This window comes from Sphaerodactylus townsendi, linkage group LG03 (genome assembly GCF_021028975.2).
Source record: "Sphaerodactylus townsendi isolate TG3544 linkage group LG03, MPM_Stown_v2.3, whole genome shotgun sequence".
Classification (NCBI taxonomy): Eukaryota; Metazoa; Chordata; class Lepidosauria; order Squamata; family Sphaerodactylidae; genus Sphaerodactylus; species Sphaerodactylus townsendi.
The window spans coordinates 59,130,459-59,252,354 of record NC_059427.1 but is presented as its reverse complement, the minus strand read 5'-3'; the positions used below and the strand labels follow the sequence as shown (position 1 = coordinate 59,252,354).

Sequence of the window (121,896 nt, the reverse complement as noted above, 5' to 3'; positions counted from 1 at the left end):
ATTATGTTGAATTAGACCCAAACTCTTGGTCTGTCAAGGTCATTATTGTCTGCTCTGACTGGCAGAGGCTCCCTGGGGGTTCAGTCAGAGGTCTTTCACATCACCTACTGCCTGATCTTTTTAAATAGAGATGCCGGGGTTTGAATCTGGGACCTTCTGCATGCCAAGCAGATACTCCAGCCAGCTGCAGCCCGTCCCCTAAATGAGACAGCATAAGCAAGCTATATGCTTTCCCTGGGAAAGATGACAGGAAGTTATGAATCAAATCACCCTATCTTTCTGTATCCCCCATGAGATTCTCTTTTAGCATTAAATAATCTTATTTATGTACCCACTCCATCAAAACCGTTATTGTCTGTGCTGTTAAACTAGCACTTTGATAGAAGAGCGTTTATGGTGTTCTGGACGGCTATTAGCAACACTTTCATTTTAAAACAGTTGTGCCCAGTGGTGGGATTCAGCAGGTTCGCCCCACTTTGGCAGAACTGATTGTTAAAATGGTGCTTGTAAACAACCAGTTGCTAAATTATTTGAATCCCACCACCGGAACCGGTTGTTAAATTATTTGAATCTCACCACTGGTTATGCCTGCCATTTTGTTTCCCACAGCAGCAAGGAGCCTCTAAAATGAGGTGGTGGGGGTGGTGCAACTGGTTAAAAATGAAAGTGTTGCTAATAGCTGTTTAGAGCACTATAAATGCTTTTCTATCAAAGTGCTACGTTTAATAGTGCAGACAATAATGGTTTTGACAGAGCCGGCATGTAAGTATGATTGTTTATAGCTAAAGGAGAATCTGCACTATTTTACTTGGCCGCACTGTCTTCTTTCCATAAGAAAGGATGTAGGAAGAATATTTTAAATAAAAGGCTCTTTAAAACTGCTACTGTTTGCAATATATCTTGACTATCACTTCTCATTCTCACACATTGAATGGATTAAGTGATAGATATGAGGAAATTCCATTAGCATTTTCTTAACTGATCTAGTATAGCAAACAGCCACCAGGCTACAGCTACGCTCCAAATTGTCTGCTCTTTTGCTGAGGCAGAACCAAACAACGATAACGCTCTTTCAGAGGCAGATCTGAAGTCAAACTGCTACTTTGCTACCCTCCGACATTTGCTCCCCGCTCCGCAAGGTAATTAGACGCAAACAATAATTCTCCGTTTTCTCATACTTGTCCAACCAGCATCACAAGGAGCAGCAAAATGAGGGAAGGCAAAACATGTGCTAAAAGGTGGACGTTGCCCACAGCTCATTCCCGACAAGCTCAGTCGTACAGTTTGTTACGTCCAATGATTAAACAATAACATTGTTATTTATTTTCCATCTTGAAATAACAGCATCACCCCGGCCCCTCACCGCCGCAGCAAGACTAGTGAGGGCAAACGAAGGACAGGCGGCTTCTGGTGATGCTTCTGAGCATGCGTGCGTGAGCCAGGCATGCTCAGTACTTGCAAGGAATGGTTGCCCGACAAGTCAGGAGTTTGTTTGAGAACCTGTGAGGGGCATCATGTGAGTAATAAGCGGCGGGATTGTTGGGGCCTGGCCAGTCCCGGCCTTCGGGAAGAAGGTGGGCGTGGAGAGGCCGCTCTGAGGCTGCGGGCCGGTTCATTTGCGAGAGGGGGAGGGGAGTGCAAAGCGGGGGAGGACAAGACGGCGGCGGTAGCAGCAGGTGGAAGTGGCAGACGTACTGGCTGGCCATCGCCTGCTGCGGGGAGGTTGCAGCTCTTTTGCAGGACCTTCATAGCAAGGAGTCAGGGGTGCCATTTCGGGAAGGTTGCAGGGCCTGTCGCCCTGTGCTTTACTCGAGTTTACAAAAATGCCCTGCAGAGGCTAGGGTGGCTTCTTTGCGTCATTTTGGAATAGCCGGTGGCATAAGTGGCTTGTTAATGGGTAAGGAACCGAGGCCAAGTGAGGGGTGGGGAAGACGACATCGCTGCTGCCTTGCATCGTAGTCCCAGAAATGGCGCCGCCGGGAAGCTAGTTGCTGGCTCCCTCTTCAGCTCTCTACTGGGCATGAGGGGTGGGGGCTTGTCTCTGCCTGAAAGATATTCCCCAGGGAATGACGGAACACACACACACCCACACCCAGAAAGAGAGAGAGAGAGAGATGCGGCTGGAGAATGGCTCGGGATATGTTGTATTTGAGCACTTTTCCTGGGGGTTAGGAGGAATCACAGGATTGCCCGTTGAAGCAAATGGAGAGGCTAGAAGTAGAAGTAATGGGAACTAGGAATGCCAATTGAATTGCATGGAGACTATTGAAATACATTACAGCACAAAAAAGGTAGCAAAGAAAACGTGGAAAGGATTTAAACGGAGTTCTCTGGGTCCATATAGACTACACTGACACTGGAATTATAGTTCCCACAGTTAGAGTGACAGCCCTGGGGAACAGAGACTGTGCTCTGGGACTGAAATGACAGCCCCCACAGTAGAGTGACCGTTCCAGAGATCAGAATCTGCTCCCTGGGACTGGAATGGCTGGTTGCCGACTAGAATGACAGCCCAGGGGAAGAGAATCTCTGCTCCAGGACTGGAATGACAGCCTCCCACAGTGGAGTCACAGCCCCAGGAAACAGAATCTGTGCTCTGGAACTGGAATGACAGCTCACACACTGGAATGACAGCTGCTCAAACATGTTTGCAAAGCAGGGATCCTCATGGATCCTTTTGATTTTTGCATTAGGTCAAATTGAACTCATCAGATCACATATGAGCATTGGCTTAGCTCATGCCACCAAGTCGCAGGCCCATGATTTTGTGGCAATACTGGCACAAAAACGTGATTCTAAACCATGGATTCTCATGGATCCTTATGATTTTTCACTAAGTAATACAGAACACACCATCAAATCACATATCATGTCCATAGATATAGCTTGCATCACAAAATTCATGGACCCATGATTTTGTGGCAATACCATGGCACAAAAACATGGCTCCAAACCATGGATCCTCAAGAGTTTTTGCATTGAGTGTCCCCAAACTTGCCATAAAATCACCTATCATGTCCATGGCCACAGCTCGAACCAAAAAATTCATGGACCCATGATTTCATGGCAATACCATGGCACAAAAACATGGTTCTGAACTGTGGATCCTCCGGTTATTTGTGTTGGGTCACCCCAAATTCACCATCAAATCACATAACATGTCCATGGGTCTAGGTTGTAGCACAATATTTATACATGGATCTTTAGGTTTTTTAATATTTGATCACCCTCAACTTACCAACAGATCACAAATTATGTTCATGATCACAGAATGACCCACAAAAAATCCATAGCACAGTGCCAAGGTATTGAATATGCTGACTCTCCTGGATTTTCATGATGGTTAAATGGGCTCCATCAAAATACATTATAAAATCACACAATATCCATGGAATGACCCCTAAACCGCCCTACTTGAAATGATTCTGTGTTAGCATCAATGCTGTATTAAAATGAGAAATCGTGTTCATGTCCATTGCTTCTGGAAATTCCTGATGCTGCCAACCTGCAAAAATATCCAAGGCAGAGAGTGTGATGGTCTTATTTGTGAATATAGAATATCAACCCATTAGATCAGGGGTAGGGAACCTGCGGCTCTCCAGATGTTCAGGAACTACAATTCCCATCAGCCCCTACCAGCATGGCCAATTGGCCATGGCCATGCTGGTAGAAAGTAAGAATGATGAATATCTGAAGCTATCTGAACGGTAATGGAACCACCAAATTCATCATGAGAGAAAGCAATCATCATCCATCTTGGAGGTGCTGCAATGGTGGTTTCTGGGCTGTATGAGTGCGTGTTCTAGCAAGCATTCTCTCCTGGCGTTTCACCTGCATCTGTGGCTGGCATGCTTTGAAGAGGGATCTTCAGAGGCTGGCATCTTCAGAAGTTCCTCTGAGAATTACAGCCTGGTACCTCTGAAGCCACAAATCGTAAGGAGACAATGCTGCTTTAAATTATAACCATATCCCAACCGAATTACTCCCCATCACCAATGAATTCTAACACGTTAAGAAAGCTTTTCGACCAATACAATCATCCATCTTGCTTTTAATTCAGCTCAAAATCGGTTTTGGGAAGAAGTTAGTGCTTGGTTTTTTTTTTTTAAGGGGAGGAGTGAAATTGAATATATAGAGGTTTAGAGTCAAGTTTACTTGCCAACAGATTTTGTTAATGGAGACTTCTAAATTGGGTTTCCAACATCGTGTCCTTGGGCATTGTGAAACCTGGTGACAACTCTTCTGGTGCCCACCAGGTGTTTTTAAAAAGCGGGCAGGATTAGGTGGTGAATTGTGCCCATCATGGCTTCTGATTGGTCCCTGTACATTTGACTGGCTGTGCAGATGTTTTTAGGATGTTCCTTTGGCTGCAGCTGCCACCAACAGTTATTCACTGTGTCTGAAGGTAAAATGTGGCACCAGTTTTCTTTCTGGCTTCACCTCCTGCAGTAACCATTCTGTGGCAGCCATTTTGTGGTTGCACCCACTGTGTTATGTCAGAATTCCATACACTCAGAAAGGTTGGAGATGCTGTGCTTTGGACTCTCCAAGTTGGAAATCCAGTGTAGTGTAGCGCTGGCAGTGGATTAGGATGTAGGAGACTCAGGTTCAAATCCCTACTCTGCTATGTACTCCCAACGTAACCTACTTGGCAGGGGTTTTGTGAGTGTAAAACAGAGGACTGGAGAATTTTTTCATTGGGGAGAAAGTTGGCATGCAAATGAAGTGAATAGACAAAGCTAGTTGTGGGTATTGGAGAAATGTGATCCAGAAGGAGAATCCATTCACTTGTACTCCCATTTATATGTAGAATGTGGGGTCTCGCTGGGCCTTTTCTCTCATCAAACTGGAGACCATATAATTGGGGATCACACTGTTGCTTCACTGCATATGTGTAATGTGTGGTTTGATGGGACACTGAGAAGAAATTGCCGATGACAAAGTGCTGTGTTCTCTGCTCCCTACACATTGCTTCTCTGCTCAGAATTACAACTTTAGTTTTCCCTTTAAAGAGTAAGCTGATCATCCTTGAGGGCAAACAAGTGTAATAGATAAGTGTAATAGATAAGCATATTTCCTGCACCACTTCCAAATGCCACCTACCTCCTGCCACCTTCCATCACTTTGTGGAGGCCATGCGAATGGCCTGGGGGGGATGCATCGGCATGGATGCATCGGCCGATGCACCCCCACTCAGCTGGTCGTGTGGAAATGGCCTCAGCTGAATCACCACTAACATCCTGAGCATCCATGCTTTGGAACTATGAATAGTAACACCACAGAGCAGTGGATCCATGTTTTTATGCACTATGTCAGGAATGCCAACTGCAATAAATGTCTGTCTGGACCTTTTTCAGGGTTTGAACAGGGCACTGAGTATCTGAGGAATATTTATCTATCTATCTATCTATCTATCTATCTATCTATCTATCTATCTATCTATCTATCTATCTATCTATCTATCTATCTATCTATCTATCTATCTATCTATCTATCTATCTATCTATCTATCTATCTATCTATCTATCTATCTATCTATCTATCTATCTATCTATTTATTCGATTTGATAAACCGCCCTACCCCCGGAGGGCTCATATTAAAACTAACATTAATTTGAAAGATGGAACAACATTCAAATTATTAAAACACAGGCAGTGTCTGTGGAATTGGATTGAGCTCCACACTTCTATTTAATTATCGATACCTTTACAGATGTGACATCTATTCCATCTAGCTCAGGGGTAGGGAACCTGCGGCTCTCCAGATGTTCAGGAACTACAATTCCCATCAGCCTCTGTCCCATGGCGTAGTGGCAGTGGCCATGCTAGTGAGAGGCGATGGGAAATGCTGGACCCTAATTTCTCAGGCTGAAGAGTTCCTGATATAGCTCATACTGCAAGCTGCCCTCCTTCCACATATTTTTCTTCACACAAACCATATACTCGCTTTATATCCTACCCTAAACACACTGGAATTATACCAGTCATTTTCACTTCACATTTTCTTTCTTCACATCACAAGTATCCCATACACATTCATACCACGAGCATGTAATTCAACACAGGCTTATGAGTTCCTCTTAGTTTCAATACGTCTTCATTCCAAGCATCCTTCCTCCCACATTGCATTTTTTTTCCTCTGTTTGAATCTCTGTTCTTGTTCTCTCTCTCTCTCTCTCTCTCTCTCTCTCTCTCTCTCTCCTCCCCCCCTCTCTCTCTGGATCAAAATAGAAGAAATGAGATGTGTATCTGCTGGGAGGGGGATGGATGTTAACCATTCTCCCCATGTTGTTTCACCAGTTTAAATTAATGCTTCTTGAAACAGTTATTTATCTCACCAGCGGGGAAAGCAGTGAATTTAGATTAGGAAAACAGGGAAGGGGTTCAAACTTCTCTCCACTGACCCAACTGGATGCCCTCCCCCATCTATGTTTCCAACTGAAAATAGAAACACTTGGAGATCTGGAAAAATAGAAACATTTAGAGGTCTGAGGTCCAGTATGCAACATGTCATCTACAGACAAACATGTTGAACCCTCTTCCAGCTAACCTAACTACTGTTGCTAATTTTGATTTCCCCTGCAGTGTAAAGACACAGCTTGCTTGGCCCTGCACTGCTGTTGGGTTAATTTATTAACTTGCTCATCACCACTGTAAGCATCCAGCCCTATTGGCTTCCTGGGGTTGCACAGCTTTTTGGCTTAGCAGGTGGTCTACGCTGCTGTTTGGCGGCTGCTGCAAGTGTGCATCACTGTTGACTTCCTAGCTCAAACTAGGAGTTCAGCATACAGTGCATATTGATCCCATCTGCACTCTTACCCTTTCTCTTCCTGAATTTGAAATGTTTTATGCCCTGGATTCACACGTGGTCTCCATTGCAGGCTAGCATCTATATATGGCTTTAGAGAGGATGTCATCAAATGTAACAACTTCTATGATATACAAAACTCCTTCGGTTTCTTGTCTTCTTTTGGTTTATACAAAATCATTTTCTAAGTCTAGTTCCAGTTGTGTGAATTAAATATCTTTTTGTACAGAGTTGTGCCCCATCATCAGCTAATCTTATAATTAAAATCTCTATCTCTGCTTCTTTTTTATAATTTAATCATTTGAAGAATGATTATTTAAAGAACAAAACATTCAGTCACCTTGAAAACCTTAAGCATTCTTATTAAGCTTTTCTCATCTTCTGACAATAGGTTGTTGTCACAAGTAATAGCTATACTATTCAGTGTTGAAAATGAAAGTACTTTCTGCAATATGAAAGGTGTAACTTCCTTTCATCTCTGTGAAAAATATTAATATTTATTTTAAAAATTCAGCTATTGTGGAATGATGCAATACTTCTGATTTGACCAAGAAAAAAGCAGCAGAAGACACATCTGGACTTTAAAACACAATACTGTTTTTGTCTTTTTGAACATCTTTTGTTTATGGCAGTTAGCTAAGAAGTAAACATTTTAAATATAATGTTCTAATATTGATCCAGTAAAATAAACTTTAGTACCAGGTATCTCTTATGTTTTTTAAATTTAAAATGCAGAGAATGCATAGGCAGTGGCTGTATGAAAGAAGTAATTTTTGGAAAGAATGTGAGTACACAGTATATTTTATGTTCCCCTTTCCTGTGGTACTGAACATGATAGAAATAGTATTAGAATTATTTCCTTCATATTGTATAATGGTAACATAGCTTGAAGTTTATTTCTCTAAAAGAAGGAAATAGCTGTTATTCAGAGAAGACAAATCAAATATAAGTATTTGGCATGAAATATTGTAACATAAATATTTGGATGTAAAAACTTCCTTCATTTGGCTTTGATCTCATTTATTATCATCTAATACTTCCAATGCATCATTTAAAAATGTTATTTATAGCCCTTTTCTCAGCCTTTTGGCACTGGACTATTTCGATGGAAATAATGTATTTGGCCCTGTCTCATGACAATGGAAGCAATGTGGCTATATCAGAGCTGGATGGAAGTAGCTATACATGCTGTGACCACGCTGTGCTCCGTAGTCACTCATATTCAGGTTGTTCATGCCAGAAGTATTCAGTGGCTCTATGGTGCCAAAGCTATACACTTTAGCCTTTGCATGCAGATGTGCCGAACATTTGCCATGTTCTTAAACATGTAAGGTTAGCTCATGTTAGATAAAATGAACTGTAAAAACTTTTAAATTTTACTTAACAACATAGAAACAGGTGGAATGGAAAAAGGAACAGTAAGTGATATCAACTGTAGGAAGTGTTATCTGAACATATTTAAATACTTTCACAAATAACAGTATGGATATGGTTTTGCTGGCAGCCAACATAAAGAACACAAGATAGCAAAATATTAGGATCAGGGTGAATTAAATCATAATTGAACTCAAGTCAGTAAATTTCTCAAAGATGAGGGGATGGTGCACAGGAAGCTGAAAGGGAAAATCAAGAGAGTCAAAACTTTCCAAGATGCTTGGAGGTTATTTAAAAACACAGTAATAAAACCTCAGCTGGAATGTGTTCCACATGTTAGGAAAGGCAGCACCCAGTCCAAAAGAAAGCCACCATGGTTAACAAGTGAAGTTGAGGAAATTATCAGAAAAAAGAAAACGTCTTTTAGAAAATGGAAGTCCAGTTTGACTGATGAAGAATATGAGAGGGAACACAAATGGTGGCAAAAGAGAAGCGAGTTAGCTGTAAGGGAGGCAAAAAAGGATTATCAGGAACGCATGGCTGCGAACATCAAGACCAGCAACAAACAGTTCTTCAAGTATATCAAAAGTAGGAACTAGGGAAGCAATAGGCCCGTTAGATGACAAAGGAACAAAAGGTGTGTTAAAAGATAACAGGGAGATTGCAGAGAAGCTGAATGAATTCTTTGCATCTGTCTCCACCCAAGAGGAGGTGAGGAAAATTCCTGCACCTGAACCAAGCTTCTTAGGAGGCAAATCCAAGGAACTAGTGAAGATAGTGGTAGACAAGGAAGAAGTTCTGGCAGCCATTGATAAACTAAATGCTACCAAATCCCCTGGCCCAGATTGCCCAAGAGTTCTTAAAGAGCTCAAGCATGAAATTGCTGATCTTCTCACTTTAATATGCAACTTATCCTTGAAATCAGCCTCCATCCCTAGAGACTGGAAGATGGCCAATGTCACACCAATCTTTAAGAAAGGATCTAGGGGGGACCCGGAAAATTACAGGCCAGTCAGTTTGACATCTATTCCTGGTAAATTAGTTGAATCTATCATTAAAGATAAAATTATTAAACATGTAGAAAAGCAAGACCTGCTGAGGAAGAGTCAGCATGGCTTTTGCAGAGGCAAGTCCTGTCTTGCAAACTTACTAGAGTTCTTTGAGGGTGTAAACAGGCATGTGGACAGGGGTGAACCAGTGGACATTGTCTACTTGGATTTCCAAAAGGCTTTTGACACAGTTCCTCACCAGAGACTACTGAGAAAACTCAGCAATGAAAGAATAAGAGGGGAAGTCCTCCTATGGCTTTAAAGTTGGTTGAGAAACAGGAAGCAAAGTGTGGGTGTAAATGGGAAATTCTCACAATGGAGAGATGTAGGGAGTGGTGTCCCCCCAGGATCCGTATTGGGACCAGTGCTCTTTAACTTATTCATAAATGACCTGGAAGTAGAAGTGGGTAGCGTGGTGGCCAAGTTTGCAGATGATACCAAATTATGTAGGGTGGTGAGAACCACAAAGGATTGCGAAGAGCTCCAAGCGGACCTTGATAAATTAGGTGAGTGGGCTCAGAAATGGCAAATGCAGTTCAGTGTAGCAAAATGTAAAGTGATGCACATAGGGGCAAAAAATCCAAACTTCACATACACGCTATAGGGGTCAGTGCTATCAGTCACAGACCAGGAAAGGGATTTGAGCGTCTTAGTTGATAGTTCCATGAGAATGTCAACTCAGTGCATGGCAGCTGTGAAAAAGGCAAACTCTATGCTGGGGATAATTAGGAAAGGAATTGATAATAAAACTGCAAAGATTGTCATGCCCTTATATAAAGCAGTGGTGCGACCGCACTTGGAGTACTGTGTTCAGTTCTGGTCGCCACATCTCAAAAAGGATATCGAAGAGATAGAAAAAGTGCAGAGAAGGGCAACGAGGATGATTGAGGGACAGGAGCACCTTCCTTATGAGGAGAGGCTGCAGCCAAGGACATGGGTAAGGGGGGGGTTCTCGGGTTCAGACCCCCCCCCATTGCATGTCCAAAGCTCCACCCCCCCGTTTGTGGGTTTTTGTATTTTTAAAGTATTTTTTCGGTTTTTGGCCTGCAGAGGGTGCAGTTTTTAGGCTAGCAGCACCAAAATTTCAGACTATCATCAGGTGACACTCCTGATGATACCAATGGGAGCTAATAGTAGATGGGTCTACCCATTTGAGGGTCCATATCTTTGGACCCCCTGAATCAAACTTCACTAAACCTAGGTGATATCATCAGGATATTCTCCTGCTGATACCACCCTGGTTTGGTGAAGGTTGGTCCTGGGGGTACAAAGTTATGGACTCACAAAGCGGGTGCCTCCATCCCCCATTGTTTCCAATGGAAGCTAATAGGAGATGGGGGGTACACTTTTGAGAGTTCACAATTTTGGACCCCCTGAACCAAACTTCACCAAACCTGGGTGGTATCATCAGGAGAGTCTCCCAAAGATACCCTGAAAGTTTGGTGCTGCTAACTTAACAATTGTACCCCTGACAGCAGGCACCCCCCCAAATTTTCCCAGATTCTCTTTTTAAATCCACCCCCTTCAGCATGGATTTAAAGGGAGAATCTGAGGTCCCCAGTTTAAACATTTAAAGTGATGTTGTTTCAGGGTGGGGAATCCACCCCAAAACAGCATCACTTTCAATATTGTTTTATCTGGGGACCTCAAATTCTCCCTTAAAGGTGGATTTAAAAGGAGAATCTGGGCTCCCTAATTTAAACACCATTGAAAGTGATGCTGTTTGGGGGTGGATTCCAGAATCACAGCAGTCGCCCATGGGGGGGCGCACTGAGCTCCATTTTCCCTAGCTACCCCTCTGCCTGGAGGGGAGAGAGAAGGGACTGCCAGCTGGGAGCCCAGCCAGTGGGGGAGGTGGGGCGGGCGGGTCACAGGAGTCTGCCATCCCTTGTTTCGGAGAGCTGCTTTTATAAGCACTTAGGCTGGGGGTGGGGCTTCAAGAGGCGTGGCCATGCCCCCAAAGGCAGGTGTGGCCTCGCTCTCCCTGAACCCTCCCCATAAAAAATCTATACCTACATCACTGGCTGCAGCGTTTAGGACTCTTTAGTTTGGAGAGGAGACGTCTGAGGGGGGATATGATTGAAGTTATAAAATTATACATGGGGTAGAAAATGTTGACAGAAAATTTTCTCTCTCTTTGTCACAATACTAAAACCAGGGGGCATACATTGAAAATGCTGGGGGGAAGAATAAGGACTAATAAAAGGAAACACTTCTTCACGCAATGTGTGATTGGTGTTTGGAATATGCTGCCACAGGAGGTGGTGATGGCCACTAACCTGGATAGCTTTAAAAAGGGCTTGGACAGATTTATGGAGGAGAAGTCGATCTATGGCTACCAATCTTGATCCTCTTTGATCTGAGATTGCAAATGCCTTAGCAGACCAGGTGCTTGGGAGGAGCAGCAGTAGAAGGCCATTGCTTTCACATCCTGCATGTGAGCTCCCAAAGGCACCTGGTGGGCCACTGCGAGTAGCAGAGAGCTGGACTAGATGGACTCTGGTCTGTTCCAGCAGGCTAGTTCTTATGTTCTTATGTTCTTAATTTAAATCATTCCCATCGGAGATATACAAATGCTTTAGTGAATGGTGGGCGCCCCTGCTAGCTTCGCTTTTTTCTACAGTGAATGAGGTATGTAAAATTCCTAATGCTTGGACTAATGCCATTCTCGTCCCTATTTACAAAAAGGGCGACCCCACTATTCCTTCCAACTATAGGCCCATTAGTCTATTATCCATTGCGGAAAAACTATACACTAAATATCTCTCAAACAAATTAACCTTATGGGCCAGTGGAAATAAGATTATTGGCCCAGAACAAATTGGGTTTACTAAAGGGAAATCTACATTAGACCATGTCATTCTTCTAAATATGATGATATCTAAGTATGTCACAAGGGGCAAATCCAACTTGTATGTTGCTTTTTTAGACCTAAAAGGGGCATTTGACTCGGTGAGCAGGGAACTTCTATGGGAAAAATTTACAAAAATGGGCATAGATGACAGGCTGCTTGCCCTTGTTAAAGCCTTGTATACTAACACCACCTTCCAAGTGAGATGTGATCCATCGGGAAAATTAACACCAAAAATTCAATCTTCCAAAGGCGTCAAACAAGGCTGCGTGTTGGCCCCTCTTCTATTTAATTTGCTTATTAATGATTTGTCCCTTGACCTGAGATCGGTCAATGCACCTTGCTCCAGGTAATGTGACTCTACCATTGCTCTTATTTGCAGACTATGCACTATTACTCTCGAGAACGAAGTTGGGCCTAAATAGATTGCTGTCTAAATGCAACAACTATTGTACACGGAATTCATTACTTATTAACTCTGCCAAATCTAAAGTGATTGTGTTTGCTAACACCTATAAACCCAGCAGATGGATACTCGATGGTGCATCTGTCGAACAAGTCAAGTTCTTCAAATACTTGGGAGTTGTTTTTCACCACAAAGCCCATTGGTCCAAACATAGAGACCTAGCTATGAAAGCTTGTAGAGCTACTGTGGCGGGAGTGGAGAATTTCTTTTTTACAAACGGTAACAGTTTTATTCCTGCCGCAGTGAAAGGTTTCAATATGAAAGTTATTCCTCAATTGTTGTATGGGATCCCCTTGTGGATCAATGCTTGGAATCATAAAGTTGAGAGGATTCAGTCAGCTTTCCTATATAAAATATTTGGAGTGCCCAGCATTTCTGTATCTCCATATACTCTGCACCTACTTTGGTTCCTGGAAGCTGGACACAACATCTCCTGGCTACGAAAGCCCTGGCTTGGATTTAGCTACTCCCTTTGAAGTTTTGGGTCCGCTTCTGTGCTTTTAACTCAGATACTGACAGTCTTATCCTATCTTATCCTCCCCAGCTTTCACATGAATCTTAGTGGTGGCGGGCAATGGGAATGAAAATACTCTCCCTGGGATTTTCCTGGGAAGCCTTGCAAATGCTGCCTGCTTCTGAAATCTTCTCTCAATTAAAAAGGCGACTGCTAGATCAAGAGTTTCAAGTTCTGCAGGACAAGGTGAAAAGCAATTGCTCCCCCCTCTTTTTTAACATCAAATTCAAAATCAATCACATGGCAGATTATTTGAGTTTACTTCAGGACCCCAAGCATAGATGGATAATCACTAGGGCTCGTTGTAACTCCTTCCCTTGCTCTATGTTACAAGGAAGATTCCAAAAAATCGACCTGCAAGAGCGGAAATGTCCTCATTGTATCACAGCGATTCAAACCATGGAACAGATATTGCTCGACTGCCCCAAATACGAGGGATCTAGGACCAGACTTTTTGCTCTTTGTCCTGTAATCTTTAATAAATACTCTGCTGTGGGGAAGATTACGTTTCTACTAAACAATTCTGCCTCCGAGATTTTAACTTTTGTAGCTAGGTTCCTTATAGAAACTTTGAAATGATTACCTGCAATGGTTCTCATGTATGGATACTTGTTTGGACAAAGTTGGCTGTTATATGGATTCTATGCCTAATAAAGGTTTATATATAATGACTCGTTCTTGCCGGTATGATCTTAATATTTACAACTAGGTGAAGGTTTCATTTGTAGAATAATTTTTTTTCAAATTAGTTTTAAAGTTATATAAAAATTACTGATTTGGTTATACTGTTAGAAATACATAGATAGATAATTATTAAATTATTGTGAGGTGATCTTTCTCCAGTTTCATTCAGGTCACCAGGCATTGCATTTCTTTGTTGCAGTGTTTGCATTTTGCACACACGCCTGCCTTACCCATAGGTAGAGAGAATGCTATGATAAACCTCAGATTATCCTAAAATTTGTGGAATATTCTGCTCAAAAGGTTACACTTTGATTTTTACTGCTTGCCCCTTTCTTATACTTAACTCCTTATTCATATCTAGTCTGCTCCAAATCCTCTGTTCATTGAACTTCTTGAAACTTATCACTTAAGAGAGAAGGGGCTGATTCTGTGTACATAGATTTGCAAAGGAACAATGGGATTGAGATTTTTCCCTCCACTCTGTTTGTTTACTTTATAACTTTTTGCTGTGAAGAAAAGACATTCTATCTTTGCAGACACAACTTCACGGTTTTGAGAACTGCAAAACCGAGCAGCTGTGATAATATCTTCCAGATAGAAAAATTGCCCAAAATAATCTTACAGGAACCTTTGGAAGTGCATGACATTGTGATTGGATTAATGAAATTTATTTATCAAAAATTTTAAACATTGCATGGGTAGATAATCTCCTGCTACATAATTAAAAACGAACACTTATTTCATGATGAATAACCTTTAGACTATAATGTATCTTTAATAGATAACTGTTTACTATCTTTAGATAGGTTTTTCTTCAAAAAGCATTTTATTTAAAATCTGATTTAAATGAAAAATGATTTAAATAAAAATTTTAAAAAATATTTATTTTAATTAAATTGCTTTGACAGGTAAATAAATGAACTAGAGTCTCATTTGTTGGAACATTACTAGAGCTTATAAAATGACATTACTGAAATAAACCTGCAAGTGCTGATGAATTGTTTAAATATCAGCTATAAAAAGAAATTAGGATTTGGCAAATTATTTTGCAGAGGAAATAATACAACTGACATTCTTGGTGTAGACAATGGCAGTATCTCAAGATCCTGATATTTAAGGAAATGGACAGAGGTTTTTCACCGTGTTATCACCCACACTTTTGCCAGTTTTTCCTCTCTTTTCCTTTCATGTACAATTTTTCCAAGTATGGCACTCTAAAGGTCAAAAACAAGAAAGAAAATTAGAAGTAAACTTCAAATAAACATTTACCGTATATACTCGTGTATAAGTCAACCCGCATATAAGTCCAGGCACCTAATTTTACCACAAAAAACTGGGAAAACTTATTGACTTGTGAATAAGTTGAGGGTGTGAAATGCAGCAGCTACTGGTAAATTTCAAAAATAAAAATAGATACCAATACAATTACATTAATTGAGGCATCAGTAGGTTAAATGTTTTTGAATATTTTTTTAAAGAAAAACAGTAAACTAGCTCTGTAAGTGGAAAAGAGGGTCAACAAAAACAATATGGACTCAACAATAACTTTAAAAGTACAAAAACCTTAGCTCAATCAACAACCAATCTAAAACACAAGAGTTAAAATCCTTCAAAACTGGATTTTTGGTCAGGGGAGGAATGTTTATGTCAGCTGTACCAACATTTCAGAGTATCTTTAGGAGACCCTCCTGATGATTCCACCCAGGTTTGGTGAAGTTTGGTTCAAGGGGTCGTCTACTATTAGCTCCCATTGGAAACAATGGGGGATGAGGCACCCCCTTTGGGAGTCCATAACTTTGGACCCTCTGCACCAAACTTTACCAAACTTGGGTGGTATCATCAGGAGAGTCTCTTGAAAAATCCCTGAAATTTTGGTGCCACTAGCCTAAAAACTGCGCCCCCTGGTGGCCGACAAAGTAAAAACCCTAAAATATTTTTAAAAATACACCTAACTCTCGTATAAGTCGAGGGGGGCTTTTTCAGCACAAAAAACGTGCTGAAAAATTCCACTTATATGTGAGTATATATGGTATCTGAATTCCTAACTGAATTCCTAACTGAATTACTTTGTACTTGTAAAACATTTATATATGGGATATGTTTTCCCCAATCAATATTTTGTATTTGTAATAATGTTGTTCTTTTTTTCTATAAGGCCTCACAAGACAGAACTATATCATGATATCCCACCAACATGCTGGCCCATTGTGTATTCTCCAGATTACAACATTACATTCATGGGCCTGGAGAAGCTACATCCTTTTGATGCTGGGAAATGGGGAAAAGTAGTAAATTTCTTGAAAGGTAAAGTAAGAACAAGAATGAACGCCTCAGCTTTTGCAGAAATTAAACTATTTTGATGTGCAATAAATAATTTTATATGCATGGTATTTTTAGTCAAATGGGCATGATTCTTGTTTTGATTATATGCTAGGTAAACAATTTATATGCACTCCTGCTTTGTGAACAATACACTTTCCTAGAATATTGTAAACAAAATGGTATGCATTTATGTATTGGATGCAAGCATACCCTTTTAAGATGATGACTCATTCAGTATAACTCTTATAGTCAGCTTCTAAATCAAATCTGGCCTGTTTGCTGCTGCCTGCACCCCTACCTCGACCATCTGTGCGAACGGTCCCGGGAGGGTGCGTCGGCATTGTTTATGCTGATGCAGCCCCGCTCGTGCCCATGTGGAAAGGGCCTCTGCCTCCCAGAAAGTCCCTGCCTTCCATTAGAAATATCATTGTTTTACATGAAAAGGGTTTTGAAAGCAGAATTTGATTATTGATGTTTATGCTAATAATTCCCATTACTGGTTTGCTATATGAGTGAGCGTATCTATTAATGGTAGAATCAAAGCCGTATTTGAACAATCTTTTAGGACTTCACACAATAAGAGAAACAAATGAGGTATAAAGTATATATGCACATAAAAGTTTCTAGATTTCATTATTCCCCACCCCCTACAAAAAAAAAGCCAGATATATCAGGCAAAATGAAAAACTGAGGTAAAAAAATAAAATGTTGCTAATTGAAGTTGGTATCTGATTGTACCTTTAGTCTACTGGGAAGAAGGAAAAATATTAGTTTTCAACTGAAAATTTAAAAACCAGTATTTAATCAAAGACTTGCTATTATCAGACAGAACAAATAGATTCCTTAAAAGGCTCAACATAGAGGGGAAACTTGGTAGAAGAAGATGAAGATGATGATGAAGAAGAAGAGTTGAATTTATATCCCCCCTTTCTCACCTGTAGGAGACTCAAAGGGTCTTACAAACTTCTTTCCCTTCCCCCCTCACAACAAACACCCTGTGAGGTAGGTGGGACTGAGAGAGCTCAGAAGAACTCTGGCTAGCCCAAGGTCACCCAGCTGGCATATGTTGGAGTGTACAGGCTAATCTGAGTTCCCCGATAAGCCTCCACAGCTCAAGCGGCAGAGCAGGGAATCAAACTCGGTTCCTCCAGATTAGAGCACACCTGCTCTTAACCACTACTCCACTGTAACCATACTAACAAAACTGAACAGTAATTGTACACAAATACAGAAAACAGTATTAGTGAGAATTAATAGAAAAGTATTGAACTTATTTAGAGAAGAAAGAAATTTTAAAGTGAGCCAGCGTGGTGTAATGAATCAGAGCAGGTGGACTCTAATCTGGAGAACCAAGTTTGATTCCCCACTCCTCCACATGAGCAGTGGATTCTTATCTGGTGAACCAGATTTGTTTCCTTACTCCTACACATTCCTGCTGGGCGACCTTGAGCTAGTAACAGTTCTTTGGAATGCTCTCAGCCCTATCTACCTCGTAAGGTGTTTGTTGTGGGGAGAGGAAGGGAAAGGAGTTTGTAAGCTGCCTTGAGTCTCCTTACTTGAGTAAAAGGTAAGGTATAAATCCAAACTTTTCAACTTTTCTTCTGATCTGTAAACCAGTATACTGATAAACTAAAACCGAGTATGGATGGTAAATTGTCATACTGACTCCAAGACAGTACATGAGAGATGCAGTTTTTGTATGTTTTCCTCCTACAACCAATCATGTTTTCCAGATTATTGAGTGAATTTTCAAAAACCTGCAAACTAGCTTGGTAAAAACAGACCACACTGTGGGGCCAGGGCCGCTCTCTGGTCCTACACAGCTGAGTTAGTTTTAAGAAAAACTAAGTTAGAAATAAGAGCAAAAGACATCTGACATTAGAAAACAAACAGACAGTTTTACTTAGCAGAATATAGATAAGATTACAGAATGTGAACTCTCCCAAGGAAGAGACACGCCCCAGTGCCCTCAATTGAGAGACACGGATTTTAGAACGTTACAGAATACAGATAAGTTACAGAAGGTGACCTCTCCCAAGGGAGAGGCCCTGGTGCTCTCAAGCGAGAGACACGCCCAGTAGAGGAAGAGCCTTAGTTTTTGTAGATGCAAAGAGTACAGACGTCACATAGTCCTCCCCTTTTGTTCCACGTATTATGATTCATATACCTTAAAAATCTTATTGGTCAGAATCTGTCTCCTGTTCACAATAAAGACAGCCTATATTTCTACGTATTCACATTCCTTCTGTAATTCAAACGCTACATGCTGTTAGCTTATGCCCTCTACGCATATGCAAAGGAAAGTAATAAAGGTAGCTTGTTGTCTTCAAGAAAAACCCGTTTTGCTAGTTTTCTCCCAGAGAGAGATGTCCTTAGGCAATGCAGTTCTGACTCTACATACTTTTAGACAATAAAACTTCCCTTTACCAGCATGAAATGTTTCTAACAATTCCCCAGTTTGAAATGTTAAAACATGATTTACAAGAGTTATACATACACTGATTCTAACACAATAGAATTATAGTAAAATACTAATACATGTAAATATGAATTTCTCCTTATCATTTATGTGTTCATTTAACTATATAGAAAAACACTTTGTTGATTTAACTAATCACATTCATTTCTAACCCAAAAACAAGGTAATAAAATGCATTTGTCTTCTGTCACGTAGGCCCTCAGTGCCAAGATGTCAAAGATGTTATCTTGCTTGCTTGCATAGTCACTAGCAAGCTGGTAACATTCCTTTGACCTGTTGCAAAACATGCAGGCTTTTGCTGGTCACTTACACAGAAGCTCCCATTTTGCTTCTTTGCTTCTTTGGTTCTATAACTTAATCAAATACAAATTTTATACACATTCTGATCCGTTCCCACAACAATATGACAAATAAAATTAAAGTTACATAACACTTTTAATGTACTGCCTTCATGTTTCTAAAAAAATTATCAACTTACGTTTTGGGTGAGGTACTTGTTGATAAAAAGTGTCAGTAATAGCTGTTTCCAGGCTTCTGCAAATTAAATATCAACAGGGGGCTGACGATGTTAAACGTTCCAATTAATCTGAAATGTTCTTTTATTATCCCACCTCTGTAAGTAATTAGTGTTCTTTGAGTTTTGGCATTTTCTGCTCTAATGATTTAGTGAATTAAGCACTAGCACATGGTTGTGGATTTTGTAGTAACTCACAATAAAGACCTGAGGTAAATAATTATTGGTCTGAGGGTAGAATGTACTGTTTATGGTCATAATATAAAGGTCTGTTGACCCCTCCCCCCTTTTCTTTAGCCTCATGTTTTCCTTTTTCATTGACATTTTCTAATATAAATTTTAAATCGAGCATAAAATCTATTTAATTTTTATCTTTATACATGCATTATATTTTGATACACATCTGAAGGGTTTCAGCTATTTATTCAGTGTGTGTTTAAATCCCAGTTTGTGTAGTAGATAGTCTTGTTCTGCTGTTGGTAGTGTTGAAAGGTAAATCACATTTGTCTGGTAGTGACTCCCATTTGTTTTCTTTTTCCATTTAGAAGAAAAGCTCATTGCAGATGACTTGATTGTACGAGCTCAAGAAGCAACTGAACAAGACCTTTTAGTTGTCCACACAAGACGCTATTTGAATCAGTTAAAGGTGTTGTATCTTCTATTTGAGCCTAATACTGAATTTTTGATTATTTCGCTCTCTCTCTCTCTCTTATTCCCCCTCCCCCAATTTAAGTGAACTTAAGGAGGACAGCAGTGTCTAGAGCACAAATAATTTCTTCCCTAGGTCTGAGGTTTAAGAAGGCTAATTTTTCAATTGTAAAGCCTAGTACCAAGACTGTAGTGAGGACTGGTGAGGAAGGGAGGCATTGAATAGAAAACAAAAGATAAAATTCTCCTATGCATGATATTCCACTAGAATTGTTTTTAAAAAGACAACCCAAGCCATTAAGCAGTTATTACATAATTTTAGAACATTTGTGCAAAAATTACTCAGCCTGTTGAAAAAAAAAGAGATTTTGTACATCAGAACACATAAGTAGGAGTGGAATACAAAACAACTGAAAGGCCAAAGTGTGTGCCCAGTGGTGAGACAGCCTTTAATTACAATGCTGCTTGCCATCTGTTTTTAAAAGCTTGGAGCATACGACTGATAGGTATCTCCATATTAAAGTTGCATAGAGAACACACTCTGTTGAAGTTTTATATAGGCAAATAAAATCAGTTGATTGCCGTGGATTAATGCACAAGATAAACACCTTTAGACTAAAAATTGAATGCTTTTTACCTGTATTTTTAAAAAGAGAAAGGTTTCCTGGAATGCTATATTGGTTTTGTAGATTGTAATTCAAAAGAATCTGCTCTGCTAACATGTTTTTATTGTATTTATTCATTTACTTTTTATTATATATGGGTGCAGCATTTGCAGCCTTTAAATGTCAGGCAGTCCAATCCTGTCCTTAATTTTAACTGTTGTGGTCCTAGCAGAGAAAAGAGCCAAATTAATATGGTTAGTATGGTGTTGCTATTGCTGTGGTAGCAATGAAGGGGTGGGTGGGGGTGGGCAGGTAGACATTTTGCAGCAGGGGACAAAAATGGGACATATTATATTTATACATGGATGGTCCACATGTGGGCATTTATCACATGTGATTGTGCGTGCCTGGTGTTTTCTTTCTGCTTCTTGAACCAATAATATAATTTATGAATGTCATCATGTATGAAGTGGTCCTGATGCTGACTTGCATACAGAACACTCAACACATCATTGTTTGGCTATATCAAAAATCTTAAGCTGAATTTGTTCCATGCTTGTGTTTATGATGATGTTGTGATAATATCTTGTTTATTATGGTTTATGTATCCATTAATACTTTAAAGAGATTTCAAATAAAATTAAAAAATCACCTGCAGTGATACAGTCTTAGGATTTGATTCTAGCTTACTAAAGTGTCTGGGACTGTATCAGGATTTTATTATATATAAATAGACTGGACTTCTCTAATATACAATACAGAACTTGAGTAGGAGCAACATGTAAGCAGTGCTGAACATAAGAAGAACTTTCCTGGATCAGAGCAGTGGTCCATCCAGCTTTCACACAACATCCAACCATATAACCTGTTATAATCATGAAGTGATAAAAGGGCATGTGTGAGAAATATACTTCCAGATGGACATTTATTTCTGTTTTAATTTATGTGAATCAATTATAATACTGACTTTTTCTGTCCCAATTTTTTTTCACATGGAGATGAGATTTTTTATAAAAAATAAGAGCTCAAGTAAATACTGTATTTCAGTTCAAGAACTATCAAGAACTTGCATTTGACAAATCTCTAGGAAATTGAACTCAATGGAAAAATCTGCAGGAGAGTTAAGAGAAATAGACTTTGCACCTTCATGAAATTCATAAATGTAGTATGTATATTGCAGCTGACAATATAAATGCAGTGAAAATTCCCATAAATAGTTAATAGTAGAAGGCAGTTATACTATTATAGGTTTTGTTTATTTTTTGAAGAGATTATTTCTAGGGATATTCAATTCACAAATTGATATGAAAACTGAAAATGCCATGCTGTCTGGTTTCCAGCTAGCAAGTTTGTCACTTCTGAGTCATACTGCTGCACAGAGAAGAGCCTTTGCCTTATGCCCTCAGCATTACTGAGTGGTAGATATAAGGGGATCAAAAAATCAAAAATACTTTGTTCCTGCTCTTTAGCTCAAGTGGAAACCACATGTCAATCTCTCATACTCTGTCCCAAATTTGCAGAGATTACATCCAAATATTCTGCCTGTATTCCATTATTACAAAACAGCTGATCTATTCAAAATCCTGTTATTACTGAATAACTCAGATGCCATGCTCAATGAAACAATAGCAAATTTTCTGCAAGAGATATGCATTGGAAATAAGTACCCTAAGTGTTTGACTGTTGGTAGGGTTGTTGTTATACTATTTGCTGCTTTTTGTTAATTTAACTGATTTATTATGTCAATAAAGGCTTCGAAATTGAAATATGTGACTATTCTTATGACTCATTCAATGTTTATTTTATATACTTTATGGAAAATTAAGTCTTCTGATGAAGACCATTTTTCTGTTTAAAATAAAATACCAAAAATTACAAAAGTCAGAAACAGATCATGGTTTCAATTGTGTTTATAATTATGGAAAATCTAATTTTCATTTCCAATATTTGCCCCTAGATCCTGTACATTCCCCACCATGCTGTTGTCCCAGCAATTTTCTCTTGATAACACCCAAAGACTCTCATTGAGATTTTCCTTTATGTAGTCTTTCAAGCTGAATGCAAAGCTCTTTCAAGTGACTGGTAGCTTTGCCCTCCTCTCAACTCCAATCTAAAAAAATAATACTAGTTAACCAGTTTTACTTTTTCATTCATAAGAACATTCCTATAGTTTCAGAACTGGTATGTGCTAAAATGAACTGTTTGAAAAAATAATGGCATGTGAATAGGCCTGAAAATTGTATTTGATATTAAAAATATATAATGGATCTATGTAACCAATGTGACCAAATATTCAAGGTTTTCTCTCCAGGCCAAGCGCTTAGCAGTTAGATGCTGGCAAAAGCTCATCACTAAAGAATGTGGTACAGTGTGGTACATGGTTCAGAGGTCAGAAGTAAAAGGAGACATGGAACTTGTAAGAACAGTGAAATTGTATTTTTCTATATTTTAATGAACACTGAAATGATAGTGAGATATATGAAAGGGAAGGTATTCTAGTAGAATCACATATTATAGATATTGTTATAATCATTTTTAACCTTTTAAATGAATAAGCTGTATGTTTGTTAAATCTTTTTACACTGGAGATGTCTCCCTCTTGGTATACCCCTCCCTCAGGAATTCAGGTGTCTGTCCTGATAAAAGCCAGACACCTTTTAGCTTACTCCAAAGGGAGGGGCACCATGCTGTCTTTGTTCAGAAAGGCTGAAGAGTCATTTTGATTTTGGCTTACCTCATAAGGACTGGATATTGGAGAAATATGATAATACTGGGTACGTGTGTAAGGGGAGGGATTTGAATTGTGACTTATGTATTCTTTGTATCTATAAAAGATGAAGGTCCTTGTCTGGCTGGGTGTGACTCTGTTTTAGAGAGACCACCCTGTGCCATATACAGTAAAAAGAATAATTTTTCTTTCTTAAAGCCTGAGTCTTTGGTATTTTTCTTCATCAGTCATTCTAAACGTAACTGAGCGGGGCTATATAGAGGTTCTGGTCCCACAGGCATATGAATAACAATTGATATACATTTCTAAATCTATTCTAATTTATAAGCTTTTGCAAAAGGAATGCCATAAAAACATATTTCAGATTGCAGATATGTTTTAGCCTAGTTTAAGCAAGCCAGTGGCAACTAATTTGCATTGGAGTCATGATTAACATCTGATGAATGGAGTGTTGACTTATACTCTGAAAATCTTGGTTTTGGGGGTTCTACTGGACTCAAATCTAGCTGTTCTACTGCAGACTAACATGTCTACCTTCTGAAATTATAGCTAACAAAGACATAATGCTAACTATGGTTATCTCAAAAGAAGAGAGAGAAGGAAGCTGATTTGTGAAGAGATCAGGCAGTGTTATATCTGCTCTGAGTCTGTATGCAAATCATATTAAATTGTGATGTCCTCATTTTTCTTCCCCCCCCCCACACAGAGCAGGACTGTTTTTTTTCTTAGACTGTTTCCGCATGGCCAGCAAGTGGGGGTGCATCGGCATAAATTATGCCGATGTCCCCCCCCGGACCGTTCGCACAGATGGCCCCAGTAGGGGTGCAGGCTTCGCACAGGTTGCGCCTTCCCTAGCTGGCTTACCTTCACCTGCTGGCTGCTGTTGCATTGTGGAGGCCAGGGGACATGCCCCCCCCTGGCCAGAGCGATGGCTCTGGAAACGGATGCCAGGGGGACGTGTCCCCTGGTCTCCACAATGCGATGGCAGCCAGCAGAAGAAGGTAAGCCAGCTGGGGAAGGCAAGAGGGAAACGCCGCCTTCCATCTGCTGCCGTTCTCACAGCAGTGGGTGGAAGGCGCCACTTCCTCTCATGGAGCGAGGTTCAAAAGTGGTGTTTCCCTGCTGTGTTGCAGCAGTGCCTGCTGTGCGAACTCCTCCCCAGGGACGGCGTTTTTGCCATCCCTGGGGTGCTGTATTCCGCCCATGTGGAAACAGCCTTAGTATAGAATTCTGTATGCCATGAACATGACCTTTTGGTATTCTTCCCTTGATCAGGTGAGCACAGATGTTGGCTTATGCTTTCCTGATGCTTTTCCTTCTTTAGCATCTGAATCTTATTACTGAGTCCCCTTATTACTGGGGACATTCTCTTTTTTCAGTACCTGCCCTTGTAAATCTTCAGTGGTGTAGTGCCCATGGGGTGGGGTGGGGATCGCCCCAGGCAGAGCCGCAGTGGAGGCATGGCCGGGGGGGGGGGGCGCTGGGACACAAGGTGCGCACACGTGCACCAGGCGCAGTTTCCCCTCGCTCCACCTCTGTAAACCATAATCCCAATTCTTTTCTATATTTGTTTTCTTTTTTGGGATGCCTTTAAAGATATTTTGGCTGTGGTTGCCATTCATTAGGATTTTTTTCCTTAGGGTTGTAGAAATACCTTTAGTGCACATTACAAATACATGAACACTCAAGCCATTTATGAACTTACAACTCACTGCAAGGTTTGCCTTCAATTGATCCTCAGTATTTTCTGCTGCCGCATGTGCTTTGAATTTTACACTTCCCTTTCCCCTGCCTTTCCCCCCTGAATCTGCTGCAGCTCTTTCCCACCAGCCCTTCCCCTCCCTGTTTTTTAAAAGATTCTTTTCCTCCTTTGCATTAGTGAACTAATATTAGGGCAAAAAAAAAGAGACTTGGGGAGCTTTCAGGAAAAAAAGAGACTTGGGGAGCTTTCAGGAAAAGGAAAGGAAATAGTGAAATGAGATGCTCCCCTCAAGTCCTTTCAGGGTCCCATTTGCTACAGGTTCTACTCTGCCTGCTCTTCGTAGTTATTAGTTTATATATTCAATTTTGATTCCATCCTTTGTCTTAACAATCCCGGCAGCTTACCCGGTTCCCTCATTTCATCTACACAACAGCCCTATGAATGAGGTTCAGCAGAGTGAGAGATATTGACCTAAGGAAACTCAATAAGCCATATTGCCTGTTTTTTTCCCTAGAATTGGGGCATATCATCCATACCCATTAGGATTCCCAGCTTTTTCTTTTGTTTGGTAAAAGCCAAGTATCTAGGCCTTTTAGTTCAGGTCATTAAGATTTCCACTTACTTGCTGCAGTGGAGATGTGCCTGCCTCTCCCTTGTTCTAGCCAATGGAAGAAGTCGTGGCTGTGACTGACTCTTGCACTGAATTGTTTCTTAGTATATGTCATTGACCAAGAACTTATGTGTATGTGTGTAGCTAGTTTTTGCCTTATAATACAAAATTGTAAATTGTGCTTTTATAATGAACCATATTGTTTGATTGATTATTAAAGGTCTTGATAAATGGCTATTTATCATGCCGTCTCTTAACATTTTTGCAGAGTACTATGCACAGTATTGTCAGGAAACCTGTGCAGGGCTCAAATTGACTTTGCAAAAAATATAATTTGGAGACTAGGTGTGGCGATAAGTTATTCAAAATGTTTGAATGCATTTTCTTCAACTTTTTGTTTTTGTATCGCTTACAGAAGCATATGCTGGAAAGCTTTGAAGAGGTATTCTAGAAATCATTTTGCGCTTTGGCTATATACTTGAGAGTGCCATGACTAAAGATGCAGATTGGTTATTCATTGTGTTGTCATTTTAATTGTGCAGTTGTTGGTGACAAATGTTATAGCCTGCATTAGCTACATACTGCACTGAGTTCATTATCATTATCCATCATTGCTCTTTACTTAAATGTTGTGATTCTGTTCTGTGGTATTCTACTAAATTATTTTTGTATTAAAATCATTGCCAAAAACAATGCGATGCTTCAAGGTGAGGCACTGAAAAGGTCAGTTTTCCTTAATCGAATTTACTGATGTTAAATACTTTTCTGTGCTTACTTTATCTAGTTTCTGTATTATGGTCCAGCAGAAAGCTTTGCATATAAAACACCATTTTTCTTTTATTTCAACAGAACTTGTACACAGTACCTTAAAAACTAGGCCAAAGAATATACACATTTTGAAATAGGCATGGGTCTCAGAGTACCTTTCTGTAGTCCTTTATCCCATTTTTGAGCAGCCGTTTAGTAGGACCTGCCACAATGAGCTTCCCTGTCTAAAGACTAGCATGTTTTGTGTTGTCACTTTTAGTAATGATGGTATTGTAAATAAGGTTGGGGCTAAGGAAGGATTGGAGATACTCTTTTAGCTATGTGAGATTGCGTAGACAAAATGTAACTTCTAGGAACGGAGGACTGATGTGATTCTAATTTAAAGATACACAAAATCTAGACTACTAGTTTTTAGAAAGGATTAACATTTTGGTGAGCCATAAGGACAGATACTCATTTTGATGAGCCTATAAGCATGGTTCACTCACAACATACTCAAATAATGATTATGGCCAATGAGTCTTGAAAGTCCTTCAGCTCATTCTCCCTAGAACCATCAGACACAGAAAGTAATTCTTTTTGTGACACACCTTTACAAACTGTGATATATTTTTCTTCCTTTCAAACTATGATCCAAGAGTACGTAGTTTAGAGACTACGGAACTGAATCATCTGAGTTTAGAGATTAGGGAACTTAACCATATTTTGATGTTCACACATAGAAAAAAGGGAGAGGAGAAAAATGTGAATCTGAAGATTTCCAAAGATAAAATGTGGCCAAGAATCAAGGAATGGTTTTATGATCCCTTGTATTAAATAACCATAAGGATGAACAGTCACTGTATCTGAAAGAATAAAATGTACCCCAGCCTATATAAGATTTCTCTATGCACTTGCTGGAGATTGAGCCTAGTTGCTATCCAGAGAAAGGGGCCTCTTGGAAGATAGGAAGTACATTCTTGATAGTGGTAAGAAAGAATTGGGGTTTCACTTTAAAGATTGACATGTGATTATTTTAAACTGTTATTTATAGTAATAAAGTGACGCTGACAGTGAGTAAAGTACGGAGGGGGGGAGGGGGGGGAGACATGCTATATAACCCTTTCATAACCTGCCATTTTCCTACTCAATATCACTGTCATCCTTTTTTCTGCCTACGTATCTTTTCTTATATGGATCATGTTGGGCAGAAATGATTGGAAACAAAATTGTTATGCAGTCCCTCCCCAGAGTCCTCTGATCAAGTTTCCATTACTCTATTTTTTAAGGAATAGGACAAATATATGCATCACATGTAGTTTAGCTTTCAATCTTGCATGGTATTCAGAAAATACTATGTTTAAAAGTGGCAAGTCAGGCAAGTACCGTGTTAACTCTTATTTTTCTCTCAAATACAAAATTAAACATTTTGGCACATCAGATTTTGGTAAGTTTTTTTTAAAAAAATATTGCCTGCTCAGCAATGATTCCCTATGGCAGATAGATATGAGACCCATTTACCAGCATTCAGAGTTAACTGCAGAGCCCTGTGATGCTGATGGGACACAGGTTAAAAAAGAATCTCTCAGCGACTGGGATCCAAACTGGTTGTGTCTCAATTGACACAAACATTTCCATTAGCAACCTGTTGTCCAATCAGATTATAAGAGCAGTTTGAAAGGGGCCATCACCTGTATATAGACATCCTGATAAACCATAAATAGTTTAAAGAAGTTTTCTGCTGGGTGGTGATGGAATTTTGAGGCTTTTTTCTGTTTATCTGTGTAACTGCATTTGGGAAATTGACTTCAGAAATGATAGTATTTATCACAGTTAATAAAATAGGTATACATTGTGGTTTAGAATAACAGAATAACAATCAAATAACAGTCAAATAACAATCAAATAACAGAATAACAATCAAATAACCATAACAGAATAACAATCAAATAATCTGGTTCTGGTGGGTTTTCCGGGCTGTGTGGCCGTGGTCTGATGGATCTGGTGGACACAGCCCGGAAAACCCACCAGAACCATTTGAATCCAGCCGTGAAAGCCTTCGACAAATCAAATCACTGATAAATCACAGTGTAGGTATCTTGCATTTGGACATTATGATAAGACAGTGTTTAAACAAACTGATTTCTAAACCATGGCTGAATTTAGTCTCCCAACTATTTTTCAGATATGTAATTTAGTATGAATTTTATTATCCAATGGCTATGTTTAAAAAAATATTTCAGCAGTAAGCACAGTTAAATGTTTAACACAATTAAATGCTTTCTTGAAAAAGTTTTTTTGGCCTCAGATATAATGTTCTTAGTTGACAGTTGGACATGAGAATACAAAAGATGAAATGACAGAAACTATGTTCTTTCTAAGACCAATTATCTCATTTACAAATGGAATAATATAGGTTTTTAATCTGCTGTACTCATTTGCTCACCAACATTTTTTCCTGGAACTCATTGGTGCTTTTTGTAATGATCTGACTTGTTTACATTCATATGTTTTATTTTACCTATTGTGATATTAATACCCTAATCCTAATTGTGTTTTTTCTTGTAGTGGTCATTTGCTGTGGCTGCAATTACAGAAATTCCACCTGTTCTCTTTTTGCCCAATTTCCTTGTCCAGCGGAAGGTGCTAAGGCCTCTAAGAACACAAACAGGAGGAACAATAATGGTAAAGAAAGTGTTTTCATATTTTTTTCTCCTTAGTGTTTAATTGCTGTTAATTAAACACTTAGAAAAGGGAATAAAAACTTGCCCATGCAAGTTGCAATATAAATGCCAGTGTACCTAGGTTTTAGCAGAATCGTGATAGGAATGAATTGACTTACTTCCAGGAAAGGATGAATTCTCTTAAAATAGATATCAATATTTGTAGGGATGAGAGAGAGGCTGCTGTGCCTCTATAGACTATAAAAGTCAGTGACAGATGTCAGTTGAATACAAGAAGTTCAGCGGTTGTCTAACATTGGTGTTTCTGTAAGCAACTCTGAAAGTTTTCCCAGGCTCCTTCCCACTCCTGTTCAGCATCCTTCTGTCTGGGTAGTATTAACCAATAAAGATGCTTCATGCTGTGCCCACAACAAAGTCAAGGGATGAGACTGATTAGAACTTAATCCAGGGTCTTTTGAGCTGTGACTTGATAGAATCAGATGCACTCTATTTGACCTTATAAGCAGCATACAAAACTGTTAAACTTGCTTGTCAAGTGTAGGTGATGCAGTTCTCATTATACTGTTTTGATAACCCTAGCAGTCTCAAAAGCTGTCATCTCATCCAGGAAAATTGATCTCTGTATCTTGGAGACTGAGGCCCCACTTGGAAGTTGACAGCCTCACCTGTAAGAAAAATACTTTTAAACATGCACGAAGTGCCTTTCCATACCACTGAACTGCTGAAGCATCCTCCCCACTTACTCAATAATTCAGGAGCAGGAAACTTCAAGGCCACATATATAGACAGGATTTTCAAATTTAGGAGCTGAGTTTACATCGCTGTTTCTCTTGAAAAAGCCTTAATTTTTGCTTCTTTCCCTCCACTTTTTGCCAGTCTAGAAGCTTCCATTGCAGCTTCTGGCTAGCTTTTTCAATCATCAGTTGAAGAAGGAAGTAACCAGTGTTGTGCATCCAATTGACATCTATCACTGACACATCTGGGAGGAAAATTCAGAGGGAGAAAATGCCCCAGCAAATTAATTTTTAGAAATTTATTTAATGCCAGTTGCTCCTCTTACTTCTGTTGTGATCAAGAATTATAAGGAGGGGGGATCATCTCAAGCTTTCATATTAGAGAACAAGTACCGGTATACGACTTAGTGAAAACATTGGTTCAGATTTAGTGATCATATAGTGCAAGCCAAAGGGGGGGGTGTGTGTTCAATAAACACATTTAGAATGTAGAGGAGTCCTCTAGAGCGGACCAGACAGGAAGTTCTCAGTGAGAGGATGAAAAAGTCAGGTGCTTTCATGGTAAGGACAGTTCAGTTTACTCAAGATGGCATTCGTTTCATTATGCCATCTCAAGCAGGCATAAATGGTTCATGCAGAGAACTGGCCCTGGAGTCCCTTTAATAAGAAGATAGAATCAGGGGCGTAACGAGGCAGCCCTGGGCAAACTGTAGCCCTGGGCAACACCTGAGTTGGATGCCCCCCCCCTATGGGCAGCCACTCCACCATGACCAAAAAATTTTTTGCACCAGGACATTGGTGCCTGCAGGGGGTGCATTTTTAGACATATCAGCACCACAATTTCAACATATCATCAGGAGACTGTCCTTATGCTACTTTGGCCCCCCTGAACCAAACTGCACCAAGCTTGGGGGGTGCCATCATCTCCAGATGATACCCTGAAATTTTGGTGCCGATACATCCAAAAATGCCCACCCTGCAGGAACATCCTAGAAATTTGCTCAAGAATCTTTGTTCTGCATTGAGTTTTCTGCATTGCTGTCATTGGGGGTTGCAGGCTTTGGGGGGGCACATTTATGAAGGCACAGTCTCAAAACTTTCAGGGTCTCATCAGGAGACTGCCCTAATGATACCCACCAAGTTTGGTGCAGTTTGGTTCAGGGGGGCCAAAGTTATGGACCCTCAAAACTGTAGCCCCCATCTCCTATTAGCTCCCATTGGAAACAATGGGGGATAGGGGCACTCCCTTTGGGAGTCCATAACTTTGGACTCCCTGAACCAAACCTCACCAAACCTGGGGGGTAGCATAAGGACAGTCTCCTGATGATACGCTGAAATTTTGGTGCCGCTAGCCTGGAAAATCACTAAAATATCCAAAAACGAACCCAGCATTTTGATGCCCCCCACAAGGTGATGCCCTGGGCAGCTGCCCACCTTGCCCAATGGGCATTACGCCAGTGGATAGAATATATTGGATAAGTGAACTAAACCTTGACTTTCTCGTGTCTGTGCCTTGCTGTTTGAAACATTTTCCTCTAGACTGGCTCTGATACCTGGCGTTACTTAAGAAAAGTGCTTAAAGTAGGATAGCATGGCAAATAAGAGTGGTTTGATGAGTCATCAGAATGCTAGAGAATGCCTGGACTATTCTCTTGAGTACTGATTTATGGCTGGCATAGATGCATATGGAGCAGACCATTACTTAGAATAAAGAGCTGATTAAATTACCTTAAAATGACACAATGGAGATTAGCTTTCCCCATTGTTCAGCCAGGCACACTCGGGCCATGGGAAAAGTTAAGTGGCATTATGTCTCGACCCTTCAGCCAATAAACGGACTTTATTGATGAGACAATAAAGCACCAAATCTTGGCGAAGCCAGTTTTGACAAATCTGGCCTTTGTCATCCTCTTTATCCCATTGTAAGTCCCCCCTCCCGTTTTCCCAAGAATTTGTGAAAATCAGTCTCCAGAGCTGAGGCGCCCCAAGGTCTGTGGCAGATAGCAAGAGAGAGCCACCTGGCTTCCTGCCCCCATGAGATAATGGATGCAATTCTGTTTCTCATAGGACCAGAGCATCAGAGGAAGCCTAGTTATCTACAAAGCGTGTGAAGCCATAATGTAAAGATCAAGGAAAGAATGCCCCAGATAGCAGGCTGGTTACATATATCTTTTAGCAGTACTGATTTGTAGCTTTAAGCAGTTACATTTGAGTTAGGAATGCATCTTCATCACATAGATACAATCCCCCTGACAAGCGGTCAACCACCTTGACACACAAGATGGATCCCAAAACTCTCTATGAGGCACCCATTTTGTGGGGATCAGTGTCTTGCTCTGATACCAGTCTTTGGCCCCGGTGCTTTCATGGCACCCCTTAGTAGGAGGAGGGATCTGACTTAGACAGAGGTAGCAGAGTTTGGTTTAACTCCACAGATCCTGTTTCCATTTTCTGGAAATAAACACCTGACTCCTGTAAGACTGAGTTGTTCCACCGGGCCTTTGGAGTATCCAGTTGCTGAGGTGCGCCCCCTCCCCCTCCCCCCTTCTTTGCTTTGCTCCTTGGGCTTTTGCTCTCTATTTTATACTTTATTTGTATATTTACTGTAATTTTAAGAAGAGTCTGGCCACTCCCTCCTTTTTGGGGCGGTTTAAGGAATTGGGTTACGGGACGCCATCATCATTATTGTTGTTACTGTTTTTGTCCACTGCTTAAATGGTTTTAATGGATTTTAATGGATTTTAGTGTATTTGGTCACCATTGTGACCCTTGTTATATATTGTTTATATAATGTTGTACACCGCCCAGAGCCCCCCGGGGATTGGGCGGTTTATAAATTCAAATAATAAATAAATAAATAAATAAATAAATAAATAAATAAATAAATAAATAAATAAATAAATAAAGTATTAAGCATTTGTAGCTCTTACAGCAGTTTATTTTATTTATTATTATATGACCTTTCTCCCTGAAGGGATCCAAAAAATCTTACAGAATTTCAAGACGAACCAATTTAATAATTCAATTTAAATAAACAATTAAAAAGAGACAGACATATTAAGGGTGGGTCCTAATTCAGTTGGCTACCTATCGATGGCCCCAGGCAGTGCATCAAGGCTAAAAACTGAGAGCCCTTTGACTCTTGCCATTAATCTCTGCCCGAGAGCCACACCAGGTTACTGCAGACAGGAGAAGTAAAGTCATCCCAGATGATTCTCACATCCCGTTTGTTTGCCAGCAGGCTCTCCCCAATTCCTCTTTTCCTCCAGGCCATCAAGAAAAAAATTAAGTTATCTGCAATAGTCAAGTTTATTATTATTATTATTATTATTATTATTATTATTATTATTATTATTATTATTATTATTATTATTATTATTATTATTAACAATGAACAATTCAGAAGGTTTACCACTAGATGCATTATTAACCTCAGTCATTTTCTGCAGCTCAAATATCATGCACTTTTTCCTTTGCCTACTAGGGGTCAGTATTCTACTCTTCATAGCAAATTTAAAATTAACTGTGAATTAAATTATGGTTGAAATGTACAAAATTTATTAAAGTGAATATTTATGTAGGCGATTCTTAACAGAGTGGTTCATCATGCTTTACTTTTTGTAAGGATTCTGTTTTCAGAATATGACTTACAATTGCTAGAAATGAAAATATCAAGGAGATATTTGCCTTCCAAAATACTATTTTCCTAATATTCATTAACATTCTTAATTCATTTTTAAAGGCTGGAAAACTTGCCATTGAGAGGGGATGGGCTATTAATGTGGGTAAGTAACAACGTATGTCTTTCTGTTATAAAAGTAGATTGGAATCACATGATATGGTCTCATGATTAATAATTGAGAATGTACTGTCAAAGGCTTTCATGGCTGGAATCAAGTGGCTGTTATGGGTTTTGGGGGCTATGTGGCTGTGGTCTGGTACTTTTTACTCTTAAATGTTTCGCCTACAGATGCCTGCCATAGGTACAGGCAAAATGGTAGGAGCAAAACTACCAGACCACAGCCACTCAGCCCCCAAAATCCGACAACAGTCTATATTTATAAAGTTTTAATTTTAGTAAATTGTTCCAGTTCAGCAATGGCAATCCTTGCATAGTTCATGCTGTAATCTTCACTGCATGATTAAAAGGTGCCAGGTAGGGGGGAGGAGCGAAATGAGATGTCTTCTGCAAGTTCTTGTAAGTTCTCACTTGTCATGTATTCTAATATCAGCTATAGCTTCAGTAAGCACAGGCCCTCAGTGGGGCTCAGGGGCTGTTGCTAGGCAACCACAGCAGTTTGGCTAGCATTCCAGGATTAATACCTGCTTGTTTCTCTCAGTAAAAGAGTGGGCTGTTTTATCCTTTAAAGGAAGTCACGTTGCAGTCGGGCCTACCAGGCACTTGATACCCCCCAAATTGCTTGACTTGCCCAGGCCTGGTTGCTTGCTACTGTTCAGTGACAGCCACCTTAATATAACGGTAATGTTACAAACTGGGATCTCAAATCCCCTTTTTGCTGTGGAAACTAAGTGACCTTGGTCTAGTTGCACATTTTCAGCCTAGCCTATCCTACAGGCTGTTGTGAAGATACAATGCAGAGGAGAATAATATGACAAAGGCAGGATATAAATTAAATAAATAAATACAATGGGACAGTTTAAAGGTGGGTGGGTGTGAAGAGATAAGGAAGTAGGGAAAGGTGAGGTTATGAGAGGGAGAAGGGAAAGATAAAATAGTTTGGCGAGGTGATGCAAGAGAAAGTGAAGTACTCCCCTCATGTCCTTGCAGGTTTCCCCAAAGCAGATTAGCCCAGCTGGGCTGGCACCAATTGGGATAGGGGCCGGTTGTGGAGGAAGAAAGAGAGGGAAAAGGGTAGAGAGAGACTCTGTCACAGAAGGGTAGCAGGGGAAGAACATGACAGAAGGATTGGAGAAGAAGGAAAATGTCTATGAAAGACAGGAGAGGAGAAAAGAGAGAAAGACTGCATGAGAGACGGGAGGAGAGGGGAGAAAGCAAAGGTGTTAACAATGGAATTCCCTCCTCATGTAAATTCCTTCTGGGATCCTGTTTGTATTATATGTAACATAAACTAAGGTGAGATTCCTGTGTTGGGAAGAAGGAAAGATATGGGGGTCTTTTTGTAAATGGGTCCTGAAAAGTGTAACATAATCTAGAAGTTTTTAAAAGTACAATAGAAGTCTGTGATGCAAGGATCACAGAGCCAGGTGTCCCTAACTTTTTTGACCTGGGAGCACATTTGAATTTCTGACATGGCATGGTGGGCACAGCAACAGATTGGCTGCCACAAAATAGCTGCTGTGTGAGGCAGAGCCAGTCACACAATGATTGCCACATCTTAACTTCAGTAACACAGCATACATCATGTTGGGTTAAATATCCATCCCCATGATGTTAAATATCCATCCCCTGTGATGTTAAATATCCATCCCCGTGATGTTTGTATGTGTCCCCATCCCCATCCGTGATGGGTTAAATATCCATGGGTTAAATATCCATCCCCTGTGATGTTAAATATCCATCCCCGTGATGTTTGTATGTGTCCATATGCCACCCAAAAGCTGTGCAAAAAAAAAAATTTTTTTAAAGCTGAGTATTGGAGATGGTGAACAGCTAGAAACACCAAGGAGGAAGAAAGTATGAAATGGGAGGGCTCCAAAGGTAGGAAGAAAGCACACAGTGGGAAGCTTGAGGGTAAGGACATGACAAGAGCATTCTGGTAGAAAAGTGTATAATTGGGAGAGATGGGAGGGATGGAGCAAGAAGGGAGTAAGTGGAAAGGATTGGATTTTCCTTCCCTTTGCAAGCCCTTATATATCTGTATGACAATTTAATCCATCTTTCTTCAGTGGACTCCATGGAGACATACAAGGTCCTGCTGTCTTCATTTTATTTTCTCAGCTATCGTGTGAGGTATTGCTGGTTGAGATCCAATGACTGATCCAGGATAATGCAGTGAGCTTCATTGCTGAATTAGGATTTTAACCCAAGGCTTTCCTTGGTCCAACCTTTTAGTAGATATGGCTGTGGTGGCTGTGGTAGCAGAAGAGTCACTTTCAGTTGAAGTAATTCTAGATGAGCCATTGAAAAGAAGGAAGAAATATGAATCATTGTGAGACAGAAAGGATATGTTAGGCATGAAGATGATGATGATGATAATGATGAAGAAGAAGAGTTTGGATTTATCCCCCCCCCTTCCTTCTCTTTTGTAAGGAGACTCAAAGGGATTACAATCTCCCCCCCACCCCAACAAACACCCTGTGAGGTGGGTGGGCCTGAGAGAGCTTCAAAGAGCTGTGACTAGCCCAAGGTCACCCAGGTGGCATGTGTTGGAGTGCACAGGCTAATCTAGTTCCCCATATAAGCCTCCACAGCTCAAGTGGCAGAGTGGGGAATCAAACCCAGTTCTCCAGATTAGAAGAAGAAGAAGAGCATTAAGTAAAGTTAGCAAAAAGATGGGACTGATTAAACCAAGTAGCCAACTGTGGTTGAATCTGCATGTGTGTTATGAGATAAACAAATGGAAGAGATTATAAGTAGGGATATATATAATTTTGAAAATTTATCAGAGTATAGACTGGATGCTTTGAATTGATGCAAAAACTAAGATTTCAGGGAAAAGGTGCCCATAGTGCCTTGTGCATATTATTATAAAGAGTAAGTAGTATAGATTTTTTTAAAAGTAATTAAATAACTAAGGAAAAATCATATGGCAGTGACAGTCTCTAGGGAGAAAAGTAAGAAAGATTGAAGATTATCACAGCCTGGAAGTGCTTAATTGTAATATTGGAGAGAAATGGACTAATGGTGAAGAAGGAGTTCAGTGGGTCTTGATAAAAGGGAAGAAAGATAGAAATTGACCATGAAATTTTATGTGAAAACACTGTGAAAAATACTTTCGGGAGAGAAAAGACTGTCTGTGTTAAAATTAGAAGCCCCATCTTTGCTGTGTATAGTTTGAGGCTGTTTTGGAATAAAGTAACAATTCACTGACTTTAAAGACTGATTGGGAATCAGTTTCTAACTAGTCTAATGATAGGAAAATGACTCATTTTATGTGGTAATGCAAAAAGACGTTTTAAAAGGTTTCATGTACACTCCTTGCCTAGGCATGCAGAATCTTTTTTGGATTACATTTAACTTTAAACAGATTGAACATAAATGGACTGCACCTATATTTTAAACATAAAACAGAAATAGTTGAGAAATAACAACTGAAGTAATAATCAGGATTTCTCTATTATTTTTTCTTTTGTCCTTCATTTTTGAAATGTTCAGCTTGTATGGATTAATAGCATAACCCTTCAGGGAAATTAATTTTGAAGTTCAGATATTATATTCAAACTTGTAAATTATTAACATTTAATATTCACATAAATGATACTTTCAAACAGATAAATCTGAACTGTATAGATTAATACTGATCCTACCCACCCACAGACTGAACTGCAATTTTTCTTGAGCAGCCTAAAAAGAAAGCATTTAATTTAGCTAAATGACTAGTGGTTTGGGTTTTTTTTAATATAGCAACACGAAAAAGAAACATTTAGCAACATGTATGCTTACCAGATGGACGACTCTGAAAACTGAATTAGTAGTTTTAAAAGTGCATGACAATTAAAGGGCATTTGTCTCTCTTTTTAACTTTGGAAAAAGAATCCTGTTACTTTATTGTTATTGTCGCCTTGGTGATTTGTCATCTTGTGACTTCTGTTCTTGTGTCTCAGCTGTATTCCATTGGGTCAAGAGGTTTTTCACTCCTGTCATGGATGACCTCACATTGTTGTTTTCTTAAATATCTCTAGAATGACATTTATTTCTGGCAAATGAGACTAGGTGGATCATATTTTCACTCTGGAATCTTAACTCCAGCAGCACCGTTTTGCGTGTGTGTGTGTGTGTGTGTGTGTGTGTGTGTGTGTACAGACATACATACATAGATATATACACACACACTCTTTATATATATATATATATATATAAATACATAATATATATATTAATATATATATTGGAAACTCCAATAGCTACTATGTCAGACTACACAGGAAAGCCATTGAAATCCTCAAACACAAGGATAGTTTCAACAAAAAGGAAGAGTATGAAAATCAACAAAATTTGGCTATTAGTACTAAAAAAACCAAAAACCCAGAGACGCTGAAATGCAACTGTAAATTTAACTCCACCTGAACACATGCAATTGTGCTTCACCTGCCCCCACCCTCATCTGTGAGGTGAACAAACCATATATCCCAGAGAAACACATCTTACCATGACATGCCTCTGAAGATGCTAGCCCAGGGGTAGGGAACCTGCGGCTCTCCAGATGTTCAGGAACTACAATTCCCATCAGCCCCTACCAGCATGGCCAATTGGCCATGCTGACAGAGGCTGATGGGAATTTGCAGTTCCTGATACAATTCTGAGACTAAGAGTCTGAAGCTGCAGGTTCCCCACCCCTGTGTTAAATAGCAAATGTGGGAGAAATGCCCATAATCAAGGTGACCTTCATACACAGGTGCAAATGCATCTAATGAAGTAGAAAGGAAAGATGTTGACATAGGTTTTTTCAGTGGTAATCCCATGTTGAGTATATAATGCCCTAGTTCCAGGTTCCTAGTCCTGGTTTCTCTTACTACTATTAGTGCCACATGTTGAAATCTTGTTAAGATTGACGCAGTTACAGTACAGTAAACCCTTTATTAGGCATAAGAAGATTGATGCTTGCGCTCCTGCTTGTTCCAGGCAATGATTATGCATCTGTGAAAATAAATAACACTTGGCTCTCTCATCTTATGTAGGTGGCAATACACCATGCATATATGCTGGGGCTGTAGTCTCAAATTACTTCCTTGACCAGGCATAGCTTTTTTTGTTACATGCATGCTAGATGTTTCCAGACATACCTTGTTTCAGCTTTTAAAATTATTGTACAACTTCAGGGATCCACTTGCTTATAGTTTCAGGAACCAAATTTACCCTGATTTGGAGGACATGATGACATATTTTAGGATTTAGATTTTTATTTTTATTTATTTATAATTGGTTTTTATATACTGCCCCTCTCCCCAAAAAAAGGGCTCCTTCACGGTGAACAACACACAAAAAACAATAGTTACAATAAAACCCCATTAAAACAACAATCATTAATGTTAAGGGAGCAGCAGTGGCGAGGGAGGTTAAGAGCTTCGTGTATCTAATCTGGAGGAACCCAGGTTTGATTCCCAGCTCTGTCAGCTTGAGCTGTGGAGGCAGGCTTCTCTGGGAAATTCAAGATTAGCCTGTGGCCACATTTCCCACACACCCAGTTGGGTGGACTTTGGCTAGTCACAGTTTCTCAGGATTTCTCTCAGCCCATACACCTCACAGGGTGTTTGCTGTGAGGGGAAGGGCAAAAAAAAGGAAGATCAGTAAGTTCCTTTGAGTCTCCTGCAGGGAGAGAAAGGACATGAGATAACTCAAACTCTTTCTTCTTCTTCTTCTTCTTATATTGGCATCCAATCGAATTGCTGATGATTTCTAGATGTGTTTGAGTTCAGTTCTGAGTCCAAAGTTTTAGATTACTAGAAATTCCAAGATTCCCACCATACCTTCATCACCAAAAAGTTAAGGGTTGGATCTTGGTGACTGACTTTCATATAAGTTGGCTTGATAGTTCAAGATATAGAAATGTTCAGGAGAAACATTGGGCTTGATAAGATACAAAAAAAGGCATTGCAAGATTTTTTAAATTAAAGTCTCTTCATTCACGCTCAATTGTATGGGATCTGGTTAACTGAGCATGGCTACTGAATCACTCTTGCTCCAGTAGCGTTTCCATATTTTCCCAAAACAGTCTGTGGGATTCTCTTACTAAATATGTTCTTTAGATTTTTACCAGTTTTTCCCCTTCTAGGTGTGGAGAGGCTTTCATCACTGTTCAAGTGTTTATAAAGGTGGGAGGATTTTGTGCATATGCCGATATTACATTGGCTATAAAAGGTAAGAGAGGATCTTTTTTAGACCAAAATCATTGATTCTCTGAACATCCCTGCAAAACCAAATACACTTAGATGAATACCTTAAACAGTACTGTATAAGAGAATGAAATATACCTGCTCTCAAATCCTGATAGGGGTAGCCATGAGTCTCTGTGGTGGGAGGGATGCATTTGTCCTATTTGAACCACACTGTTGACATGGGAGAGCTAAAGGCACATTTTTTGTAACAAAGGCTGATATAGAATAGGTAATGATTGGTAGCTGCATTACAATGCATTTCAGAGGAGGGGCAAATTTCCGCTGGCTGTGCAGTCTTCACTGGCAATTCTGTTCCCATCCATAGGGCTGGGCAGAGAGGGGCAAACCCACTGCACCCAGCCTACAGTGGGCCTCGGAACACCCTAATTCATGGCGGTATCCAGCTCCTGCCTGGCGATTCCTGCATGCTGCCCAGAGCTATGCCAGCATCCTGAGGGTGTTCGAGGGGTGGGGCTGACCTCAAGAGCCCCCCCTGGCCCTGCATGTCAAGGTGTAAATGTAGGGACCTGTGCTGGGCTGCCAGGCACACACTTCATCTCTCTGGTCCTGTAAAGCATTGTGTGTTTTCCTCTCCTCCTCTGTTCCTGAGGCTTTGGGGATGAGGGAATTGAGCAGGCTGGCATCTGACTCTCTCTCCACACAGCTTGCTCAGAGGCTGGAGGAGCTCATGAGGTCACTGCACTGGTGTCTGACTGTGGTTCATGTCTGGAACTCCCACAGGGGCTGTAACCCCACTTGGCTAATATGTGTGGCTGTAGACTGGCACCAGATTTCCTGCAGACTCTTCTTCATCAGAAAGAGTCCTCACACCTTCCTGGACCCATGGCTGGTCCATGACACATCCTGAAAAATACCTTATTGATACTTTTCTGGCTTTTATTCAGGTATCTGGATGGTATCTAGGATTTTAAGCAAAAATATTATTAAATGTGGTCCCAAAATTCTGGAATTATTTGGGTATAATTGGGAATATGGGGGGCATTTTAAGCACACCCAGGACCACTTTGTTCTTTGCTGTTGTTGTTTGTCTGCAGGTTCATGTCTTCTTGCCAAGGAGTTGAAGTGCTGGCTTGCCAGGTTGTTTTATGTCTTGAATTTTGTGCTTAGGGAATCAGTCTTGCTGGTCTGGGGCTATACATGGTAGCCTTTGCTCAAGACTGCTTTATTTTGGATTCTCTGGTTCAACATTAGGGGGATATGCTAAACCAAATGACAAGATTACCCATTAGGAAACAATGGGAGATAATGGAATGCTGGTTTGGATATAATGGGAGCCAAGAATGCCAGTTACCCTGACCTTTGATGGCCCCAGGTTAACCCAGATTTTTCCAGATCTCAGAAGTTAAATCTAATAACTGGATTTGATATTTGGAAGGGAGGGTCTCCTACAGAATATCATTTAGAGTTGTGATTCATGAGACATGCAGTGGCAAACCACCCTGAGCACCCCAGGCGCTGTCATGAACTCCACAGGGTCACCATAAGTCTTCTGTGACCAAGGATGGGGACTTGAGAGAGAGAGAGACATTAATTAAGACTGGCATGAATGATGACAGTCTCTTGGACCAGATAGACTGAAGGCCTAATGCTCACACAACAGAGGAGTGGGGTGGGAGTCTAGCTGTGCCTCGAAACAATTCTTTTTTAAAATATATGATTCAAGAAGAGCTATGAGTTGTAAGAACATAAGAACATAAGAAAGAGCCTGCTGGATCAGACCAGAGTCCATCTAGTCCCAGCACTCTGCCAAGTTCGCCAGTGGCCCACTAGATCCCTTTGGGAGCTCACATGCAGGATGCTGAAAGTACTGGCCTTCTGCTGCTGCTCCTGGAGGCACCTGGTCTGCTAAGGCATCTGCAATCTCAGATCAAGCTTGGGATCAAGATTGGTAGCCATAGATCGACTTCTCCTCCATAAATCTGTCCAGCCCCTTTTAAAGCTATCCAGGTTAGTGGCCATCACACTTTCACCTCCCGTGACAGCATATTCCAATCACGTGTTGCATGAAAAATGCTTCCCTTTTATTAGTCCCTAACTATCTCTAATTGTAATAGGAACAGACCTGGGCATTATATGTCCATGGGCCAGATCTGGCTCCACCAGATGACTCCCCGGACTGGGTCTCTGAGGTGTCTTTCTTTTAGTGCTATAGCGGACCCAGATGGCGCATTCGAAGATTAGGGCCTTCAGCAATGGAGGCATGTAGCTCGGTGGCAGCTTGGCGGCTGGGACCTTCAGCGACCAGTCGGCAGTGAGACAGCCAAGGATGGCGGTGGCAAGAAGAAAAACGCCCCAGAAGGCGGCGCAGCAGCTACCGCACTGCCCTCTGGAAGCTCTTCCGCCGCTCTCCTTGGCTGTCTCGTGCTGCTGACTGGTCGCTGCAGAGCCCCTCTTCGCTGCTGCCACTGAGCTGCTATGCCTCCATTGCCGGAATTGCCTGTCTTGGATGCACTCCCCTCTGGGTCCGCTGCCCGCCCTGACACTCTGAGGACTCCTCTCCTTGACACCTGCTAAGCTGCTTGATGCTTCACGTGGTCTTCTTCACCCTCCACGCCTGGTCAACGTCTCCAAGCAGCGGTGTCCGGATCCCTCCCCACTGCTGGGTAAGTGCCTGTTCCTCGAGTGCTCTGTCACCTGGCCGGCCTGCGGCCCAGATCTCCCCTGCAAGCACACTTCTCTCCTTGGATCCAGGCGCCTCGCTTGCCCCGCTGCACCCTCCACGCTCTTCTCCCACCCTTTCCTCTTCCTGTGTGGGCAACTCTGCTCTTCTTTCTCTGGGTGAGCTGGGCTCATTTTCACCCCACCAGGCACCAACCCTTAGCAGAGAGCGCAGTTGGGTTGGAAAAAGTTTCTCCCATGGGGGTGTGTGCGCGCGCGCGCGCTTTTTCCGCATGAGCCTCGGAAAAGAACTCCAAAAAGGGGGATCCAACTTTGCAAACAGAAGGCTGTGCTCCCATGCATCCTTCTTGGGAAGCAAGCCCCCTTTCAGCAGGAGGGAGACTTCTGACCCAGTGGAAACAGGATCGCACTTCCCAACTCAGCCCCGTTTGCTGGGAAGGAACTTCTCTTGAGATCTGAGTAGATTTGCACCGGCTTCGGTTGCTCACCGCGTTTACTTTCTCTAAAAAACCCCTTGTAACTTGTTTCTTTTAGGGTTTTAGAGCTATAGGTTGGTGCACCTGCCTGAAGTTTTCTTGGGCTGCATTCATCCCGGGCAGGGACTTCCCTCTGAAGTGCAATGTGCCTGCCGGTGTTAATTTCCAGTTCCTAATTGCCTTGAGAGTGGGTTATTGCAGCCTAAGGTGGAGGGCCTGCCCTGTGAGGCAGAACTTTGTGTGATGTGGCCGGCACATAAGTGGATGAATCACATGTGTCACGTTGTTTAAGGAAGAGGTCCCTCTTCAAGTGGTATTTATTTAAGATTTTTATGCAGTGAGTTCCCTGACCTGGTTAGCCTAAAAAGCTAGTTGCTGATTGGCTCTTTCAATTTTATGTAAGAACAGGGTTTTTACCCTCATCTGCAGAACACCTTGAACAACAGAAGTGGAGTCTTGGCATGTTGACATTTCTCTGTTTAGTCAGGCATGGTGGTACTTTTCTCTAGACTTCTTTCTGAGTGAACATTTTTAGAAGTCTTCTTTTGGGAGAAGGGTTTCTACTCTGGCCAGACTCCTTCATCTTTGACATCTCCCTGAAAGGAGGAAATCCAACAGGGGAAGCTTTGTGCTTTGATGCATTTGCAAACTAGAAAAATCTTTGAGTTTCTACTCATCATAAAACTGTAAAAGGTTCAGAGACCCTCTCAGAAAACCAAATTGGCAACTCCTTAAGTTTCCCTGAATGTTGAACCATCAAGAGAGTCTTAAATCTGTCTTCATTTTTTAGCTCTGTTTAAGTTCTGTTGAGTTCAGCCTTTTGGCCTGGCCCTCCACAATATTTTCTGTTTCTTATGTGGCCCCATGGAAAAAATAATTGCCCACCCCTGTATTAGAAGCATGTAGATAGGGCAACTAAGTGTGAATTCACTTTCTTACTGTGTTCTATTGATGAAATACATCTACTGATCTGGAAGAATTCTCAATGTAGTTTAAAAAAATCTTCAAATTTTTAAACAAAATCAAAACTGGAATACCATATGGGGTTTAAATAGACTACATGTGTTTTGGATTATTCAGGTGCATGAGTGGAAGGTGCTGTCATGAAAGAAGGCAGTTTTGTGCAATTCCCTGTACTCCCAATGCACTCCCATGTTATATGGCTCCTTATCATGAGGATCTTCTGACCCAGCAGAGGGTTTTGAGAGGGCTGCTACAATTTTTTTTGCAGGAGCTCCATTCACTTACACAGCTGTAGAATCCAATCCTTGGACATTCATTGAGGAGCCAGCTATTAAATGTTAAGTTTAAAATGTCTTACCTTTGTTTTTTCTATATTAAATGTTAAGTTTAAAATGTCTTACCTTTGTTTCTTCTATCAATATTGTTTGTATTCCAGTTTTTATTTGAAAGAATAGAAGGAGTTTCCAAGGCAACTATTATAGATCTGGATGCACATCAGGTGAGTAATCATATTAATGAAATTCAAACCAAAATGCCTGAGTCATTTCAGTATTGTACCTTTTTTGATGAAAGCGAAGTTGTTTTTAAATGTTTTAAGGGGTTTACTGCCTTGAAGGCCCAAACTTATTGGAAAGGCAGGATGAAAATATTTTAAATAAAAACAAATAACAAAAATAATTCCATTGTAATTGACTAGCATAATAACTGTTTTAATGAATATGTTTAAAACATTGTAGAAATTAATATTCTTTTACATAAAACTGGAGTATATGTTAGGAGCAGACCACTATAGACCTTTCATTGTACCCCCTTTAGAGAATGAGAATGCTTCAGTTCTGTTCCTAAAGACTGAGCCATGTATGGGCATAGGTAGTACCTAGATAAAATACCAGTACCCAGATAAAAGACCAGATAACATACCAATTTTATTCAGCAGGACTTACGCCAGGAAAATGTTCTTAGGATTGCAGCCTCAATGCTCTACTTTGAGACTGGTTGGTGAACAGCTGGATCTAAATCTAAGAAGGAAACAAAATAAATAAAATAACCCTAATGTTTAGCTGTGCTATTAGTGCTATGTAATAAGACATCTCTGCTATTATTCATTAGTAATATAATGTTAGCTTATTAGTTATTTGGTTGGATTATTATTTACTTAACTACAACTTGCTGTGTAAGTTTGGTGATCTTTGGTTAGAGGGATATAATCAATTAAACAAGCACCATGAGTTATATAACTGAGCTGTAGCTCCATCATATGGTTGAAATGTAAAAATATATTTTGCTTTGCTAATAGAATCAACATTGCAGTCCTTGAGGCTTCCTTGGTATACACTGAGATACTGGAAATCCATTAAAAGAATTATAATTAGCTCAGCAGGCATAATCACTGCAGTGTTTTCTACGACAGATGAATTTGACCTTCTCTGCTGGAAGCATAGAGGAGGCTAAGCTTATGGACAAATATCAAATCTATCTGTTTGCAATATAGTGTGTGAAACAAGGTTAACATTTGTATTTAAATTCTGCATAGAGGCTAAAAAAATGTTGCTAGATTTGCTGTAAAACCCTGAATTAGCCATACTTGTAGATCATTGCTGGTTTTGTTGTTCAGATTTCAAGATAACAACTCGTAGATTAAAATATTAGTATTGTTATGTGGCTCTTATATTTTACACAAATTAAACTTGTGAGTTGTGAGCAGTTCTAATATATTTATAGAAAAATAAAAAAACGTTCAATGAGCCATTTATGAGTTTTTATTACATTACTTTTTTGGCATATTTATACTGCTTAAATGAAGTTGAGATCCTGAGTGATGTGCTGTGTCACATAACTCTCTTCTAGAAGCTAAGAATCTCAGAAACAATGCAGTCCCATGAGTTGCCCTGGATCCTGTTTTCAGATTATAAAATACCAGTCTTGACTCCTGAGTGCAAGTTCCTCCTTTAAAAGGTATCAGGATGCCTTTAAAAGTGTTTCGCCAATGTATTGTGTTCCAGTAGGTGTTACTATAATTTCAAGAATATAGTTTAAATGTCCAGGTGAAAGCCACTGAAATAAAAAAGGCCTAGAATTTAAAGAGATTTTAGATTTAGATGTTTATTCTCCTGTACTCCAGTACTACAATTGGAGATAAAAAACAGTGTCCCTCTTAAAATGGATTTTCCTGTCATTCTTGTAGAAATGTAAACTTTCAAAATTTCTTGGACCCTAAAAATAGTTCAAGCAAGGCTTGAGATATTTACCATTATACCCTCTCATAGTACCCTCTCAGAAATAAAGATAAATATTGGAAAGATTGGGAAAATGTCACTTCAACTATAGACTTGTACATAGATTTATTTTGTACAACAGAATGAAAATCAGTTTCTTATTTTTTTTCTCCCTGAACAGAAGATGATGGGGAAAAGCTGTATTTCAAAATCTGATTTTTACAAACTGTTTGTAATTATTTTACAGGGCAATGGGCATGAACGAGATTTCATGGAGGACAGCAAAGTATACATTATGGATGTTTACAACAGGTACATTTATCCAGGAGATGGATTTGCTAAACGTAAGTAAATAATTTCCATCCTGATGTGATTTCAAATCTTTTAAAATACATTTTAATAAAGAAATTAACATTTTCATTACTACAATATTCTGTTTTAAGAAATGAAATGCAAAACGTTTGTTTCCAGTCATACCAGTTAGTTGAATGGAACATAACTGTGTGAAGGAAGTTAAAAACTGTGGGTGGATTTGAATAGGGTACGCTGGCTACAGGGTCTATGGATCATGCATTTGTTTCACAAGGACTTGGTTGGACGCATCATGCGTACAGTGAGAGTTCCTGGCCTGATCACTTCAGAATCCACTCTGCAGATGGCCTGCCAGGTACATGGCAGTTTTTTTTACCTTCCAGTCAGCTGAGGAACCAGTCAACTTCCATTAGACCCTACGTAACTAACCACTCTTTTGGCATCTCAATCAGAGTAACTCATGGTTCAGTATAGGTTGACCTTGCACAGACTGCTTAGAATTGCTGTCTGAGCCTTTTGAGTTCCCAGCCTTGGCGAAAGTAACAGTTGAACCAGCATATCCTTGGTTACAGTTATGGTGGAGTTTCCAGTATACATAGTGTAGTATAGTATAGTTAATTATAGTATAGTCTCCAGTGGAACAGCTAAAAGTTTACTTCACATGTAAAGAATTTCTAGTGTCTGAATTCTATCTGAAGTAGCAGATAAAGATTCTTAAAGTCACACATTCTTTTGTGTTCAAGTTCATATAAGATTGTTGGAGGGTTATTAATTTGCATATTTAGCAAAGGCTCATGGGTATGCTGTTAAAAAAATTAAATTCATTTTTCATTTTATGTCCTGCTTATCCCAGAAGGGCTCAGGGTGGCAACAACATGTTAAATTTAATTTAAGGAACTCATAAGGAATACAGGTAGATTTGTAGTGCCAGCCTAAGCAAAGTTATATTTTCCAAGCCAATGTGTTTAGGAAAGTGTAACTTTGCTTAGGATGGCATACTTTCATGTGATGGACATTGCATATTGCTCAGTCTTGCAGGCCCTGCGGAACTCACAGATGTCCCGTAGGGCCCTGATCTCAGCTGGGAGCTCTTTCCACAAGTGGGGGCCAGGGACAAATAAGCCCTGGCCCTAGTAGCGGCCAGCCAAACCTGCTTGAGCCAGGAACCACCAGTAAATCCCCACCCCCTGATGAGCGGAGGGCTCTAGAGGGGCAATATGGGAAGAGGTGGTCCTGTAGGTATGTAGGTCCAAGACCGCTCATGGCCTTAAATGTTATACTGCCAAGCAGCATTACATTTTTTCTGCTGTTCTGTTATAATGTATTTTAAGGGTGTAATGGTCATTTATGTCAGTTTGTTTATCAAAGCTTCTGAAGCCTTCACACAGTATAAAACATTAGTAATTATAGGCAAAAATCGTGGCAAAATATATTGATATTTGTATTAGAGAGTTCTTGTATCAATTCTGGAAAGGATATGCTTCAAATCAGCATTGTTATTCACTTTTCTGACTTTCTATAGGAAAGTCTATTTTACATAATTGTGTATAAAATGGGTAACAAAGAAGAAAAGCTGTATCTCCTGAAACTAAAATGTGGTTTATCACACAAGCTGGGTTGTTGCTGTGTGTATTGATTTTGGGGTGTGTGTGTGAGAGAGACTTGAAACTGAAAGCTGAGTTGGAGAGAGAAAGGGATGCAAGAGGGGGATGAGAGAGTAATATGGCTGGTTGATTCTAGAATGTGCATGTGGTAGGACTGTGCTGGACTGGCAGAAGGTGGCAGGATTCAGAGTGAAAGGACTAGGGTTTCAAAACTCTAGTGGGAGAGAGTTAAATCTCTGTGAGAGAATTAGAAAGTCAGAGTGTATACCGATGAAATCAGAACCTCAATAAACTGTTAGTCAAAATAAAGACAGAGTCAGAGAGAACTATGGGAGAGAAAAGCTGTCAGAAAGTGTCAAAGTGAATTTATATTGAATGAAGTCCGTAAAGTATTTGTTGCCTCATTTTTATTTTATTTTGTAAATATTTTGCTTGAAATCTTCAAGTTACCTATCAGTTATAAATAAAATCTCACTTCGTTTGAACAAACACTGGAATCCTACCCTATTTTCCTTAGGACACGTAAGCCATCAACTTTGCCCTACCAAAGGGAGATAAAAGGGTGTTTTGTTTTGTTGAATTTATATTCCTGGCGGCAGCTATCATATGGGAAAGAATTAAAGGGACCAGTACTAGTTGACACTTATGATATATTTATTTTAAAATAAAAAAAACTGGACATCGTTTTTGGTGACTAAGGGTGGAAGGGTCATTGTACTAAGATGCAAATAAACTCTGTGGAAAGAAAAGTGTTAATTCTAATGTAAAAGCTGTGTTCTTTTATTATTTTGGCATGAGATCTCACCAGAAAATTTTGTATAATCAAATTGTGACATATGCAGTGTTTTGTACATGTTGGATAATGCTTTACAGTGGCACATTGCTGTACTGAAGTTACTGTTCCTACATTTACCTTGATCAACTTAAAGTATAATGGGCCTATTGTTTATGTATTAGTATGTTTTCAAAGAATGATAACAGTGCTACAAAGCAATCCTAATTCCAAGACTTACTATACCTTGTCTGATAGTTTTACAGGGTTCTGAGTCATAGGGGAGGCAATGGCCTACAGGGTATGGGAATTTATTTCATTTCAAAATTTCTGAACGTTGTGTCTTTTTATTGTTTGTTTTTCTTTTTCTGAAGTTGCTTGCAGGGCTGCAAATAACTGCCCTTCTCAGCTACCTGCAGTCTCCTGTTGAGGCTTCTGAAAAGAAAGCCAATCTCTAATTTTTATAGTTCTCTCTCTTGACTTTCTTATGTATGCTCTGATTCCAGTCTAATGAAATATAGTGTATTACATAAGTAGTCCTAGATGCCATCTTGATAAGAATGGCAAAAGGAAACCAGAAGCAACAACAAAATTTGCAAATTATTGATTTCCTTGATTATATTCCAAATGAAACAAAAAGCTGAAAAAGAATGAAAGAAGTAAACAGGGTCAACATTTTCTTGTAAAATTGAATGTCAATTGATATGTGAATATACAGAGTGAAGTTTCAGACTGTGCCACAGAGAGAAACACATCTTGCTGTGACATGCCTCTAAAGATGCCAGTGGGTGAAATGTTAGGAGCAAATGTTACCAGACCATGACCACACAGCAGGAAAACCCACAGCAGCCAATTCAGAGTTTTCATTGTTGTTATTTTTATGTGAGTAGGGCCAGTACTAATGCTACTATTTATGTGGACAATTTATTTTTAGTATTCATGATTTCAAAAATTTCTGTAGTATATTCTAAATGAGTCTATCAGTGTAATTAGCTAGGGCCTATAAGTTTCTATTTGTTTCATAGTATAAATAGCAGTTGTTGTAATTAATTGCTATTTTAGCTTTCTTATTACCCTACCCTTCTCCCTGCCTACATTACTGCTTCTGTTTCATGGCATAAATGTTGATATTGGTTGCCGCGGTGCACATATTCTTACCATTACTTCTTTTTAACAGATTAGATCTCTTCATAATTCTAATATGTGGTGTGACAATTATTTTGATAAAGGAGGTATTTATGACAATTTTTGAAAGCTTAAGAGAATTAGTTATAAAAGATTATTTCTTCTACTCTCATTTTTTTCTACCACCAGCATCACACATAAGTTTTTATTGTGTACTACTTCTACATTAACTTTTAGGAGCCATCAAGCGGAAAATTGAATTGGACTGGGGCACAGAAGACACAGAATACCTTCAGAAAGTAAAAACACATGTGGAAGGTGCATTGAATGAAGTGAAACCAGACATCATCATTTATAATGCTGGCACGGATGTTTTGGAAGGTGACCCATTGGGAGGCCTGGCTATATCACCACAGGTTTGTGTAGCATGATATACCTTTTCATAAATGCAAGAATGATATAATAGCCTGCTCTAATGATCAATTAGTGCCAATACAACATTCCTTATAACACACTTGTGCAGCCCCTTGTAATGTGTGAACTGGATTTCATCACTTACTGTACATTTCCCTTTGTTTTCAGTCCTAGCCTCTTTGTGCTTTTGTTCTCTTTGAACCAAGCATTACTTTCTTTTCAAGCCAACTATCTTTTGGCTATTCCCTTCATCCTGAGAGATCATAATGGCTTTTTCTTGCCTTCCTTTCCACTGTGGAAGCAATGACAACAGGCAAATATACATACACTCTTTGATGTGCGACATTGGCAATGCTGTGCACTTATTCTTCCCGATACTAATATCAGCAGTAACAATAATTGGGCAAAAAAATGTGAACCATTTTGGCTTAGGAACTGAAATGGGTCTAGTGACAAATAGGACACAGCAAAGATTTTTTAAAAATAATACAAGTCCAGCATGGTAGCCATGTTAGTCTGCTGCACTATAATAAAAAGTGCTAAGGCACCATAAAGACCAATCCCCTGCTCAAGACAGGATCAGCCTAGACCTAGAACATCCTGACAAATGTTTCTCCAGTTGTTTCTTAGAGACTCCCGGTGAAAAGGAGCTCACCTCCCTAGGTAGCTGATTCCACTGTTGAACAACTCTTACTGTAAAAAAAAAAAACTTCTAATATTCAGTTAGTACATTTCCACCTATAATTTCAACCCATTATTGCAAGTTCTATTCTTTACTGCCAACAAGAACATCTCACTGTCCTTCTGTAAGTGACAGCTCCTCAACCTCTTTTTTCCAGATTAAGCATTCCCAAACCCCTCAGTCTTTCCTCATATGCTTTGTCTCCAGGGCTATGATCATCCTAATCACTATTCCTGAACATCCCATTCTGTCCACATCCTTTTTGAAGTGAGGCCTCCAGAACTGCAAACAATTATCCAGGTTCAACCTGATTAATGCAGTGTACAGCAGGACTGTAACATCTTGTGATTGAAATATTATGCCTCTGTTGATAAACCCCAAAACTTTATTAGCCTTTTTGTCACTGCATTATATTCATACCGGATGCTCATATTTAGCTTATGGTCTACTTATACACCAAAATCTTGCTTCCCCGCACTCCTGCCCAGAAGTATATCTTCCATCCAGCATGTGTGTTCCTCATTTATGTGACCCAGATGAAGAATTCAGCCCTTACCCTTATTGAATTGCATCTTGTTCACATCTACCCATTTTTCCAGTGTGTTCAAATCTCATTGAATTCTCTATCTCTATCTTCTGGTGTGTTCGTTGCTTTTCCCAATTTGGTGCCATCCAAAAATTTAATGAGTAGTCTCTCCACACTTGCATCCAGATCATTTATAAAAGTATTGAAAAATACCAGACCCAGAACCAAGCCCTGTGGCACCCCTCTGGATACCTCCCTCCATTCAAATAAAATGCCATTGACAACTACTCTTTGAGTGCTATTCTCCCTATTCTCCTAACTATCCTAGAGTCCAGTCCGCAGTCCTCTAGTTTACCCATCAGAACATCGGGGGAAACACTGTCAAAAGATTTACTGAAATATAGGTGAACAGTATAAACAGCATTCCCTTAATCCAGTAAGCTCATCACTCCATCAAAGAAGGAAATGAGGTTTGTCTGGCAGGACCTGTTGGCGACAAATCTGTTCTAACTTCCCTAGATCACCAGGTGCTCACAGATTGATCCCTTGAAAATCTGCACCAGTTTCATTTCTGGGGCAGAGGTCAGACAAACTGACTTGTTGTTTCCTGTGTCATCCTTCCTCCCTGTTTTGAAGAAGAATTTGGATTTATACTCCACTCTTCTCAACTGTAAGGAGTCTCAAAGTGGCTTACAAATTTCTTCCTTTCCTTTCCTTTCCTTTCCTTTCCTTTCCTTTCCTTTCCTTTCCTTTCCTTTCCTTTCCTTTCCTTTCCTTTCCTTTCCTTTCCTTTCCTTTCCGACAACAGGCACCTTGTGAGGTAGGTGGGGCTGAGAAAATTTTGAGAGGACTGTGACTGGCCCAAGGTCACCCTGCAGGCTTTATGTATAGGAGTGAAAACACCAACCCAGTTCTCCAGATTAGAGTCCACTACTCTTAACCACTACTCTATAAGATTGAAGATTGGAATTACATTAGCCCTCCTTGTGTCATATCTCCTGTCCTCCAAGAGGTCTGGAAGATGATGGACATAGGCTCTGCAAGTTCTCTAGAAAGTTCTTTGAGCATTCTTGGGTGCATACCATCTGGTCCAGGGGATCTGTATCTGTCCAGTGCAGCCAAGTTCTTCTCAACTACCTTTCTAGCCTTATCAATCATCAGTCCAGGCACCATACCTTGCATACTACCATCTGTAGATGAGCTTGTTCTGTTCTTCAGGGAAAAAACTGAGACAAAATAGGCATTGAGCTTTTCTGCTTTCTCCTTGTCCTCTAACAGAATTTATCAATTTTCACCCAATAGTAGGCCTATTGGCCAGCCTCAGCTCACTCTGAGCTTTGGCCTCTCTGATGGCTGACCTACAGTCCTAGCATTGTCAGATACTTTTCTTTAGAGGTATGTCCTTGTCTCTATTTCTTGAACATTTTCTGTTTCTGCCTTAGCTCATCATGGAGTTCTCTGTTCATCCCCATTCTACTGGCGGCGGGGGGTATCTTGATTGGGTGTCTTCTTCATTACTTGCAAGGAGGCAGGAACCACTTAATAGAGTTGAAACTCCCCTTCCTGTGACGTGCTCCGGGGTTATTCCCCTCAGTATTCTTTCCTGCCTGCAAGGAGTGCAAGGCTTCGCGCGCAGCTCCCCAGGAAAAAACTTCTAAAGTGTATTTTGTGTGTGCCTGTGTCTCCTCTGTCTTGTCTCCCCCCTGGACTTCTATGTGTGTAGAAGTAAGTGGGAAGGGGGAGGATTAGCCATATTGAGGGGGAAGCTAGGAGAGAGTTCTCGCTCGACGATTAGAGGCTTCCCGCCATTTTCAACGGACCCCGCCTCAAGATGGCGACCGGGTCCTTCACTCCTCCCAGGGAGGACTTCACTCGTTCCGCAGCAGAGGGAACGAGAGCCGCCAGGGAGCAAATATAAGCGGAGGCTCAACCCCCCGCTCCAAAAGCACCTGGCCCAAAAGAAGGGAAGAAGAGACGTCGGGCACAAAGCAGCTGATACACAGCCAGCACCAGCGCTTCAAAATGAAGCTGCTGGGAGCTCGGGCGCTTCCGAGGGCGCTGCAGCTTTACAGAGGCCCGTGGCTCCCACTGGGCTCGGAGTCCCTCCCCTACCCCATGCGGGATTCGGAGTCCCCGGCTTCCCCCAGTAACGAGGAACAGGGAATCCAGGGGGAGGGGGCGGAGTCGCGCGAAAGCGAAAACCTCCAGCCAGACCCCGCTGGGCAGGCAGCCAGTCGTGGCCTGGCAAGCAGCTCCCACCCAGCAGCATTCGCCCAGGGCTTCCTCCTCGGATCAGATAGAAAAGGCCTCCTTAGGATGCTGTAGAGAGGCACGCCAGTCTTCTGTCTTTCGCTAAGCAGAGCAAGGTGCTTCGAACAGCCACTGGAGCTCCCTCATAGAGAAGGGAGTAGACTCTGGCCTACAGAAACCCGGTATAGAGTTCCTCTAGATGAGGGAGGGAGGGACTCCTCCCGAGGAGGAGGAGGCGGAGGGCGGAGGAGGCCAGATTCTCTCTGACAGCCAGAGGAACCCCTGGTAGAGACCCACAGAACAAGCCTCCCAAGTTCCTTTAAGCTAGAGAATCTGCGGCAAAATGCTGGGATCCACGAAGGCCATTACATCCAGCCCTGGACCTACAGGTGGACCAGGGAGGGGGCAGTGAAAGACCCCCCGCCAGACCTCCAGACCTTGGTGACGCCCCCCCTACACCCAGGGGAAAACTCTAGTTAAGGGGTACCCCCCAAGGGGAAACATGGACTATTTCCCGAAGGATCAGGAGGGAGAGAAATTCTTCCCCGTTCCCGAGTACTTCGTCACTAGGATTAGGAAGGAGTGGATAAAACCGGCTGCCCACAAGACCCTCCCCCCCTCCTTCAAGAAAACATATCTTATGCCACCACAATTCCACACCTTGCTACAGGCGCCCCCAGTCGACGCCCCGGTTGCCGCTCTTCACTCAGCAGACCTGGTAGTTAAGGAAGGAGAGGGCAACATCAGGGACCCCCTAGACAGGAGGTCCGAAGCAGCGCTGAGGAAGACACACGAATGGTTAGCGGCCGCGACCAAGACCCTCACCGGGCTCTCTCACTGCATCGCAAGGGGCAGTAGCAATGGTGTGGCTCAAAAGGGTACTGGAGCGCATTCCGGAGCTTGACACCGCCACCAGAGAAGGAGTAGAGCGCGTCCTCATGGCCAGCGCCTTCATGGCGGATGCCACCCTTGACGCCATCACCCTGGTGGCTAGAGCCATGGCAACTCCTGTGCACGCCAAGTGATTGCTAAGGCGATTTAAATGCATGGCTTCGTCCCTGGCAGGCCGATGCCCGTTCCAAAAACGTAGTTGCTGCGTACTCATACCATGGGACAGCCCTATTCGGCACCGAACTAGACAGAGTCCTAGTCGAAACTAAGGACAAAAAGAAAACCTTGCCCAAAGTGATCAAACATGAAAAGGGCAACACTTCCACCAGCAGACCTACTTTTAGGTCCAACAGAACACTCCCCAGGTTCTCCAGAGAGCCCGCCAAACAGGGATGGCAACAGCGGAACTCCTTTCGTGACAAACCATTCGCCAAGACCAACAACAAGCAGGGAAAGCCCTTCAAGCCAGACTTTAAGAAACATTGGATCTATCTGCGGACCTACCGGGTGGGGGGGGACGCCTAACCCCAGGTTACAGAGCGTGGACCTGGCAGAGGTACCTGCGTGAACCAATTGGGTCCAGAGAGGCTTCATTCAGGAGGGCTACGTGATAGAATTCCTACAGTTCTCCAAAGGCGGCAATTCGTCCACATCACCACCATTGCGGAAACTCTCCCCAAAACAAAACGAACTCCTTCCAGGGCAGTGTAAGCCCACCTGCTGGAAATGCAAGCCAAGTAGAACGGGTCCCGACGCAGGGAGAGGTTCTATCGGAACGATCATTAGCACTTCTTTACAGTCCCCAAGCGCAACGGGGACTGCAGGGCAGATGCTGGAATCTTCGAACGGTCAACAAAGTCGCTCCATCGCCAAAGTTTCGCATGGAAACTCTAAGAACTATAATACTGGTAGCCCTGAGGCCCAACGATTTCCTCACCTCTCTTTAGACCCTAAAGGAGGCCTACCTCCCACATCGCATGATCCACCCGGCCCACAGAAAGTTCCTAAGGTTCGCAGTGGGGCAGCAGCATTTTCAGTACAGGGCGTTACCCTTCGGCCTGGCCACCGCCCCAAGAACGTTCTCAAAGATCCTGCTGGGACCCATCATCCAGCTGAGGGAACAGGGGATCCACATACATCCCTACCTAGACGACCTTCTCATCAGGTCTCGGTCCAAACACCAGGCAAGGGAGGATGTGGCCAAGGTCCAGGAGGTGCTGCTGGCCCGCCTTGATTCTGGTCAACCCAGAAAAGCTTCTGGGCTTGTCCCCAAGCAAAGCACTGGGAACACCACTGGAGCAATAGTGGACCACGATAAAAAACGCGTAAGTATTTATCCCTTCAGAAAGGCATCTTCTGCAAAAATTCAGTGCCTCGCTACCAAGGCATTACTGTCGGCTCAGCGCCCATCACAATGCTCAAGGCAGCCAGCTTGCTGGGACTCTTTATCTCAGTCATGGACCTTGAACCAGTGGAAACGGTTCCACCCGGAGGCCTCTGCAACAGCTTCTGTAATGTAGATTTCAATGGGATATCATCCGGAGAGAGGGGACAAAACCCATCTCCATCCCCACCTCGGTACGAACCAGCCTCAGATGGTGGCTAAACAAGCTCAATCTAACACAAGGCAAATGCTTCCTCCATGCAGCCAGACCGCAGATCTTCACAGATTCCAGCCTGCAGGGCTGGGGAGCAACTCCCTCAACCAACAGATTCCACACAGGGTTTCCAATGGTCAGAGGAGGAGTCCCTCTCCTCCAAACTTCAATGTGCTGGAGACATGGGCCATACCTCCTAGCACTGAAGCATTTTAAGCCCTCAGATACAAGGGGCAACACGTATTGCCTTAGATGCCAGCACGGACAATGTGGCAGCAAAGATCTATATAAACAATCAGGGGGGATCAAGATCCCCGAACCTTCACAGCAAGGAGGCGGCCAAGATCCTCGCTTGGGCAGAAAAACACCTACGGTCTCTGGAAGCCCAATACATCAAGGGCAGTGCTAAACAGCCAGGCAGACTGTCGCTCATAGCAGGAAAGCAGGATAATGGAGAGCGAATGGCAGCTCAACCCAAGAGAGTTCCACAGAATCTGCAAAACCACTTGGCAGCGCCTCTCATAGCAGACCTAGAGTTTTGCAACGCGGGGCAATCGCCCAACTGCCAAATATGTTCATGACAAGACGGTACTCACAAGGCGTTGGCAACCGGGGAGACAGCCCTAAGGCAGAATGGCCAAAAGCCCTACTCTACGCCTTCCCCGGGCCAAGTTTCCGATGATTCCACTCCACTCCTGAGAAGGATCCAGTCGGACAGGGCGGAGGTGATACTAGTGGCCCCCCAGGGTGGCCGAGAGGAGGCCGATGGTTTTCAGCCATCCAGGAGATGGCCATCAGAGAACCAGTGGCCCTAACCCCATCGGGCCGGACCTCCTCTTGCTAGGGACCCATATCACCACCCGGGATCCCAGCTGGCTAAACTTGACCGGCTGCTGGCGTGTGAAAGGGGAGGAGATTAGCAGCCAAAGGTTACTGCAGTCCAAGGTCACCAGCACTATTCTGTCCGCACGCAATAAGAACTCCACAATCAATACTTACAATGCGTCATGGAGGGACCTTCGTGCGCTGGGCCCCAAAACCAAGCACATCGACCCAGAAAAGCCAAAGAGTCAGAGACGTCCTAGACTTCCTACAGAGAGGGTTCGGAGATGGAGCCTCTGAGAGTTTCTACACCCTAAAAGACAGCTCTCGGCATTGATCACTGTGTGCCCCGCCATCAAGGGCAGGCCACTCTCCAGACACCCCGACATAGTAGGGTTTCTCCGAGGGTCAGACTGTCCCAACCACCGAGGGTCCACAGATTCCCCGTGCGATGGGCGACTCCACGCTGGTCCTGACGAAACTCTCACCCCACCACCCGTTCCGAACCTTATTTCAATCCAATCCCACTCACGGTGGGTTGCGCAAGATGAAAACCCTGTTCTTAGTTGCACTTAACATCCGGGTAAGGCGAAGTTTCGGAACTACAGGCCCCTCTTTCGGGTAAGACAGAAAATTCTGCACCTTCCATCCGGGATAGAGTGACCCTGCGGCTGGACCCCACCTTCCAGCCCCCCAAGATCCACCTCCGCGTTCCACATGAAGCAAGAAATAGTGATACCTAACTTCATGCCTAACCCTGCGCACCCCAAAGAGAGACTCTGGCACAACCTTGATGTGCGCAGGGCGCTCAAGGCGTTCTAATAAGATCGGAATCCATAAGGAGATCGGTGTCAATCTTTATTAACGTCTCCCCACCCAATGTGGGGATGCCCATGTCCAAAGCAGCCATTAGTACGACTCTCAAGGCTACCATATTAGAGGCCTACAAGGCTCAAGCTCTGCCGATACCCACGGGAGTGACGGCTCACTCCATCAGAAGTGCAGCGACCAACGCGGCCTTTAGGAACTGTGCCTCAGTGGAGGACATATGCAAGGCTGCGACGTGGGCATCGGCCTCTTCGTTTGTAAGGCACTACCGGCTAAACTCCCTCGCCGCCTCTGAGGCAGCGTTCGGAAAGAGAGTCCTGGAAAATATCATTGGGGACTGATACAACCCACCCATTTTTGTGGGGACCGCTCTGGGAGGCCCCAATCAAGATACCCCCCGCCGCCAGTAGAAGGGTCCATTGAATACTTACTGTGAAGGGCCTTTCTACTGGACGGCTAGGGGGGTATCTTGGCCCTCCCTGGTTGTCATCAAATCCCAATGTTAGTTCTACAGCCAGTTTCTTAGTTCAGTTAGTTCACGGGGAGCAATTAGTTTTACTGTTAGCGTGTGTTATCCTTCCTGTGTCCAGTTTGTTTGTGAGCACTACTTTGTCAGTCGAATACTGAGGGGAATAACCCCGGAGCACGTCACAGGAAGGGGAGTTTCAACTCTATTAAGTGGTTCCTGCCTCCTTGCAAGTAATGAAGAAGACACCCAATCAAGATACCCCCCTAGCCGTCCAGTAGAAAGGCCCTTCACAGTAAGTATTCAATGGACCCTTTCCTTCTCACATCCCCTACCATGTCTCCATCTTATTGGAATAACAATGGCTTGAGCTTTCAAGAGCTTTTGTTTTAGAAGAACCCACCCTTTACTTGCTCCTTTCTGTTCCAACAGCACTGGCATATCTAGAGGGGGCAGATAACCCAGATGGCATTCACCTGGGTCACGTGGGAGCGCATGTTGGTTCCCTGTCCCCTTTCCCCCCCACGCACAGTCCTCAGCCAAACTCCCCCCACTGCTAAACTCCCCTCACTTCCCCTGCTGCAGAACTTCTGCTGCCACACCACTGCCCCCCTCAAAAGGCTCAACAAATCTTTTCCTTGTCTGAACGGCAGCAGCTGGAAACACACTAGGGGTGGGGCTAAGGCCAGGGAAGGAGTGCACTCTCCCTGGCCTTGTCCCTGCCCCCAGTGTGTTGCTGGTTGGTGCCATTCAGGGGAGGAAAAGGTTTGTTGGGGGTTTCTTTTGCAGGGGCAATGGCAGTTGAGGGAGTTCAACCTGGGGCTGGGCATGCCAGTTTGTGGCAGTATTCCACTGTCCATTAGTCTTGCTCATAGCTCTCATCATGCCTCTGAATTTATTAAAGACTGCCCTACTGAAATCTAACAGACTAGTGTGGCTATGAACTTCCTTGGTGTCCCACAGTAAAAGGAATTCTAGGAGAACATGGTCATTTGTTCCTCTGGTCCTCACTACCGTCACTCCATCAACCATCTCTCGCCTGTTGGTCAATATTAAGTCAAGTATGGCTAAGCCCCTTGTAGCTTCCTTCATGATTTGATGAAGGAAGTCTTTGGCCAAGCAGGTTAGGAGCTTGGGTGACTGTGGACGTTTCACAGGGTTTGTCTCCCAGCATACATCCGGGACGTTGACTTATCCCATAACTTCCAGGTCTTGTTATTTGGATACCCTATCAAACTGTTCAAGGAAGGCAGCATCTACCTCCTATCCCTAACAGGTAGGTCTGTAGCAGAGTTCAACAACAGGTCTGTAGTAGAGTACAACAACAATTCTGTTTGTCCTTCATTTCCTTATCCGCACCTAAATTCTTTCCACTGGGCTGGCACTCTCCTCTTCCAGTATTTCTTGACAAGCATACCTCTCCTCACAACAGCACCACTCTGTTTACTCTTTGACTCGTATCCATCCACCACTACATTCCAGTCATGGAAATCATCTCACCATGTCTCTGCAATGTCTAATGTAATAAATCATATTCTACTGTCTGCACCATAAATACTTATGATTGTGTGTGTGTGTGTGTGTGTGTGTGTGTGTGTGTGTTTAGATTCTGGCATACACAAACTACAGTGTGGCAAAATCCTGTGTTATAAAATGATTAGTTTAGAAGTACATCACCTATTGTGTCAAAGTATAAAAGGCAGACACAAAATAGGAAAGCCATGCATCTCTGTGTTGTGTGTGTTACCTAATGTTATTTTTATGATCAGTGTGGTTTCTCCTTTGCCTTGCTAATGTGCAGGCTGCTTGGGAAAGTTTAGAACTAAGTGAAAACTACAGAATTAGAAGAAAGCTGAGCCATTTGAGGTGGATAAGAACACAAGACATGTAGTGGTTTGCCTAAAGGCTTGCCTGTCCTAGTTGTCAGTGTGGTCAGCCAGGTGCTCTGAGAAGATTCTCAAGAAATGTATTAATGGAAAGCCAGTACCTAATGTTTGCTCTTTCATTTGTTTGTGAAAAAATATTACCACAGCAAACTGGCCAATAGTGTTCTTAGAAAAGTAAATTAAAATACTTCTTTAAAAACTTTTAAAATATCTCTGAGAAAGGGTTGTACCTTGAAATATGTTTATAAAAACTTTAAAGATAGGGGAAGCTAAAATACACAACAACATAGAGTTATTGTATTTTCCTCTTGTTCATTTTGCTATTCCCAGCAGATCCATGTAGAACAGCCTCGGGGATGGAGCGGTATAAAAATCGAATAAAATAAATAAATAAATGAATGTTGCCATTAGACCTGAAGGTTTAATCTCTCTCTGACTGTCCTTTGCGAATAGGCCCATATTTATTAATTGACTCACCTTTTTAAAAGCCATTACTCCCAGTACCACAAGCTTAAGAATCACTTTTATTTAAAGCTTTCTTTATAGATTGATTTTCCACTCATTTTAGTTGTCCTTTTCTGTACCTTTTCTAGCTCTACAGACACTTCTTTGGGGATTTGAACAGTTCCCAGCATTCTGTGTGCAATCACAATGTAGATTTATAAGATGGCACTATTACAATAATAGTGATTTTATTTTCAGTTCCTTTTCTATATCCCTAACATTACATTTATATTTTTTCTTTGCCATGACACATTGAACTTACATTTTCAGAGAGCTGACCATACCTTTCTTGATTTGCACGGGGTTTTTCTCATCTCACATTTTATCCCACCCTTCCTCCAGTGAATATAGTTGGCACACATTATTTCAATTTCGTTATCACCCTCAAAGCTGTATAATAGCTCAGTTATCATCACTTTTGACTTCTTGACGTTCTGCTGTAATTCTGTTTTGGCATTTCTGCTTTAACCTTCTTCCTTTGTGGTTTCAAGTCTTCTCTACTTTCTGCCAGCAAATTGTTAATGTTCTCACCAGTTTTCTTTCCACCTTCATCTTAATCTAATCCAGGCTTCCTGGTGATACATTCTGCAAATAGATTGAGAAACTGTGTTAGATGGGATTATTTAGGGGGCATATAAACCAAGAAAGTTAGAATTCAGGTAGCTTTGCCTTTTGAATAACCCAGACCAAAACCGGTAGTCTTAAAGAAAGGAAAAAATTGCTTGGGGAAAATAAAAGTTAAATCAAAATATAGGAAAGGTAGAATCCAAAATACATTGTAACTTACTTGTACTTTGATTTAATACCAAAAAGGCAGTATTTGGAGTTGCAAGAGAAAAGGACATTACCTGTATATGTTAGAATCAAAGTAATTTTGTTCTTCGGAATAAAAATGCCCTTTCCAGTTACACGTGTAACTGCTGTCCATAGAAATAGGCCTTCATGTTTGCAAAACTGAAAGCAAAATACTGGCAGATGTATATTATGTGAAAGAAAAGGGGGCTCATTGAAATTAAAGTTCTTGTGATGTGTTGCCCCAGAGTTATGTGATGCTGTCAGCTAAAATCTGTCTGGTTCATTTTCATAATAGATCTGGTGGGATTTTTATAATTATACTGTGAAATGGAAATTGAATGGCAAAACCATATATGCCATCTTTCTTGCATTTTAATGAGAAAATGGAAAAAACTTACGAGGCATTGAAGGATTTTGTCCTTGACATCTATTACTGTGGCTTAAATCAATACTAACAAATGTGTGAATGCGCTTTCTGCTGATCTAACGTGTAATCTACATGGCTGATTTTAATGAGACTATTCTAGAATAAATAGTTTGTGGATAGCAACCTTAGTCACTAGTGTAGTACAGCTTCACAAAAACGTAATTCATAATTTTCAGGTACTTTATGATGTTTAATCCCTGTTTGAATTACCAATAAGAAGACATCATTTTCTTTTCTCAGGTGTGGAATATTATAAAACCTATAGAGTGAAGCTTCATAAATTACAATGGAATCCAATATTCATATTATGTCTTTTTTTTGTAAATATGCAGGGAATTATTGAAAGAGATGAAATTGTATTCAGAGCAGCTAAGAAACACAGAATTCCTATCTTGATGGTGACATCTGGAGGCTATCAGAAGAGGACAGCTCGAATAATTGCAGATTCTATTATAAATTTGCACAACCTAGGACTTATTGACAAAGAGCTTGTGCATGGTGAAGCTGGAAACCCCAGGGTAGACCTGATGATTAGAGAAGGCAAGAAAGAACAACTAACCCGTCAGTGAATTAATAGAATATGGGATTATTGTATGATAATAAGACTGCTCTCTAATTGTTTAATATTTAAACCAAGAGACGAGATTTTCCCAGTTCTCATAGAATTAAGGTACTTCAATTGGGAAAGCTTTTTAATTTGCCTATAAACACCAACTTACCAGTGATAATACGTGATGCCACAAGGAATACTCATGTACAATTTATTGTTGAGATATTAAATGCTGTTTTGCTAATTAATATGGATGTACATTCAGGTGGCTGATATGAACTCAATGAAAATTCCCCTTCCAGTTGGATGTCCCTCAACAGAGTCCAATCCTTAACTCTCAGCTTCAAATTCTATCACTGATATCCTTCTCTTCTCCTCCATTTTCTCCTCATAACAACCTCCCTTTGAACTCCTGCCTTTTTGCCTTCAGAGGATTACAATTGAAAAAGTCTTTACTGATAGGAGAAACTTCAGCATGTAGGCTATTTGAGCATCATGTGCTATACATTAATTGAAAATATACTTCTTTTTTATAACTCCTTTTCTCTCCTTTGGGAATCTAAAGTGTTTTTTAACATTAGACCAATCTCTATTTTGTTCTCACAAAACCTAGTAAAGTAGGTTAGCTTGAGAATATGTGATTGGCCCAAGATTACCCAGAAAGCTTCCATAGCAGAGTTCAATACTCTTAACTACAACACAATGACAGAGTTGTTCTTAGATCAAGTCTCACTTTTCTGGTTAATGGTCAAGAATTGGTTGTTCTTGTGTTTGAATTCATCTTATAAAAAAGAGAAAGAATAGCATGCCTTAGGTGTTAAATGGACTCTCACCTCATGGAGGTCAGGGTGAAGATTGTCCTACCTTCAAATTTCTCGAGTCAGAAAAGTTAGCATTCACTGTGATTTTTCATTGATAGTGGTTCTGTAGTGGGGCAGTCTACCCACTCATAGTACTGTTCCTTCAGACCCATCCCAATTTAAGGAAAAGGGGATTTGGTCTTGGTGGGCATCATTTTGTAATTGATTGGCCTAGACAGCTAGAGTCCACTAGAATGTCCTTCTTGCCTATCCTCTGATGATGCAATCTTAAGTATTCTTTCCACTTTGAATAATATGGGGCTTACTTCCAAGTAGACTTGGCAAGGTTTGCTGTTTCTCAATTCTCTGATTTTGGAAGCATTTCCTCCCATGTGACGTTTTCTTGAATTTCAGTTTTTAGTGTTCATGTTTAAAGAGTGCTTTTCCAGGCTCAGCCCGGGAAATTCTGGGAAGCCTCTCTCCTTGGCATATCACATATACAACTCTATTTGTGACCTAGCAAATAAACTTCCTGGATGTAAAGGCTGCCTGACCACAGAACCTCCCAGAATGAAAATTCATGGTGCGACAACTTTTCTGTCAAATGTCTCACACTGTGTGTGGAGTCTTAAATGCAGTGTATGTGTGTGCTGTCAAGTCACAGAGTTTTCAAAGCAAAAGATGTTTAGATACTGTTCGTCATTACCTGCCTCTGCATATTGACTCTGGCATTCTTTGGTGGTCTCCCATCTAAATACTGGCCAACCCTGCTTAGCTTGTAATATCCAACATGATGGAACTAGCCTGGCCTAACCAAGTCAGGGCATTTTTATGCTACATTTTGAAAAGGCAATTTAATATATCTACCTATTACATTTTTATCCCTTCTCCCTTTTCCAGGGACCTCAGATGGCACACACAGTTTATCTTCATGGTGTTATTTGCAGCCCCACATGGTCAGTGGTGGAGGGGGAAAGGGGCAGCATAGGTTCCCGGTCTTCTTCATGCACCCACCCAGCTCCAGCACCGCTGCCTGCTCCTTTTCCTTGCACAATCTGTTTTGTTTTTAATATCCTTCATTTGTGAAGGTTTGAGAGAGGGTTCCCCAAATTTGGAGGGAAAAAAAATCTCAATTTAAATGCTTAAGTAGTCCAATTTAAATCTTTTAGTGGCTTTTTTTTTTTTTGCTGGATTGGGTTTATTAGTACTCTATTACGCAGGCATAGCGTTTTCAAACAAGGCAAAGAGAGAACATCTGTAATATATTTTGATTAAAGGTACTTTATTGTTAATATGTAACAATGTGTGACACTACTGAATAATGATATACTGTACACTACATTCAAACAATGAATTCTTGAAAATGACAATAATATTATTAACCTGATGTAAAATAAATGTCAATTACATTTTTCAGAATTTATTCTGCTGCTTTTTAAGAATAGTATAAAGATTTTTTCCTGTTCTCATAAGATTTGTGAAAGTAATAGGGTGGGGGTAACCCCCTGTGATATTGCTTCATCGGTAGCTACTAATGGCATAATGAATTGTTATGGTCTGTCATGGATACACAAGCAGGGCAAGAGTGGGGAGAGCTTAGTGACTTTCCACTGAGTCCAGTGGGAGTTGGAACTTACACTGCCTCTTTTTCTCAGATAATGTTATGCCAGGCAGGACTGAAATAGAAAGGAGAACAGGATACTGTCTAAATACTGCTTCCTCCACTGATCCTAAAGGAGGCATGTCATTGGTATCACATAGTCTTCAGGCTGGCATTGTTCAGGATGGGACTGCATTGCTAGTGTATGTCATCAGGTTATATCTACTGTCTTAAAAGTGAATAATATAAAGAAGCTCAGGTTTGGTTTGGTTTTACCTTTTAGTACTTTCTAATAAATTAAATCTTGGTTTTGTAAGCAATTTAATGTAATCTCTTTAAATTTAAACTTTGTGGATAAACTGTGTTTATCAAACGAAGGCCGTTTCCGCACGGCCACGATTGGGGGGTGCTTTGGTGTGCATGACGCCAACGCACCCCCCTGGGACCGTTTGCACAAACGGTCCCGGTAGGGGCGGGGAAGACGGCGCAGCCTGCGTGGAGGCTGAGCAGTCGCCCAAGTGCCTTACCTTCCCTCCGACCTTCCAGTGCGTCGCCCAGGCCTGGGGACACACACCCCTGCCCTGCGCGATGGCTCTGGAGTCGCAGGGCAGGGGGGGCATGTCCCCAGGCCTGGGCAACGCGCTGGAAGGTCGGAGGGAAGGTAAGGTGTTCGGGAAAGGGGGGGATGGCGCCTTCCAGCCGCTGCCGTTAGCACGGCAGCGGTTGGAAGCCACTATTTCTGAAAAACCTCGCCCAGGGAGCGAGGTTCAGAAACAGCAGCTTCGCGCCGCTCGGGGGTTGCGAGGCTGCCGCTGCGATGCAGTGGCAATGGCCGTGCAAACCCCTCCCCAGGGACGCTGTTTTTAGCATCCCTGGGTCGCTGTATTCCCCCCGTGCAGAAATAGCCATAGTTTGAGAGAGCTGTAGTGTAAAGTGTTTCATCACTTTATTTAACCAAGATTGCACAGTCATATTCTGTAAGGAACATTCAGTGAATATATGATGTTGTGTTGGATGCTACAAAGAAGAACTGGAGAGAGGAGGTACAGAGGTTGAGGCTAGCTATTTCACATATCCAATACATATCTTTAATTCCAGGGTACTATTGTTATTGTGGTCTACTTCCATTTTAGCTTTAAAAATCCTGAAGAACTTTTCCTTGAATCTGAATTAATTCCCTCCTCCACAACTCTTTTTTAAAGCTTCAAATTGTTCAGAGTCTTTAAAAGATTTTAACACCAGGACTTGGGTGCCTGTAGGTGGTTCCATTTTGCTGCCTTACTGATAAGATAATGGGCTGTCATGTTTGTTAGAATGAATGATAGATGCTGTATGAGAGGACAGTTCTTTGCTTTAAAACAATTATAGATACAGTGCTAGTTATGACATGGTATTTTATTTGTTAGTTTATGATGTTTTTGCCAAATGTCACCATACCACCTAGTGATAGAATATGGTTCCACAGTACTTGAATAATATTAAATCATAATATATATATTTAACCTCAGCTAACACTAGTTTTCAGTAGAGACTAGTTATTTTAGAAGGATTCCCACCTTGCTCTGAATGTTTTTTTTTAAGTGTAATAGATTTTTTGTACAAATAGTGAATGGTATAACTGCACTTTCCTCTAATGAAAATGTTTAAGGCACTAGTAAAATATTGAGAATTATATTTTCTACATTATCTAAAGTAATATTTAGAGAGGTTATAATTTGAAATAATTTTATATGTTAAAATTTGTATTGAGTTTAATGTTCTTATTTATTGATGACATTAAAATGTTGCTAAATTTTATCCTGTGCATTCTTTCTTAATTTTTCATATTTATGACATAATTCAAATCTCAGCAAAATAAACACAGCAGATAATTATAGAAACATTTTAAATAAAACTATTTTGAACTCATTTTGGCTTTACCAAATACATATTGAGATGTGGTCCTTAAAGTATCACTTCTTGAGTTATTTACCAGTCAGGTAAACAATTACAAACTGCTGCTGTTTGTCTCCAGTATGGTTGTCTTCAGGAAAATTCAAGCTGAGATAGAGGTGTATCTAGGGAAATTGAGCCCAGGGCAAAATCTGAGTTTTGCGCCCCACTCCGCTCCATTTTCTCTAGCGCCCCTTGGTGATTGGATGGCATGGGATTGGGGCCCAGGAGCCAAGCTCGAGTCTGCAGCTGAAGGGTGCCTGCCTGTTACCTTCCCTGGGGGGAGTGCAGTTGGGGGGGGGGGCAGAGCCCTTCCATGGCCTGTCAGTTTCCTGACAGGAGTCTTGAACCCCTGGTGCTGTGGTGCAAGCAACAGAGATGGGTTCCTGCGGGGGTGGGGGGGTGGGGGGTGGAAAGGACAGTCTGCTCTGTAGATGCCCCCTTCTGCCTCACTCTTCCCCCATGGTGAGCAGGCGGCCAGCTGTCCCTGGGCTGCCTGCTTGCTGCGAGGGCAGAGCAAACTGTCCTCCCTGCCCCGCACATCAAATCTCTCTGTCGCTTGCACCCCAGCACCGGGGGCAGGGATGAGACTCCTGTCAGGAAACAGAAAATGGCAAGAAAATAATCACATTCAGTTTGCACAATGGGGAAAGAAAATTGAAATAGAGATTTTTCAAGTCAAAACCACTTGGATCAGAGAGTAAAAATCACCACCATCCCCCATTTCCCCTCTTAATGTATTCATTTCTAAAACGGAATAGCTACCATTCTCTTGGCTGTGGACATAAAACAAAGCAATGGCGGGGGAGAGTATTAAATCCACATCAATGTAATGACAGACCCAGAAAATGAAACAAAATAAGGATTTTAAAGGCATAGAAATGAGGACATAATCAGAAGTTTCCAGTGAAATTGCAACAAACATGAATTAGGCAGAACATCTGAGACATATTAAGGGAAGATTAAAGAGTGGGGTAAATTTCTCAAAGGGGGTTCAGCACATCACTAATTAGAAGGGGAGTAGTAGAAAAGAGACACTGAATGAGGATCAAACTAGACAGAATGCCAAGTATGCACACCAAGTTCCTCTCTCACTAGAACTTCCCCATGCTCACTGTCATCTTTGGTATTTTCCGGCTGCCACTAGAAGGAAAAATGTTGGATATTATGACATCTGATCTCTCAGAAGGGAGGAACTAAATGAGAGGATATTAATTTTTGGAAGCAGCTGCATATTTTGGGTCACACATACCTTTGACAAGAAAGAGACAGCAACCTTGCTGGCAACGGCAGCCCCGTGCCTGGCCCATCCACGGGCTGAGACCCCCACTGGTGGGACACTTGCCCCACCCCGCCCGGTGATCTTGGACCATGCACAGAACACCCTGCCCCTGCGTACATCTGGCGGGGTGGAGCTGGGAGGCACCCGCCAGCCATGGATGCTCCGTGCTGCTGGCCGCTGCCCTCTTTGCCCCTGTGGTGCTGCTCCTGCCTCTGCTGGCTGATGCATGCCAGGTTGGTTGGGCTAGGACAGGGGTCAGGAACCTTTTACACTCAAAGAGCCATTTGGACCCATTTTCCCCGGAAAAGAAAATTCATGGAGCCGCAGATACTTTTTGACATTTAAAATGAAGATAGCACTGTGTATTTTGGTTTTTTACCTTTATGCTTTGTATAAAGCAATTATAGTGTGTTGCTTATGAAATCCATGAAGTGCTACTGAGAAAAATATTTTTTATTTATGTAAAGAACACACTTTTAACATTTTGAACTTAAAAAAATAACAAAAAAACACATTGAGTTGAAGGTCTCTTTCAAATCCTCATATCGCCTTTGGGTCTTCAAAGCGTGTAACAGAGCCTATGGACCTGGAATTTAAAAAACAAATTCGGAAAAAAACCACTATAAACAATGAAAAAGGAATATTTGCAAAAATATCTGTATAGCAATATTTATTTTTACCTGGTTAATGGGGCTTCTGCTCCTGAACCTCTGCTTGCCTGGCGATCTACCAAATCAGAGGACTGTATGATGTCACCTTCATCTTTTCAGCAGGACTGTAAGCTGTCATCCTTTTGAGCTGTCATTTCCCACCAGCCTGCTTCTTTGGCTGCACGCTGCACTCCCCGAGCGCTTCAAAGGCCCCCCCCTCAAGGGCTGGGAGTCGCATCCCTCGCTCGGCCGTGGCCACCAACCCACCGTGCCCACCGGGCCAAAAGCAGGAGGCAGTCTCTCCCTCCCGCCTAAGCTTCGGAAGGCCTGGTCTTAGGTTCCCCAGCGCCCCGAGGCTGGGGAGTCGATCCCTGCTCGGGTCGCCACCAACTCCACCCAGCCTGAAGGGCCAGCAGGAGGTGTCTTCTCCTCCCCGCCTTTGTTGCATGCTGCGCCCCGAAGCGCCTTCAAAGGCCCTCGAGGTTGGGAGTCGATCCTGCTCGAGTCGAAGCCACCAACCCACCTGCAGCTCAGCGTGGCCAAAAGCAGGCGTCTCTCTCTCCCACTCCGCCTGCTTCTTTGGCTGCGCTCGCTCAGGCGCTTCAAAAGACCCTCCCGAGGCTGGGGTCGATCCTCTCGATTAGGCCACCAACCCACCCAGCTCAGAGACCAAAAGCAGGAGGCAGTCTCTCTCTCCCTCCCTTCTGCTTCTTTGGCTGCATGCTGCTCGAGGCTTCAAAGGCCGAGGCTGGGAGTGATCCCTGCTCGATTGACCCACCAACCCACCCAGCTCAGCGGGCCAAAAGCAGGAGGCAGTCTCTCTCTCCCTCCCGCCTGCTTCTTTGGCTGCACGCTGCGCTCCCGAGCGCTTCAAAGGCCCCTCAAAGGGGCAGCCAGGCTGGGAGCCGCTTCCCCGTTCGCTTGGTCGCCCGCTCACCTACCTCACCTCGTCTTGGCTGAAAGTTCCTCTCTTTGCCTTACCGTTTAAATCTGGCGCCGCAGTGCCAGAGCTGCCTCGTTCCTCGGGAAGGGGACTTCCGGCTGCTCCCAGACAAGCCAATGGGAGCTGGAAGGCCCCAGGAAGGGGCAGGCACACCAGGAGCCATCTCCCCGCCCACCCGCCTTGCCTTGCCTCGTTAAATTGCCTGAGCTGTTAACTCCCGGCCGCCCCCGGCAAGCAAACGGGAGCTCGCAAAGCTCCAGGTAGGGACAGCCACGTGGAGAGCCGCACTATGGGCAGGGGAGAGCCGCATGGTTCCCGACCCCTGGGCTAGGAGGAAAGGCCTTGCTGGCCAGGGAGGGGAGGGGGCAGACAGGATCAAGTCCTCTTCCTCCTCCTCCTGGGAGCTGCCCGGCCCGCGCTCTTGTGGAGGGCGGGGACTGGCCTCTGCTGGAGGGCTGGACCCAGGGGGAGGAGGAGGGGTGTGAGGGAGATTTTCCACCCCCACATAACCCAAATGGCCAGTGCCTAGGACATGTGACCCCACATGTCCCTGTGGTCCTTATGCCTCTGAACTAAGGGTTAAATTACATATGATTATAAGAAATTCTTGAATGCATTTCCTAGTTTTTAAACTTTAAATTACTATCCTGGGCCCCGGTTCAAATGACTCCTGCACCAGTTTTTCTTTCAGGCTCATTTTACACAGTAAAACGCCCCGTGCTATATCTGGGAGCACAGCTGATGTGGCGCTCTTTACCCTGCTGTTGACTTTGTGCTGCTCTCTGACTTTCCTCCACTTGCACTGTGAGATCTTCGGCAATGTCTTCTACGCATGTGTGGGCAACCTCTTTCCCGCGTCCTGATTGGCTGAATCTCCCCCTCCCGCTCCCCCCACTCACTTTCACCAATTTAGTTGACTGCACAAAACAGGTGTTGGGAATCAGTGCCCTCCCCCCATATAAAATCCCTGCATGTGCGAGGGAATTGTGGTACTCCAATCCCCGTATCTAAACTCCTTCTGTGTGCAAGGGAATCGCCACCCTCCCATTCACAGCACCTTCACACGCCACTTTTCTGCAAGTTTTTCTGACAGTTTTTGCAAGATTTCTCCCTCTGTGTTTTTAATTCCACTGCAAGGGGGGAGGCGCCTGATCATTGGAGGGATGGGCCAGAGCGGTTCTGCAGGAAAAATAGCCTTGTTCTGCTGCCGAAGAGGTTTCGCAGCAGTGGAAGCCACCAGAGCAACAGAAAGGCATTCCAAAAGGTCCTCAACCTTTGAGGTTCTGGAAAGTCCCGTAGCAAAGCCACTGTTGTGGGGTGGCACTGGGGCAACAGAGTGCTAGACATGCTGCAGTGTCGGGTGCTGAGGGGAACTCCCCATTGTGCCGGGGCATTCCCCGAGCCAACAACTGGGCATTTTTAATGTGCAAAATCAGCCTCAGTGACATTTTTATTACTCAGTGTCATTTTCATTATACAATGCCATTTTCATTACATCTGAAACATGTTGTCCCCCGTTATGAGTACCATGCAGTATATTTACATATTTTTTCCTTTGAGGAGCAAATAAACCCAGAGGGAGAATTTTACAGATGGGGAAAATAGATACCAATCCAAATCAAGATGTTGGGACATGGCAATTTAAAGCTAGACAGATTTTCTGTTAGCACATCAAGTTTGCCCCTTAATAATTGATTATTAAAACAGTGCACTTGCATCCTACATGGAAAAATATGCTACTAAGATTCTTATTGTTATACTATATTAGTTTTAGAAGTGGCCTAAGTTACTGTAGGATCTGAACAAAAAGTTTGGATCTCCTACTTCCTCCTCTTCCTGAATTTTGGATCTTCCTTCTCTTATTGGACTTCGTTTCATATGTCTGAACTGAGGATTTAAGCAGAACAGGCAAAATGAATGTCATCATTTAGAAGAAAAATAAGAGTTTGGATTTATATCCCCCCTTTCTCTCCAGTAGGAGACTCAAAGGGGCTGACAATCTCCTTGCCCTTCCCCCCTCACAACAAACACCCTGTGAGGTGGGTGGGGCTGAGAGAGCTCTGAAAAGCTGTGACTAGCCCAGGGGTAGGGAACCTGCGGCTCTCCAGATGTTCAGGAACTACAATTCCCATCAGCCTCTGTCAGCATGGCCAATTGGCCATGCTGACAGAGGCTGATGGGAATTGTAGTTCCTGAACATCTGGAGAGCCGCAGGTTCCCTACCCCTGTGCTAGCCATAAATGTGGGAGAAATGCATAATCAGGTGACCTTCATACACAGGTAAATGCATCTAATGAAGTAGAAAGCAAAGATGTTGACATAGGTTTTTCAGTGGCAATCCTATGTTGAGCATAATGCCTAGTTCCAGGTTCAGTCTGGTTTCTTACTATTATTAGTGCCACATGTTGAAATCTTGTTAAGATTGATGCAGTACAGTACAGTAAACCTTTATTAGGCATAAGAAGATTGATGCTTGGTGCTCCCGTTTGTTCCAATGATTGCGTATCTGTGAAAATAACAATACTTGGCTCTCTCATCTTATGTAGGTGGCACACAATTATGCATATGCTAGCTGTGGTCTCAAATTACTTCCTTGACCAGGCATAGCTTTTGTTACATGCATGCTAGATGTTTCAGACATACCTTGTTTCAGCTTTTAAAATTATTGTACAACTTCAGGATCCACTTGTATAGTTTCAGGAACCAAATTTACCCTGATTTGGAGGACATGACATATTTTAGATTTAGATTTTTATTTTATTTATTTATAATTGGTTTTTATATACTGCCCCTCCCCCAAAGGGCTCTGGGCGGTGAACAACACAATAAAACAATAGTTACAATAAAACCCCATTAAAACAACAATCAATAATGTTATGGAGCAGCAGTGGCGTAGGAGGTTAAGAGCTCGTGTATCTAATCTGGAGGAACCAGGTTTGATTCCCAGCTCTGCCGCCTGAGCTGTGGAGGCTTCTCTGGGAAATTCAGATTAGCCTGTACATTCCCACACACGCCAGTTGGGTGACTTTGGGCTAGTCACAGCTTCTCGGAGCTCTCTCAGCCCCGCCCACCTCACAGGGTGTTTGTTGTGAGGGGGGAAGGGCAAGGAGATTGTAAGCCCCTTTGAGTCTCCTGCAGGAGAGAAAGGGGGGATATAAATCCAAACTCTTCTTCTTCTTCTTCTTCTTATATTGGCATCCAATCGTATGATGATTTAGATGTTTGAGTTCAGTTCTGAGTCCAAAGTTTTAGATTACTAGAAATTCCAAGATTCTACCATACTTTCATCACTAAAAGTTAAGGGTTAGTCTTGGTGACTTTCATAAGGGTTTGATAGTTCAAGATATAGAATGTTCAGAGAAAATATTGGGTTTGATAAGATACAAAAAGGCATTGCAAGATTTTTTAAATTAAGTCTCTTCATTACGTTCGTATGGATCTGGTTAACTGAGCATGGCTACTGAATCACTCTGCTCAGTAGTTTCATATTTTCCCCAAACACCAGGATTTCTTACTAAATATGTTCTTTAGATTTTAATAGTTTTTTCCCCTTCTAGGTGGAGGCTTTCATCACTGTTCAAGTGATAAAGGTGGAGGATTTTGTGCATATGCCGATATTACATTGGCTATAAAGGTAAGAGAGGATCTTTTTAGACAAAATCATTGATTCTCTGAACATCCCTGCAAAACCAAATACACTTAGTTTTTAATACCTTAAACAGTACTGTATAAGAGAATGAAATATGACTGTTCTTAATTCTGATAGGGTAGCTATGAGTTCCTGTGTGGGAGGATGCATTTGTCTTATTTGAACCACTGTTGACATGGGAGAGCTAAAGGCTTTTGTAACAAAGGCTGATAGAAATAGGTAATGATTGGTAGCTGTATTACAATGCATTTCAGAGGAGGGGCAAATTCCCCTCTGGAGGCGGTGCAGTCTTACGCCGGCAAATTTGCCCCATCCAGGGCTGGGCAGAGGGGCAAACCCAATGGCACCCAGCCACAGTGGGGCTCGGAACACCTAATCATGGCATCCAGCTCCCTGCTAGCATTCCCATGCTGCCCAGAGCTATGCCAGCATCCTGAGGGTGTTCGAGGGGGTGGGGCTGACCTCAGAGCCCTCTTGGCCCTGTATGCCGGTGTAAATGTAGGACCTGTGCTGGGCTGCCAGGCACACACTTCATCTTCTGTCCTGTAAAGCATTGTGTATTTTCCTCCTCCTCTGTTCCTGAGGCTTTGGGGATGAGGGAATTGAGCAGGCTGGCATCTGACTTTCCACAGCTTGCTCAGAGCTGGAGGGCTGCGGGGTCACTGCACTGGTGTCTGACTGTGGTTCATGTCTGACCCCACAGGGGCTGCACCCCACTTCTAATATTGGCTGTAGACTGGCACCAGGGTTTCCTGCAGACTCTTCATCAGAAGAGTCCTCAATACCTTCTGGACCTGGCTGGTCCATGACAATATCTGAAAAATACCTTATTGATATTTTCTGGGTTTATTCAGGTATCTGGATGGTATCTGGGATTTTACAAAATACATTAAATGGGTCCCAAAAATTCTGGAATTATTTGGGTATAATTGGGAATATGGGGGCATTTTAAGACACCCAGGACTGTTTTGTTCTTTGTTGCTGTTGTTTGTCTGTGTTCATGTCTTCTTGCCATGGGTTAGTATTGGCTTGCCAGGTTAGTTTGTCTTGAATTTTGTGCTTAGGAATCAGTTCTGTTGGTCTTGCCACATGGTAGTCTTTGCTCAAGCTGCTTTATTTTGGATTCTCTGGTTCAACATTAGGGGATATGCTAAACCAAATGACAAGATTACCCATTGGAAACAATGGGAGATAATGGAATGCTGGTTGGATATAATGGGAGCCAAGAATGCCAGTTACCCTGACCTTGATGGCCCCAGGCTAACCTGATTTTTCCAGATCTCAGAAGCTAAATTGGGTTGGCCCTGGTTGATATTTGGAAGGGAGGTCTCCACAGAATATCAGAGTTGTGATTCAGAGACATGCAGTGGCAAACCACCTCTGAGCACCTCTTACCATGAAAACCCACAGGGTCACCATAAGTCTTCTGTGACCATGATGGGGGACGGAGAGAGAGAGAGAATATTAATTGACTGGCATGAATGACAGTCTCTTGGACCAGATAGACTGAGCTAATGCTCACACAACAGAGGAGTGGGGTGGAGTTCAGCTGTGCCTGAAACAATTTTTTAAAATATATGATTCGAAGAAGAGCTATGAGTTATAAGAACATAAGAACATAAGAAAGAGCCTGCTGGATCAGACCAGAGTCCATCTAGTCCAGCACTCTGCTACTCGCAGTGGCCCACTAGATCCCTTTGGGAGCTCACATGCAGGATGCGAAAGCAATGGCCTTCTGCTGCTGCTCCTGAGCACCTGGTCTGCTAAGGCATCTGCAATCTCAGATCAAGCAGGATCAAGATTGGTAGCCATAGATCGACTTCTCCTCCATAAATCTGTCCAAGCCCCTTTTAAAGCTATCCAGGTTAGTGGCCATCACCACCTCCTGTGACAGCATATTCCAATCACGTGTTGCATGAAAAAAATGCTTCCTTTTATTAGTCCTAATTATCTCTAATGTATTAGAACAGACCTGGGCATTATAAGGTCCGCGGGCCAGATCTGGCCCACCAGATGACCCGGACTGGCCCTTGGAGGCCTCTTGTTGGGCAGCGGACCCAGAGGGGAGCGCATCCAAGACAGGCAATTCCGGCAATGGAGGCATAGCAGCTCAGTGGCAGCAGCGAAGTGGGTGGGGGGGGGGGGGGGTGGGGGGGGGGGGGGGTGGGGGGGGGGGGGGGTGGGGGGGGGGGGGGGTGGGGGGGGGGGGGGGTGGGGGGGGGGGGGGGTGGGGGGGGGGGGGGGTGGGGGGGGGGGGGGGTGGGGGGGGGGGGGGGTGGGGGGGGGGGGGGGTGGGGGGGGGGGGGGGTGGGGGGGGGGGGGGGTGGGGGGGGGGGGGGGTGGGGGGGGGGGGGGGTGGGGGGGGGGGGGGGTGGGGGGGGGGGGGGGTGGGGGGGGGGGGGGGTGGGGGGGGGGGGGGGTGGGGGGGGGGGGGGGTGGGGGGGGGGGGGGGTGGGGGGGGGGGGGGGTGGGGGGGGGGGGGGGTGGGGGGGGGGGGGGGTGGGGGGGGGGGGGGGTGGGGGGGGGGGGGGGTGGGGGGGGGGGGGGGTGGGGGGGGGGGGGGGTGGGGGGGGGGGGGGGTGGGGGGGGGGGGGGGTGGGGGGGGGGGGGGGTGGGGGGGGGGGGGGGTGGGGGGGGGGGGGGGTGGGGGGGGGGGGGGGTGGGGGGGGGGGGGGGTGGGGGGGGGGGGGGGTGGGGGGGGGGGGGGGTGGGGGGGGGGGGGGGTGGGGGGGGGGGGGGGTGGGGGGGGGGGGGGGTGGGGGGGGGGGGGGGTGGGGGGGGGGGGGGGTGGGGGGGGGGGGGGGTGGGGGGGGGGGGGGGTGGGGGGGGGGGGGGGTGGGGGGGGGGGGGGGTGGGGGGGGGGGGGGGTGGGGGGGGGGGGGGGTGGGGGGGGGGGGGGGTGGGGGGGGGGGGGGGTGGGGGGGGGGGGGGGTGGGGGGGGGGGGGGGTGGGGGGGGGGGGGGGTGGGGGGGGGGGGGGGTGGGGGGGGGGGGGGGTGGGGGGGGGGGGGGGTGGGGGGGGGGGGGGGTGGGGGGGGGGGGGGGTGGGGGGGGGGGGGGGTGGGGGGGGGGGGGGGTGGGGGGGGGGGGGGGTGGGGGGGGGGGGGGGTGGGGGGGGGGGGGGGTGGGGGGGGGGGGGGGTGGGGGGGGGGGGGGGTGGGGGGGGGGGGGGGTGGGGGGGGGGGGGGGTGGGGGGGGGGGGGGGTGGGGGGGGGGGGGGGTGGGGGGGGGGGGGGGTGGGGGGGGGGGGGGGTGGGGGGGGGGGGGGGTGGGGGGGGGGGGGGGTGGGGGGGGGGGGGGGTGGGGGGGGGGGGGGGTGGGGGGGGGGGGGGGTGGGGGGGGGGGGGGGTGGGGGGGGGGGGGGGTGGGGGGGGGGGGGGGTGGGGGGGGGGGGGGGTGGGGGGGGGGGGGGGTGGGGGGGGGGGGGGGTGGGGGGGGGGGGGGGTGGGGGGGGGGGGGGGTGGGGGGGGGGGGGGGTGGGGGGGGGGGGGGGTGGGGGGGGGGGGGGGTGGGGGGGGGGGGGGGTGGGGGGGGGGGGGGGTGGGGGGGGGGGGGGGTGGGGGGGGGGGGGGGTGGGGGGGGGGGGGGGTGGGGGGGGGGGGGGGTGGGGGGGGGGGGGGGTGGGGGGGGGGGGGGGTGGGGGGGGGGGGGGGTGGGGGGGGGGGGGGGTGGGGGGGGGGGGGGGTGGGGGGGGGGGGGGGTGGGGGGGGGGGGGGGTGGGGGGGGGGGGGGGTGGGGGGGGGGGGGGGTGGGGGGGGGGGGGGGTGGGGGGGGGGGGGGGTGGGGGGGGGGGGGGGTGGGGGGGGGGGGGGGTGGGGGGGGGGGGGGGTGGGGGGGGGGGGGGGTGGGGGGGGGGGGGGGTGGGGGGGGGGGGGGGTGGGGGGGGGGGGGGGTGGGGGGGGGGGGGGGTGGGGGGGGGGGGGGGTGGGGGGGGGGGGGGGTGGGGGGGGGGGGGGGTGGGGGGGGGGGGGGGTGGGGGGGGGGGGGGGTGGGGGGGGGGGGGGGTGGGGGGGGGGGGGGGTGGGGGGGGGGGGGGGTGGGGGGGGGGGGGGGTGGGGGGGGGGGGGGGTGGGGGGGGGGGGGGGTGGGGGGGGGGGGGGGTGGGGGGGGGGGGGGGTGGGGGGGGGGGGGGGTGGGGGGGGGGGGGGGTGGGGGGGGGGGGGGGTGGGGGGGGGGGGGGGTGGGGGGGGGGGGGGGTGGGGGGGGGGGGGGGTGGGGGGGGGGGGGGGTGGGGGGGGGGGGGGGTGGGGGGGGGGGGGGGTGGGGGGGGGGGGGGGTGGGGGGGGGGGGGGGTGGGGGGGGGGGGGGGTGGGGGGGGGGGGGGGTGGGGGGGGGGGGGGGTGGGGGGGGGGGGGGGTGGGGGGGGGGGGGGGTGGGGGGGGGGGGGGGTGGGGGGGGGGGGGGGTGGGGGGGGGGGGGGGTGGGGGGGGGGGGGGGTGGGGGGGGGGGGGGGTGGGGGGGGGGGGGGGTGGGGGGGGGGGGGGGTGGGGGGGGGGGGGGGTGGGGGGGGGGGGGGGTGGGGGGGGGGGGGGGTGGGGGGGGGGGGGGGTGGGGGGGGGGGGGGGTGGGGGGGGGGGGGGGTGGGGGGGGGGGGGGGTGGGGGGGGGGGGGGGTGGGGGGGGGGGGGGGTGGGGGGGGGGGGGGGTGGGGGGGGGGGGGGGTGGGGGGGGGGGGGGGTGGGGGGGGGGGGGGGTGGGGGGGGGGGGGGGTGGGGGGGGGGGGGGGTGGGGGGGGGGGGGGGTGGGGGGGGGGGGGGGTGGGGGGGGGGGGGGGTGGGGGGGGGGGGGGGTGGGGGGGGGGGGGGGTGGGGGGGGGGGGGGGTGGGGGGGGGGGGGGGTGGGGGGGGGGGGGGGTGGGGGGGGGGGGGGGTGGGGGGGGGGGGGGGTGGGGGGGGGGGGGGGTGGGGGGGGGGGGGGGTGGGGGGGGGGGGGGGTGGGGGGGGGGGGGGGTGGGGGGGGGGGGGGGTGGGGGGGGGGGGGGGTGGGGGGGGGGGGGGGTGGGGGGGGGGGGGGGTGGGGGGGGGGGGGGGTGGGGGGGGGGGGGGGTGGGGGGGGGGGGGGGTGGGGGGGGGGGGGGGTGGGGGGGGGGGGGGGTGGGGGGGGGGGGGGGTGGGGGGGGGGGGGGGTGGGGGGGGGGGGGGGTGGGGGGGGGGGGGGGTGGGGGGGGGGGGGGGTGGGGGGGGGGGGGGGTGGGGGGGGGGGGGGGTGGGGGGGGGGGGGGGTGGGGGGGGGGGGGGGTGGGGGGGGGGGGGGGTGGGGGGGGGGGGGGGTGGGGGGGGGGGGGGGTGGGGGGGGGGGGGGGTGGGGGGGGGGGGGGGTGGGGGGGGGGGGGGGTGGGGGGGGGGGGGGGTGGGGGGGGGGGGGGGTGGGGGGGGGGGGGGGTGGGGGGGGGGGGGGGTGGGGGGGGGGGGGGGTGGGGGGGGGGGGGGGTGGGGGGGGGGGGGGGTGGGGGGGGGGGGGGGTGGGGGGGGGGGGGGGTGGGGGGGGGGGGGGGTGGGGGGGGGGGGGGGTGGGGGGGGGGGGGGGTGGGGGGGGGGGGGGGTGGGGGGGGGGGGGGGTGGGGGGGGGGGGGGGTGGGGGGGGGGGGGGGTGGGGGGGGGGGGGGGTGGGGGGGGGGGGGGGTGGGGGGGGGGGGGGGTGGGGGGGGGGGGGGGTGGGGGGGGGGGGGGGTGGGGGGGGGGGGGGGTGGGGGGGGGGGGGGGTGGGGGGGGGGGGGGGTGGGGGGGGGGGGGGGTGGGGGGGGGGGGGGGTGGGGGGGGGGGGGGGTGGGGGGGGGGGGGGGTGGGGGGGGGGGGGGGTGGGGGGGGGGGGGGGTGGGGGGGGGGGGGGGTGGGGGGGGGGGGGGGTGGGGGGGGGGGGGGGTGGGGGGGGGGGGGGGTGGGGGGGGGGGGGGGTGGGGGGGGGGGGGGGTGGGGGGGGGGGGGGGTGGGGGGGGGGGGGGGTGGGGGGGGGGGGGGGTGGGGGGGGGGGGGGGTGGGGGGGGGGGGGGGTGGGGGGGGGGGGGGGTGGGGGGGGGGGGGGGTGGGGGGGGGGGGGGGTGGGGGGGGGGGGGGGTGGGGGGGGGGGGGGGTGGGGGGGGGGGGGGGTGGGGGGGGGGGGGGGTGGGGGGGGGGGGGGGTGGGGGGGGGGGGGGGTGGGGGGGGGGGGGGGTGGGGGGGGGGGGGGGTGGGGGGGGGGGGGGGTGGGGGGGGGGGGGGGTGGGGGGGGGGGGGGGTGGGGGGGGGGGGGGGTGGGGGGGGGGGGGGGTGGGGGGGGGGGGGGGTGGGGGGGGGGGGGGGTGGGGGGGGGGGGGGGTGGGGGGGGGGGGGGGTGGGGGGGGGGGGGGGTGGGGGGGGGGGGGGGTGGGGGGGGGGGGGGGTGGGGGGGGGGGGGGGTGGGGGGGGGGGGGGGTGGGGGGGGGGGGGGGTGGGGGGGGGGGGGGGTGGGGGGGGGGGGGGGTGGGGGGGGGGGGGGGTGGGGGGGGGGGGGGGTGGGGGGGGGGGGGGGTGGGGGGGGGGGGGGGTGGGGGGGGGGGGGGGTGGGGGGGGGGGGGGGTGGGGGGGGGGGGGGGTGGGGGGGGGGGGGGGTGGGGGGGGGGGGGGGTGGGGGGGGGGGGGGGTGGGGGGGGGGGGGGGTGGGGGGGGGGGGGGGTGGGGGGGGGGGGGGGTGGGGGGGGGGGGGGGTGGGGGGGGGGGGGGGTGGGGGGGGGGGGGGGTGGGGGGGGGGGGGGGTGGGGGGGGGGGGGGGTGGGGGGGGGGGGGGGTGGGGGGGGGGGGGGGTGGGGGGGGGGGGGGGTGGGGGGGGGGGGGGGTGGGGGGGGGGGGGGGTGGGGGGGGGGGGGGGTGGGGGGGGGGGGGGGTGGGGGGGGGGGGGGGTGGGGGGGGGGGGGGGTGGGGGGGGGGGGGGGTGGGGGGGGGGGGGGGTGGGGGGGGGGGGGGGTGGGGGGGGGGGGGGGTGGGGGGGGGGGGGGGTGGGGGGGGGGGGGGGTGGGGGGGGGGGGGGGTGGGGGGGGGGGGGGGTGGGGGGGGGGGGGGGTGGGGGGGGGGGGGGGTGGGGGGGGGGGGGGGTGGGGGGGGGGGGGGGTGGGGGGGGGGGGGGGTGGGGGGGGGGGGGGGTGGGGGGGGGGGGGGGTGGGGGGGGGGGGGGGTGGGGGGGGGGGGGGGTGGGGGGGGGGGGGGGTGGGGGGGGGGGGGGGTGGGGGGGGGGGGGGGTGGGGGGGGGGGGGGGTGGGGGGGGGGGGGGGTGGGGGGGGGGGGGGGTGGGGGGGGGGGGGGGTGGGGGGGGGGGGGGGTGGGGGGGGGGGGGGGTGGGGGGGGGGGGGGGTGGGGGGGGGGGGGGGTGGGGGGGGGGGGGGGTGGGGGGGGGGGGGGGTGGGGGGGGGGGGGGGTGGGGGGGGGGGGGGGTGGGGGGGGGGGGGGGTGGGGGGGGGGGGGGGTGGGGGGGGGGGGGGGTGGGGGGGGGGGGGGGTGGGGGGGGGGGGGGGTGGGGGGGGGGGGGGGTGGGGGGGGGGGGGGGTGGGGGGGGGGGGGGGTGGGGGGGGGGGGGGGTGGGGGGGGGGGGGGGTGGGGGGGGGGGGGGGTGGGGGGGGGGGGGGGTGGGGGGGGGGGGGGGTGGGGGGGGGGGGGGGTGGGGGGGGGGGGGGGTGGGGGGGGGGGGGGGTGGGGGGGGGGGGGGGTGGGGGGGGGGGGGGGTGGGGGGGGGGGGGGGTGGGGGGGGGGGGGGGTGGGGGGGGGGGGGGGTGGGGGGGGGGGGGGGTGGGGGGGGGGGGGGGTGGGGGGGGGGGGGGGTGGGGGGGGGGGGGGGTGGGGGGGGGGGGGGGTGGGGGGGGGGGGGGGTGGGGGGGGGGGGGGGTGGGGGGGGGGGGGGGTGGGGGGGGGGGGGGGTGGGGGGGGGGGGGGGTGGGGGGGGGGGGGGGTGGGGGGGGGGGGGGGTGGGGGGGGGGGGGGGTGGGGGGGGGGGGGGGTGGGGGGGGGGGGGGGTGGGGGGGGGGGGGGGTGGGGGGGGGGGGGGGTGGGGGGGGGGGGGGGTGGGGGGGGGGGGGGGTGGGGGGGGGGGGGGGTGGGGGGGGGGGGGGGTGGGGGGGGGGGGGGGTGGGGGGGGGGGGGGGTGGGGGGGGGGGGGGGTGGGGGGGGGGGGGGGTGGGGGGGGGGGGGGGTGGGGGGGGGGGGGGGTGGGGGGGGGGGGGGGTGGGGGGGGGGGGGGGTGGGGGGGGGGGGGGGTGGGGGGGGGGGGGGGTGGGGGGGGGGGGGGGTGGGGGGGGGGGGGGGTGGGGGGGGGGGGGGGTGGGGGGGGGGGGGGGTGGGGGGGGGGGGGGGTGGGGGGGGGGGGGGGTGGGGGGGGGGGGGGGTGGGGGGGGGGGGGGGTGGGGGGGGGGGGGGGTGGGGGGGGGGGGGGGTGGGGGGGGGGGGGGGTGGGGGGGGGGGGGGGTGGGGGGGGGGGGGGGTGGGGGGGGGGGGGGGTGGGGGGGGGGGGGGGTGGGGGGGGGGGGGGGTGGGGGGGGGGGGGGGTGGGGGGGGGGGGGGGTGGGGGGGGGGGGGGGTGGGGGGGGGGGGGGGTGGGGGGGGGGGGGGGTGGGGGGGGGGGGGGGTGGGGGGGGGGGGGGGTGGGGGGGGGGGGGGGTGGGGGGGGGGGGGGGTGGGGGGGGGGGGGGGTGGGGGGGGGGGGGGGTGGGGGGGGGGGGGGGTGGGGGGGGGGGGGGGTGGGGGGGGGGGGGGGTGGGGGGGGGGGGGGGTGGGGGGGGGGGGGGGTGGGGGGGGGGGGGGGTGGGGGGGGGGGGGGGTGGGGGGGGGGGGGGGTGGGGGGGGGGGGGGGTGGGGGGGGGGGGGGGTGGGGGGGGGGGGGGGTGGGGGGGGGGGGGGGTGGGGGGGGGGGGGGGTGGGGGGGGGGGGGGGTGGGGGGGGGGGGGGGTGGGGGGGGGGGGGGGTGGGGGGGGGGGGGGGTGGGGGGGGGGGGGGGTGGGGGGGGGGGGGGGTGGGGGGGGGGGGGGGTGGGGGGGGGGGGGGGTGGGGGGGGGGGGGGGTGGGGGGGGGGGGGGGTGGGGGGGGGGGGGGGTGGGGGGGGGGGGGGGTGGGGGGGGGGGGGGGTGGGGGGGGGGGGGGGTGGGGGGGGGGGGGGGTGGGGGGGGGGGGGGGTGGGGGGGGGGGGGGGTGGGGGGGGGGGGGGGTGGGGGGGGGGGGGGGTGGGGGGGGGGGGGGGTGGGGGGGGGGGGGGGTGGGGGGGGGGGGGGGTGGGGGGGGGGGGGGGTGGGGGGGGGGGGGGGTGGGGGGGGGGGGGGGTGGGGGGGGGGGGGGGTGGGGGGGGGGGGGGGTGGGGGGGGGGGGGGGTGGGGGGGGGGGGGGGTGGGGGGGGGGGGGGGTGGGGGGGGGGGGGGGTGGGGGGGGGGGGGGGTGGGGGGGGGGGGGGGTGGGGGGGGGGGGGGGTGGGGGGGGGGGGGGGTGGGGGGGGGGGGGGGTGGGGGGGGGGGGGGGTGGGGGGGGGGGGGGGTGGGGGGGGGGGGGGGTGGGGGGGGGGGGGGGTGGGGGGGGGGGGGGGTGGGGGGGGGGGGGGGTGGGGGGGGGGGGGGGTGGGGGGGGGGGGGGGTGGGGGGGGGGGGGGGTGGGGGGGGGGGGGGGTGGGGGGGGGGGGGGGTGGGGGGGGGGGGGGGTGGGGGGGGGGGGGGGTGGGGGGGGGGGGGGGTGGGGGGGGGGGGGGGTGGGGGGGGGGGGGGGTGGGGGGGGGGGGGGGTGGGGGGGGGGGGGGGTGGGGGGGGGGGGGGGTGGGGGGGGGGGGGGGTGGGGGGGGGGGGGGGTGGGGGGGGGGGGGGGTGGGGGGGGGGGGGGGTGGGGGGGGGGGGGGGTGGGGGGGGGGGGGGGTGGGGGGGGGGGGGGGTGGGGGGGGGGGGGGGTGGGGGGGGGGGGGGGTGGGGGGGGGGGGGGGTGGGGGGGGGGGGGGGTGGGGGGGGGGGGGGGTGGGGGGGGGGGGGGGTGGGGGGGGGGGGGGGTGGGGGGGGGGGGGGGTGGGGGGGGGGGGGGGTGGGGGGGGGGGGGGGTGGGGGGGGGGGGGGGTGGGGGGGGGGGGGGGTGGGGGGGGGGGGGGGTGGGGGGGGGGGGGGGTGGGGGGGGGGGGGGGTGGGGGGGGGGGGGGGTGGGGGGGGGGGGGGGTGGGGGGGGGGGGGGGTGGGGGGGGGGGGGGGTGGGGGGGGGGGGGGGTGGGGGGGGGGGGGGGTGGGGGGGGGGGGGGGTGGGGGGGGGGGGGGGTGGGGGGGGGGGGGGGTGGGGGGGGGGGGGGGTGGGGGGGGGGGGGGGTGGGGGGGGGGGGGGGTGGGGGGGGGGGGGGGTGGGGGGGGGGGGGGGTGGGGGGGGGGGGGGGTGGGGGGGGGGGGGGGTGGGGGGGGGGGGGGGTGGGGGGGGGGGGGGGTGGGGGGGGGGGGGGGTGGGGGGGGGGGGGGGTGGGGGGGGGGGGGGGTGGGGGGGGGGGGGGGTGGGGGGGGGGGGGGGTGGGGGGGGGGGGGGGTGGGGGGGGGGGGGGGTGGGGGGGGGGGGGGGTGGGGGGGGGGGGGGGTGGGGGGGGGGGGGGGTGGGGGGGGGGGGGGGTGGGGGGGGGGGGGGGTGGGGGGGGGGGGGGGTGGGGGGGGGGGGGGGTGGGGGGGGGGGGGGGTGGGGGGGGGGGGGGGTGGGGGGGGGGGGGGGTGGGGGGGGGGGGGGGTGGGGGGGGGGGGGGGTGGGGGGGGGGGGGGGTGGGGGGGGGGGGGGGTGGGGGGGGGGGGGGGTGGGGGGGGGGGGGGGTGGGGGGGGGGGGGGGTGGGGGGGGGGGGGGGTGGGGGGGGGGGGGGGTGGGGGGGGGGGGGGGTGGGGGGGGGGGGGGGTGGGGGGGGGGGGGGGTGGGGGGGGGGGGGGGTGGGGGGGGGGGGGGGTGGGGGGGGGGGGGGGTGGGGGGGGGGGGGGGTGGGGGGGGGGGGGGGTGGGGGGGGGGGGGGGTGGGGGGGGGGGGGGGTGGGGGGGGGGGGGGGTGGGGGGGGGGGGGGGTGGGGGGGGGGGGGGGTGGGGGGGGGGGGGGGTGGGGGGGGGGGGGGGTGGGGGGGGGGGGGGGTGGGGGGGGGGGGGGGTGGGGGGGGGGGGGGGTGGGGGGGGGGGGGGGTGGGGGGGGGGGGGGGTGGGGGGGGGGGGGGGTGGGGGGGGGGGGGGGTGGGGGGGGGGGGGGGTGGGGGGGGGGGGGGGTGGGGGGGGGGGGGGGTGGGGGGGGGGGGGGGTGGGGGGGGGGGGGGGTGGGGGGGGGGGGGGGTGGGGGGGGGGGGGGGTGGGGGGGGGGGGGGGTGGGGGGGGGGGGGGGTGGGGGGGGGGGGGGGTGGGGGGGGGGGGGGGTGGGGGGGGGGGGGGGTGGGGGGGGGGGGGGGTGGGGGGGGGGGGGGGTGGGGGGGGGGGGGGGTGGGGGGGGGGGGGGGTGGGGGGGGGGGGGGGTGGGGGGGGGGGGGGGTGGGGGGGGGGGGGGGTGGGGGGGGGGGGGGGTGGGGGGGGGGGGGGGTGGGGGGGGGGGGGGGTGGGGGGGGGGGGGGGTGGGGGGGGGGGGGGGTGGGGGGGGGGGGGGGTGGGGGGGGGGGGGGGTGGGGGGGGGGGGGGGTGGGGGGGGGGGGGGGTGGGGGGGGGGGGGGGTGGGGGGGGGGGGGGGTGGGGGGGGGGGGGGGTGGGGGGGGGGGGGGGTGGGGGGGGGGGGGGGTGGGGGGGGGGGGGGGTGGGGGGGGGGGGGGGTGGGGGGGGGGGGGGGTGGGGGGGGGGGGGGGTGGGGGGGGGGGGGGGTGGGGGGGGGGGGGGGTGGGGGGGGGGGGGGGTGGGGGGGGGGGGGGGTGGGGGGGGGGGGGGGGGGGGGGGGGGGGGGGTGGGGGGGGGGGGGGGTGGGGGGGGGGGGGGGTGGGGGGGGGGGGGGGTGTGGGGGGGGGGGGGAGGGGGGGGTGGGGGGTGGGGGGGGGGGGGGGTGGGGGGGGGGGGGGGTGGGGGGGGGGGGGGAGGGGGGGGGTGGGGGCGAGGGGGGGGGTGGGTGGGAGGGGGGGGGGGGGGGGGGGGGGGGAGGGGGGGGGGGGGGGTGGGGGCGGGGGGGTGGGGGGGGGCGCCGGGGGGGGGGGGGGGGGGGGGGGGGGGGGGTGTGGGTGTGGGGGGGTGGGGGGGGGGGGTGGGGGGGGGGGGCCTGACGTTTCGGGCCTGCATCTGTGGCTTGGCATCTTCGCCATCCCTCTTTCGATAGATCTCCTCTTCATGATCAGAGGATCATGAAGATGCCAGCCACAGATGCAGGCGAAACGTCAGGAGAGAATGCTGCTAGAACACGGCCATGCAGCCCGGAAACCACACAGCACCCAAGTGATTCCGGCCGTGAAAGCCTTCGACAATACATAACTGTTGTGTTTACTGGTTTTTATTGCAGTAAGTGTTCTTAATCTATTTCAAAATTGTCTCACACTGTTTCTGTTACTCTGGAACTCAAGCCAGAGAGTCTGTCTCTCAACGTGGATTAATGTGGATATTGAATTTTTAAAAATATGTTTATGTTTATATGTTTTTGCTTATTGAAATTTATAATAAAGATTATTTCTAAAAAAAAGTTGTGACTATGTTGAGCACAGAAACCCAAGATGGTAGAAAAGTTGTAAATTGGATTGTAAATTTAAATGAAAATTAGTAGCAAAATTAATCTGTAATTTCAGCTCATTCTTTTGTAAGTAGCAGTCCTGGAAGGTAGGTGTGTGTTAGGATTTTGTATGTAGATTGGTATTCATTTATTTACTTTCCTATAGAGATAACATCAGAAAATAAAACTGGTCAGTGGATTCCATTTGTGGATCTCTGATCATGACAATAGAATGTATGACCATAGAATGTATGAAAAAGGGTACTTCACATTGCAAGAGATGGACAGCAGTTGCTTATTTTTATTGTTGCTTCCCAGTACAATAAATACAAATATTCTTCTATTAAACACAAAGTTTTGAAATGTAAAGAATAACTGAAAAAGTGGCATCTCCTGCAAAGTAAGAAGAATGGGTCATTAGGAATAAGGGAAAAAATCAATTTTGAATTTAAAAAGACAAATGAAGGTCTATTGATCTTGCAGAACTACCCTAAAGTGTTCCATGTATCAAAGATGTTTATGCTATATACTGCTGATATTATCTCAGATTTATGCTTGTCTTTGAACATTTCTGGCATAATTATTAAAATGAAAATACAAAATAACTTCTGTTATGAAGTATGAATTACCAGAAACTAGAGTTAATGTACTTGCATAAAAGAGTTTGGAGTTTATACATTATTGTGAATATCTCCTCCTGGTGCAATGCCTAAAAAAAGAATAGTCAGGATAGCCAGTTTAGTTGCCTATGTTATCCATTCTGATAATAAGATTGGGTAGAATTCTGTTTGTATGGAAGTCAAGGTAACACTCCCATTGTCCTTAATGGAACAGGACTGCAGCCTTTATGAAAAGTTGTGATGTAATATTTAGATCCATTTCCCTCATTTCTATTGCTAGATCAGTCCCTCAATCAGCCATTTTTGTTTCATCCTGTAGACTGAACAGTGTCCATCTTAATTAATACCTGTTTTGTGCAGCCATTGGCTCAAGTAAGGTCTAGTGATGAGATCTCTACAAACCGTTTTACCCCAGTTGTCCATATTCATGATCCAGTGAGGCTGCAATACAGAAGGTGGCCTGAAGCTACTTTGAAAGTGGCAGGAGAGTTGTGCCAGTGTCACCAGCTCTGCACCAAGGGGCACATACAGAGGGACTTACCTTGGCAGTGGGGTGCCACATGGCTCTGCGACACATGAACCCAGAGGTTTTTCTCAATGCCATCACCCCTGCACTACAAGAAGTCATGCTAGTGTGGAGGGGGGCATTTACAAAGGACTTTCGGCCAGGAACACCTCCCTTCAGCAGCACAGACTTATGCACCAGCACCTATGGGTTTTCCTAGGGGAGAAAGGATGCTGCGCTAATGCCCTCCTCTCCACTTTGGATTGGGTTGTTAGGCTGATGAGAATGCATTGAATGAGAATGCACTTGAATATTTCCAAAACCCTCTGTTGCTTTGAAAAGAGTTCCTTGTGTTTTGCTATGTAGCAAAAATGTTGCTATGTAATGCCTGTGAAAAGTATCTATAACATTGTCATGTGAGCCTCTCTCTCCGGGCGCACTGCAAGAGCCCTGCACACTTCCTGAGACAGGGAAGGGAAGGAAGGCTTACCCGGGAGGAGGAGGATACAAATGGCAGCCGGGAAGGAAGGGGGGCAGGCATGGCAGAACAGGAACAGTGAGACAGTGGACAGCAGCAGCAATGCCCAGGAAGAAAGGGCAGGGACACTGAGCCGGAAGAGAATAGAAGAGTAGGGCAACCCAGGCAGTGGGAGGAGGGAGCAGAGAAGAGTCAAGAGGGAGGTGGGGCCAGGCAGAGACAGGCAAGGACAGAAGCTGATGGGGCCAGTGAAGTACAGGCTCAGCTCCAGTCTTGAAGCCCTGATTGGGGACTAAGGCAGAAGGAGGTGAGTGTTGGGAGCATAAAAGGCAGGAAGGGGACACCTGATGAGAACACTGGCAGGGGTTCCTAGAGCAGGGGAGCCTCAGGTGCCAAAAAGGGAAAGGCAGCACTTGAGACCCCCTCCCTTGATTCTGAGGCCACCCTACACCTGAGGAACTAGCAGAGGCAGCAGAGGGCAGTAGTGGTGAAGTTGCCCCAGCACTTGGGGGCGCCACAAACATATTTCCCATATTTGTAATAACCCGCTTCTTAAGAACCATTCAGAAGACTACAACACCTGGAAGAGTTTTTCTTAACACACTTTGGTTGATCATCACAGTCCTAATGCTATTAATATAGAGTTTTTCACATTCTTTTGATACACAGTTATGGATGACACCAGGAAGCAAGGAGTATTGTAATAGTTATGAACTAAAATGGTGCTGTAGTGGATGTACCTTGAGGGACGGTATCTCACCTTAAAGTGGGTCTCTTAACCTGTTAATCTTTTTATTTTCAAAGTGTTATTTATGTAAGGATTTGCAAAACATTAAGCATTGTTTTTTAAACAGAAGTTAAAACAATGGTGATTGTTTAAATCATTAGCTAAAATGTGTTTTAATAATATTTAATGCTGTTGGACAGGAAATATGTTCTGGTTTGTGCACTGAGATAGTTAAAAACAGTATGAAATGCCAAAGTAAAAGATCAGAGTTGGTACATAATTTTGTAATGCAATATGTGATGCAGACATAAAATGGGAAAGACTTCTCACGATGAATTTTTTTTCCTGGCAGAAGCCTTTTTGGATTCTCTATTCATGTTACCATGCACTGGCAAAGTTCATGCAGTACAAAAATTCCTGTGTCATAATTCTAGCTGTGATTTGGCATACCGTGAACTAAAACAAAGCAACTTTTTCTGCTTTGACTCTTGCATCTGTTCAGAAGGCTGGAGCTGGCAGGATAATGTGTTAGAGAATGAATACTGCTGTTTCTTTTATTTCTCTGTTCTGATGTGGGTTCAATAGTTTCATATTCATGCCATAGCCAGAAAGATGTAATGAAAGAATTCCGAGTTGTGTTGCTCTCATTGCATGTTTATTTCTATTAAATACACTGAGAGCAGACATTTTTTCATTTTGTTCTAGGGCACAGTAAAAAAAAAAGTCAATGAGTATGATACTTCTCTTGTCTTAACACCCTTTTTTGAATGTTTGACTCATTTCGCCACTTCTATTATCTGTGCTATTGTCTCAACTGAATGACAAGTGTGATAACATATATAAATACTGAGATTAACCTGTACACTGCTCAATGACTTGATTTGTGATGGTCCTGTTCATTTTAGCAGAAGATACTAGTCACACATTTGTCACTCCCCAGTCAAAACAGAAATCTTTGAAAAACATGTCAGCCTAAAGGCATAATGAGTGAAACCTCCTTCTAAGAACACCAGGAAGGGTAGAGGTTGCCCAGTACAGACCTGTAAATTACCATTTAAAATCCAGCTACCAAACAAACTCTTGCTTGTGTGACTGGGAATGATGGAGCAGGATAGTCACAGAGCTTAATTTCATTCCCCAGTATGTCAAGACTTTTACAGAATCTGTGGCAAGTACAGTGCAACTAACCCACTCCTTCCATCTTAGCACAGCAGGGAGTTGTGTTAGTAGACTCCACAAAATGATTCACTCCACAAAATGATTATGGAAAATAAATTATATAAGATAAATGTATGCTACTGCCTAATGGCATATTTTGCCCACAGATCCTGTCCCCTCGCAGTCTTCCATATTGCCTTTTGAGAGACTGCTGGAGAAAGGGAAAAGTGGAAAAGATCTGTCTTGGGCTTGCAGTTTGTAGAACTTGGGAATTTGCTGCTTTCCGCTGGTTAGCAGGCCAAGCTTTTTAGCTAGCTTACTTGTTTTAATTCGTATAGGTATAGTGTTATGACTTACAGCCAATCCAGATTGTGGCGGGGAGCTCTGTGGTGGCTGGGAATTGCATGGGGGAGGCAGTGCTGCACCATCTCCAATGGAGCTCCGGGTGGTGGAACAAAACTCTGCTTCCACCTGGAAAACTCTATTGAAAAAAGTGACTTATGCCATGTGTTTTTGTGGTGTCAGTTGCAGACCTATGAAGGACATTCCAGGGCCAAAAGGCCAGTGGAAGCCAACTACTGTCAGCTCCACCCCCAGGAATGCACCTAGCCTGCCCTCAGTCACACCAGCATCCTTCTTCAGGCTGACACAGCTCTTGGGGGTAGAAGCCTCTTCTGGGTTGGGTTGCCTGCCTACCACCCTGTTTGCACTCCCTGCTAATGTAGGTGCCACTTACACTGGTGGGGTGGGCAAATGCATCAGCACTGACCTGAACCACTCTCACAGCCTGTTCCACCACCCCCACCATCTAGACTGGGCTGTTAGCTCCAATAAAGCATATCCTTTCATGGAATGACTTCTGCACATGGAGCACAACTTTCTCACCTCCTCCTTTCACTGCAGCTCAAAATCTCCCCATTCCCCCTCCAGATCTGTTGGAACAGAGGATCAAGGAACACTGCGAGAATGCAACAGGATGAAAGATGCAACAGGATGGAAGAGCCAAAGAAATCACATTCTGCAGGCAAAAATCATTCCATCCACAGGAACAGTCCTTTCAACCCAAACCTACGTTTGATCAATTTTACCTTCACAACCATTGCATACCAAGTTCTAATATTTTTCTAATGAATAATTAGCAAAGCTAATTTAACTAATTAGTCATCTTAATTTTATCATTCATGTCTAAATAGTAGCAGTTAGATAAAAATATGCTGAACATGTCCAAACAAGGCACAGCTGCAGAATGTTCTATGGAACCAAGAAATTGGAAATGTGAGTAGTTCCCTTTCAAAAACATATTAAAATTCTTGTCTCAAGAAAAGAGGTCAAATAGCAAAATCTATGGAAGACAGCCCCAATGTGTAATACACTGTACTGTTGTGTATTTGAAATACTGTAGCAAGTATTTCAAAATGTGATTTAGAAGACATTTGTATTGTTAAATGGTAGCTGAATGAAACTTATTCTGCTGATGATTTTGGAAATCCTACTAGTGATCTGTTTTATATTTCATAACTGGCTTGGTGGGCCTTTGGTTTGCAGAATCAGGCACTATAGCACAGTCTTCAGGCCAGTGGCTTAAATCACTGGGCTATATCAACATGGCTAACATTAAACGTCCCAACTTAACCGGGACCGCAGTCGGAGGTGACCCCAGAAGATTTACAAGTGAACATAACGCACACCCAAAACATATCGTTTTGAATTGTTAGAAGAAGTGACAGTGGCATGCAGAGCATTTCATGTTGGCTGGCTGTATTAAAGGAGCATTGCAGGATGTAGTGATGACTGAGGTCCAGCAGCATCCCATCTTGTCTATGTAACAAAATGTTGTGAATGATGGGACTTGTGTTGATGATGCAGATTGTGTTGGTGGCAGCTGCATTGTGGTGGACTTGCACTGCTGAGCCCAGTGCTAAAAAGGAAGCAGCATAAGCCAAAACAGCAGCAACCAGAGTAGCTGAGGAGGAGTGCACGAGATCTTTGTGGGAGAGGGAAGCGTGATGGACTGTTGGGCAGGGAAACATATTGAAAGAGGGAGTTGGATGAGATTTACCTGTGACTTTAAAAAGTGTGTTAGAACTAGAGTTGCCTACTGTGCACTGGGAAATTCTTGGAAGTTTGGGGGTTGAGCCTGAGGACAGGGTTTGGAGAGGGCAGAGATGTCAGCAGGGTACAATGCCATAGAGTCCACCTTCCAAAGCAGCCAGTTACTCCATGAAAACGTATCTCTGTAGCCTGAGGATCCGTTATCATTCCAATAGATCTCCAGGCCCCACCTAGAGATTGGTAACCCTGGTTAGAAGAAGAGAGCTGGTTATTTGATTAACATTTTGGGATTATCTGCTTTGCATGGATTTGAGTTCTTTGACATGTATTTACCTATGTTCTGCAGCTGGCCTTACTCTTCCATTTCTTGATTTTGCACTTGTGTTGGAGTTACGCTTGTTGATTTGTGTGGGACTGGTAAAATATTTATGTATGTATTTTGATAACAAAGGACTTGAAAACACACAAAAACTGTACAGATCATTTATTACTAGAGTTTGCCTCTTATAGTTGGGTTTCACTCACATGCCAGATTCTTTGTGTCTCAAAAACTGGCAATCCTATGACAGTTAGGCTCTTCTTTATGAATATCAGGCTTTGGAAGCTGAAGATGTGATGATTTTATTATAAATCAGAATCAGAAATATGTGCATCTAATGCATTTGTTCAAAGCCGATCTTTCTCACTGAGACTCAAGGCAGGTTACAAAATAAATCATGAAAAATCTAATTAATGCAGTAGACAGTTTAAAACATTATATATCATAAATTATGGTTGATTACAAAGCTCAAGATAATTGCAATAGACACAATCCTATTCCCTTGTAAAAACAACCTCCTGGGCTGTTCCATTATATTTTAATTTTAGCCTCTTTATAAAAATGCCCTCTAAACATTTCTGTTATGCATATTCTGTGAAATTATAAAAGTTTGGACACCTTCCTCACTTCAGGCAAGCTATGCCACATGGTGGAACCACAACAGCGAATGCAAATGTAGAGGAAGTTGCTGATCTTACCCATTTCAGAAAGCCATACTTGGCTTTTCTCAGATAAGCAAATCTGTCATTGTCACAGCATAGCAGAAGAACAATAATCACATGGTCTAAAAAAGAGTACTGCTCGTAACTGATGCAATTTTTGCATTTATTCATGTGTCCACAGACCTTGGTCCAACCTCTGTTACTGTATGCCTTAGAGCAGGGGTGACCAACCTATGGCACTTCAGATGTTCATGGACTACAATTCCCATCAACCCTTGCCAGCATGGCAATTGGCTATGCTGGCAGGGGCTGATGGGAATTGTAGTCCATGAACATCTGAAGTGCCATAGGTTGGCCGCCCCTGCCTTGGAGCATCTTAATATTTTATAGGAAGCACTTAAGCTTCTTTTCTGAACATCCAAAGTAACATTTGAAGGGAAACCCATACATCTATCTTGCGAGTCACCCAGAAAAGTTAAAAAGCATATATCATGCTTCTTCCTCTGGAACTTCTGGTAATATGTAAAGCTGATGTAAGATGTACAACCAAGGGAGGAAGCAATGTATCAAGCAAATTAGAAGAACTGTCCTGATTTTTATTTTTTAGTGGGACTCTAGGGCAAGTCTGTCTATGGACAAGCAGAGGAAATGAAGTGGCTTATACATTGAATAATACCTGTTGTTTCTTCTACAGTTGTCCCCAAAGAACTCTTAGCTATTCTAAACCTGGCTAATGACCTGGGTGCAAAGTGTTCCAGATCCTTCTTTACAATATCTGACAATACTAGTGCAAGAATATATTTAAGTGAATTCAATATTCAGGCCATCTGGCATAAGCAGTTGGGCTCACCAACTGGTGCCCACTGGAGCTCTGCAATGAGAAGGAATTAAGGACAAGGTGCAAGATCTCCTCTGGCTGTGGCATCTAGCTAGAAACTCCCTCTACTTGAACTGATCCCTGCACTGCTGAAAGGAACAGCAACTGAAAAGGACCACAAGCTCCCGTAAATTGCAGTGGACCTTCTGCTCTCACCTTTCTGTTATTCTCTTGCTCAGAGGACTTTTTTGTTCCTTTAAGTGTTTAGTCTTTTTAAATCTTTGCCTCTAGCATCATGGTATCCATATACTTGGTCTCTGCTAATCCAGGAGAAATTCTGCCCCCACCTGATCTTTCAAATTGTCACTTCCCACCAAGAAAACGGGTGCTTTTTCTTCCTAAGTTGAATAAGTAATGAAGGTCAGACTTGCTATATTGGCTGCAGCTCCTTCTTCACAAGAGCAAGGTTTGTGTCAGTCTCCTTCTTCTGCTTGGTTCCTTATCATTCTGATTCTCTGATTCCTTATCCTCCTTACTAGTCTTCTGAGAGTCCTCCTGAGATAAGGATGCCCTATATTCATCGGCCTTATTACCTTTGCCCTCCCACTTCCCTCATATGTGATCACAGGTGGATAGGGGTGTGGGACATTCGCTGCCATTTCTATCTTCTGTATCACTGGCAGATCACCTCCAGCATTGTTCGCCTTTGGAGCATTGGAGTCATAGGAGGCACCATGATTTTCCTGTCTTAGCTTGACAACATCTAGCTTCCACACAGCTCCCCAGTGATTGAGAATCGGAAGAGGTTGGGAATCATCTGGACTAATCTGATGAGGACTCCACCAAGTCTTCTTTGCCTTTGCCTGAGGATGACCTTGGTGAACCTTCAGCTATATCAACATCTGACAACTATTTATTTATTTATTTATTTATTTATTTATTTATTTATTTATTTATTTATTTATTTATTTATTTATTTATTTGATTTTCATACCTCCCCCAGACTTACTTTCTGAATAATTAATATGTATGGTGAATGCATTGAAGTTACCTGTGCAGAAGGAATCCTCTGATCCTGTACTAGACATTCTATCCTCGTCTGACCCGGGGCCAGTGGTGCTTTCATTGACTAAAGGATTCTTGGACATTGCAAATAATAACCAAGCTTGGCTTTCTACGGCTTCAAGCACTACTAAAAAGATAAAGAAGTCAGCAATAAGAAGTCAGCAATAAGGTAGATAAAGATAAAGATAAAGAAGTCAGCAAAAAGAAGTCAGCAATAAGGTAGATAAAGATAAAGATAAAGAAGTCAGCAATAAGAAGTCAGCAAGAAGTACAGAAGTCAGCAATAAGGCTCAGAGTTCTTATTTAAGCATTAACTACCCAATTCCATGATGTCAAGGACTCTCCCATCATACTACAGATCTGGCTCCCATACAACACCTCAATATAGGAAGGGGTGCAAGCTTGACATTCTGAGCCGTAAATTCTACTTGATGGGGGCATTGGGCATGTATATTTCTTCCCTCTCTTGTGACCACTTAAGCAGGAAGCTTCCCACCTTGAGCTCAGAGGGGAGGAAGCATTCTGGAAGTTTCCAAGCATTCAGAAGAGTTTGTCACTTGGATCCATGGCTGGCCTGTGCATGCACAGTTCCCCATGTATGCCTGCACAGAAGACTGCTCGATGAACAACAGTTGCAGGTAAATGCAACACTGTTTTTATCTGAAACCTGCAATGAGATCAGCAAATGGCACTGTGCAGCTAATGTGTCTATATGCATCTGCTGTGGTTAAGTCACAAGCACTAGTCATTAAGCATGATTTGAGCTTGATTAATTGCCTTTAATGCATTTTACATCTATATTGCTAAGTATAAATATGTTGAAAATAGGTAAATAGTAACCCATGATATAGCTCATAATTTATGCTTGTTTACTCCATGCTAATGAATGATTGATGGAATTGTTTCTAAGTCTATTCCTCAACTCACATCATAATGTTATTCTGCCATTTATATCATGGCTACCATTTGTGTAATTTTAATGAATGGTTGGCATGTTTTAAAGTTTAGACCTCTGGAAAAGCAGTGATGAATTCATCTTAAAGTGTCCCGCCATGTAATTTTTTGTAAATTGTGTTTGACGGACTATTTTTTTTTCAGAAAGAATGCATCATATAAAAGTTTAAAATGCATAGAATAGGCACAAAAATTCATGATGAAGCAAAGATCAACCCACCTCTATGCCCAATTTACAATTTGTAAGATATGTCAAATTCTATGGCTAGACACATGCCGTCTGAGTCTCACTAATGGATATGTCAGTGAAATATAAGGTTTCAGCATGTTTTGTGAGTGCTAACCCATTACTCCAACATGGTTCTCTAATACCCCCATGACGATCAAGAGTCTCTTTCTGTGTGTCAGCTGAATATTTGTATAGCACTGTACTAGACCCTCTAGTCCTATTCTGACCCCCACATCCAATTAGATAGGGGGTGAAAAGGCAGATGTTATTATTTTTTATAGTTATAGTATTCTATCTCCCTTATAAGCAAGCTTCGCTTTCCTTGATCCTGTATATTGTACTCTGTCAAACTTTATCTAGGTAAGAAAGGACTGTCAGCATGAACTAGCAGTCTGCCTTACAATGGATATGTCATACATAGATGGGCAGATAAACAGTTGGCTTGTTTTATACACAATTAAATAAATACTATGCATTGTGCTTTTATAGTATGAGCATAGGTTAACCTCCAATCTTGATGGGAACATTTGCATTTGGAGAGCTTTTAAGAGCTTGCTTTTACATTGCTATTCATTTTCATTTTAATCTTTTTCATGGGCGGGGGAGGGGAAGGGAGGCAATTTCAATAAATAACCTATAGTAGTCAGTAACTGTTTTTGCAGATGTCATAGAAATTGATGTACTTCACAGTCCTTACCTTGAAAATATTGCAGTACTCTGAGGTGGATTCCAGAGATTATCCATATTATTTTACAAGACAGTTTGCTGATCACACAAAATGCAGTAAATTTGAAAACACAAACATACACAAAAAAATAGCCTTGAAAACTTGTTTGTTTACATTGACACATCTGGTATAGGAAGCATAATGATAAAGCATAATTAGAACATAATATTCAATAACTAATAATTAGGCATATTGTTTTAATTTTTTGAACAGCCTTATTTAGATTATGCTCTAGCTTTGGATTCCATGCATTGGCAGTGACCAGAGCTAGATGCCCTAAAAGGCCCCTTCCAAATATGCGATGTGTCCCTTAACATAATTTTATTATGTTTCCATTTCATAGTCTTTTGATTGCTCAAAGATATATCTTCAAGTTTATAGAAACATATTCCTTTGGATGCTGGCTGTAGTTCCAGCAGGCATTCCTTTACCTTAATGATTATGTTGACATAGTTTCTAGGTCTCTGCCATGAAATTCAACTATTAAATGGTTGCTTACTTTTATGGGTGACCTTTAGAGGGAAAATTTATGACAATTCACTGATAACTGAGAAATTGCATATTAATTAGGCTAACTTGGTCCCATCCAAAGAGAGTGTGGTGGTGCCCTACCACCTCCAAAAGAGATTTCTGCAGTTGTGGGGATTCTGCTGCTGCCAGAAAGAAGTAGCTCCACCCCCACCCCTGCTGCTGCTGCCAGAAAGCCCCATAGAGCTTACAGAACTTACACCACCAAAAGGGGGGCACAAGTTCGATGGCCAGGGCAAAGTGCTTCCAGCCCTAAACACAAGGTGGAAACTGACTAATGGTGGCTCTGCTCTTGGGAATTTCCTGGCCTACCCTCCCCATGCTGATGTTTGATCAGGACACCAACACAGCCCCACCGCAGCCCGAACTGCCAGGTTTTGCAATATGAGGCTAGGAAATTTATTTTATTTATTTTTATTTTATTTATTATCATATTTATATACCGCCCCATCCCCTGAGGGCTCTGAGTGTTCTGCCATTGGATGCTGATGCGTGAGAAGGCTGTGAAGAGGTTCAGGGCAGGGTTGAATGGAAGGGAGCTGAACTTCAAAAAGGATATTGAGGAGATAGAAAAAGTGCAGAGAAGGGCAACAAGGATGATTGAGGGACTGGAGCACCTTCCCTATGAGGAGAGGCTGCAGCGTTTGGGACTCTTTAGTTTGGAGAGGAGACGTTTGAGGGGGGATATGATTGAAGTCTACAAAATTATGCATGGGGTAGAAAATGTTGACAGAGAGAAATTTTTCTCTCTTTCTCACAATACTAGAACCAGGGGGCATACATTGAAAATGCTGGGGGGAAGAATTAAGACTAATAAAAGGAAACACTTCTTCACGCAACGTGTGATTGGTGTTTGGAATATGCTGCCACAGGAGGTGGTGATGGCCACTAACCTGGATAGCTTTAAAAGGGGCTTGGACAGATTTATGGAGGAGAAGTCGATTTATGGCTACCAATCTTGATCCTCTTTGATCTGAGATTGCAAATGCCTTAACAGACCAGGTGCTTGGGAGCAACAGAAGGCCATTGCTTTCACATCCTGCATGTGAGCTCCCAAAGGCACCTGGTGGGCCACTGCGAGTAGCAGAGAGCTGGACTAGATGGACTCTGGTCTGATCCAGCTGGCTTGTTCTTATGTTCTTATGTTCTTAACTTTACCGCCACTGCAGCACATTCCTGGGGGCTCATCCCACCACTTCAGAGCATGACACCAAGCACAGGGTGATCGAAGTCCAAGATCAATCCCCTTGTCTCCACAGTAATCAATGTGAGATCCATATTCAAAACCCGACAAATATTTTTTAGTCCAAGGTGATAATTTGATTTGTAATCTTTTTTTATTGTATTTGGCTGTAGCGGTCTGGTTATCATGAGGGTTGTTAGAGGAATACTTTTTCACAGCCTCTCTATGAACTTCGGGGTGACATTCAGCATACTTCATCACAGCCTGTCTATTAACTTCGGGGTGACATTCAGCATACCACATCACAGCCTGTCTGTGAACTTCTGGGTTGTTTTTCGCATATTTTGCAGCAGCTTCCCTTGTCTTTTTTAATCGAATCTGTAAATCGCTTTCTGCGTTTAATCCCTCTCCTCTCTTTAGCTGTTTCAACAGAAGGAACAGGTTCGTATGCGGTGAGGAGGTCGGTGGTAGAATCCAGCTGGACCACCATTGACTCAATTGTGCTTATTGTTTTTGTGGGCATTATCAGAACTTGTTGATTCAACACATGGAAGGAGAGCGTCTAAATGCCCTTCATTAAAATCTCCTGTGAAATGAATCATTTTTACTCCCTGTACTGCATCCTTTAGCTTGGCAAGCAGGTTTTTAACTGTCACCTTTAGAATGTTCGTGCAGATGGCCAGAGTTCAACAGTAACGCAGATGGCCAGAGTTCAACAGTAAATGTGTAATAACTCAAGTAAAACTGAATATTTTGAAAAATCCTTTCTTAGTGAGCACCTAAACCACATAATGAACCGGTGTGCCAAATTTCAACTTTGTAGGTTAGGTGGTTTTTGAGTTCTTTTGATGAGTCAGTGAGTGAATTTTAAACACCAAAAATGTTATCAGAATGCTTTGGTGTTGTAGTGATGCCCAAATGATCAGAGACTACTTTCTAACTTTGGGAGGTCAAACACCAATTTTCCCAGTTTTTCCCAGTTTTTTTTTGGAAAACCTTTGGGTTCCTTCAAGTTTGTAGAAACATTTTCCTTTGGGTTGCCCTATCACATGAATTTTTTGATCTGTGTAGTAGAGCCAAGATAGGAATATATGATGTTACATTTCTTATCATCTATCTTGTCTTACAGGTTCCTGATCTGTCAGCTAATTTCTAAGGAATGTGACTGTAAAACAAGATGTGGTTAAATTGTTTACAGAAGATATAATCAATCATGTACTGGAATCAATCAAAAAATGTGCAAGGTTTATTTTTGTCAGAAATTGTCAGACAAAATCCCAAATATGTAATCAGGACTGCCATAAAATTAATTTGCCATACATTTTTTAATTATTCTGCCTCTTTCAGTGTCGTTGATAACAGACATGAATATTTGCAATCTGGCAGAGTGTTGTGATGATATTGTGAGTTGTCAGGAGACTTAACCCATCTGAGGTGTGTTTCATTCTAAGCTCTTCTAAAAGGCAACCTTTGCTGTTCCTCAAGATGAGAAGTGGGTATAGTTTAGAGGCATTGCCAATGACAATACTAATAGAAATGTACTTGATTTATTGGGCAATTCTTCAGCAAGAGCAATGTTCTCAAGTGTGGATGTGATTCACCTTCCTAGAAAAAAAGATATTGGCTATAGACAATAGACTAGGAAAAATGTAGACTAGGAAATATAGACAAGTAAAAATAAAATTTATTTGCATCATAAAGCCATTCTGGATTTCTGATAAATCCAAAATAGCTATACAGAACAAGTTGTAGGGTTGGTAAATGGGAAAAAAATTCGGCCCCGGTTCGGATTCGGGTCCAGTTCGGATGTATGGGGTCGGATCCCCCCATATCTGAGCCTGCCAGGCTCGGATACACCCGAATTTCCGAGATTCTCGGGTTCGTTTTTATTTTTTTGATGTTTTTCCCTGTTTTGGCCTGCAGGGGGCGCATTTTTTTGAAGATATTGGCATGAAAATTTCAGGGTATCTTCAGAATACTGTTCTGATTATGCACCCCAAGTTTGGTGCAGTTTGGTTCAGGGGGGCCCAAGTTATGGACCCTCAAAGATAGCCCACATATTCCATTGTTGTCAATGGAAGCCAATGGAATATAGGGGCTATCTTTGAGGGTCCATAACATGGGCCCTGAACCAAACTGTACTCAAACTTAGTGCATGATCAGAACAGTATTCTGAAGATACCCTATTTCATAGTTGATACCTTTAAAAATGCGCCCCCCTACAGGCACCCCAGGATTTTTTTTGCCTAAGATTCTGTGGTTTTGCATTGAATTTTTCAATTGCTTTCAATGGGGAATTCCTGGGGGTGCCTGCAGAGGGCGCATTTTTAAAGGTATCATCACCAAACTTTCAGGGTGTCTCCCAGACGCTATTCTGATCATACACCCCATGTTTGGTGCAGTTTGGTTCAGGGGGGGCCTAAGTTATGGACCCACAAACAGGTGGTCCATTATCACCCAATGTCGAGGAGGGGGGATGAAAAACGCAAACCATTTTAAAGCCTTCGACAATACATTTTAAAGCTAGAGACACCAAAATTTCAGGGTATCATCTGGAGACTTTCATGATCATACCCCCTAGGTTTGGTGCAGTTTGGTTGAGGGGGGGGCCAAAGGATCCTTGAGGAACCTTGCTTTTTAAACAGATTTTTGTGCTACTGTGTGATGTTTGTGTGATTTTGGGGTGACCAAGAGAAAAAATCATTAGGATCGGTGAGGATCCATTCTTTTTGATCATGTTTTTTGGGGCACTGTTGGGCCATGAAGCGTGGGATGTGTGACTGCTTTGTGCAGACATGTGTCTAAGGACTTGTGCCATGATGTGGTGGTGATTTTGGGTGACCAAGTGAAAAAAACCATGCGGATCCTTGAGGATCCATGCTTTTTAACCATGTTTTTGCGGCACTGTTGGGCCATGAAGCATGGGATGTGTGACTGCTTTGTTCAGACATGTGTCTAAGGACTTGTGCCATGTTGTGGTGGTGATTTTGGGTGACCAAGTGAAAAAAAAACCATGCGGATCCTTGAGGATCCATGCTTTTTAACCATGTTTTTGCGGCACTGTGGTAAGAAACTCCCAGGCAGGTGGAATTCACACATAAATTTATTAAAGTTTTAGTTAGTTGTTCAGTTAAAGTAGTTGATTTTTTCAGTTAAAGTGTTGTTTTGCCACATTTCTAACATTGGGGATGTTGGGATTCTCTGCTTTGTTTCTTTTTTTCCCCAGCACTTTTTTTCTTCCAGCCTTACTGTGCTGTCCTGCCTTCCACTGGAGTGGGAGAAGCCTGTGGACAGTGGGCTTTTCCCCACTCCCTTCCATCCCCTAGAGCAGCGCCGGCATCCCAGGTGCTGCTGTCCAGGCGTCCACACGACCCTTCGCTCTGGTGCTGATGAGTTCGTCACATGCCGTTCAGAAGAGCCTGGGATGCCGCTGAGAGGAGCACGACAGCGGCAGCGGTGGGGCGACTCGCGCTGTGGCAGCCCCTGCCGTGGGGAGGGAGGAGGAACCCCGCGCTGCTCTCCTCAAGTGGCGCAGGGCTTACGGTTAGTGGGGAAAGGCCCAGCGGCAGCGGCGGCGGCTGTGCTGTGGCCGCCTGCCGTTGAAGGGATGGATAAACCTGCCACTCTCCGGCGCAGCCGGAGCTTACGTAAGGTAAGTGGGAAAGGCCCAGCAGCAGCGGGCGGGCGTCGCGCCGGTATTTCTGCCGGAGGAGGAACCCCGCTACTCTCCTCAAGTAACGCTGGGCTTCACGGTAAGTGGGGAAAGGCCCAGCAGCAGCGGCGCGGCGGCTGCGCTGTGGCCGCTCTGCCGTGGAGGGAGGGAGAAACCCCGCCACTCTCCCCTGAAAGCGCGCTACGGTAAGTGGGGAAGGCCCAGCTGGCAGCGGGGGGGCGGCCGCGCGCTGTGGCCGCCCTGCCGGGGAGGGAGGGAGGTACCCGCGCTACTCTCCTCAAGCAGCTGGAGCTACGGTAAGTGGGGGAAAGGCCCAGCTGCAGCGGCGGGCGGCTGGGCGCCGTGGCCGCCTGCCGTGGGGAGGAGGAACCCCGCTACTTCCTCTGGCAGCGCCGGGCCACGGTAAGTGGGGAAAGGCCCAGCTGCAGCGGCGGGCGGCTGCATTGTGGCTGCCCCCGCCATGGGGAGGGAGGAGGAACCCCGCGCTACTCTCCTCAAGCAGCGCTGGGCTTCACGGTAAGTGGGGAAAGGCCCAGCGGCAGCGGCGGGGCGGCTGCGCTGTGGCCGCCCCTGCCGTAGGGAAGGAGAAGGAACCCAGCGCTACTCTCCTCAAGTAGCAGCTGGGCTTACGGTAAGTGGGGAAAGGCCCAGTGACACTGTGGGTAAGTGGGGTCTCTTTGGGTGGGAAACTTTGTGGGGACCATTCTGTGGGTTTTTTATTTTTGTAGTTTGAAGCCCCACTCATCCCACCGCCACTTGCCAGGAGCGGCATGGGAGTTCGGGGTCTTGGGGTTTCGCGCGGGTTGGGTGGGAAATGAGGCTGGGTGGGGGTGGGTGCTTGTAGGACTTGCGGGAGTGGGGTGGGGGAGCGGCGCTTGTGGCGGAGTAGGGTTTGTTTTTGTTTTTTTACTTGGAAGCTGCTCGTCCCAAGCTTACTTGGAAGCTCCGCTCGTCCCAAGCTTGCCAGGAGGCGGAGCTGGGCCAGAAGGAGTTAAATTTTATTTTCCCCAGGCTGGCTCGGAGAAGCCGCTGGCTCGGGGGAAGGGCCAACTTCGGATTGCGTTTAGTGAGGAGGGGGCAGGCTCGGCTCCTCGGCCCTCCGACCCCCTCCGAACTGGCTGATCTCGGCCTGATTTGCCGTTCGGGAGGGGCCGAACCGCCAACCCTAGTTGTGAGTTGAATGACTTTGTTTCTTTAGCAGGGAATCTGCCCAAACTATATTTTATTAGTCATGAGCTATGCAGTAACTTCAAAATTTGGTGAAGGTTTATTCCAGCATGAAGGAATTGCATTCCTTCCAAACTGTACACTGGTGGGTATCATTACCATCTATATCAATCTCCAACATCTCTTGTGTGTAGTGAAAAAATTACCAGTCAAAATCTCTTTCTGGGTCAGAAGCAGGTTACTTTGTAAAATCTTCAATACATGGGTTGCACAGCAAGAACATGTTTTCATGAGTAAGACAGGATACATTCCATCTGCAGGTCAGTCATAGACCTTTTATAATTGGTTGGATCCACTGGAGCATGTCTGAAGTCTCACAGAGGCCTGCTTGTGACTTTCTCACCTCCCACACTGAAAAAGCTGTGCTCTGTGAGTGTAAATTCTTCTGTCTGGGAAGTGCTTCAGAGGATCCAAGCCCTTATTTTGTTACCATGTGTGGTCAGAAGATACATTAGACATGTGATTGAGTGCATATTTTTTTTGTTAGAGTCCAAATCCACATTAAACTAACCCATGTAAGGAAACTTCTTTATTTCTGCTGCCTGTGACTCTGTGCCTACAGAGGACCCCTCTGTGATGGCGCACAGGGACTAGAAGGGTAGTGGAAGCTCCACCCTGGGAATGTCTCCACCATGCAATGCAGCTTGGGAGTGCTGATGTGGAGCTGGGTGCCATGGGCAAATTTCAAGACCCTGCAACTGTTGGGCCCTAGTGGATCTGTCCCTTTGCTGGGGTAAGTGGCCTGTGGAGGGCAAATCTGCCTACATAAGCTTGTGCCACCTCCAGAGGGGGATTTGCCCCACCACCAGATTGGACTGCCTGCCTGCGATATCTCCAACATCTATCTAATAAAAGTTGTCTTGCAACCTTAATTTCTGACAGTGCAAATGAATTAATTTGATTTATTATCAAAGGCTTTCCTGCTGGAATCACTAGGATGTTGTGGGTTTTCTGGGTTGTATGACCGTATTCCAGTATATATACTCTATTTGCTTCACTACCACCAGATCTTCTGAAGATTCCAGCTACAGATGCAGGTGAAATGTCAGGAGAAAATACTACTGGAACACGGCCATACAACCCAGAAACCCCACAACATCCTAGAATTATACTGATGAAGGCTTTCATGGCCGGAATCACTGGGGTGCTGTGTGGTTTCCAGGCTGTATGGCCGTGTTCTAGCAGCATTCTCTCCTGACGTTTCGCCTGCATCTTTGGCTGGCATCTTCAGAGGATCTGATAGTTGGAAAGGAAAGCAAGTGGAGTATATATACCTGTGAGTGAAGGTCAATAGGTGAGGGCATCTCCTATTCAGAGGCATTTTTGGAATGGATGGGGGCTAACAAGCTGAGAGTTAACCCTGACAAAATGGAGGTGCTACTGATGGTGTTGGAGAGATCTGCCTTGGGAAATGGGTTATTCTCTGTTCTAGATGGAGTTGCACTCCACTTAAAGGGGCAAATTCATAGCTTGGGGATTCTCCTGGACTCAGGTTCCCTGTTGAATAAGCAAGTGGTCAGGTGTGTAATGGTTAAGAGCTGGTGGGCTCAAATTTGGAGTGGGTTTGATTCCCCATGCTATATGAGCAGTGGACTCTTATCTGTTTCCCTGCTCCTATACACAACGCCTGCTGTGCAACCTTGGACTAGTCACAGTTCTTCAGAACTCTCTCAGCCCCATCTACCTCAAAAGGTGTCTGTTGTGGTGGGGATCTGTTGTCTGTTGTGGGGAGAGGAAAGGAAAAGAGTTTGTAAGCCCCTTTGAGTCTCCTTACAGGAGAGAAGGAGGGGGTATAAATCCAAAGTTTCTTCCTCTTTCAGTAACTTTGCTAGGTGAGCCAACCATTGACAGAAAAGATCTTGCCACTGTAGTACATGCCCTGGTAACATCTATATTACTGCAGTGTGCTTTGCATAGGACTACCCATGAAGACTGCCCAGAACCTAAAATGGGTAAAATATGGTCTTCACTCATAAGGATGATATTAGTTACAAGAGATTTTCCTTGCAGTCTTGTCATAACTGACTTTATAATGTAGCTGCACAAGCATGTGTGGTGTGGTATTGGGATGTACAGAGATTCAACACAAATTCATGAAGATTCTCAACGAGATGTTATAATCTCAATTTAAACTCCCTACAATTAGGTTCAATCACTCTTCTTTAAACTCTTCTTTAAACTCTGATAGCTAAACTCTGATAGTTAAAACTATGGCCAATTCCACATGGGCCAAAATCACTGCTGCAGGGCCAGTAAAAACACCAGTTGGGGGGAGAACTTTGCACGGCCACCACCTCTGAAATGAAGCAGCAGCATGCTTTCTCACCCCAACTGGTGTTACAATGGTGTTTCTGTAACTCGCTAAATTGGCGAGTCTTTTTAGAAACACTGTTTTGCACCTGATGCCGAGTGAATGGCACTGGGTCAGAGGCACCGCTTTTGGGTGCCTCTGTTTTGTCTGTAAACTTACCTTCCCTTCTCCTGCGGAGCTCTGCATGGACAAGAGGACATGCCTCCTGGCCTCTGACCCCCAAGGTGTTGCCATGGCCACGGGGGCATGTCAACAATTAAGTATCATTTTAAAATATATAATTATTTTCATAATAGGTATAGTAAAATAGTCCATGCTTGTTCCCACCCAGCTAAGCAGTTGTCCATATAAAATTGCCAAATATTGCCTGCTCTTGTTAAGGGACTGGAGGATCTCTGAAGGAATTTCAAAATTGGAAAAACTAGTAATAGCTCTTCTCTTTGTGCCCTCACAATTTGTGATTAATGTACAAAGAATGCCACTAATAACTGAATTTGTAATTACAAAAGAACCTGGCTAGTCAGCATTTTATAAGTCAAAACCCAAATTTTGGATGAAATATAGGAAGGTTATCTCCCTGAGCTGAATGGAGAATAGATCATTCTCTTTTGGTATAGAATGTGTGTGTTTTGTGACACAACAAATATCACCACTTAATAATGTCTTTGACAGCTTCCCTTTTAATATAGCCTGATATAAATGCCTTTTTAATAATGACTGACTCTCATCACAAAAGAAAAGAGTATGCACAAGGCATCTGCTGTGCAATGGGGGCAAATGTGTGTCACTGCAAGATTTCTTGTACAGACATATTTCTTCAAGCCCCGCTTTCATTTTCTATTCTTCTGTGGCAAGCAAGACCACTTCTATTATGAATTTAATTTTTGCTTTGCAGAGCAGGCAGATTTGCCAATGAGCACAGATTTGCCCCAGATTTCTTCCATCTGTCCACTGCCAGCTCACTTAGTTTCACCTCCAATGCCTTCCTGCTGCTTTGCACACTTTCCCCACCATCCTCCCTGTTGCTGACTGCTTACCACTTCTCTAAATGCTTGTATAGATACATTGTTCAATATAGTAATAACAGAGAGTTGGCTTTTGCAAAGGAATAGCATAAGCATCTCTTTCTGGCTCCATCCACCTCCCCCTCTCTGTTTCTGCCCTCCCTGAGCAGAAGGAATTTCTAACATTTTCTTTCAGACAAGCTTATTAAAAACAAACCTCTCTGTCTCTCTCTCTTGCAGCAGCAGTGAGAAATAGTGTGTCATGAGCCAGTACCTGGACAATGAGGACTCTGCTGCAGAGCCTGAAGACACAGAGTCAGAACTGGCTTCTCATGAGGAGATACAGGCAGCAGAGCCAGCTCCAAGCCTCTCCCTGCAAGCCAAGACAGAGCTTGATGCCATGCAGCTGGGAGAGCCATCAGGAATCTTACAGGAGCCATGTTACGAGCCAGCTGTGCAAAGGAGAGATCGGTAGAGGCTACAGTTACAGGGTGATAGGAAAAGTGCTTGCATTGCTGCTAGGTATGGCAGAAGGCCCTTCAAAATAGAGGCATCTTCATCTGAGGACTGAGTCCTTGCAGGATCCCAGCCTCAGTAACCAGAACTCCTGTCTTGGGCTTGGTTCTGCCTGGATGCAACAAGTGTACTTAAGAACATAAGAACATAAGAACAAGCCAGCTGGATCAGACCAGAGTCCATCTAGTCCAGCTCTCTGCTACTCGCAGTGGCCCACCAGGTGCCTTTGGGAGTTCACATGTAGGATGTGAAAGCAATGGCCTTCTGCGGCTGTTGCTCCCGAGCACCTGGTCTGTTAAGGCATTTGCAATCTCAGATCAAAGAGGATCAAGATTGGTAGCCATAAATCGACTTCTCCTCCATAAATCTGTCCAAGCCCCTTTTAAAGCTATCCAGGTTAGTGGCCATCACCACCTCCTGTGGCAGCATATTCCAAACACCAATCACACGTTGCGTGAAGAAGTGTTTCCTTTTATTAGTTCTAATTCTTCCCCCCAGCATTTTCAATGAATGCCCCCTGGTTCTAGTATTGTGAGAAAGAGAGAAAAATTTCTCTCTGTCAACATTTTCTACCCCATGCATAATTTTATAGACTTCAATCATATCCCCCCTCAGACGTCTCCTCTCCAAACTAAAGAGTCCCAAACGCTGCAGCGTTTCCTCATAAGGAAGGTGCTCCAGTCCCTCAATCATCCTCGTTGCCCTTCTCTGCACTTTTTTTTTCTATCTCTTCAATATCCTTTTGAGATGTGGCTGACCAGAACTGAACACAGTACTCCAAGTCGCGGTCGCACTCACCTGCTGCTTTTATATATAAGTGGGCATGACAATCTTTTCAGTTTTATTATCAATTCCTTTCCTAATTATCCCCAGCATAGAGTTTGCCTTTTTTCCAGCTGCCAAGCAGTGAGTTGACATTCCCATGGAACTACCAACTAAGGCAGCCCAAATCCCTTTCCTGGTCTGTGACTGATAGCACTGACCCCTGTGGCGATATGTGAAGTTTGGATTTTTTTGCCCCTATGTGCATCACTTTACATTTTGCTACATTGAACTGCATTTGCCATTTCTTAGCCCACTCACCTAATTTATCAAGGTCCGCTTGGAGCTCCTCGCAATCCTTTGTGGTTCTCACCACCCTACATAATTTGGTATCATCTGCAAACTTGGCCACCACACTACCCACCCCTACTTCCAGGTCATTTATGAATAGGTTAAAGAGCACTGGTCCCAATACGGATCCTTGGGGGACACCACTCCCTACATCTCTCCATTGTGAGAATTTCCCATTTACACCCACTCTTTGCTTCCTGTTTCTCAACCAGTTTTTAATCCATAGGAGGACTTCCCCTCTTATTCCTTCATTGCTGAGTTTTCTCAACAGTCTCTGGTGGGGTACTTTGTCAAAAGCCTTTTGGAAATCCAAGTAGACAATGTCCACTGGTTCCCCCTTATCCACATGCCTGTTTTCATCCTCAAAGAACTCTAGTAAGTTTGTAAGACAGGATTTGCCTCTGCAAAAGCCATGCTTACTCTTTCTCAGCAGGTCTTGCTTTTGTACATGTTTTATAATTTTATCTTTAATGACAGATTCTACTAATTTGCCAGGAACAGATGTCAAACTGACTGGCCTGTAATTTCCCAGGTCCCCCCTAGATCCTTTCTTAAAGATTGGTGTGACATTGGCCATCTTCCAGTCTTCAGGGATGGAGCCTGATTTCAAGGATAAGTTGCATATTAAAGTGAGAACATCAGCAATTTCATGCTTGAGCTCTTTAAGAACTCTTGGGTGAATGCAATCTGGGCCAGGGGATTTGGTAGCATTTAGTTTATCAATGGCTGCCAGAACTTCTTCCTTGTCTACCACTATCTTCGTTAGTTCCTCGGATTCGCCTCCTAAGAAGCTTGGTTCAGGTGCAGGAATTTTCCTCACCTCCTCTTGGGTGAAGACAGATGCAAAGAATTCATTCAGCTTCTCTGCAAGCTCCCTGTCATCTTTTAGCACCCCCTTTGTTCCTTTGTCATCTAACGGGCCTACCGCTTCCCTTGCTGGCTTCCTGCTCTTGATGTACTTGAAGAACTGTTTGTTGCTGGTTTCGATATTCACAGTCATGCGTTCCTCATAATCCTTTTTTGCCTCCCTTACAGCTAACTTGCTTCTCTTTTGCCACCATTTGTGTTCTCTCTGGTATTCTTTATCAGTTAAGTTGGACTTCCATTTTCTAAAAGACATCTTTTTTTTCCTAATAATTTAGTCAACGAACTTTGGTAACCATGGTGGCTTTCTTTTTTGGACTGGGCATGCTGCCTTTCCTAACCTGTGGGAACACATTCCAGCTGAGCTTTTAAGACTGTGTTTTTAAATAACCTCCAAGCATCTTGGACATTTTTTGACTCTCTTTGATTTTCCCTTTTCAGCTTCCCATGCGCACTATCCCCTCATCTTTGAGAAATTTCCATTCTGAAGGCAAATGTAACTACATTAGTAGTTGTCACTTGTTCGCATGCAGAGATACTGAATCTGACAGCATTGTGGTCGCTGTTCCCTATCGGCTCAACAACACTGACTTCCCGCACCAGGTCCTGGGTCCCACATAGAATTAGATCTAGGATCACCTCTCCCCTGGTTGGTTCTACAACCATCTGCTCTAAGCCACAGTCATTTAGCATATCCAAGAATGTTCTCTCCTTACTATGACCTGAACATGCATTTTTCCAGTTTATATGGGGATAGTTAAAATCACCCATTACCACGACATTTTTGTTTTTGTTGGCCTCTCTAATTTCTTTTTCCATCTCAGAATCCTCTTGTGCGCTTTGGTCAGGGGGACGATAATATATTCCTAATGTTAAACTATGCTTCACCCCTGGTATTGATATCCACAGTGCTTCTGTAGATGAATCAGCTCCCCCTGCATTGTCTATTTTATGTGACACTATGCTCTCTTTGATGTAGAGGGCCACCCCACCCCCAATACGCCCTGTCCTATCCTTCCTGTAGAGCCTGTAACCTGGGATAACAGCATCCCACTGGTTCTCCTCATTCCACCAAGTCTCTGTGATGCCCACTATATCAATGTCCTCCTTCAAAACTCTGTACTCCAGCTCCCCCATTTTAGGTCAAAGGCTTCTACTATTAGCATAGAGACATTTGTATACTCTGTCTCTGTCCCTATCCTGGGATTTATGTGTTTTGCCCTCTAGCCTTTTGTAGACACTATCACTTATCACATTGCTATGTTCCTCGCTTGTATGTGGTTGATTTAGAAAAACTTCCCTTTCTGTCTGCATCCCCATGGACTCTGTATTCCGAACCGAAGCCACCTCAGCTCCTGTCGGCTTTCCCCCAGGGATCAGTTTAAAAGCTGTTCTGCCACCTTTTTAATGTTGAGCGCCAGCAGCCTGGTTCCTCTTTGGTTAAGATGAAGCCCGTCCCTTTTGTACAGGCCTGCCTTATCCCAAAAGGTTCCCCAGTTCCTGACTAATCTGAAACCCTCTGCCTTGCACCACCTTCTCATCCACGCATTGAGACCCTGTATCTCGGCTTGCCTAGCTCGCCCTGCGCGTGGAACAGGTAGCATTTCAGAGAATGCCACCTTGGGGGTCCTGGATTTTAACCTGTTTCCTAGCAGCCTAAATTTAGCTTCCAGAACCTCCCGGCTACATTTCCCAATGTCATTGGTACCAATGTGGACCACAACTGCTGACTCCACCCCAGCACTGTCTAACAGCCTATCTAGACGAAGCGTGACATCCGCAACCTTCGCACCAGGCAGGCAAGTCACCATGCGGTCATCACGCCTGTCACAAACCCAACTCTCTATATTCCTGATGATCGAATCACCCACTACAAGGAGCCCCCCACCTCCCTGAGGGGTATCCTCAGTGCGAGAGGATATCTGACCACTAGCTAAGGAAGGGGTCCCATCTAAGAGAACATCTTCCCCCACCTCAGACTGGCACCCTCTGTCACCCAGACTCTCATTCTCCATGACAATGGGACCCGGCTGCTAGGTCCCTGAAAGCCTTGTTTGTTGCCCTCTCTGCCTCTCTCAGCTTCTCCAGGTCTGCCACCTTGGCTTCAAGAGAACGGACACGTTCCTTGAGTGCCAGGAGCTCATTGCAGCGAGGGCACACCCACGACTTCTGTCCTAGTGGCAGATAGTCATACATGTGACACTCAGTGCAAAACACTGGCAAGCCCCCATCCCCCTGCTGGCTTCCTGCCTTCATATCTGATTTTGTTTAGATATTTAGATATTAAACTTTTAGTCAGTGCCCCTTGCAGCTATCTGTACCTACTATCCCTCAAGAAATGTCCTTATTAATTTTTTTTAAAAAAGAAAAGAAATTGCGTGCGCCGCCCTTCTCTGTCTGCCCCACCTCCCGCAGTCTCAGCTCTTAGCAACCTTACAAGGAGAAAAAGAGATAACCCCTGCAAACCCCTGTTAAAAATACACTGTTTTAAAAGATGTGGCTTTGAGAAAAGCCCTCCAAAATGAACACCAGAGTCACTCTGCTCTTCCTGGCCCAGTTGCCTTGTCCACTGTTGCTCCTTTCTGCTGGTTCCAGAGACTGAACTAAAGACTGAATGACTCACCTCAGGAGCCCCACCTTTAGCAGCCCAGGACAAAGAGTAACCTCTGTTAACCCCTGTTAAGCCCCACCTCCCGCAGTCTCAGCTCTTAGCAACCTTACAAGGAGAAAAAGAGATAACCCCTGCAAACCCCTGTTAAAAATACACTGTTTTAAAAGATGTGGCTTTGAGAAAAGCCCTCCAAAATGAACACCAGAGTCACTCTGCTCTTCCTGGCCCAGTTGCCTTGTCCACTGTTTCTTCCTGGTACTTTCCACATGCCTGGTCTCCCTTTTGGCTCACAGCCAGCCTGCCTGATCCCCTGCCTGGGCCTTGACTTTGGACATTCTTGACCATGCCTGTGCCCTGCCCTGACTCTGAACTGGTTTCAATTACACATTTATTTGCTGCCTGCCCTCTCTGGACTGGTTGATCATGCTTCATATGCTGTCTACCTTGCCTCTGGTTCACCTGGCCACACTCTAGCTCCTGTCTGCCTGCAGCACAGTGAGTGTGTGTGTAGGGGAAGGGAGGGGAAAAGAATATCAGAGAGATCTGTGCCTTTAAAGCTGTTCATGGGCGGAGTTAAGAGAAGCAGCAAAAGAAGAGGCCAGTTGAGACTTCTGTAGGGTAGGTGCTGGATTGCCTCCTCACATGTAAACAGAGAAACAGGAGGAGAGCACTCTGTAAGCCCACTGTACAGAGTCCCGAGGTAAACATTGCATGCATAATCAGCCATTTAAAGAATCAATATCCAGAATCTGTACTGGTTTCACCATTATGTAAGATGCTGTACTGTAGTTTGCATAGTGATTCCTCATAATTTAATTTATACACTTAATATGCAAGCAGAGATTTCAATGTATTGTTGCAGCTCCTAGCTAGAACTTCTAAACAATAAATCCTATATAGTAGCACACTGAAGGAGGAGCTATAACCAACTTGAGCATTTTTTAAAAAGAAGCATATAAGTTTTTCTAGAAAAATAAAACCAGACTACTGTATCATACTAAAGTTTTTCATTAGATTGATTTATTCTCATTAGCTTCATTTTGGATAACTGCACTATGGGTAAACAAAATCTCTTTTGGATTTCAAGAGCTTTAATTGATTTCCTGACCCTCATGTTACTGAAGACTTCAAAAGAGCTACGGTTAAATGCTAATAATTGATAAGATTGCAAAAAAGAAAAGATGTGTATCTAGTAAAAGAAACATGAGGTATAGAAGTTAAGTTGTAGACCCATTAATTTTTCCATCTGTTTACTAATAGAATCTTGTACTCTAGGGATTTTAGGATTTTTGTTAAAACAAAATAGCACTCTTTCATTAAAAATAAAACATCAGGTCTCTGTTTTAGGGCCAGCAGTGTAACCAAGTGCATTATGATAATAAATCTCAAGTGAGAAGACACAGTTATTTATTTTGGATAGGCATGATATTATGAAGTCTGCATGTTAAACAGTTTTATATTTAGATTAACTGGCAAGCTGGACTGGGAATGCCCTGTTAACCTAAACGGTGTTGTAATAAGTTTGATATGTGGGAAGACTTGATTCTGTAATACAAAGGAATGCAGACCTTTGAAAATATTGGCAGTGAGGAAAAAGTATGATTTAATGTTTTGATTTTCCAAGAGGAAATAGTAATATATTGCTTAACCCAAATGATACATAAATTTTATGATTTATTCCTCCATGTTTGAGAACTGATGAATGAGAAGATTAGATAGATTAAAATAACCTTATAAATAGGGGGAAGTCGTAGTCAATCTGAGGATTGTTTTTATTTTAATCTGTTTTAGAATCTTAAAAGATTATAATATGAAAATTTGTGAGCAAACATGCCTTTTCCATTTCGATCATCTTATGTGAAGCAGCAGCTAATCAAGGGAAGAGATACAGCACATAACACCATATTTCTGCTACAAGCCTGGCATGTGTTTTGTAGCTGATGCCAAGTCTGAAAGTTTCAGAGTTTTATTCATATTCCAGTATATTCTGGCATAGTTTGGGGTGACGTATGTAACAAAAGCATATTAAAGAACAGGTGAAACTCTCACATGCACATCTGGACATGAGCTTGTATTATGTTATCACAGAGACTTGAACTCACAGACTTGATGCTTTTCCATGATATTGTTCCAACTGGACAGTTGGATATTTCTGGTCTGGAGCCTGTGAATGGAAGGAGTTCACAAAATGGCTGTCTTCCCTCCTTTCCCCTTATGCCTCTGAAAAGATTCTTGAGAGAGTTAAAAGGACCACTGTGAACAGATGGGAGCTTGGGAAGTGATGTGGAGGGTTCTTCTTTAGGAGAAATTAACATAAATCATACCCCTCCTCTCTTGTGTGAGTTCTTCTGCTAAGATGTCATGCAAAGGGGGGGGGGATATAACTGAAGATCCTCTTCCTTTCTACCCTCCCTTTCCCTTCCAGAACAGATGTTTCAAAGAAAGAGATGCACATGAAAGGCAGAGATTTCTGTTTTATGAAGGCCAGTTCCCTCCAACTCACCCAACATTGTTACCCCAGCCAGGGGATTACTTGCAAGTAAGGGCAATTTAAACAATCAGCAGCTGGTGAGCTCTGAATTCATTGCCTTTTTAAGGCACACAATGAGGGAGGAAATGGAGTCCTACTGCCCTAGCAAGGGTTCCACCCCCAAAGTTAAATCCTCTTCCTCCAATCCTTTCCCTCCCAGAGCTCATTCTAGTCACCAACCTGCTGGTGCCACCACTTGACCCACCAAAGCCACTAGGAAAATGCCGGGAGGGAGAGAGGGGAAGCAAAGGAGGGAGTTTCTCATCCTAAAGAAATTTTTTGCACAATCTAGACATGCAGAGGGCTATTAAGATTCCTCGTTACATCAACTTCTGTCAGAAAATCAGACTGTTTGTATAAGTTGGTCCCCCAAACTATGGAAACATGATGTCAGAAGTAACCTTAAATTGGACCCTCAAAGCCTAAATCATAGAGGTGTACAAGACAAAAAAAATCAGTTCCACTGGGCTTTACCACCCATTTGATTAGGAGCTCTGCCACAAATGCAGCCCCACACAACCGTACATCAGTTCAGGAAATATGCAAGGCAGCAACATGATCTACAATATCTACCTTTGTTAGACCATTCATGGTGAGTATCCAACGATCCATTCCCTCTGCCTTTGGAACTGATTACATCAAGTGCCACTGGGTGGATATGGTCTGCTTACACTGTGCTAATTGGTGTGCATGTTTGCATATTTGATGGACAAACTATTAGCAATGGTAAAGTACTTTGTTTTTTTTAATTTGTCAGTCAAGTTTTTCCCCCCAAATGCCAAGTAAAACATATGCAACATGATTCTGAGCATGCTGACTGTCGCAGCCACAAAATAGCCTGGAATTAATTATATATGAAATAGGATTATAGAGTAAGGTGCCTTTATAGGCTCCCCATTCATCCATCATCTCCCACTGCACAACATCAGTCCAAGTGCTTGCTTAAGCTTTTATTGTTTTTGGCTCAATTTGGTTATGAATTAGTTTATCTCTATGTCATTTTCATAATGACTTTGGAAAGAAAATTGCTTCACAGAACTATAATATTCTAGACAATTCATCAGTGGAGATGAATCAGGATTATATAAGTGGAATTTGTTGTCTTTACAGATGCTACCGTAGAATAGGGAGCCCCATGATGTTTCTGATCTGTACAATTGTTCAGCTGCTTGAGGTTTGAAGTCAATGACCAGGTTTTATGTTTCAGCTATGAAATCCTTTAAATCAATAAGCAGTATGTTTCCTAAATTAATGGACAACATTTCCCATGAAATTCTGCCAGAATCAAAACAGGCAGGATTGTGGGAGAACTGTGATCAGAGCTTCTCAATGAGTTTAGAAGAGAAGTACATAGATTGGGGCTGTGTGGGAAAAGAGAGAAAGTATAGTCCTTGGCCAAGTATGGCTCTGCCATTTAAAATTCCTGGGTTTTTTTTGATGCTGTTCATTCTACAAGGGAGAAAAAATAGGCTTCCATTTTGCCCACCATGTTTCTTTCCAGCCATGGCATCACATTTAATATAACATCATCTGTTGGCTGCTGTGCATTAAAATTTTTTTTTATAACAAACATGTTCTGAAAAACTTAGCTATGTTAGAGGAAATAAAAATCTTAGTATCTCAGGGCCAAACATCACATTACATTTTATGCGAGTTCACCACATGGATTTGTGGTGCATAACACATACTTTCAGATGATGACCAAATTAAAGTCCTTGCTGTGGGGCTGTAGACAATGAAGTTAATGAGATTTCAATGAATTACAATTAAACTGGTGTCTAAAACACAGGACTGTGAACATTCCAACTCATATGGATATCTGGCTCCATCCAGTCAAAGCAAAGTATTTTTCAGTTCTATTGTTTTTAGTTGGAAGATGGGTTCATACTTTTTTTTAACTCCCTCATTGAAATCAGTAGAGTGAGTGTGGCTTATTTTGGCTGGATTGTACACTTGGAGTTCAGTTCATCTTTTTTAGCCTCCCAGATTATTTGAGGGAAGAGATTTATCTTGGATTGCGAAGTACCCATAATCATGTGGTAGATCCAGCCGTTCTGTACAACAAAGATTGAAGCTTTCCTGTATCCCAATGCTTAATCTTTACAATAGTTATGTGGTATTACTTTCCTATATTTCAGATGACTGGATAGGTTTGAGTCTGCTAGAACAATTGCATGCCTAAGGCTGTTTAGTGATTTTTATGTTTTGCAGCTCATTTTCTGTGCTGGAGTGCTAAACCAACTGGCCCTCATTCCAGAGTATTATAATTGCCCAGAACACAATGAATGTATTTCAGACATTCCATACTGTCCCTTATTTCTGAAATACTGCTCTTGTAGTCAATGTCTGACATTCTTTCCATGACACTGTTTTTTCTCCTAAGTGACTTTTAAAGAACCTTATGAATTTGTATGTTTAGTGGAGGAAATCTTCCTTGAATCTTTGTGGAATTTGGAAGGTTGATTTGGCTCAATTGAAAAGAAATTAGGGCTCCTTGTCTCCATTGCAAATGCCCAAGAGGGTGATTTAACAATGAATGAAGCCTGCTGATCTTGGCGGAAATAGAGATGTGGAAATATGTGCCATGGTCTGAAAAATTCCAGGACTCCCACTGAGTCTGGGAAAAAAAAATCTCTGAACTATAACCTCCCATTAAAATCCACGGTTATATTATTCCAATGCAGCAAACTGATTAAGACTTGGAAAATAACCAATTTAATATTCTAACATAGAATGCTAACATAGTAATATAACGTATTACAAGTATATATGTTCTGTGGCATTCTGTGTACAGACAATATTGAACTAAACCAAATTTCACCTTCTCAAGTGTCATCCTGTGAGCCTCTCCCAGTATTAAGTTTTCTTTTTTAAAATGATTCATTAAACATATGGGGCCTGACTTGGGACATGTAAAAATGACTGAGTTATTCTCCAATAATTATACTGGAAGCAAGTTTGCAGATCTTAGCTCAGATGCCATTTGCTTTAAATCTCCTGCTTAGCTATATAACTGGCATGATTCGAAATGGACATTATTTACAAAGTAGTAGTAAAAAATCCTTGAGTGTATCTGCCAATAATAATGAAAACAACTCCAGGCTCTCTTCTGATTTATTATCACTTGGATTTATTTGACCTTAGTTTATGGATACTCTTATTTATTTCTTGGTCTCTTTTTTCAAAAACACAAAACAGAATATTGAACCTGCAGATGGAAACATAATAGGTGATATTTCATTTCAAACTCAAGGACTTCAGTGCTCCTTATTAAGTAGAATATTTTTTAAAAAATTAATACTAGAGAGGAAGGATTCTCAGAAACAGAATACAATGTGGCAAACAAAATCTAGAATTTAGTGAAAAGACCTATTAATTTTGGTTGCATCTATCAGCAAATGGAAGTTGTGAAGCGAGTGGCGGAAGCAAAGTAAAGTCATCTCACATATGTTATATGGAATAGAAGTTTGGGGCTGGAATGACCTTATACTCAAGACACTGGAATCCATTCAGAACCGTTTTTTTAAGACGGATTTTGATGCTGCCAAAGGGAACACCGGCTGCACTAATGAGGGCAGAGTTAGGTTTACCATCAATTGAATCACGTGCCCATCTTGCAATCTTGAAGGCCTGGAAAAAAAACAGCTCAGGCAATAAGGAAACCTTTGGTCATCAGTCTTTTACTCTCCTGATGACAAAAAATAAAAACCGCTCTACCTTTTTTGAAAAAAATTCGATCTCGGTACACTATTCCAGATGATCTATTAAGAGTTTCAACATCCAATGCTGAACTCCGAGACTGGGTGTACAGAGAAGATGCCAGAATAAACAGACAATTAATAGTTCAGACAAAAACTGCTCCATGGTATAAACTATTTAAAAGAGATCATATTAGAGCTACATATCTGACCACTACACTAACAAGAAATCTAAGAATAGCTTAGATTTCAATCAATGCCTTCAGCAGTGCTTAGTGGCAGATACACACGAGTACCATTTTCTCAGCGCTTTTGTATCTGTGGAAAACAAGAGCCTGAGGATCTCTTCCACTACATACTCTCCTGTCCTTTATATTCTGAAATAAGGAAAAGGTTTTTGGAGCCAATACTACCTAGGACAGCTTTTTTGTCCGATGATGAGAAACTGATTTTCTTATCATCGGATATTGATTCCTATGTTTCTTATAAGATGGCGGCTAGGAAACTACGAGCAAAGTATTTAAAGCGCTGTTTGAACTAATGTTGTAAAGTACTGGAGATTAACTTAGACTAGCTGAAGAAGCTGCAAAAACATCTGACGTATTGGATGGGGCATTTTAATTTAGAGATTGCGAGCACTAATAATTTATATTTTAATGTAAAACTAAATTATTGTTTTAATTTAAATTATTGTTTTAACTAAGTTACTGTTTTAACTGCATGTATTTTTGTATTGTTATAGCCAATGGCTCAAACAATAAATACTTGACTTGACTAGAAAGGAAGCAAGGGGGTGGTATTAATTTATGCCAAATGCAGCTCCTGTGTAGAAATAAAATAGGATTTCAGAAAAGAACTTAATTCCTCCTGCATTCTGCTGATCATTCTGATTATAATCAACTCAGCTGGACAATGGGACCTAGTATTGCATACCTATAAATTCTACCATTGTGATGCACACAAGGATAAGCATCTCATTCTCCTCCATTAACCTGAATGTACTTGTTGATTATTAGACAGACTTATTTAGGAGAACTTTATAATTAGTGGGTTTTAAACTTCATGAAAATTAGACTTCGTGAAAAACAGATTTATTTAAATCACTGATTGAATTACTTCCTGAAGTAGTTTGAAAATAACCGTTGTTTCAGTCTTGTATGCAAAACCACAGGAACTAATTTTGTGTGTCAAATGGGACTTCTCATTCCCCTTTCCCCTCCACAAGGATAAACCCTAATATCGCACAGCAAGCAGAACTGGAAAATGGTGTTGCCAACTAGCTTTTCTTCCTGTTCCATCTCACCAGCTACTTCTCTGCTATTTTGCCATGAGCACTATGTAATTATAGCATAGGCCGTTTTCAAGCTTACGACGCCACCTCAATACCGCCAAGAGTTCCCATGGCGGCGGGGAAGTTCCCTTCGCCGCGCAGAAGCGTGCAAGCAGGCCAAGCAGAGGCCGCCGCAGGAGAGGCACGGAGGCCTTCTCCAGCTCCTCCGTCCGACTCACGATGTCCGCCGTGGTAAGCCTGCTGGCCGTCTAAGCCCGCCCACTGCCCTCCCACCCCTGGAGGTCGGGAGGACAGTGGGCGGCTCGGCGACGCCAGCAGGCGACGCACGGTGACATCGTGGAGTCGAAGATGAGGAGACAGTGTCTTCCCGGCGGCCTTTAAAGGGTTGTTGTTTAGGGCGGCCTGACGCCGCCCTGGGGGGAGGGAAGCGGAGTCAGGTCGCCGTTGCTGCGTTGCAGCGGCGGCGCCTATGCGAACGGCGGCCTGGGGGCGGCGTTTTTACCGCCCCCAGGCCGTCGTTTATGGGCCGTGCGGAAACGGCCATAGTTTCTTTTCTTCTGCCCTGTCACTTGTGGTCGCTTTCCTCATTCTGCTCTTAGTACCACCTCCTGCCCCCCTCACCCCTAGCGCTATCCATCTATTCCTCTCCCATGACTTTGCCTGATTAACCATCTGCCTACTCACTGCTGTGCCCACCTACGCATCCCCTTTTCACAGTTCTTTCTGCCCAAGCATCCTTCTCCTCACCACTTTTCCAGATCACCCATCTCTCTTATCACTGCTCTGACTGACTGCCCTCTTGTCATCTCCCCTTTCACTTTGCTTGCCTGCTCATCCATACACACTCTGGAATAGTGTTATGTTGCATCCAGCATCTGCAGTCTACAGAGTTCCTGTTTAAACCACACACAGCAGAATGTTAGCCAGACTAATCTACAATACCTCGCTGACTCAAATGTAGAAGTAAATACAGAATTCTAGCTGGAAGCCTATAATAATCAAGCATGCAAAAAATCCCAATGAAATCAGTTAGATTTTCCTATGCTTTTCAGGTGTAAAGTTGCTGATCCAGGAAATAGTTGATATTAACAATACCAAAACTCTTGCACTGGATTATGTATACATATAGACAAATGAAAATGCCTTCATAGCCAGAAACTCTTGCCAGTTAATAAAACCATGCACTGAATTCCACTGAATTAATACGCTGGGATATAAAGCTTCAAAATGTTTGGAAACTTTTCTTATTAATCAGAGTCACAGAAATTATTTTCCTCTTAACTGGCAACCACTCATATCCAGTGTTCTACACTGAAGACTTAAGAATAGAAACAGACCATTTAATGGTCTGAATTACAGAGCTGGTTTTATTCCATCCTTGTGGAATGGGAGGGTTGCTTGTCAGAGCTGATGCCAAGTCTGATAAGTGATGGTTGGATCATGAAGAAACATGATACCTCCAAAGGCTTCAACAGCCAATGTAGATGCTGCATTGCATCAACTGAGGGACAGCCATGTGCTTTGCATCAAGTGCACTTTTATGTTTTTCTATAGCATCCCTTGCCGTTGATATGCAGCAGCCTCCCCTTGGAATAGCCTTTAATAAATAGAACACCTTTGGTACTCCATAAAATATATAGTGTCATATTTTTTAAAAATGTTTAATATGAACAATCTGCTATGGTTTTGTTATCAACTCAGAACCAAATGATCTCTGAAATTTTGACCAACGAAGGAAAAAAATTAAGGCCCTCTTGTGAGAGAAGAAGTTATATAATCCTGAAAATATGATTTCTATGGAAAACAGCCAAAAGTAAGAATGCCTTGAAGGTCAGTTGGTCCTAAAGTTAACATGTTGTAGGATCATCCCTTGCTGGGGGAAAGTGTATTAATTAAATAAGTAATATGTGTGAATGCCAGCTAGGTTCTTTTTATGCATGAACAGTGGAATCTCTCTTCACAACTATTGAAAAAGTGTTGTCAAATGAGGGTCATTTAGTATAGAGGTCTTCTAAGGTACCACATAAATATCTAGATGGAAGACATATTTTTGATAAGCGTATGTGTAAGATTTGAAGCTCTAAAACATCTAAGTTCAAAACAATGGAAGGAGCGCAAGCCGTTAACCACCCTAAATAGCTCTGCTGGATGACTACTTGCAGATGCAACGAGGGCAGAGAAATACACATTCTTTGCAGCTGCCACTGCTACTTGGTAGATCTGATAATAGGCTCTCACCAGTTTCTGGTCAGATCTGCAACACAATTTCTGCCACCTGCACTCAAGCCATTGCCCCTTCTGCTTATTGCCTTCAGATCCCCAGTATACCATGGGGCCCAAAGGCTCTGCCAGCAAGGCTAGGGCACTCAGGAGCTATCATGTAAATTGCTTTCCTGATCTCACCATTCCAAAGGAAGACCAGGGTCTTGATAGGAGCACTGGCCATGTCACCAGGAAAATCCCCCAGAGCTCTCGGGAATCCATGGGATTCCATCCTCCTCCAAGGGCAGACTATCTTAATTGGTCCCCCACCCCTGCAGTGGAGGACTGACATCTGAAGCCAAAACTTGATAAAATATTAGATTATTGACCTGGTTGATTAATCAGAGCTCTGCCCACAGGGACAACAGAAAGAATTTCTCTTCATGTGCTGCAGAGATAGGTTTTATGTATTTAAGTTTATGCAAAAGTCTACAGACTAAAAACATCAGCTATCCATTCAATTTAAATGGTACGAAGTTCTGATAAAAGATTCACTGTAGCATCATGACAAGTCCCCAGTTACCGAAGCTTTCCACAGATGCCACCCCATATTTATCTTCCACCTAAGGTGAATTACATTAACATCTTTGATTATACAGTTGTTCTGGAAAGCTTAGCAAGAGTAGCGAAGAATGGCTGCCCCTGATATAATCCCACTGATCTCAATAAGACAATATTACCTGTAATTGTTTTAGGTTTAAAGTTACTCTTCAAATAATTGTTCTGCCCATGTTTGTTCTGCATTAGTGCATATTTTCTATTCTGCCAAGTATTGGGGAGGTTTTACACACAGGTTGAAGAAACTCAAACCCACTGCAGGTAGAAGGAAGTGCTTTGGACTAACTACATCAATAATAGTCTAAGTATCTTCTTTTTGATTATGGTTTGAAAGAACTGCTAACCAGGATAGAAGGGAATTCCCCATAGCCTTCATGAAATTGTTTGGAATGAGGAATGACTACTCTATCTTTTGGGAAGGTATGGCTCAGCAGTAGAGCATCTGCTTGGCATCCAGGTTCAGTTCCTGGCTTTTTAGTTGAACTTCTACAATTGAATTCA

At 46.4% G+C, this 121,896-nt stretch overlaps 1 protein-coding gene across 1 annotated transcript; it reads left to right on the top strand.

The window, feature by feature from the left end:
• Positions 1-1,400: 1,400 nt before the first annotated feature.
• HDAC11 (histone deacetylase 11) lies at positions 1,401-65,194 on the top strand. Its single transcript, XM_048490005.1, is given in 12 exon segments — positions 1,401-1,516; positions 15,902-16,050; positions 19,607-19,707; positions 25,770-25,796; positions 28,670-28,786; positions 33,262-33,308; positions 39,442-39,466; positions 39,468-39,516; positions 44,050-44,114; positions 46,079-46,175; positions 49,882-50,060; positions 62,066-65,194. Coding segments are annotated over 12 exon segments (1,095 nt in total). The 5' UTR covers positions 1,401-1,514; the 3' UTR covers positions 62,303-65,194.
• Positions 65,195-121,896: the final 56,702 nt, after the last annotated feature.